The sequence below is a fragment of the Melospiza melodia genome, chromosome 1 (genome assembly GCF_035770615.1).
Source record: "Melospiza melodia melodia isolate bMelMel2 chromosome 1, bMelMel2.pri, whole genome shotgun sequence".
NCBI classification, from domain to species: domain Eukaryota; kingdom Metazoa; phylum Chordata; class Aves; order Passeriformes; family Passerellidae; genus Melospiza; species Melospiza melodia.
The window spans coordinates 42,498,562-42,642,740 of NC_086194.1; the positions used below are offsets into that span (position 1 = coordinate 42,498,562).

At 40.2% G+C, this 144,179-nt stretch overlaps 2 protein-coding genes across 3 annotated transcripts; both read right to left on the reverse strand.

The window, feature by feature from the left end:
- Positions 1–2,035: 2,035 nt before the first annotated feature.
- On the reverse strand, positions 2,036–22,330 carry TCAIM (T cell activation inhibitor, mitochondrial). 2 transcript variants are annotated; one of them, XM_063155297.1, is made up of 11 exons: positions 22,251–22,330; positions 20,221–20,296; positions 16,877–17,012; positions 16,191–16,344; positions 15,048–15,294; positions 13,287–13,409; positions 10,552–10,649; positions 8,813–8,904; positions 6,554–6,786; positions 5,915–6,046; positions 2,036–2,570 (listed from the first exon to the last, which is right to left on the reverse strand). In XM_063155297.1, the coding sequence occupies exons 2-11, from the start codon at positions 20,247–20,249 to the stop codon at positions 2,345–2,347; spliced, it is 1,470 nt and encodes a 489-aa protein (XP_063011367.1). In that variant the 5' UTR covers positions 20,250–20,296; positions 22,251–22,330; the 3' UTR covers positions 2,036–2,344. The 2 variants fall into 2 exon arrangements, with proteins under 2 accessions (XP_063011367.1, XP_063011376.1); XM_063155306.1 differs by lacking the exon at positions 22,251–22,330 and adding an exon at positions 22,130–22,179.
- A 2,464-nt stretch (positions 22,331–24,794) lies between these two features.
- Positions 24,795–64,097, reverse strand: TOPAZ1 (testis and ovary specific TOPAZ 1). Its single transcript, XM_063176886.1, has 23 exons — positions 62,936–64,097; positions 59,776–61,532; positions 59,604–59,703; positions 58,691–59,534; positions 56,194–56,255; positions 53,744–53,874; positions 51,728–51,789; positions 48,481–48,587; positions 46,196–46,281; positions 45,356–45,493; positions 41,043–41,106; positions 39,758–39,909; positions 39,458–39,550; positions 39,044–39,159; positions 38,103–38,169; positions 36,957–37,131; positions 35,388–35,488; positions 32,202–32,367; positions 31,217–31,381; positions 30,081–30,284; positions 28,810–28,993; positions 27,963–28,155; positions 24,795–25,359 (listed from the first exon to the last, which is right to left on the reverse strand). Exons 1-23 carry the CDS (start codon positions 64,095–64,097, stop codon positions 25,276–25,278), a joined length of 6,213 nt encoding a protein of 2,070 aa, XP_063032956.1. The 3' UTR covers positions 24,795–25,275.
- Between the last annotated feature and the right edge of the window lie 80,082 nt (positions 64,098–144,179).

Here is a 144,179-nt window from a genome sequence, read left to right on the forward strand (position 1 = left end):
CACCTTTTCCCCCCACTGTGTTCTAAGTATGTTAAAGAATGTAAAGAGGTCCATGAAGGTAAAGGCAACTTGATCATTCAGCAGCAAAACCAACTTACAGAAAGTGCACTATAAAAAACCAGTTACACCCAGACCTTACACTGCTGAATTACTGACCTACCCTCACCCTTCATTTTTATACTGCTAAACTTATGAGCAGTTTTAGAGATTTCATAGTGCATCTCCTTCAGACCTCAGGGAAAAAAAAAAACCAGAAGAGGGAAGGCACACCCCCATGGCATGTGAGACAACCATCCCATTGATTCCAGCACTGGAACTCTGGTTTATTAGACCCAAGACTCTAGCCTGGAGGAACCATCAGGAAAGCAAGCTGCCATGCTACCCTTTGAGGGCTGACATATTCTGCCAGAGGATTTTGGCTATTTTCCCTTAGAGAGAATGGTGAGAATCTTCAGTTGCATCCCAGATTAGAAGTGTTCTACAGCAACTGCTTCACTGCTTCTACAGTTAAGCTCAGTCCCATTCCCCTTTGTCAAGCTTTGCCTTCTCCAACCCCCATTCCAGGTCAGGGTCCCCATTACCTGTGGAAACATCCCATGCTCTATTTCATACTGGCCCTTTAATCTTCTTCTCCAGCCAGTTCCATTTGTCCATTCTGTGCTGCATGGAAAAGGCGCAGTCACTGCTTTCAGTGACATTAGTGTCAGTCCTCACAGGATGGCCTCAGGCTCTTGTTTGCATCCACTCACCTTCCTTGGACTTTTATTATCTCCTCTACAGTCAAACTGGACAGCTGCTTCTTCCCTCAAGCTCTGTAAGGAGTCATTCAACTCAAGCAGGAAAAACCCCACGAGTACAGTCTTCTTATTCCCAAAGACACCCTACTTTCCAAGAGCTGAATGAGGGAATTATTGCTGGGTACAGCTGATGGCACTGGCTTACTTGCTTGGCACAGGTGGGACACAGAGCAGCAGCAGTGCTAGATGGACTGAGGGAGGGCATGTGCCATGGAAGTTAACTACTTGGAAGAAACTGTCAATTGATCTTCAAAACCTCTCCAGGCCTTGCCAGTAAATCCCCCGGATTGAAGGCCTTGAGGAAGTCACAGCTTCTGTCCTGACATTTTAGAACAGATATTTTTGAGATCACAGTGGGGGTTTTTGCTTTAAGTTTGGCATCTTAATAAACAACTTGATACTGAGCCTTCTAACAGGAGAAAATGGAGAACCACACCAATTTCCCAGCTCACTACAAATAAAAATACAAGGCAAGTAAGCATTTGACGATTCCTTTTCTTTTTGCTAGTTATGGTAAATTCAAATCCAGAAATGTTAAGCAGTTGACCTTTCTCAAATGATATTTTGCTAAGTAGTAATCCAAATACCAAAATGCATCTTGGCATGTATTACAATGAAAAAGTGTTGACATGCATTCACACTTTATTTCATTTTTTTTTTCAAGGAATAAAAAGTACCAGTAAGGATCCACGCATTTGCCATACTGCAACTTCTTGTTCTTACTGAGAAGTACTTACTCTTGCAGACAATCCCACACAAATCAGTGCTTCCTTCCCTTAGATGTCACATTAAACTACTCAGGGTTTAAGTGTTGTGTATGGGATTTGCAATCTGTTATAGTGTAAGTAAAGAGGATTGTTGGTATTTATGGAGCAAATGCCGGAAAACAAAAAGAGAACGACATCTGCTTTAAGGTAACCACAGACAGTAAAACTGGCACATTTTGGAATTCTAAGGCAACAACATTGGACCAGCATGTGAAATTCTGCTGTAGACTCCAAGTAAATGTACTGCTGTCTTCTGCAAAGGAGAACTATTCCAATGTTTTTTCCCTTGTTTTTTTCTAATTCAGTGATAGGTAGCAATATGAAATGCCAGCATTGTCACCAGATAATTCTGTATTTCTGCATTCAATGAACCCCTTAAGATGGCATGTAATGCCTGGCTGGAGTAGCACACTCTTTATTTAAGATGATTTATCTGGCAATATTAATGTACATTAAAGACACACATGCACATTTTTGCAGACTTGAAATTTAATGTATTTTCAGAATTCACTACAAAAACGGGTTTCACAACTGTAACCATACACTGGGACTTCTACAGTAGTATGAATAATGTACAGATGTCTTCCCCAGGACTACCAATACTGTGCATTGTGCAAATTGTCTAGAACTGCAATCCTTCCTCAGCAGCAGTTGGAAGAAAATTTGTGAGCTGAATACTGATATCAAAATACAGATTTAAATAATTTACTCTTAAAAACATTCATATTTATAACCTCTTACAGAAAATAAAACAATTCATCTGATTATCAGATACATCCCTCAGTTTTTCCAGTTCCAAGGTATACACAGGTCTCCATCCTGCAGCACAGAGTAGAAATGCGAAATGCAAAGGTGCATGCCTTGTAGGTAGGGTAAGGATTCCTCCAGCAGCCTCTTACAACAATCTACCATCTGTGCACTGGAAACACTGGGCTCCTTATACAGCCGGTCCAAAGAAAATCTTTCTGTGGAAGCGTTGATTAGCTCCTTCTCTCTAAGCATCATCCTAGCAAATGGAGACAACACACAGTGACAAACTTACAACTGCATCTCTTAAAACTCCTGCCTTAAAAGAAGCATTTCAATATATACTGAACATATATTAAAACAAGAAATACTGAAATAAGTAGATTAAATGCATGCAAACAAAGGTGTCAATTCATATACAGATATGGTGGAGCTGAGCTTTTTGTGGCCCATGACTATCAAAGAAGTCAGAGTGAACATTCTTCCACGACTATGGGCACCACATGCCCATGGACTACATTTCAAAGACCATGCCCTGACATCTTTTTGCTCATTAAGTAACTGGGAAAACACAAAAATAAAAATCCCGTGAGGCTCCATTTTTAATGCAAGGAATGAAAATACTTAAATAACATTGAAAGCTTAGGTTTTAAGCATAAAATCATGTTGATAATTACCCTGTCTTAATTAAACCAGTACTCTGTACGTCATCAAAACCAACAACTGATGGGTACAGTAAACTGATGCATATTAAGTGTGTTAGTAACTTTCCAGTTGCAGAACTTTGTTCATATGTTTGGACCCAATGATCTTAAAATTCTTTTCCAACTAAATGATCCTATGAATTTTGAATCCAGATATTGCAGATGATTTTTTCCTTCACCTCAGAGAAATAAGACACCACATGCAAATTCAAACTATTCAGAAAGAAAGTTAATGTGTAGATTTAATTAAGGCACTGGAGCTGTGACTGATCAACTGATGAAGAGACAAGTTCAGGTTCAGCCAGCCCCACCAGCTCGGGCACTGTGCCACATGAACACAGCTGCACTTCCAAGCCAGCCTGGCTGCAGACACAGCTCCACTGCTGACCTAGAGCACAGACCCTGTGCTAGACAGGGGAGGAGCTCCAGAGCAGCAGCACCGATGGGATGTGAATCAGCCCAAGGCAAGCACAGACACAGCCACTGACACCATTTACCTCACATGAAAATGCTACTGTAGGGCCTTGCCACTACTCCCCAGAGCTCAGGATGGGACCTCTCTGTGCTTGCATGGCACTGAGCTCTGCTGAGGCCCAAGAGCCCAGCCCACTGTGGCAGTCAGAAATGAGCTGAGCCAGTGAGTTAACCCAGGGCAAGCCTGTCCTCTCTATGGACCATTTCCACTCCACCTTCCTGAGTGCATTCCCAAATACCAAGGCACCAAGCTTTCCAGTTCTGTGAAATCTTAGGCTCCCTTGAAGGAAATCCAGTCAGCTGGAGAACTACAGGTTTGTTTTCTGTCCCTTCCACAGGGAGGCTTGCACCTTTATCACCACACAAACCTGATACTTTAAAGAAGCATGGGAAGGAGAGTCCTGCATTACTACAACACTGACATTATCCACACAGATACCAGAACTTTGTAAAGCAGCAGTGTTTGGATTTCCTTGTGCATTCAGGTCAGAATTAGAGCCACTCTATACTGTTTACTGCATGCAAAACATTTAGATCCATGTGCAAAGTACAGCCAGTACATCTCAAAGTATTTTCCTTTATCACAGCGCCTTTTTAACCACCACAAGAGGCTAAGAAAAATCAGAAGGACATGAGTAAGTCCAAGGAAGCATTAAATGGAAAAGGAGTTTCCAGCTTCGATAAAAGACAAGTAAGAGGAAATGTGACACAGCTACAAAACAAAAGCAAAGGTGATACAGAATGACTGTTTTGTATTTCCTATCACACAAGAACAAAAGAACAACAAATGACATCATCAGACTGCGGGTATATGAATCACAGAACACCTCCACCCTCTTTCATATACACATGCCATATGGGATTCAAATATGAAGTTTGCTGCCATTGGATATCTGGAGCCACAAAATGCCAATCGGCTCAAAAAGTAGTAAGGTAATTAAGAGGGGGAAAAATAAAAAGTCTACTGATTGCTATTAACATGAGATAATGTTTCCACCTTCAAGTACTTTCTTGAGTGCAGTCAGACACAAACTGGGAAGGAGTATGGAGTAAAAAACCCATCACATTTTTTGCCTCAAGCATAAAGCCTCTCCATAAGCTAATGGATGATGGGGACAGATATTGTGACCCAGTATAGTTGTTTACTATTTCATACAAACCAGCATCATTCAGCACACAAGATATGCATCTTGGCTCTTACATTCTTGCAACACAGCTGCTTTTACTCTGAGGGCACAGTTTTCCTGGATTGGTGTCTTTATGAAGTGCAGAAGGGTGAGGTTTTTGGAGAGTTACCCAGATGCAAATACATTTGCTACAACATCCCTCCCAAAATCTATAGACAATACTCTACCAGCTGTCACATGTGGACAGTTACATAGAGAGCTATTCAGTAGTTACAATTTAAATGGCTAAAATTTAGCTTCCAAGCTGGACTAGGGTTGTGGAAAGATTCCAACAAATCATGTTTACTGAAGTCCACCTGCAAAACATACCTTTACAAGTAATGAGGTCTTAACAGAGATAAAACCATAGAGCCTTCAGGAAGACTCATGCCTAAAATAACTTCACAAGAACATATCTGGATCTATACATCATGTATATTGATGACAGTGTGATAGTTCAACAACTCATTAAAAGCTTTCCAAAGCAGAAAAAAAGACTTGCAGTAACAAGTCCTAAAGGAGAAGTACCACCCACTTACCTGTAACAGTACTTTATTTAAAAACCCCAGTAGCTCTACTTCATCCTCAAGGACACATACAGGGTACAAGGTCAAGAACCAAACTAACAGTTCTGATGGATATTACAGACCATGGCCCTAAATTTAGTATGGTACTGTGACTCCCTATCATAATCACTCTCATCATCTGTGAGAGAGTACCCACAAGGTGTTTCTCTCATCATTCTTCCCCAATTTTCTTTTCCTTGCCTTGTTAGGTATTAATTAATATCTTTCTCAACTGCCTGATCAACAACTACAGATAATGATTCTCTAGTTGGTCTCAGTTATTTTGAGTTTAGATTTCACTGCTTTTTTGTCACATTTTAATTAACATTAATAAAAAATTGTTCCTTTTCTTATTCATAAAGAAGGTGTTTTCCACCTTTTCTTTGAGGACATTATTGTAAAAAATATTATACAATTTTGTCTTGTGAGCAAAGATATTTTACTTCTGAATGATGTACAATTGTCTCTACAAAGGTGAAAGAGGGTATTTTCTAATAACTGCTTGCATTCACTAATGCTGTAATTCTTTACTTAGTAAAGCTGATGGGTAAAGTTCTATTTTAGAAACAAAAGGTTTTTTTTCAGCAAAAGAGTATGAATATATTTTAAAAAATTCTCCTCCTTCTTCAAATAAAAAACAGGACATGCAAAGATTTTAAAGAGCTGAGTGTATCAAGTCACATGAACACTTACTCCTCCTTTCTTTTCAAATTCTCTCTTGCTTCCTGTGCTTTGGCAAAAATAAACCATTGAAGAGCTGCTGGATCACAGATGGTTGGGATCATGAAGTGTCCAAGTTCATGTAGGCTTGGTGCATATCTGTCACTAATGAAACACAATGGAAGTAAAGAACAAGGTATAATTTTTTAATGCAACTATTTATATAAATTACTTTCAGAAAAAAATCTAGAGATACAAGAATATAAGTTAATCACAATCAGAATAATTGGTAAAAAGTTATCAAGTTTGGTTTATGAGAATGGATAAATATAGCTGGTTATGCTTTTTTAAAATGACATTTCAAAAGGAGCTGACAATAATACTCAAAAAACATAAACACCATCATGACAGCACAAAACTTTTGATTTAACACTCTAAACTAGACAGAATTGAGTCCAACTTGAATAAAACTAAGCAGGATTTTCTTCAATCTGATTTCTTCTTAACCCATAAAAATGCACTTAAAACCTTCAGGAACAAAAAGACTTTGACATAATGAAAATCTGAGATTACACTGCTTTTCTTCTTAGTGAGAACAATAAGCAGTGTAACAAAAAAAAGAAAAAAGAGTAAAAGCTCTAAAAGAAATCAACCTTCCTTGCCAGCACTTACCTTTCCAGAATCATTTGCAAGCCTCGCAGACTGCGAGGATGAAAAGGTAATCTGCTGTCACGTAGTTTATTATAGAAAGAGTTCAGGGTCTCAAAGTACTCTTCTAGAGTCAACAGAGGCTGCAGTTCTTCAATGTATATTACTTGGATGCCTCCCAAAAGTTGGCTTATCCGATCTTCCAAAAGCAGCAGCCTTTTTTGAAGCTTATAATAATTTGGCAGTCTCTCAAAAATCTGTGCATACACATGAATGAACATTTTCTATGTTACAGAGCTTAAAAGTTAATTTTAATAAATTAAAAAAGTAACAAGAAACCATAAAAGAGACACTTAACAATGCAAACATGGAACCAGAGGGAAAAAATTACCATCAAAGAATACCATAGGTGAGAAATATCAAGTACATATGTTTTGGGACAAGATATTATCCAACAAGCTTTTAAGTATTTCCTGTATTTATAACATAAAGGTACCAAAAGGATGCAAAAACATGGATGAATATCCTCTATATATTCAAAAATTAATAGTCTCAGATAAAAAAAAATATGTATAATCTGATGCCTATATAAAACATTTATCACCACAGTTATAGTGGTAGAGCTAGTCCTCATACAGTAGTCATTACCTACCATCTACCCTGTTGATATTATTTTAAAGCAGCTTTTCATACAAAACAGAAAAAGCTGCTGCCACAACAAGTCAAGGGATTTCAGACCTATCTCTTTAGAAACTCAGGAGAACAGTAGAATAGACAGTAGATAGTTCTGCTAGTAGAGTCAGAACAGCTTTTGGCACAATAAAATTTGGTTCAGCATTTGCATTTGTTACAGAGAAAACCAGCAAAAATCTTTTAAATATTGTATCTCTGACCAAGCATCCTAGAGACTGACTTGGACAGTATTCTACTGCTTCCTTCTTCTAGTAATTAGTAACAAAAAGTAATAGCACTTAGGACTGCTTTCTAAAATGAGGTAGAATTGGACAAATATGCTCTCTAGAAACTGACCCACCAACCTCATCAAGATTTTCACTGACTTTCTGTGTAACATTTCACATAATCTTCACTGCATTTCAAAGTAAAAAGCCTCTGATTTCAGGTTCAAATATATACCACACTTTTGTCTTCCCAATCAAATACCATCACTACAACTAACTACACACATTGTTCCATCTGCATGTCATTTTGTGTGGCCTTATGATGCCTTTGGAAAAACCTGCAGCAAAGGTTAGAGAGATGAAGCATTTATCTTTTCAAGAAGTCAGTGTTTATTTTAGTATAATCAGAACACTTTATTGCAATGACTATCAACACTCTCAAATCTCAGAAAGTTTTCTATTAAATTCTGGTTTCTCAGTTTAAGTTCTTAGTAAATTGTTCACACTAACAGGCCATGGTTTGTTTCCCCCCCCCCCCGTGAAACATATATAGGGAAAAATTCAAAGCACCACCAAAAAAAGAAGATCAAGTGTTAACTTTTCATATTATTCACTGACTGGAATACAGAAATAGAATATTCTGATATTCTAGCAGGGTAAAATTTCCAACTATGAAATTCCACCAATAATCCCCTTTATGAATAAATACTTTTTGATAGAATTATCAGTAATGTTTCAGTAACCAAGATTAAAGAAAAATTCCTCAAGTGACATGTTTATATTGCAACATATTTAGTTTTTGGTCCTTTGCATACAATGCTATCATTTAGGATGTCAGAAAGCTTATCAACTCTGAACTTTACACAAGCAGCAGCAGAATTGACATAGTCACTAAAGATAAAATTCTGCAACATCCACATTAGCTGCCTAAAAGAACAAAATAGAGCGACAGGGTTGGTTAGAGTCATTGACTGAAATTATCAGTTCACAACTCCCTTTAAATCTCATATTTATAAAAGATGGGAATAAAATCCATTAGCTCTTCATGGGAATGAGCTCTTTATGATCACAAAGTATTCTGCCAGGACTCACTGCACAGACTGGAACAGTGCATAACAAATTAGTTTACTTTATCTCTAATCAGAAGTAGTACTGACTTACTAATGAAAGCAAAGATCTAGCAAAGACTGTTGTTAGTAACAGCACACACAGGATTAAATCTCAAAATCTCAAATGCAGTGTACACTATTATGCTAAATGCATTAGCTAAGTGTTTGCTTTACAACACTAATTGGTTATCTGCACCTATTAATATTTTTTGTTTATAGTTTAAAAAAGGATGTCACAACAAGGGGCATTTTCATTTGATTTGAAATCTTCTTACTTTGGTCCAGTGATGGTGAACATCCATGGTCCCCAGCATTATGTGACCTGCTGCACTCATACCCGAGCGGTCTGTAAATACCACCGTGCGTCCTAGAGATGGAACAAAGCTCTTTACTAATTTGGCTTACTGCAACCATTCCTACAATTGCTGAAGGCTTAACCAGGCTGCTAACATGTCACAAGAAATGTATTTCTGCAGCACAAATGCATGTGAGTAGGCGCTTCTGTTATTCTTCAAATTTTGAAAGGTTCCTGAGAAGTCCAGTTTAGGAATTTTTTTCATATAAACCTGACCCAGCATTTGCCTTCTCTCTGTTTCAACTTGATAGACTTTAATTTAATTGGGCTTTTTTCTTATGACTGCTTTTAAAATATGAGAAAATCTCATCAGAGAGGATATTCAAAGAATCTGTATAAGTCATGTATAAAGTAGGAAATGCACACTATATATTTGAAGTATATGCAAATTAAAAGTTGGTCAAATAATTATGAATAAGCACATTCATCTCTATTTTCGAATTCTCAGCAACATGGAAGCTGTAAGAAACACTTGCACATTATGTTTTCATTCTTTTTTAAAACATAAAGGGCTAATTCTAGGTGAATTTTTAGGGGGATAAATCAGTTTTGAGTGTGAGTATGTTTTTTTAACAAAGATCTTCAAGATCTTCAAGAACAAAGTACAAAGATCTTTAAGAATTCTTTAGGGTAAAAGCACAGGCAACTATTTATCAAAATAAGCTTCCATAAGTCTTCAGTGTGATGTATTAATCTACAAGAGAAGGCTTAAGTAGAAGCTCTTGCTCTTAGAAATCAGTGTTCTGAAATACCAAAGAAAGAGCAACACTGACTTCAAGGCATCTGATGCATCTTTGTACCCTAAGGCCACATCAACTGTACTTGTATAGTTACTGATAGGTATTTATCCAGTGCATTACTACCATGTCTTCAAAAATGGAGACTACATCAGGTTCACAAGACAGACTTCTGTAATGCTTTCTATCTTTAGCATGCTCAGGAAAAGAAACTAATTTGAAATCTGATATAATTTAAAACTACTACTCATTGTCCTTCCCACTCTGTCTTTTGGCAAAGGATTAGGTGAACCCTCAAATGAAAGCCACTCAGAACTGGGTATCTGCAGACAGGCATAAAATGTGGAATTACAATTAGAGGAAACAGCTACTGCCACAGGTCAAACAGCTGTATGAGAAGAATGGTAGGTCAGGTTTACAGAATATTTTAGTTTTTCCTGAGAAAATACCGAATTTAATATACCTATTTCATGGAACTCATGAGAAAAGAAAGCAAGTAGCATTTTAAGGTATTCTAGCAAATCATCGCTAGGGTTAGAGACCTACTCACATTTTTGACTTGAATATACCATGGGCAACAATCTATTGCTAACTCAATCCTTTGAGAGCTTCAGTTTAGATTTTTTACTTTCATTGCTAATATTAAGCCTAGTGCTGTCAACAGACTCCACTTGCATTTATTAAGAAGCAAACTAGAAGCTGAGTGCAGTCAATCAATTCTAAGGAAAGGTCACTTTGAAAAATAGCCAGTAGCTTTAAAGGTAAGTTCTCACCAGCTTTTCTGTAAGCCTGACAAGTTTGTTTTTGCAGTTATCAAAAGAATCATTTGTAAAAAGAACTAGAGCTCTATTGTCCCAGGGGACTCATGCTCATTTCTGAATCAATGCTGTATTAGGATATATGAAACAGGAAACAGAAATACCTTTAACATTCTCCAATATTTCAGGTCGCTGTTGGACCAAGCGACCCAGACTATGTAGCTGGCTACAGCGGTGAGCAATGCCCCAGCTTCTCTGCCACCTAAATAAAAATGTAATTGAAAGTATTTAATCCTCAATATTATTTTAAAAAAGTCACAGAAGTTGAGATGCAACTCAAAGCCTTATAACACAAGCAAAATAGCACCTCAACAGTAATAAAAGCAAAGGCTACCCAAAAGCTGTCCATGTCATGCGCTATTTGAACTGATAAAAAGCCTAAATAAAATTCCAGTGTTTCTTAAAGTGAGTCCCAAAAAACAAACAAAGAAAACCAACACCAGGAAAAAAATAATAAATATAAAATCAGGTAGACAGAACTCATAAATCTCTCCCCCAGAAAGAAGGGGGTTAGTAAGAGAACAGCACCAGACAACCCAGTATTTGGTTTGGTCATGGACCATGCAGTTTGTTTGGACACTGTGTAATGTTTGTCCAGAGGAGCAAATACAGTATGTAAGGACATTGTCTTCTTTTCTTTTTTTTTTTTGGTTCCTAGCCCAAAACATTACCACAATTCCAATGGAAAGTTGCTATTATTAATATTTTATATTATTAAGTATTATTCATATTGTTTAGTGGAGTAATTTTTGTTAAACCATACAAGAGCCAGGTGTTACCTTGCTGGCTTTAATACACATAGTTTTGATATTTTTTTATCACAAACCGATGAGACTGATAGCTAAGCAAATTTCAAAAAGCATCTAAACTGTGAAGTCCCAGTGTATTGGAAAAATACACCTTTTTACAGACTATTAATTGATGGAAAACTGTCTCAAAGTGGAAAATTCCTTTATGGTACTGTGTTTGTCTGGAATTTATTTTCTTCATAACACTCATATTTTATATTTTATTAATAGTGATCATAACACACCAATATTTTGGCTATTGTGCAGTGCTGGCAGTGTCCAGGTCTTTACTTTTTCCTCCCACTCTGCCCCCCACCATCAGGAAGCAGGCTGGGGTGGACAAGTGCTGGGAGGGGACACAGCCAGGCTGGGTGACTCCTACAAAAACCAAAGGGATATTCCAGACCATATGTCATGTTCAACAGTAAATGCTGATGGAAAGAAGGAAGGGGTTGTGGCTGTGGTGTTTGTCTCCCCAAGCGGGCATTACACATGCTGAAGGCCCAATTGCCCAAAAGTGGCTAAACACCTGCCCATCAATGGGTAACACGTAATTAATTTCTCCTTTTGCTTTGCTTGAACTCACAGTTTTGCTTCATTTCAGCTATTAAACTTCTACCTTAATCCACAAATTTTCTTGCTTGTGCTCCTCCTATTCTCTTCCTCCTTCCATTGGGAGTGTATGAATGAACAAGTGGCTGTGTGGGTACTCAGCTGCTGGCTGGGATCACTCACAACATCTCATTTAGGAAAACCTAACTGGCAAAACCTCATTCTTTGGTTTGCAGAGAATGGCACTATGCCACAGCACTTGTGAGGCAATTTAATGAAATACAAATAATTCAAACAATTATTTACTGTTACCTAGCAATATCACTTTGCTTTCAGCAGCATCAGACTGGAGCAGAAAAAAGTGGCCATTTCTTCATCTGCCCTAAACTTATACATGGAATAATGCCAGTGACCCAGCTATTTTTCAGATCTCTGTGAACACCAGCACAGGGCTCCAGAACCACAGGTCATAGTGCCCTATTAAGATACTGACTTGTCAGATTTCCAACACTCACATTCTTTTCTGAATTAAAACAATGTAACTCATGGAAGATAAATAACTCTTCATGGAACACAATAATGTTAATGTATTTTAGAAGTGCAAATTATTTAAGAAAATTAATCTAGGCCACGAATAAAATCAAACCTATGAGTTTAATCCTGAAGACTGTTCCAGAATGTTAAAAACCCTCACCACAGAACAGTTACAGAGCATTAGAAATTGTGTTCAAAAAACCTGGCTTCAGCTTAAAGGAAACCAGGGTCTTTTGCAGGGTGAAAGTACAAAAGCATGATTTTAGAAGCTTCAACTCTCTCTTTCCTGGTTAAAAAAGTAGAACATAACAGACTAGCCCTTGAAATAATCCCCCAAAGTTTATTTTTACATTTGTGAATACCTTCACTGCCACTTTCCCCACCCTGAATATGTCACTTCACAATATTCTCACTCAAATGCACAAAAATGAAAAAAGGATTGCAAATTATTTTCTGGAAGTATTCTGAAGAATCAAGACCTCCAACTGTACTCAGATCTTTCAAACAAAGAAATCTCCTCCTCTGGAGAGTGAGAAACTAAACACTAAAAGAAAGAACATTTTTTTTATTAAGCATTCACAGGATGTCATTAAGTACCATGTGCAAAGCTGCACTTCACTGCTGGTCTAGTTACCTTTGTAGACAGTAACTTGATTTCAGGAAATGCAATTTTAACCAGCAAAACATTCAAACTAACACATATACACCAGTTCTGTTTCTGTGTTTACCTCAACTGGAGCCTACACTTTCAGTTACAAATAGGAGGTCTCTCAGAGCAGATTGTAACAAGAAACTTTTGATCCAGTAGAACACTTCTAGAAATTTACTCAGTGCAGTAACCCTTCTTCATATATGAAATATAGCTGTTTTGCTGAAAGAAGCTTTTAAAGTTCATAGCAGAGTATTAGACAACACTTCCTTGCTTTGACTGTCTTAATCCAAGTTCAACTGATCTAATTAATTACCTGATATCTGAGAGCTGGAGTTCATGAGAAAGTTCAATTTTTAAACGTTCTAATTCTTTTCTAAGCGGCAAACTCTTTTTCAGCTTTTTTACTGCACTTGCTGCATTATCATCTAGCCAGGACCTGAAAGAGGAGGAAAAATACTCAACAGTAGAAGCATGCTGCTGTGTGATTTATCATGTAAGCAGTACAAGTAACTCAGTTCTTACTGACAATATGTTTCAAGCCAAATTACCGGGTAAAGGGATTTTTTTAAAAATACAGGATAGAAGATGAAATTGCTAAATGCTTCACCTTAAGATATCTACAAAGGAAACCCTGGCACTTAATATCTTTGGAGAGGCCTAAGAAATCTAATAATCAAAATCACTGACAGTGTTCAAACTGTAACACTTGGATGTTTGTTTAAAAGGCAAAAAACAACAGATCACTGTGACTTCAGGGGACACCTTCAGAACTCTGATTTAATTTAAGGAGTTTCCACATATGTGCCTTTAAAAAATTCTAAACAATCCCACACACACCAAAACCTAACAGAAAACCCCAAAGTGATCATAGCAGACTATCAAATATGGGAAGTAGTACTAAAGGGCTAGGTTAGGTAACTTTTAAAGAGCTGACATGAACATAGATTAAACAGGTCAAAGTTTTATAGTTTTTTTGCCAATAATCACAACCAGGCAAACACGACTCTTTGAGTACATCTAAAATTTCAGCAGGTAATTTTGTTTCTAGGAAAAGGTTACTATTTAAGAGATTTAGCCTTTTTCATAGTATAAACTAATTTTCATACTCTAACTTTTGCAAACAAATAGTTGCATTCTCATTTGTATTTGAAAAACATTCAAACTCAAGTAAAAAGGGAGGCCTGATGCCAGCTGTCTGTGTATTAAAACAAGACTGTTAATACGTAACTGTCTGTGGCACTCCTTGTAAATGTGTAAAAATAAGTAAAAATATTCTCTAGCATGTTAAATCTCAGTTAAATGCTTTATAATTGTGTATTTTAGAGTAGTTTTATTTGTGAGTTGGTATGCAGGACAAGGGGCATACTTTGCTCTGAAGATCCTTCCAGCATAGTTCTGCATTCATTTCAAATGGGACTTAAATCTCATTGTTACAAAAGTTTTTCAAGGCCCCAAAATGTGAATGTGTCAGAAAATGAGCATGTACAAATTTTTTTAAACTACCAACTTTACTACAAAACATGCTACATGTAATGCAAGTTCAGCATTTATAACTACACTGTTATATTCAAGTTTTTCTGCTGAACAACAAATGAGAAGCACAACACTAAGATATAGTGTTAACATGCATATTAAAACCTTTTAACCCTAGTTTTCATGTATTATCTTCCACCCTCAACAGAATGGGATAATGAAATAGGAACCATGAAGTTAACAGCAATACAGGTTTGTGTTACAGAAGTCCTATAAGAGGTAAGGAGCTATTTGGAGCAGTGGGGCCCCTGTCTCTTTTTGAACTGCCACCAATATTTCATAAATCTGAAAAACTAGATCAACCATGATTGACCAAACATGACTGCTGGGCAAAGAGACCAGAATGCTTCAGCTTTGCTGGCACTGTAGTTATTCCAGGAGCTCATCTGAACTCTAATTATAACAAGCATGGCAAAATTACATGTTGGACAATAAGGTTTTGTATTGTTCAGAATGTTTATTGCCTACCTTTAAAAAACTCAGCATTAGAATAAGACCAATTTAGGTTTCAAAATTTCAGTTCAATGAAAGCATTACATACAGTAAAGTTGTTTCCACTCTCTGGGCTTGCTCTAGTTCCTCCTCAGGATCCTTGAATCCAGTAAATGAATAATAAGTCTTATCCCATTTGATAGGTCTGTTCACTGTGCTTTTTGCTTCCTTGTGGGGCTGAGAGTTCCCATTCAAACTCTGCACATGGTCTGTAGATAGACTGCAGGAGTTGAGAATATCTAGTACTGTGCTCAGGAGATCCCTAGTATGTAATGTAAAACTGACCGCTCGAAACCCTGTAAAAAACAAGTATTATTTAATTAAAATTATTTTAAATGCATTCCTATTTATTTCCTCTTACACAAGAAGCTAGGCAAGGCACAGGTAGTTGAAAATTGTGATGATACTGTTATTTCAATACTCACTGCAAAATTCACGTGCAGCTTAACTATGTCCCATCACTTAGCTACTGGGCCTAATTTCCCTAATTAGAAAGTAAGCTTTTGACTCAAGAGCAGAAGACAGGTTCCAGTTCAAATGTTATGTTAAGGAGACCAGACATAACCCTACTACCTTCTTGAAAAACAGCAAGATTTTATTTTCTAGCATGAGGGTGCCACACAATTTGCTCAAGTGTTTTGACTGTCAGGATACAGAATGTAAAACTCTTCTGTTAGGTAAGGCATATTGGTACTGCAGAGTAAAGTCAATCAAAAGCGACAATCCAAATTTGGCAATATTTTTTGTAGTCTCAAAGAAAAGACACAATGAAGTAAATTAAAACTTCAGATATCATAGAGCTTATTCTTAGAGAGTAAGTTCCTACTGATTCTACAAGTGTCCTGACACTGTGTACTACATATGAACTGCCATGAGGACAAGGACCCAACTGTTGCTCCAGTTAAACATGGCAATGGAATTAAAATGAGAAATATGATCATTTACATCCACCTTTTTTACTTTCTTATACTGTAACTTGACCTCAGGGCTGTAATGTCTCATTCTTTCAAGGCTTTTTAAAGCTTAAGATGTTTAATTACTTGGGATGGTCCCACCTGCCTGATCTAATACAGATTTTCATGGTTTGACAGGATTTTATTCAGTTGAAAAGTCATTACAACTGCACAGGGCTAAGCAATGGTCTGAAGGAATTTAAACACAGGAAGATACATTCTACACGACATAAAAGCACCTGAAGCACTGAAGGATTCCTGAACATTAGAAGAGTTTGGTTCTCTTTCTCTTACATAAAAAGTAAGCTGAGTTGGCTTAAAGGAACGAAATCCTGGTTTCTGTAGGTTCTCCAAGTAGCCATTTAGCCTCTTCAGAGAGTTTTCATTTACTTCCTGTTTTAAAACAAAACCAAACAAAAATTACAGATTATTAATTTGGGCATTTTTCATCTAAACCTTTTTAATCTTATATGCAGAATTAGGTTTCACAAAATGTCAGTTGCTTTTAACAAGTACTAATATGGTTCATATTCCCAGCATTTATAATCACCTTGCACGAATAAATTTGTATGGTGAACATACTTGTATATTTCTGTACATTCCAAAACCCACTGGCTTTCAAGCTTAAAGAAATTAATTGATTCAAATACAATGCACAGCATTTCAAAGGGATAAAATATATTATGAATTCGCCTGGAAGGACTCAGTACTTTCTTCATAACAATTAGAAAATATGATTAACAAATAAGGCATTTTCAAGGGACCTATCCCTGCTAAAAATAAAGAAAGCGCATCTTTTTGTTCTCTGGTACCAACCATAATTAATTCTAATGTTACTTTTCTCTCTCTGACAGCGGGAAAACTAGAAGATTTCCATCCTGGATACATGAAATATTTACAAAGAAAGCATACTAAAGTATTTTACCCTCTCTTTGGGATGCTGGCCAAAGAAATCTGGATGTACAGCAAAATAGAAAGGTCTGAGAGCATTGATGGCATCGGCGCCTGACAAAGTTCTTGACTGACGAATGCACTGCAGCAGTATCTTGTCCAGCCACAACCTAACAAAGTAGTAAAATGTTTATGTATGATGTTCCCAATTAAGTGACAAACTGATACAATTACACTAAAATGTGATAGAATGGAGTAAACATTTCTAGTTGCAAGTATAATAATTTAAAACTGGAGAATTTGAATTAGGAGTCTGAATTCTGGATCTTTCCCCTTGGGATTAACAAAGAGTGCTTTGACAGTGCCAATCCCATGGGTTTGAGGAATGGTGGATGCTAATGGTTGAGTAAGACCATGTAAATAAGTACAGAAACTTTTCTCTACTTTCTCAAATATGCCTCAAATAAAAATTCCGAGTCAAGTAGTTCAAACTGGAAATACTGCTTTTAGTGCTATTTTTTGGTAGACATTGAAGCTGCTCCAAAAGCTAACCTTTACATACCTTTACATACCTCTGAACCTCCAAGGTAAAAAGCCAAACCCAGTATTTTTCAAGCAGTGCCAAAAGAATATTAAATTTTACCCAGGAATAATAATCACAACTCAGTGAAAAAAAATTCTGCATTAGTTTCTGAGCTCTATACTTGTGCCTATTAAAAAAAAAAACCTACTTTCCTGAACATACTCTTTTATAGAAAACATCAAGTAAAAAGACAATACTTTTTGCACTTTCATCTTCATTGAATTACAAGAAACCAGGACTAAAAGAAATGTAATGGTAGGAGAAAAAGATTGTTTTACCTAAGATCAGAAGGAAAAGTTAAGTTGAAGAAGTTCTAGAAGTTCAGAGAGTTCAAATTACAGAATGCCTGCAATTATGTAGACATTAAACAACAGTTCTGTAATGAGCACATTTGTGTTACAGAAGACTGAAATGGAAAGAAAAATCACCAAAATATCCTGCCATAGCTCAAAGGTAATATGCACGTTTAGCAAACTAAGAAGCAAGAGAGTATACATTAAAGCAGCAAGAAAATATGAATTGGGAGATATGCAATAGATTTCTCCTTCAGCTGATTTCACAAGCTGCAAATTGATCAGGGCAATTCTGGTGATTAACACTCATTTTAGTTTGCAATCAGAAGGGCAGACTCTGCTCTGTCAATGCAGTCTCACTCCTCACAGTATCACTCAAACTGCAACCCCCAAATAGGAAAATATATGGCAGATTACAGACAAAGCTGCTTCCAACTCACATAAAACTAATAACTTTATTAATAATAGTTAGCAGGACTGTTTTACAGAGATCTATTTATCCAGCATCCTAGATCAAATAATCATCCTGGACACAAGACACGTGAGACTTTCCCAACTGCTATCATTAATTAAAAAAAAAATTAAAAATCCCCAAATTTGTGCTCAGACAATAAGCAGAATGCTTTATTTTGGAAAATAATAAGAGATAATATTTGAGTTGTCAAGCAGAAGCAGTGACCCTTACTTTACCTTTTTTCTGTCAACCTTCCCAGCTCTTCAATTAGAAACATGAAAGCAGTGAAGACTAATTTTTTCTGCCTAAGAGGTGGGCAAATATTTAATTAGCAAATCTTAAAAGTCAGCTTGCTGAAAACAGAGGTTATTGTAGAAAAGTGGGACAAAAACCTCATGATGTAAGAAAGCTGATGGAATTCCAAATCTGCTATGACTAAAAAACAATTTTCATGCATGCAGATGAAATGTAAGATTAAAAAAAAGCTAAAATATATCACTGGCAAACACTTCTACCTCTTTGTTGGCTTCATCTCAGAGACTCTAACACTAAAACTAGTCATCACTACAGCCCAAGATTCTACTCAAAACAGCAGGAGATGGTGAAGTACCACAGCAATATAATATTATTAGGGAGAATGAAAGCTCTTAATGACAAAATCATGCCACAGTTGCCCAGTGAGGCAGGAAAAACATCTCTACTAGACGAGGCAAGACAGGCAGCAAAGCAGTCTGGATAAAAGTCCACTTGGTCATATGCTTGCTTTACCAGTTTGGATCTGGAAGCACCAAAATAACTGTCTTGCTGAGAAAAAAAATAGTGATTTTTTTTTTCTCTTTTTTCAGGTAGCAAGTGGACACAAAACAGTAAAAGGAAAAAAAATATTTGCAGCAAAGGAAAACAGTAAACTAATCAGTTACCCTTCTGATTGCAGTTGACTGACATGCAAGAAATTCACATCCTCCTAGACCAAGGTGCTAGGAGGAAGAGCAGCTCAGTTCTCTGTTCACCATTTCCCACATCCACTCTCAAGCTACCCTGCATGATGTTTCCAATAGTCCAGAAAGAAAGTTCAACATAGCTGGAAACCATTAATCATGCTTTTGAGTTTATTAATCATGAAGTTCCATCTGTTATTCTAGATGAAAAATGCCCAAGTATGGCTAACTTTAGTTCCCTTGTTTTGTATCTAAACAACACTGTCATGCTAGAAGGAAGGCTTAGGATTCCAGCCAAAAGTCTATTTTGAACTTGCTTAAAAGAGAAATGCTCAAAGGCCAAAATTAGTCTGCGTGACAGAAGGAAGAATTCATTCACTGAAGGTGAAAGACAGAACTCCGAGGCATCTTTCAGCTGGAGTGACAAAGTAAGTGAATTAAAATGGATTTAGAGGGAGAAAATGTAAGAAAGATGTTTATGGCTTCACTCACAAGGAGCAAAGATTGTTCTAAGAGCTTCATTTAGATCTGAAGCGCAGAGAAAGGCTTCGTATCAAAATCAAGGTCACAGCCACTTTGAGGGCAGTGCCTCTGCTTCACGAAAGACATGAAACACAATCTCTACTAGAACACATTGTGCAATCATACTCCAAGACTGATTTAATTTATTGGTTTCATAATTCCCTTCAACTTCCTTTTTCTTCACATCTCTCCAAAGTTCAACTTTTTGGCGTAAAGCTTTGGCACTGAAAAGCTCTGTTAAATTAAGTTCATAGTTACAGATGTATTCACACAATTTGAAGCACTGAGCTTTAATAACTCAATAATGCAGTAATATGTTGGATATCATATTCATATTTCTCATAATTAAGCCATTTTAAAACCCTTGTTTTGTTGAGAGCCTTTTTAATGTCTCACTTGAGGACAGGCATATGGCTTTGGCGGATTTTCAACTGTGGATGCTCTGCTGAAAGTTCCAAGCTGTAAAGATGAGAATGTCAAAGAAATAAGCATGAAACAAAAGTACCAAACCAGTTTCACAAATATGCAAGTCATAAGCAAACACTGAAACATATGCTAAAGGTAAATTAGGTCAGTAACATGCCATACCTTCTCACGGTTCTTAAGCAGCAAAACATTTCAGCAACTTATTGGTTGAGCCAAATTTCAGCCATCCACTAACTCACTTAAAAAAAAAGGAGAAAAAAAAAAAAAACCTTTTAGAAATGGACATGGTATTTCCCCCTGTTACTTGTCAATGCACTTTCTAAATTTTGGGTGATAACTTCTAAAGTCACAATAGTAATACAAAATTCAGCAAGCACATATAAAACCTAAAGCTTTTTGTAAGAATTCTTTCAGTTTCCTCTACTAACAGTGAGTCTTGCCAATATTATGAGTTGTTACATTATCTTGATTTGAGAATGAACATTTAAAGGTACTCCAGTTAGGGAAAAAGAGCTCCTAAGAATTTAAAAAGTAAAAGTTTACTTGAGTTAGTGCTTAAAGAAAGCTTCTATTTGTTTGCTAAGTCCTACACCCTAACAAATAATAATACCTTAAAAACACAAGTGCCAATTACTTTATGGGAGGGTAATATAAAACCAGAGGGAAAATCACTGTCATACAGCCTGGGATTCTTAATCAAAGGTTTGCTGACATTTATAAAAATGAATCAGCAATTCTTAACCAGTAACTTAGGCAATTCTTACCAATAACTTATGCACTAGGAAACTGTAGGCTAAAGTTTGCCAAGAGCAGACAAACCACTTGGCACGTCAGAGTGCAAATATACACCTAATTATTAGGGATTATGTGGTAAACTCCCTATTGGAAATGCTTTCAAGCTTTTTTTTTTTTTTAATACACTTTGCACTTATCAAAATAACATGCCTGCTATATATGCCGTTTTAAAGAACCCGAGATGAACAGCTATCAGAGAAACATCATCTGTGTTCCAATACAGAATGACACTTCCTATGCCTACTTTGTAAAATACTTGAAGTTTCAGAAGTGCATATTACTAATACCAAAATACTTAATGAAGAACCTAAATTTTCACTAGAGGCAGATAGTAGGAGGAAAAAAATACACTGAGCTAAAATATCCCCAACACATTTGGTAATTTTTGTCTTCTGATTTTCAGATAGGTAGGCAAAACAGTATCCCTGTCATTTGCACTGTCTGTAACAAGAGTCCTAATCATAAATTAAGTTAAATACATTACAAGCTCTCTGGTCATAAAACAGTTTTCCTTCACTGTAATTTCAGCAGCAGGCATCTGGGCAGAGGATGGAAAAAACTCAACAATCTCACTTAATCCGCGGTGACGCTTTATATAACCAGACAAAAGCATCATTGTTTCTTGCTTTAAACGCTCTATTAACAGCTTGGAAATTGGTACACGGCTTAGCTGAAAAACAAAACCTCCTGGGTTAGGCTAAGCTTCACCTGCACCCCATCTCAAAGACAAGCCCAGTGAAACACAACGAAACGTGAATTGTGTCGCAGAAGGCTTTGGCACCCCGACGTGTCACATCGCTGGCAGCCCCGCTCAGCCCGCTGCTGTCTGTCTCAGGTGTTTACCCACACTCGAGGCAGCACGGAGACAACAGCGCGAAAAGCAACAAGATGACAGCGCTCAGAAAATCAGCTGGGGTGAACGTGACTCGCTCACTGCCTGGAAGGGAATCAGCTGCGGCGCTCCGAGCACTAATAATTTAAAGCACCGAAAACAATTCGCGTTAAGATCTGCTAAAGGCAAGGTCTTCCCAGAGGGCGGCAGAGCTGACCGCGATCCGGCTCTCGGGCCTTTCGCACCCTCAGGAACAAGACGCGGGATAAGGAGCGGCCGATGCCGGGCCGGGCCGGGCCGAACTCAGCCCAGAGCCGGGGCCGCGCGTGCCCGCGCGCACGTACCGCCGCCGGCCCCCACCCCACCGGCGGTCACCGAGCGACGCGGCCCGGCCCGGCTTCAAAGCAGACGCCCCCCACACACCGCCCAGGCACGGCCTCGCACCGTCCTCCGGCCGCCGTCCGAGCGGAGCCCCCGCACAGGTGGGCGGTGGGCCGCGCTGCCTTCGCTCACGCCCTCCCCTCGCGGAGAGGCGCGCCGAGGGCCCCCGCCCGGCCCCGCTTACCGCCGAGGCCGGACGGCGACCGCCGGGGCTCGGCCCCATCGCCCCCGCCGACGGCCCCGGAGGGGGCGGGCCCGGGGGATTCCCGCCGGGGGCGGGGCCGGCGCGCGCCTGCGCTCCCGCCCCCTGGCGGCTCCTCCGCTGAGCGGCCGCTCGGGGCGGGCGGGGCTCCCCTCGCCCCTCGCCCGGGCCCCGCCCCCTCGCTCGGGCCCCGCCCCCGGGGCCGGGCGCGCGCCCCGCAGGCCCCGCCCCTCAGGGGTGGCTGAGGGAAGAGACCCCTTCCCTCTGCTGAGGCTGCTGCGCCCGTCAGTGCAGCTACGCCTGCAGCGGGTCCTCACGGATACAGAAAATACGTGATAACCCGATACGGGAAAACCCCGACAAAAGGAATGCCTGCCCTTTTGCTCAGGGGATGGGAGCAATTTAGCCAAATGCTTGCGTGCGCTTCACGTAGCCTTTTGTTCTACAGAAAAAAACCCACCAAGTAGGCGAAGAAGCAGGCGTGAGCTCTGCAGTCCCCAGGGGAATGGAAGAGCAGCTTCCCTGCAGTTACACAGAATCAGTTAGGTTGGAACAGACCTCTGAGGTCACCGAGTCCAACCTGTGACCCAACACCACCCGGCCACTATTCCATGGCACTCAGAGCCACGTCCAGTCTTTCCTTGAACTCCTCCAGGGACGGTGACTCCACCACCTCCTTAAACACATTCCAGTGTCTAATCAGCCTTTCTGTGAAGAAACTCCTCCTATTGTCCAACCTAAACCTCCCCTGGCACAGCTTAGACTATGTGCTGCAATAGTAACACTCGACGTACACATATATTTACACATCTCTTTTTTTTTTTTTTTTTTGACATCAAGCTAGTTGGTGTCAAAATGCACCTGATACAGGGACATGGAACCTCGGAGAAAAAATGTCTATTGCTGCCGGTGTTCGAGTACAAAGGGAGATTAACTGTTAGGGATTGCTGTTACTTGCATGCAATCTATTGCATTTCCAGACAAAAAAGGTTAAAAAGAGAACTGTCAAGGTTTAGGAACTATCTGTAGTTCAGTGAAGCTTTAAATCAAGTTAACATTCTCACAGCCCTTGGGGGATTTTCATAATTTCTGTAACATGCAGTGTGTTTTTCACTTTTCAACAGAAGCCAATCAGTTATGTAAGCAAATTGGCTGGACAATTATGCAAATGAAAAAATAAATTTAATTGATTCAACAGAAAAGCATGCTGTTTGTTTCACCTGGATTTTCACTTGCTGAGGAATAAAATAAATTGGGAGAGGTCAGATACCAACTCCACCGCTTAGGGTACGTACTTTCAAACAGAGCACCCCCATCCTGCCCCAGCTCAGGAATTAATTCCTGCTTTTTATCTAAGTCCCAACATTTCTTGTGCTGAAGGGAGTACTGTGGTTTTATCTGGCCATGATATTCCCTATCCATATATCCATACCCAGGACACATCCCACTAGCTCAGCAAGAGCTGCACAGATTTCTAAATGGAAAGCTTGTTTTATACCAGATAAAATTATCTGGTATAAAAAACCTGAAAACTGAAAAAGTTTGTATTTTGATGTCTTGAGCCCTAACAGAGAATTTTAAACATTCTTGCTTCTTAATTCTAAGTTGCTACAAGTGGCAATGGGAACTGTTTTCTCTTCACTTGTTTGTTTCTGGTTTGGTCCTTGGTCTGTGGAAGGTCAAAAAATAGCATCAGTTTCTCCAATCCTCACACATGCAATGGTCCAGAACTCTGAAACAATCGTGTCAGTATCATTCAGATACTACACATCATTCTAGTAATTAAAAAAAAAAAAGTTATGCAGGAGTGTAGACTCAAGAATATAGAGCTGGATTTGCAAAAAAACCCCTCTCCAAAAAAACTACAAAGGTGCGAGATGCATCTGGAGAATGTGAAAGGATAAGAAATGGGAATAATTGCTTTTAATGTGGCTAAAGTTTATTAAGCTGAGGAGTATGACATTGAGATTTTAGTAATTAAACTTCTACTACTACAACAGAGATATTTAATTTTACTCTCTCTCCTCAAGTGAAACTCTTACTAACATCCATTTGAATTCTTCAGTGAACTGAGCACAGCCTGTAACCCTGGCTGTAGCCTCCACTCCCAGTTAAAACTGGAAGCTGGCCATCTCCACAGCTGGGAGTTTCAGCCCAATTTATTCATGAGCATTCGCTACATTGTGTGCTCTGGTGTGATGAAGAACCGCATAGTCCGACTGATTTCACACTTTCTTAACCTCCTCATGTGGCGTATCATTCTCCAGGCTCTTGTAGTGGTTACAAGATATTAAACTCTCCACCTCTACTTTGTTGCTTGCCTATCTTGCTGCATATCTAAGAGTGTTCATTACAAAAATCAGAATATAATTAAATAATTTAATGACAATACAGACTCAGATATTTTGAATGCTTTATATAAATATTAAAAAACATTTATTAACAACCTAACAACTCCTCCAAAATGCTCCCCCTCCCTCCCCCATTGCTCTTTATAAAACACCATAAAACTATCAAGGTCCTACTTCCAGTTTCTCACCTCTGTCCTGCATCTTGAAACTCTCAAAATTATCAATATTTGAAATAAAATTGTGGTAAGTCTTCCAAACCACATTATTCTGTTTTAGTTACAAGAAACTGTCCATACCCAACAAAAATAAGCTTTCCAAGAGCATAGTGTGAAATCAGTGAAAACTGAAGAAAGATTTTCACAGAGGGAATTTCTCATGTATCCAACAACATACTGAAGGAGCACAGTGTTGTCTACTCCAAGCTGCTGAGCACAGCACAGGGAAGTTCTTATTTGCACATTTTTCCGTCTCTCTCTCTCTGTAAACAGGTAAACATACATTTTATTTCCCTTATGAAAAAATGATACCAAATATGTTGTTTAATGTCAAACAGAAGTCCTTTCAGCTTAACTTATACTGGGAGAAAGCAAAAATATGGATATTGCCTACTGAGTGGCTGGCTTTGCAAAACTGCATTGCCTCTGCTGTACTACATGTTATTCTTCAGGATACTTTTTCCATCTTTCCAGGCTCGTTTCCATTCCACAGTGGGGTCTTGTCCTGTTTGGCACATGGAATTTCTCTAACCAAAATACTGAGAATGTTACTGAGTGTTACTCTGGCCTTCTGATACACATCAAACTGATGAGAATTGCATTGTATTTCACGTGGACCCAGACAGAACAAAAAGTGAAATACAGGACTTAACAGCAAACTTGTTTCAGTTGCCTACTGGCTTATCATGGTGATAAATGGAAAAACACTACATTGACACAAACACTAGAAGCCTCAGTTGTAACAAAACTTCTGGGGAGCTTGCTTTGCCTGTTAATATAAAACATGACTGAGATTACATTCTATCAGCTGAAGATGATACTCAGGAGATGGAGCCAAAACATTGCAAATATTTTACACAGTTCCAAGTTAAGCTTGAAGGTCAATGATTAACCTTTGTCTGAAAAATAAAGCAACATTTGGAGTTTTGTTCTGGGGATGATCTAAGTGAAAATTCAAGGCTGCTTATAGATGAAAAAATTCTGCTGTCTCTAGAACATCACAAGTTTTGAAGCCACACAAAGAGAATTTTGTCCTTCTATGTCTGTCAAACACACTATTAGCCACATCGGGTACCACTCACAGAAATGTGGGATTTAGCTGAAGTTCAGATAGCCTATGGCTTATTCCAAGGGAGATTAAGCCACAAAGGATCTTACAAGAAGTAATTAGCAAAACTGACTTTGCTTCTTACTACCAGTTTTAGTTTGTTGGAACCTTTCAAAATTGCTCTTTACACTAACACTAGAGTGCTTGCAAGAGCATCAGTTTAGATCCCTCACCTGAAACCTGATTACTTCTTACCCAGTCTTTCAGCTACTGGGAAGCAAAATCAGCAGAATCCAGTTAGATTTGACCAGGTGGACACCCTTACAAATGGCAGAGCTATCTTCATGCATGTGAAGGGGTGGAACCCAAAGTTTGTTTGGACCAGTGCCAACTGTACTCTAAGACTGAGGTGAATGGCTTCTACAGAAATGCCATCTGGTACCACTGGTACTGGATCTACCATTTTTTACAAGGCAGGCAGATGATCCCTACAGAAGAATGATACACTGTGAAAAAACAAGAGTCTCTATCCTAGCATTTTTCTGTACAGGTAGCACAGGAGGAAAGTAGCAATCTTGGTGGTCATCAGATTCAATTCTCTCTCTTCCAGTAGCAATTCCCTAACAGACTGGATGAGAAGTGGTATTGAAAAAGTTCAGGACCTGGCCCTCAGGAGGTCAAGAATCCAACAACTGACAATCAGATTCATGACATCAGATCAATGGCATAAACCACAAGACTGGAATGGCAACTTCCCCTAAAGACAAAAACCCCTGACACCAAAACCCTCCTCTCAACCATCCAGTACTAAGGTCATGATGGCTTTCATGATTTAGAGCTGCAAAGGACATGTGAAATAATGCTGCAGGAACTGGGAATAGACTTATGCTACTCCAAAAGAGAGAGATATGTGCCCCCATCTTAATCTCACTTATGATGGAACAGCCTAAAAACTCATGAACTTCTATACCCAAAATAGCTTAAGTGTTCAGAACAAAAGGCTTTAAAGGGGATGGAGAGCAGACCAAAAGAGCTGTATTACTGGCAAGTTTGTGAAGGCTGGTGCCAAAGATCTAAACTAACAACACTACAAAATTGGTGAGCTCAGTAAGCATCAACTTTGACAGAGGCTGTATTGTTTTGTCATGAGAGATTTTCTGGTATTAAATGTTTGGTTCTTCTTACTCAGGCTGTAGAATGTGTCTTATGCAACTCATGCTTTGAATGTGATTCAGGATTTTCAGGTGGAAAAAAAGCAGAAATCCTGAAGAACCAGGAATGGTGAAACAAGCTTGCTAGAAGTCTCCATCTCATCGTGCAGTTGGCAGAACCTAGAAGATGGGCAAACCCACCTCTCTCTAAGAGCTCGATCAAGGGAGAATGCAAGTTTTCCTTTTCAGTGGAAGCATCCATATATACAAATATGAAACCATACACAAGCTACTGTCTGCTTCAAACAAAGAGCTAATTAGATTATCAACTAAACCTTCAGCTGTGAGCAACGTGTAGGCTCTCAGTTCTGTGAAGAAAGGTATCCTAAATCAGGCATATCTCAAGTGATTTTGAAGTTATTTTATTCTCAGTGCTTTTTTATTGGGCTTTTGGAGCAAAGAAATGAAGATCTAAGGTGCAAACAGTTGGGACAGTGACCTCACAAGTTACTGTAAGGCAGACAAAAGTAAATAGGTATTACTTCTACACACTATGAATGAATGTGGAAAATATTTCACTCAAGAACAGCAGATGCACTCAACCAATGTACTTACCTACACTTTTATCTATGCTTATATTATACTTATATGATCACCTGCTGGGAGAAAGAAGCTAAGTGCTAATTCTTTGTAAGAATGGAGAATGTAGGTTCTGAGGCTGCAGCTTCCTCATTATCTGGTGATGCCATTGCAAAACATCTATATAAGTTAGTGTGATAGGGGAAAAATTGCTATTTCTGTGCTACTCTCTGCATTATCATCAATACAGTATTAAAAACCACAACTTGAGTTTGAAACCTTGCTGTAAATCAGTAAGGCACAGTCTGAACACAGTGGAAACTGTTTAGTAACTACTGGGACAGCCAGACCTTCTCAGCCCATTTCATATTCTCCTGCAGCCATTTTAGAGCAGATGAATGCTCCAGTCTGTAAACTTCTTCCATATTAACATTCACTGTCAAATGCTTAAGAAAAAGCTTTGGATCAGATAAATGAGCTGCCTGGATCAGCCTCTCCACTGCCTCGTGATAGGCACTGCTATTCTGAACTGTATCTTCAGATCTGAAAGAGAATTTTAACAAATATAAAATTAGGTACCATACAGGCCTATGTGTCACTTGTCTATCATTTTATACAGGCAGGAAAATGACAAAAACATTAAGATAATGCCTTGTATTTTTCACTGATAAATATTATGCTAATTTCTAGACAGATTATATTACTGTTCTGAAGAATTAAAAAGTTATAGAAAGAGTATTTTTAACATCTTTAATGGTAATCAAAAATAGTAAGCTTTAATACCAGTGCAAAGCAGCTCTGCAATATTCACAGCACATTTAATGAAAATAAAAGTGTCTGGGCTGGAAGATTCAGTAAAGGAATGCAAACCATTTAATGAACTGGATATACCAAGAATTCACGTACATGCTTGAATCCATAAGGTTCACTCAGTTTTGGCATGTAATTACTTTTGGAACAAGGCTGTGCCTAAGTGACATGCCTACATTTTTTGCAAAAGCAGAACTTACTATTTAAGAAAACAAACAGATATATACAGTAGCATACACATGGGAACAAGAGATAAAAAACTTCTCACTTATCCAAGGAACAAAAGGAAGAGATGTATTCTTTGAGAAGGATAAGGAAATCAAGATCTATTACTTACATGATCACATGAATAAATACAATCAAAATGGTACATATCTGACAACAAACCTTTTCAGTATTATTTGAAGAGTCTGGCTAGTAGTCCTTGAACTTTGAATATCACTGGCATTTGAAACAAGAAATATTTCAATGGCCAACAGCATCTCAACTTCAGACAGGTAAGAGGGAATCTTCAGAAGTCTGTGATATAAATTTCCATGCAGCTCTGGGTAGCAACCCAGTGATAAAGCATCTGAGAGTAAATGCAGAAAATGAGGAATTAGGATAACCAATACTGAACACAGATCTCTCTTCTGTGTGACTAAATGTGGAAAAACCCCAACCCCAAAGTCTTAATGGATTTTACTATTTCACCTATGAAATGGCCTGACTGGAGAACACAGCACACAGCATTAACACTAATATTCACAGTTGTAAAATGTTGGGATTTTTTTTCAATGAGTTTTATCAGCTATGATTAAAAAGCTGTGTCAGAAGTCTGGAGACAGCAAGTTCTGTGATAACACAAGTACAATTTAGGCAGGTCAGAACAGAAGCTGTTAATCATGGTCAAAGTGAGAGAACATTTGAACAGCATTTCCTGCTTTGTTCCCCTTTCTTCTGTCAAGTGATCCCAGAAGCCCAACAGAGCATTTCAGGGGGAAAAAAAAAAGAGATGAGGAAAAACTCTAATTCCAATGTTAACAAAACCAAGTATCCATGCCAGAAAGGATGGTCCCTTAAAGCAGTCTGCTAACCACAATGATTCTAAGACAAAATCAAACAGTAAATAATGTGACTGTATGGAGAGACCCTCTGCAGAATGGCTCATCCAGTATTATCTTAGCTCAGAAATGGAGAGTTGAAAACAATTACAGACTATCAAAGTTTTCAGGTAAAAACTATTCAGTTTTTACCTGAAATGAATTTTCTTTTAGTTGCGATAAAATAATTAGCTAGACCTCTCAAATATTAAATATTAATAATTTTACCACCACAGAGATGCCGGTACACTTCTAGAGAAAAGTATCAGGAAATCTAATTTGCCTAGATGAAAATGTGAAGATGATGCATTTTTCAATCATTTCAGAGCTCACATACTTGAAATTCTGGAACTGAATGTAAAAAATTAATTTATCACAATTACATTTATTTCATGCCAGGTAGTATGCACTCTTTCTTATTTTCAATTCACCATTTCCTAATAAGTATTTTTGGTTACAAATAAATTCCTGAGAGTGACACAGAAAGCACTGTTTTTCTTTTTACTCATACTGAAATGTTATGAGCGCATTATCTAAAGAATGTAAGGGGAGCATATTGTTCAAGAAGGAACTTACTTTTGTAATAGGTCCTAGCTTTGGACCATAAAGAACTTCTTCCCAAAGCTGTGATTAATCCTCTAAGTAAAACAAAATCAATAGCAATTTTTTTGGAAAGCATGAAGTCTACTGCAGAAGATGAGACCCCAAGGTTCTTGTTCTCAAAACAGGCATTTATCAGCTTGTTAAAAAGGCAGCTGTATTGAGAAGCATCTATAATATCTGAAATGAAATTAAAAATATTAACTACTGAATTAATGAAAATGCAAATCTAGTTGAAGGATCATTTTCTCAATCAGTACCTAAATCAGAACTCTTGCCCCTATCAGTAAGATGGAACAAGGTTGGGATAACATGAATGCTTTATTCCTCAAAAGTCTTTTCATACAGTAGTTCGCTCACATTTTGAAGGACAAGTGTTAAGGTTCAAGTAACAATTAATAAAAACCCCCTTGGTTTTCTGCTTCTACTCTTACTCTGAACTGTCACCTTTTTGGCAGGACTGAACAGCCTTGTTGTATTTACCTCATAACTTGAAGAACTAGGTTCCTTTCAGTATTGTCTAAAGTAGATGGTTTTCCAACCAATCTCTCCTAAAATATCTAAAAGTGGCAGTAGGCTGAGAGACCTACACACAGGAATCAGCTGAGGTTTCCTCAGTGGAGCCTAAGTAACTACATATCTCATTTTGAAGTACTCATCCAAAATTTGTCAGATAAATTGAGCCTGACAGAGCAGCTGGTTCTTAACATGGTACGTAAGAGATGCTTAGGTTAGCCAGCTCAGTTAAAGAAAAAAATCCCCACCTCATTCACCTGAAATTAAGATAAAATAAAATTAAAATATTCCTATTTTATCTCACTGTATAGACTGTACAGATCCTTAAAAAATTAATGAGTCTTTCTGTTGCCCTGTGTAGTAACTGAGCAAAAGAGGACGGGTGTGTGTGCACATCCAAGAGTGTGTGCACAAGTGCAGCAAGAGCTGCAGAGCACAACACATATGTAACTGACACTATACTCTTTGGAAAACACAAACAGGCTTGTATAAACCCATCTTACTTCAGCAAATTTAGTTAGAAAACAATACAAGAACAGCACAGAATCATCTGTTAAATTTTTAGCTCTTTACACAATATCTTTTTCTTTACTTACCAGAATGTTTCTGCAAACCTGGTAAGTTCTGCAGAACTTCAAATGCCTGCCTGTACAAACTCTTCCTCAAGTATTTGTGCACTATTGCACATAAGAGATTATGTCGATTGAGGATGTCCATTTTATCACAGGGCCACAACGGTGCATCTGTGATCCACTCTGACTCTGTGGCAAACAACGGTGCAGTGTTATTTCTAGGAACTGGAACTTCTGATGTTGAGAATTTGAGCCATTAAGAATGTACTGTAAATTGTACCATGACACAAACTTCAGAACTGCACAGGAAGTGCAGCTTGACTTATTAATAATTTGTTTCTCATGACCAATATTCCTTAGACTGATTCTCTGAACTGTTATATTGCAAATCATCCCTTTTGTGAAATATCACTGCAGTAAAATGGCCTTTCAGTGGCATATATAGGTATGTATGTATCAATGTACAGCTATAAAACTGAACAGCAAATTTACATCCTCAATATCACTTTACAACATACATTCTATTATTTTTACTTCTGAATTTCTTCTATTTTCAGCAGATCAGAGTGCCAAAAAGCCATATGTAATAATTGCATAAATATGGTTCTGTTCCTAAGCAATTATACTAAAAGAGGATCCTATGAGGTGCAAAGGAACATTGCATGGACCCAAGCCAGAAATTTGACACTGAATGTCCCCTGGTTCAAAGGAAAACTACACTCCCAGCATGGGACAGCATCATTTTCCAAGCTGCACTCCTCCTTCATTATGGCAGATTTTTAGGTAGAATGGTGTTGACAGTAGAATACTGTGAAAGCATCTGAAAAAATTAGCTGTAATATTTCTTATACATATGAAGAAGAACATTAACCAGTAAGATGATCACCTTTCCTTTGCCTCAGTATTATTGACTGTATTTAGTAACACAGACCAGCTTGTAACTTTTATCTGAAATCTGTCATAGAAGTGAACTGTTCAAATTTAAGCCAAAATTTTAAGACAGGCTTACCTCTCAATACCCTTGTTGCTCCATCCAAATGTCCAGAATAAAGATACATTTCTGCGGCTTTATTAACAATCTGACATCTGGATGCTGACTTCCCTGCACCTACAAGTCCTTTCAAGAGTGTAAAATCTATCTGCAGCTCATGCAGTTTGTCCAAAACCTTCCTTCCCTGGTGTAAGAGGGAGAGGGAAAGAGGGAATGTCAGAGAAAGCAATGGTATCAGTGAACACAGAGTATATTTATATAAAATATAACAGACTTAATTTGGTGACACAGATTTATAGGTATCGATGCAGTTACCTGTTCCAAACTGAGTCAGGGGTGAAGTCTAGTAGAATTTCAAATGAAGAATTTAGGGTTTTTTTACTATGTAGACAAAAAACTCTACCAACCTATTGTCGAAGAGTTCCCAACACAATATTACCCATAACATTATTTCTACTATATAATGTTCAATACAGTATTTGTAATATATTTTGTAATTTATTTTTATGTGCTTACTTTGGTTTAATATTTTTAATTTTGATTTCATTCAGTACTACACAATCTAAAAAGATCATACAGAGAATTTTCATTTTGCAGCAGAGACGTAATTGTTAAACTGAAATAATTACTCCAGCATAAGTCAAAGAAAACACTGATGATTGTAAGCAGCAGGACTATAAATGGGAAGAAGCTGGGCCTATCTGGCCAACACTGTAACAACCAACAGCTTTATCATCACATTCCAGATTGGTATTTAGACTGGTTTTCTTCAGAAACTTCATCTTAACAACTTTTTGGCTGTTTGTTGCATGTTTTATTGAAGTACATCTGTTTTATGAAGTTTCCTTACCTCTTACAAAGAAAATTCTCTTCAGGACCAAGCAGCATACATATTTTACCCCCAAGAGCCACCAAAGCTCTGCAATAAAGGGGTTTGATGTTCTTGAAGGAAAAATGATATGAAAAGCACATTTTGAGTTTCAGGCAGTCCAAAATATTCATAAAACAGCACAGGGCATGTCCTAAAGCCAAAATTAACTTGGGCAGAGCAGGAAGAGCAAATTCATTACTATCTTACTTTCTTGACTACCTTTTGGGCAAAAAAGACATGGACCAAGTAGATACTAGCCCATCAGCCCAGGATTAGGGATTTATCTGATATATAATGGAGTGAAACAGGTAGAGAGAGGTAAGAATGACAGCTTCCTGAAGCAGAGATAAATTTGGGATCTGCCAGTTTTGATAAAAATCATTCAGAGCAGAACCTCATTCACACTCTAATATGGTGAACACAGGTTGTCTACAAAGCTTTTTGAGGATCTTGGTCAGTAATCTCTTGAGAAGCAGGTTTGATACTAACACAACACTCTCAAAGAAATAAAGATCTTTTGCTATAGACATGAAAGAAATCATAGTACTACTTTTAGTAACTCATGTTGTACAAGAATAACACTATATGTGCTTCTCACACATTAGGAGAAGAAATTAGGACATGAAGATGAATCTCCTTGAAATATCATGGGTTATGCAATCCAAGATGAGGCTCTCCCTTAAGATGGACTGGAAAACAGCTAAAATGCCTGAAGGCACACAAACACTATATGCTGAAGAAGAGAGCCAAAACCCAAGCCAAACAAAACTCTTCAGTGGGCATGTGAGCACTGCCACTCCTCAATGCCAAGAATTTAGATTCTCTCTTCTGTGGTCAGGAGTAGCTTAACTGCTCTAACTGCTAAGTTTTATGGAACAAAAAACCCTAGAGTTCCAGTGCAGTATTATTCAAGTGCTAATGCAAAGACCTCCTCTCCTTCCCTTTACTCTTAAACAGTACCACACTGTGCTGCAGTTCGAAAGGAACCCGCTGAAGACCATTCAACTCATGAAGGTAATGCTGCAAAATTAATGGTTTATCAGAACAGGCATCCTGTCTCTAGACCAAGCACCTCTAATATATATCTCCTTGGCTTGACCCTGGAAACAGACTGAGCAGTGGACAGGTTTTTTATATAACAGAATTCCTGAAGGGCATCCCCGAGAGACAACTGTACAAAAGACAATTTAATTCCTCGATGTGAACTACGAAGGGTTCCCTGATGGTAATTTGCACAGAAAAGCCAACCTAAAACTTCAAGAGATAAAAGGGGACTGAGAGCATTTCCTTCTGTTCATAAAAATGTATGCTAAAAATCATCCTGTATGGGATGACAAACATCCCTGAGGGCTTGGGGATTGACCAAGGGGGGAGAATTCATGGGATGCTACACATCCCACTACAGCATAATTATTAGCTGAAAGGACCAGGCACAAATTCAGAATGGGATCACTGACCAAAACACAATCTAAAATGACTGAGGGTTAATGTTACTTCTTGTGCTATCACTTTTCATGTTACTTTCTATAAGAGATCGAGTTTGGTATGCACTGGTTCCTTCCAGGAAGAAGACAAATTTAACATTGAAATGGATCTTACTGCAGTGAAATTATGACCAATACTGCCTGGAGAATAAGGAATGTAAAATATCCAGTCAAAAGTCTAGTCTCTTAGCCCTGGCCCCGTGTAATGTTTGATAGCAAAGATTTGATTGTAAAGGTATTTCTTTGTGACCACTGGAGTTTTACAAGACTCACAGAACTTAGAAACTTAGATTCAGAGGAAGAAAAGCACTTCAGCAGTTCTGGGGAGCAGGGAGATGACCAAGAACAGACGTGCTATACTGATTTTCTGTCTTCCTGGCCTTATCCATTCTATTTGAGGTCAGATGCAGAAGCACTAGTGCAGGAAATTGCTCAAACTTCTCTAAATGTCACTTCAGCTGGGAGGTCTCAGAATACAACATGATTGCCAAGTGGAAGAAAGTAATGTTTCTGGGAAATAATGCCATCAGCGCCTCACCTCAGAATCTCAGGAAGGCCTGTCTCTTAGTTCAGATTCAACCTCAGCTCAGAAAAATCACAAAATGAACATGAGCAATCAGTTTCTAGGTTGTAAGACCAAGTTATGACAGGCTCCATAGAAGACTACTGCTGAGAAAGCCACGATAAATGCGTTGGTCCAGCTGGACAGTTAGAAAGTGCTAAGACAGCAGGGAGGCAGGTGGCACACCCAGTCATTCCACCAGAGAAAATAGAGTTTAATATCCAGAAGAGAAATTGCTAATTCTTTTTCTCTTTTTCTTCCAGTCAGGCTCCTGTAGAACTGCATACCTTTATCCACTGCAGTACTTTGTGATACGAATACATTACGCTTATCCCAGTTCTTCCAATGAAAAGGCTGTCTGCTTTATTATGCTGGGAATTTTTCATTACTGGAAAGAAAAAGAATAAGGCTTATTTGTTTATTTATTTAACATGTAAATGCAGTTTTAAAGAAATTACACATTTCAAAAACACAGTAATTGTGAAAATACTAAATGCATTTTTCTGAAATGTTTGCCATTGAAAGCAGCAACTTCCTAAGTCTTAACATCAGGAGGAGAGTAAATAACTATAGTTTATTCAGACAGTATTTCATAGTAGTCCAAGTCATCCATAAAATGACTGGACATGTGATGGCATAATTTAGTAACATCATTACTTGTAAAGTAAGCTTTACATTTTATGGCATTATGAAGAAATTATGGCAATTGCAGAACTGAGTAATTACAACCTCTTTGGAAGCACTTAGAATTTTTGAGCAGTGGTCTCAAAGTAGGGTGTGAGTACAACAATCCATTCAGCTGTGGGAAAGAAATATTTTTGTACTATTAGAAAATAAAAATAAGTAAAATACTTTCAAATACAGTGTTTATTTAATATTTAGCTCGTATTTGTAATTCCTGGTTTTGTGTACGGTTTATAGAGAATTTAATATTTTGGAGTAGCAGCACATGTATATAACATATAAATAAATAAATTGTGGGTCACTGCTCAAAAATTTTTTACTGATGGAGGTGCCTATCAACTGGGAGACCACTGCTCTAGGAAAGACAGACTAAATCTTCTCCTTCTGTCACAATTTGAAGATTTTTTATGATTTTAAAGTCTGTGGTCAGAAAGGATATGTCACATATCTGGAATAAATATTCATTATGTTTTAGTAGATAATACAGGTTGAAAAATATCTAAGTAATCCTTTGCAAAACGATTTAATATTCCACTGACACTTTACCAAGCCTCAGTAATCTGCAAACTCATTAGGAAGAATGATACAGATATGCAAATGAAGGGGCATAGGGAGGAAAGAGGCAAGAAAACCTGCCAGAACCATTAAAACATTGGGTTCTCAAGCCCTTGCAGAAACCATTAATTCTTTGGAGAATAAAATAATTCTTAAAATCCAATTTACTAAAAAAAAAAAAGTAAAAATTATATACAGTTGTAAACTGTTCAATGTGTTTTAAAACACACAAGCATATATATACTTACAGCAGTAAAGCTTATTTATGCTATTGATATGATGTAACATTTTCATGTGACACTTTACATGAAAATACTGAAATACATTTGCTGTTGTTCTTAGCATAGGCCATTTTTATTGAAAGATCATGAATTCTGGGTTCTCTTTTTGATTTCACAAAACTCTACTGCTCCTCCTTCTGAATCTTCCTTAAGTGTAAGCATTTTATTTCTACTGGAAAACAGCTTGTACTGAACATTACAGCTGACAGTATTTACACCTCAAAAGATTCAGAATATTGTAACATAAAATTAACTAATAATCAGAAAACTATACGAATTAATTTTTTATCTCTTTTAAAACCTCTATGAAAAGCATTTCTTGCATCTTAATTTTACCTATATCAGCAAAATCACAAAAAGGGACTCCTGGTCTGTCTGCCTCAGAATCCTTGGTTAGAATTTCAGCAATAGATAAAAACAATTTCTGAAGATCCTCAAAATGTTCACATCCAGTTCTTGCATTAAGATACAAAGCTCCCAGCTTGGTCCAATCCCTTTTTTCCTTGCAGTGCTGAAAAGGAGGTAAAGGATAAATATAAGCAAACCTGATTCCAGAAAACCAAACAGAAAATAAAGTGAAATTTGAGATCTGTACCTGGGATAAGACTTAAAGGAGAAAAAATGCAGATGAAATGCTACTGCCAAGAACATTCATGGTCATATGGCAGTTACATGTTGCCAAACTTGCATGGACTGCTAATTACTTCTATCCCTCAAGAAATTAAATTCCTTTTTTCATGTCATGACCCCAATTGAGAAAGCTCATAACTTATTCATCCTATTTAGGAACTGGCATTTATTCAGTATTTTTTTCCCATGATGCATGCTGAGTTTACGGTTATTTTCTATATGAATTAGTCTTTTGCTTGCCAGATAACTTGATGACTTTGGTGTTAAAGGAGTAAAAAAATCAGTACTGTTTTTTCCCTTTTTATATTTCAATCTCTGGATCTACACAGTATGTGTGATAATATGCAAACTATATTATAATTGTGCATAATGAGTAATCTGACCTTGAACATGAAAGACACAAGCATCCAAATAAAGAATGTTTTACAACATTTTCTTATTCTTTAAAATACTGCTCAATGTTGTCAATTGCTTTGACAATTTTCTTATCTATTTTTATACCAGATATGAATTCTATCTGCCAAATAATGTATTAAATAAATTTTTGGTGAGGAGTGATGTACCACAACCAGTTACAAGCACAACAAATGTAAAGCAGAGGAAATAACTGCTTAAGTTACAAAATCTTTCAATTTGATGCAAAATAAAGATAAAAAACTACAAGTATGTAAATCAAAAGACTGACATTACAGAAGGGCCAAAGACAGTTTTCTCCTGCATGTTAACTCTTTCCATACATGGCTTTGCATAAGCTCACTATATTTGATAATAAATCCCACTAATAAAAAAATGTATAGAAATTGCTATTTCATGTAGGCTTTAAAGAAATCATGAAGAATGCACATACTGTACCTGAATTTCAGCCACTGCTAAGTTGTAGTCAAAAATCCATGTCTTTTCAAAATATCTTTCCTTAATTCTTCCATATGAAAAAAAAAAGAATACTTGAATTTTAACATCCTATTGAACAACAAATTATCAAATATGAACATTAAATGGATGTGATTTTTGATCCTATTTGCTTCACATTACATAAACTGCACACTGGAAATGCTCATTTTAAATCTTGCCAAGGGAAGTTAGCTATGTATCAAACAAATAATTGAGCAGAGCTATTTTCACAGATGCTGCATAACTGGTTTCCACTAAGAATCAAAGGTATGTTTATGAATCACAAATTTACTTTCTCAACTTTTTTGTTTGTGTATTTGAGGCAGATGATACAAAAATGAAAAAGGATCACAATCTGGTTCAAGAGATGGTTCAAGTATTAGCAGTTTTTGAACAGATTTGACGTTTTGTCCAGCATATCCCAGCAGTACTCAAAAAATGACCCTCCTCCCTAGCAGTGTTGGCACAAATGTTTATGTAGTCACACTGTAAAGGAAACTAGAAAACTACTTCAGATTATAAGTAATCCTAGAAGGGTTGTTTATTGCAGAAGTACCATTTGCTGAAGTGGGTAAAAGATATACTAATATTATAAATTATATATTATACCATGATGTTTCTAATTTGGCTAGCTATATGAACTATTACAGCTGGCAGCAAATTGTACAATGGTGATTGATATGGAAAAACTAGTAATTGTGGTCAGAATCTAAATTTTGATTTAACAGTGCTTGGTCTTTAAAACACAGTAGATTGACAGCGCTTTAAAATACAATTGGGCATGATATGATAGTATTTTCTTTCAACACATCTTTTAAGGATTCCACATAAATTTATAAAAAATAGATACTGAAGAAGGAGTTAAGCAGCTATAATTAGAGAATGGCTCCTTAAAGACATACCTGGACTTTATGTTCATGACAGTACTCATTTCCCAACTGGAAACTTGCAACTGGCGAAGTAACTTAATAATGTAGTCAAAATGTTCTAACTCAAGGAACATACCAGCATCAATGAGCTGTAATATCAAACAAGGTAAGAAAAGTAAGCATATTAAAAGTTGTGATGACTTAATGCATCTTCAGAGGTAAATGGCAAACAACATTGGGAAGAATACATTGCAGTGAATCTCAGTCAAAAATGAAGGAATAAATCAAAATCTATACCACGAATTCAGCTACTCACAATAACATTTTTCATATTATTTCAGTACTGGTTTTTAAATTGATATGTCTGAGTTTTCAAACAGGCAATATGTGTAAACACAGTATTTCAGAAATTCCAACAAGCAGCAGTAGTACAAATGAAACTCATACCTTACAGAAGGTACTGATTAATGTAGGCACAGCATTTCTTATATTCAAAGAAGCCACATGCTCAAAAACTTTCAGAAGAACTTCTACAGCTGGCTAATATAGACAAAAATAGCACATTCAGTTTTTCAACTCCCTTCAATTGGAAAGTGTAGAGATTTTGTAATAGGGTATTCTGAATTACTCCCCTCACCCAAGATTTAAGTACCAGAGTAAAAACAAACTTATTACTATAAATAGCATAGTGCTCAAAAAACTGAAATTATGAAACTAAGATTTAAAAAATATTACAAAGTCACCTACCAGTGTCTTGATTTGTACAATTACATTCAATATCTGAAATACTTCCGGCAACAAACAGTTGTTGAGCAATGAAAGAAGAAGATCATTCAGCACTTCAGAAGCAAAATCTATACCAGGAGTAACTTCTTTGTAATACTGCACAAATATCTGGACTGAAAAAGCAATTAAATTGAATTTCACTTTGGGGTTAACTGATGCTAACTATTTAAACAAGTTATTTCCTTATATTTTAGACACAGTGTAATGATGCTTAATTGTCCAAGATATTATGGAATAGGGATAGGAGAAATATGAATGAAAGGATCCAGTCTGAATACAGAGTTAACCTTTCCAGAACCAAACTGACTATTCTGAAATATGTTGTATCATTGAGCTGAGCACTGTAAGCTCGGTAGGTTCCCAGCAAGTTTAGCTGATTTGGTGCAGCACAAGAAGAATGCACAAACCCAGGTTAGATTTGGTACATGCATCAAGGTAGTAAGGCCTTTCCAGACAGGAAGCTCTAGGAAGTGCTGTGTTACAGTGGATGGTCTTACAACCTGTTCCAGTGCCACCCTTCCTTGACAAACATATACTGTGGCCTGCTGGTCTCCAGTGTTACCCACATTAAAACACTCATGTTCGGCATGGAACACTGCAGCACACGGAACAGCTGAATTCCCCATTCTCATTCTAGTACACTCTAAGAGGCTTTCAAAACTTTAAAGACTGCTCAGGACCGGTGTAAAAGAAATCACTGTCCAGAGTAAAAACAAAACAAAAGCCCTTTCTGACTGAACTCAAAAGCTCAGATGGGCCTGAATGAACTGCAGTTCCTAAAACGTGTTAATCATAATCCTTTGCATACATGGTGTAAGGACTAAACTAAATCTGTTGGGGGTGGGTGCAGTAGCAACACTTAATTTCAAGAGCTTCCATTCTCACCTTTTTGGGTTTCTGATGTTTGGCCAGGGTGTTCAAAAGCACCTTAATAAAATTTAGGTTCTGTTAAACCTCCTACCTGCCCTATTTACATATTTCTACTCCCAAATCTAGTTACAGTCAGGTATATTCATTTTATAAAGAAGTAAGACTGCTAAGAACCTCCTGAGCTAAGTGCTTATCTAAATTTCTAGCCTTACTGGGAAACAGAACCACTAAAACACAGGGATTGAATGCATTCTTTAATTTGAAGAACTTTTTATTCACTGCTGAAGTGGCAGTCATTTCTCTTTTGACAGCCTATTTAATTTGCTTTAAATAAGCAAAGTAACAAAGATCATCAACAGCTACTGCTATACCATACCTGCACGTTTTAGGAGGCCTGATTCTTTGATACTAATGTATGTCCTAAGAATTGCCATGCAAATCTGTAAAAAAAAGAAAAAATTATAGTAAAATGTAACTTCAGTTTATGCTGAACAAAAGAACTACTCACAAGCATGAGTTCTATTCTATTCTATTCCATGTAAGCCATACATACTGATAAATGATTTAAGAAGGTAATGGGGTCTGTAGGCAAAGGCTCTGTCAAATGGCCAGCAAATCAAACTGAAAAATAATGCAGATGCAATGTTTGGGAAAGAGGCTGCTGGGACCACAAATGTTTGCATGTGTATGTATATACTATAGTAAACAAAAAAAAGAAGAAAAAAAGAAAATTTGACAATGCAGTTACTTCAGAGCTAGCATAAATGTGGCAGACTGTAAACCAAGAAAGGGAAGCAAAAATGTGAAAGTGAAACATGGTAAGTAAAAATTCCATGAAACTATTAACTAAGAAATCAAAAAATCATCCAGAAATTAAGCTGGTAACACCAATTGTCACAAAGAATCATTCATAAGGACACAGAACAAAAAGCTCAGAACTAACTTGATTTAATGAGCCATTTCACCACAGACTGAAGTGACTAAAAAAAAATCCACACCTAGATATTTTAATGCTATTTAGTATTGGAACATTCTTGTCTTAACATCTTAAGCTGTCAGCTTTGTGATACTTACACATTTTACATATTTACATACTTACACTACTCCATCTCTGCAGATGAAGAAATAAAGACTACTGATGTTATATCTTAGAATTCCAAGTTCAGGAAAACCCCCACCCCCTTTTAGAAATTCTCTGTCTCTTCTAGAACATTTACAGTCTTTCTGCACAACAATGTAAACTGGTCATATTTAATACTATTTTGTGAAATAGTTAAACATCAAGAGACGGAAAATGCCCTAAATTAGTAGTCATGGTAATATATAACTGAATCAGGTTTACTTTTACATGCAACTTCAAAATGACACAGGATTTACTCATGAAGTTCATTATGCAGCAAATTAATTATCATCAAAGCACTGGTTTATGGCCAACACATCTTATTTTAAAGCCAGTAACCTGTTTAGAGCATCAAGCCAAAGTATACAAAAATTATACATCTAAGTATAAATAAAGCTTATTGTTTTTATTTGGAAGTAGTATTGCAATGTTGAGCTATATTCCAAGATATACCTTTCAGAAAATCATGTCATATTTTTGATCAATAATTTATGTGAAGTGTCACTTGGGAACAGGTTAACTCACTTAATCCAAATCTATACTCCCAGGTGGCTGAGGGCATTTCCAGAATAAACTTTAGCTTACAGTAAGGAAATTAGTTTGCTTTCTTATGGAATCAATTTTTTTCCTTCTTTGGACTGACTCCCAAAAAAGGCCAAGATTGCATCTGGAGCTCTGTCTGTTCCAAGTATTGGTGAGATTGCTTGGACAACCACTTGCAGTAGTATTCAAACACGGGACATGCTGTATTACATTAATAAAAGAAACTAAATGTGTTACTCATTTACACCTTCTAGAAGGCTTCAGTTGATTTAGTTGTCCCAATTTTGAAAGGTGTAACTGCACCCACAGACTATGTAAAAATGTCAGAATCTTTAAATTTTGAGTTAGCTGTAATAGATTTTGAATGTAGGTACATGAAAGAGATTATTCCTCTTTTCAAAAGGCAGCATATATCACACTATTCTGTCATGTCAGTTGTTTCCCTGACTCATTTAACATGACAATTTAATAAAATCATAATAAAGGCCTCTGTGTTTTATAGCACCAACCAACCAACTCTCCACTAAGAGCATGGCCCTACTACAGTAACACAGAGGTGCTTATTCAGAAGAACAAGCACAGGAATTCCCTAAATACTCCAGCATCTCCCAGCCAGTGCCCATTCTGTTGTTTAATACGGAAGAAACCCCCATACTGCAGCCTTTATCTCAGTAAGATCAAAACCAGGATCCTTCTTACAGGAATGCTGTGGAAGCTTTGAGATGCACAATTCCTATTCAATGTGGCTGAAACTCACCAAAAGGTTCAAAGGTCATTTAGTGGTGGTTAGAGACAGAAATAAAAGACAGTGTAGAATCACATTTCTTTAGGAAGACACATTAAAAAAACAAAAACAAGATCCACCACAACAGAAGCATATATCCAAGGCCCTGAAGTTTTAAGATAACACTAATGAAGGAAGAAATATTCCTATTTTATATACTTTTTATTTCCAGTTAGGAGGTTCACAGGATGAAGGAAAAGGAGAATATGAAGTCACAGAAAATAAAAACTTCTTCAATAGGATAGGAGTAAAAAAAAAATTAATGAGTGAGGTTCACGAAGAGAAATAAAGGCTTGCATAACAACATGTTTTGAAACCACTTATTTAACCGTGAAATGATTGCCTGTGCCACACTCTGAAATGTCATTTGAGCAAAACAATTTACTGTATTAAGCTCACCGTGTCTTGTCCTTTCACTGAGGACCATGGAGTAGAATCCAGCATCATCTCCTTTACCCTCTTCTCTATCACTGACACATATTGTTAAGACCCACCCTTCCCTTAAATACTCTTCTGTTTACTTTATCTAATACAAAACAGATTTCACTGTTTGAAAATGAAAGGCATCTTTAAAAAAAAAACCCAAAAAATTTGATAATTTGTACAACCTGCTGAGCTCAAGAATATGCTGATTTTCAAAACATATGATGTTTTTATGAATTCAAGCATGGCTGTCTTGTGTGATCAACTACATCTGTAAAGTGTTAAATATTAGGAAGTTATGCTTTAAAGCATCAACCAGTTACTTAACGAAAAAGAAAAAATATCATTATGGGGAAAGGTATTTCTCTTCAAACACTCAGTGACTATTATCACTGAGAACACTGAGCTCTAAGCAAATGGAATATCAGTCTGCATTAACAGTTCTCCTGAAGAGATTTATTCCTCCTGGAATAAACGATCCTGCACAAGATCAGACGCCTTTATAGCTTCTTCACCTGTTTTTCTTTTCTGTACTTTGGTGCCACCATGAGGTGCTTGGCCTATTATAATTTTTAAAAGGACAGGTCTAAAAACATAAATACATACACAAACAAACAAAACTCAGGCATACTTTTAGACTACCAAGAAAGTTTGTCTAGGTTTGGTGGGTAGAAGTGTTGAAGTCTGCTGGAGTGTTGTACCACAAGTCAAATCGAATGGAATGGATTTTTAATAGTCATAGGCAAACAACTCTTTAGTGTGCCTGTAATATAATGAAGCAATAAAAACCACAATAATTCAGATAAACTAGCTGAAAATTACAAATATTCACAACAGCCTGCCAAACATGTATCACACTTGAGAAAAAAGGAAAAATGTTCCATATAAAATAAATACAAAAGAAAAGAAAAACATTAAGAAAAGTAAAACCAAATTACACTGATGTATTTTAAAAATTTGGACACAGTATATTTAAGATATCAGGAAGATGGACAAGCTGCTTTAGGTGTTAATTTTTCTAGCAATCATGTCTAACAGGTTACCTGCAAGTGATTTTTTACATTTTGATTCAGAAATTTTTTACTTATTGACATCAATGATAACATTGCACTCATACCAGTAAGATGGTAGGTAAGAAATAAATCTTGTAAGACCTGATGAGAACAAGTTAGGCATTTGTTATTGGTTACCTGCTTTGATGTTTTTATTTACTTTCAGTTAACTTACGAAACTTTCATACAGCAAATTTCAAAACCTTTTTACTTGTCAGTACAACTAGCTTGCCTTGCACATTTCTTGGAAGCATTAAACTCAAAATGCCTCTCTTAAATGATCTGAAAATGATTTGAAAATTTGCCCATCATTGGAAAACTATTCTTGCTTGCAAATATTATGAGAATTGGTGCTCTATTTAAGGAGATTACAGCATCTTAAAACAAACACGCCTACTGTTGCACCAAATATGCACAAGGTAATATACCACAGATGGCTTTTGGCCTTAAAAGTACATACAAAGTCTTTGCACAGGTTTGCTTCAAGTCTCTGATGCCCAGGATAGAAATGTCTCAGAATCTGCTACTCTGTATTTGTACAGCCTAATTGCTGATGTATGTTAAAGCACCCACTAGTTCAAAATTACACCATGTTTAAAAAAAACTTTAGAAGATCTTGGGAGGAAGAATTTCTCAACAATTTTTTCATCCATCATTCTCTGATTGATAACTTACTTTCCACATGTAAATGAACAAAGGAGATGATGCTTTGGTTTTAAAAAGTGTTCACATTTAGAATATTTTCCCTACTTCACTAAATACTTTACCTTTTCATCCCCTTGTCCTGGAACATGACAGAACCAACATTTTGTTCTTTCACACCCACGTGAAGTCATGAAATAATATCTGCAGTATTTACGGGGCAAGTTAAGTGCATCAAGGATCTGCTGGACTGAATGAGAAGCCTGGAATAAAATAAAATTACAACAAGCAGAAAAAGCCAAATAATATTTCTTGAAAGGAAACATGGTCTTTGTTTTTTTAAAATTTAAAAATATCTACAAACTCTAAACAAAAGCAGAAAATGTGATCTATAATTCAGCCTCTGAAACAACCCTCACCTCTCTACTGTACTTGCAGCATTTCTAAGATCAGTCCCTTGCCATATCACGTTACTGTCTAATACAACAAAAGCCTGTCTTGAAGACCACAAACAGGGATAATATAAGAACTGCTTAATGAGATGGACAATGAGTAGAGAGGAAGGAGAAAGGTGACAAGTTCCTGGACAGCTCTGAATCATGATCTGAGAATTCTGGGGCATCAATTTCCTTAACCCTTTTCCAGCGCCCAGCATCATGGATAAAGCAGGCTGTGTTGAACATGTGAAACCTTGTCTGCTTTTCAGTTCTATGAACACCAATAAAGCAAAAATAATTATTTAATTTTGCTTAAGCTGAAAACAGAAATCAAGAAAAATTCACTGTGAATAGCAGCCCCTTCATCACTGATTTTGTTCTTGTAAATTATACTTACTCAGTGATAGCACCTTTAAAGGTGTAAAAACATAAACATATACAGATTCACAGTTTGTGACTTGATACATGGGGAACTGTCTGAATAGCCATAAGAAATTTAGTGCCAAAGGCAAAGATTTAACAACTCACACTTGCATTTTTCTCCATCTTCCATGGCTCAAAATCTCCACAATTCCTCAATGGCAGTGAAGTACTTCTTCCCGAAGATTTGTAACCTAAAAATTAGGATGAGGGCACAAATCACATAATAAAAATGAATCATATTGAAACCATTCTCATTTATCTTATTTTCCTTTATATTTATAGTTCCTTCAAGTCACAGAAATGATTAATGACAATTTGATTAATGCAGTCTAAAGCCAGTAATTTAAATTACAGTTTTCTTAATTATCCTAAAAGTGAGACTTTACAAAAACTTCAAGAGTAAGCACATTTAAATTAAAAACTTCACTACTTTATCCAAGGATCCTGCTCTAACTTACAGAGATAAGAAAAGGAATAAAAATATCCAGAAGTTTTAATTTCAAAACCTACCCATTTTATCAGTAATCTTTGCATTCCAACATCACTAGCCCTAAATTTAAGCTATTTTTTCTGAACTAATAGATAGAAAACCTTTCATATTCTTATGTTTTAAGCAATGCAAGTAGAAAGTTTAAGCCCAGTATAAGTAACTGGTTTCTTAACCATGAAACTTGGTTTTAGAACTTTAATTATTATTGAATGACAGTTTTCTTTCTTTGAAAACTGAATAATGTTAATGGAAGATAAAAGTTCAAGTTTTCAACTCCACATCTAAAGACAAATGAGAGTTTTTGAATGCCCTGCATTCTAGGATTCCCATCTGGCCCCTTCAAAGAACTGAGTGCTCAAAAGACAGGGTGCTTAGTCCCTTCCAGCAAACTAAAGTTACTAAAGAGCATCCAATAATTAATGTTCTTCTACAGACTGGTGCTAGGTACATAGTTCTTAATCTCCATGTCTTCCTAACAGATAGGGCTATCCCAGGATAGGAAGCATAGAGCACAATGTAGAACAATGAGTATTAAATGTTATGTATTGTCACACTGCAAAAACTTGTGAAGTGACGGTGGGCTGCTCAATAAGTTCAGGATTGGATACATTTAGTATCCAATCCAAGAAAACGGCTGAGAAAAGAGCTAACCACAGCTAAAGAAAAATGCCACAGGGAATTTGATCTTTCTCCAGATTCTTGCCATCCCCAAGCACAAAGTTTTTGACCAGCTCCTTTCAAGAGTTTGCATTCTCCCTTGCTGACCGTAGGTCAGACTTGTAGGGAAGCAGGCCCTAAAGTGGAATAGCAAATCCTGCCTGCACAGTTCTCGGACTAAAAGGCTGCTTTGCCCTGTCTGTCCTAGCACAGAAACTCTTGCTTTGGCAACTTTCAAATAACTTTAAGAAGGAAGACTTTGAAGAGATCTTCAGAAGGTGTACTCTGAAGGCCCAAGACATGAATAGTTTCAAACAACTGGAGTCTGAAGACATATTCAAAATGTTTTCTTTATAGCATATGCTTCTTGCACTGCCTGAAAATACTGTTAAATGACATGATGATAAAATTGTTCTACAAGCTCAGACTGACAGTACAATTTGAAACTAAACAAGAACCCCTGTCACTGATCTTAATTCAATAAATCCATGTTTATAAATATCCATTTTAGTCAATAATTCTAAAAACAATGATTTCCAAAGCACCTGTTGCAAAGAAACAGAATGCAGTATCTATCCAGAAGTAATTGATTCCTATTTTTCTCTATCTCATATGCCAAATGAACCATACATTTATGCAAGGCTAAATGTCAGATTTGTTATGTGCAGTGACTCCAGTTCCATTGTGATTTCTCGGGTGGCACAGATATCTGTCCCACATGTGAAACAGACTGGGTCAACAAGAAGTGCTACTTATGAAATCCATATAATTATTTGATCCAGTCTAGTGAATGCCTCAAAACAATTTGAATTGGCATAAACAACAAAGTTCTGACCTTCAGCAACATGGGCAAACCACTTCAGCAAATCTTACTATGAACAATCAACCAACCCAATCTGCAGTCACATTCTCTGACCACAAATAAAGGGAAACAAGTTACTTGCTGATAATACATGTCAAACACAATGTGTCAGACTACTAAGAACACATGCACTCCCCTACCATTAAAGTATCTGAGAGGCAAAAATACCAGATAGAATTATTTCTAGAATAGAATTCTGCTAAAAACCTAACCCCAAACCTCTCACTAACCCACCAAGAGATCTTACAGTTTTACTTTTATATATGCAAAGTAAAACTCCCATCAATATCTTCAGGAACTGAAGACAGTCCTTACGATTTCATTGACAAATAAAGCACAAATAAAAAATTATGATGGGCTCATCAACACAGCATACAATACCATTTGTCCAGGATTTCATCTCTGTAGTTCCACTGAAGATATTTACTTTTTGGTCATTCAATGGCAATCCTGATAGCAATTCACAGTTCACTTTGTATTTACAGTCACTGTTGAATATTAAAAACCAAAATTTTGTTAAAATTAGTTTAACCAAATTTAACACGTGTTTCATTCATGTACTGCATGCCTTAAAAGAAGGATTAAGTGTATAAAAGATGAGAATTTCTTCAACACTTTATGCAACACTTTATGCAACACTTCAAAACCTGCCATAAATTTAAACAGCCAGCAGTCCCAACAATTTTACTTTCATTACTCTCATTTGCCTGGTCCAATCTGATTATGATTTTAGCTGAGATTATCCTGCCCTAGCGCATGACCATAGGAAATTCAATAAATAAGTAGAAAAAGCACCAGTGAACCACTCCCACCACCATGCTGACAAGAAGATTGAGATGATTTCTGTCACCTCTGAAGAAGCATCTACTTAAGCTTAGTCTGTTACGTAATATCTGCCAAAGAGTAAATCCCAAGGCTCTTCAAATTACATCTAAAGAGTCAACTGTTTTCTTTCCTAAAAACTGACTACTGGACAGAAGATTTAGGTGATTTCAAAGAGAACCCTAATTAAAGACTGTTCTGCTTTTATTCTCAAATATGTACATTCCAGAGAATTAAATGGCTAAAATGTGGTGTTTTCAAAAATAAGATAAAAATATTGCTAGCAAAACACTTGGTAATCTCTTCTGTATTTGTAAACAAAGCCACAGGAAAAATATAATCCCCTTTCATGAGATCTTGCTCCCCTTCCCCCTTTCCATTAAGAATCCTGGTTCAGTACAATCCTGGTTTTAACCTGCTGGCTCCTCTGCAGACAGAGTTGCCACCTCCTATAAGGGATTCCAAATATTTAATACTTCTCATAACCAAGACAATTCAAATAGTTCCTAAACTTTAGGACGTTTTCAATATAATTTGAAATAAAAATGCTAATGTAGAAAGAAAGAAAATGCAGTTAACAAATCCAAATTTTTCAAGATGAATCTTTATTCTCATCAATGCATTTGGGTTGGTTTCCAGAGGGAACAAAAAATCTGCAGTTTTAGTTACTCATAAATTTCAGATTACCACATAAAATCTTATGCTTCCTCATGATGCTAGCCTCAGTTCTGACACAATAGGATTTTCATAGCAGTTTTCCTTCAGATTTCTTTAATCTAAACATGAAACTACACACTATTTTGCCAGGAACTGCAAACTATATAGATCTACAAGCATTTTTTTTTTAGTAACAGCATCACTAGAAGAGGAGTTTGCTAAATAAGAACAGCAACTATGTTTTCTTCTAGATAAAACTTTGCAATGGTAACATTTTCCAGTAAAACTAGAGAAAATAGTTCAACTCCAAAGGAAGGCCTCTTCTCTAACCACACAGAGTACTGCATTGCACAAACATAATTTGTTCAGCACAATCTACTTATTCTGTAATATATAGAACTATTTATGCTACTAAGGCAAATTTAAATGGGTACTTTATAGCAGAAGGAGGAGCTTGGAGCTCTCTAGTGGATTAACAAAAAGATGCAGTATTCTCCACTAACAGACTTCTGGCAGACTCAAGTCTGTCACAGAAATGTGAGCATAGTTGGAAAAAAAGCAGTACACTCTACTATGTCAGCTAAGGTTTCTTGGTTATTTTGAAAATTACTATGTCCTAGTTTCAGCCAGGACAGGGTTAATTTTTGCAGTAGCTAATTGGTGATTACTGTTCCTAAACCACAACACTCAAAAATAAGCTATTTCTCTTTTAATTACTTGAGAATTTTATCCTAAGTACACCTTTCCTACAAAAACGAATTCTCTCTTATTTCTGGATTGCTGATGAATGAAAATGTCTCAGTCTGACAGTAATTCAGGCTCGGACAATCACCCACCGTATAAAGTTCAACAAGGGAAAGTGACAGATTCTGCATCTGAGATGGGACAACCCTGCAAGTACAGACAGACCAGGGAATGAGAGGCTGGAGAGCAGTGCTGTGGAACGGGACCTGGGTGTCCTGGTTGATGGCAAGCTGAATGGGAGTCAGATGTGCCCTGGCAGCCAGGAGGGCCAAGCGTGTCCTGGGGGGCATCAGGGACAGCATCTCCAGCTGGCCAAGGGATGGGACTGTCCCGCTCTGCTCTACACTGGTGCGGCCTCACCTTGAATATTTTGTGAAATTTTGGGTGCCACAATGTAAGAAAGGCATTAAACTATTAGAGAGTGTCCAGAGGAGGGCAATGAAATGGTGAAGTGCCTTAAGGGGAAGCCTGGTGAAGAATGCCTGAGGTCACCTGGTCTGTTCAGCTGCAACTTCCTCGTGAGGGGAAGAGGAGGGGCAGGCACTGATCTCTTCTTTCTGGTGACAGGACCCAAGGGAATGGCCTGAAGATGTGTCAGGGAAGACTTAGGTTGAATATTAGAAAAAAGTTCTTCACCCAGAGGGTGGTCAGGCACTGACAGGTTCTCCAGGGAAGTGGTCACAGCACCAGCCTGTCAGAGTTCAAGAAGCATTTGGACAGTACTCCTGGGCACAGGGTGTGAGTCTTGGCAATAGCACTGTGGTGGGCCAGGAGCAGGACTTGATGATCCTTATGGATCCCTTCCAACTCAGCTTACTCAGTGATCCTGTGATTCTGTAAATCAGACTACGAAATGTGTACAATAAACACTGCAAACACAGCTTGAAGCTAGAAGAACAGTAAAGCACATCCTTAACTGCATGTGACATGTTTTTAAGCACCTTTTTCTACTGCTGTACAAATATTTGTCAGCCTGAATTTGAATGAGATCTTTCAATTCTTTCACAAGCAGAAAACAAAAAGGAAAGCCTCGAAAAGCAAAAGACTTATTTATTACTATTGTTTGGTTTTGGTAAGTTCTGGTAAGTTCTATTGTGGCAAGAAATGCATCTCATGCTATGCTCACATTGAGATGCAAAAGTGAGACACTGACATGAAGTTAATATATTTTGTAACCAGTCAAAAGTCAAAATAAGCCCTATTGTCCTGTCAGGCTATGACTAAACTTGTTCTGTACTTTGTGGAGTGAAATTATATTATTTCATGTATTTATTTTCTTCATCACAGTTACAGTAACATGGAAAACTGAATTAAATACTGATGGTTTTCAGGTAACAACATCATGTTTTATTTGTATAGTAACTGGGGAATGGCACAGGTTACATGAAAGACACACTATATATACCTTTTTCCAGCTTCACTCTTATTTTCTTCTTCAACATCAGGCACTCCATCTGCAAGCTGTAGCTGTGAAAATATTCATAAGTTATTTTCAGGTACAACAAAGCACTACTAAGGCTGTTATGCTTTACAGACTTAAAACTGTTAGAGATCATTGCAAGGTGTGGTAAGACAGCCTTAACTGTAAAAACTGTTATTTGGTGTGTAGGATTATTCCTACAACATCTTTGTTAATGAACAGACTGCTTTTATACACTGTGTACTTTAAAATAATGATTGCTAATTGGAAAAAAAGATAGTGTGACTGTCTTCACTTCTCTTTGCTCCCATAATAATCTCAGCAATTTTTATGCCCACTGCCCAACTTTAACTGTGCCTGACAGATGTGTGGAACACCACAAAAGTTATTCCAACAAGTTTAATGAAATTTAAAACTGCACTGAGGAGAAATTTAAGCCTTTTTCTCAGCTCTATGCAATCGTGGACAGTTAAAAAATCCCCCACGATATGGAGAAAAAAGACAGCACAAAACATATTTGGAGGAGAGAATCTGAAAAGACTAATTCAGAATGAAGTCAGAGAATCCTGGCTTCACGAAGTAACTTAGGACTTCATATTCTATTACAAATTGATTATAGCCAAAGAACTAGAGATGACTATGTTTTCATTGGATTTCCAAACTTTATTTTACCACTTCCTTAATAGTTTTAGCATTTTCTCCATGTGTAGTTTTTGCCCTTCTCACAGGATTATTAACTGGAAAAACCATCACAAAAGCATAATCTGAAAATCTCCCCGGATGGTAGAGTACCTGCAATAAGGGTTCTGCCATCGCATTCCCCCTGCAGGTGTGCACTGCTATTTTCTATCCACATACAGAACAGGTTTAGCTAGGGCTTAGTATGCATCTTGTGGTTTAAGTTTGGGTTGGGTGAGATTATTTGTACATATTTTCTACTGTCCAACACAGCACAGAAAAGGAAGCACTAGGACGCTGATTTTATAGAGCCACAAAGCTATGAAACAATCCAAATGGGACTGACCTGGTAATACTGCAACAAGTACCCCACCTTCAGCAAACCTTACAATTTGACAGACCCTTTTTGTCTCTCCAAAAGATCAGCAAACAAAACGGCACTGTTAACTTTGTGAATTGCATGTTAGCCACCCCAATTCCATTTGCTGAAGGAAATGTTTCTCTTCTTTTAAACAATTTTTTGCTTAAAGGGCAAATTCTCTGCTGTTTGATTAACTTTCCAATTACTCACCAATTTTAACCCTGTGAATTTTACAGTTTAACTTATCCAGTTAAAACCACTAGCCACTCCTGGAGTAGTGGAAAACAGTAAGCAACAATGTATGAGTGGCAGAGAGATGTAAATTCCAATTAATTATCAAAGAAGCAAATAGTATAAAACTTCAGTAAGTCTTAAAAGACCTAGACTTATTATCTAGAGGAGGGAAGAGAGAGAAAGGTCAGATAAAGTCAGTAAGCATGAAAATTATTCCCTCTGAACAGCCAGAAATCTGTATGTTAAAGGCCCTTCTGCCCAAGTAACAAAGCCCAGAATGATTTTTTTTGATGCATGATGGCTGCGCAGCTCCCCAGCTTTCCAACATGGCCCCTTCCTTCTGATACTGAGAGGCATTTAACAGCACATTTAAAATTAGGTATGTTATGTAAAAATGTCATACATGCAAAGCAGTACTCATAGGAGTACACTGGAACAGTAATTTTCATACCATTGGGAATACAACATCAGTTGTTACTGCAACAACTGATGTAACAATATCCTGTTTCACTTCCAATTTGAAGTTTAATTGACAATTAAACAAAAGTCAAGTTCTGTTAAGTGAAGATTACATTGCCAATACACAGTCATCTACTAAATGCTAATATTTTTATTTCAGGAAATTTAAGATTTTGTTGATAAAACAGCATTAGTAATTAAAATTATCCAATTATGTGGATTGTAATTTCTTAAACTATTTAAGTAGAGAAAGCATAATTTCTCAGTACCTTTTCATCCACATCCAAACTTGTCAAAAGTTCATCTAGTTTGCTCTGCTGCCTATCTTCAAGAAAGTCCTCACTAACATCTCCTGTAGGACTGCTTCCTCTGGAGGAGTTGTGGGTCTTCACATCTTCAGCTGAAAATGTATAAACGCATTGCTTTATGTGTTTCCCATGCCACAAGACAACAAAGCTTTTATTTCCTAAATAGTACAAAGGCTTAGAACTAATGATATTTAAGAACTCCTAGGACCCTCTAAATGTGAAATTTATGGAAAAATATTTCATGCTTAAGGCAGGAATCATTTCAAATAAATATTAGGCTGAATCTGCAATTAAAGTTCTATCCAAGCACTATGTTCTTTAATGGTCCCTGTTGAACAGTACAACACATTTACTTATAGAATATTGAATTCAATACTTTAGAAATAAATTCAGTTAAGCTGTTTTATTAAAACACAGCCAAAGATATGTGTGGCAATTTGCTAAGCAAAAAGACTTTGCCTTTGTTACAAAAGGGCATAAGTTAATCACACTGACATGATGCAACCCTGAACTAAATACAGAAAGCTCTAAGAAACTCCAAATTCCTGTGATATAGTAAACTGAGTAAGAATTCAGTGTCAGGAAATTTCAGCACCTTTAGCAGATGCCACAGGAAATGAATGACACACCTGGCTGCAACTTTCTGAAAGGGCTCTTTAAGTACAACAGAAGAGTTCTGCATAGAAAAGAAATTCACTACTGGATCACACAAATGACTTCCAACTGCACTGTGCTGTCCAGATACAGGAAGAAAGAATCAGATTAGTCTGGACAGGCTTTTCTCTTACAGTCCCTGGTCTCTACGATCACCAAGTACAAGACACATATGGCTGAAGACAACATACACAAGATTTCCACTTGAAAGGTGAAGAGGATTGATGTCATCCAGAATATTTTAACTGTGGTACTTTTTCCACTTCTTAAATGGTGAAGCCACTAAGGCAAGGAGCCATGACTTCACTAATGTAACACAGGACACCAAAGCAGTAACACCTATTTCTAAATAAATACATAAATAGTCAGTAATTAACAAAACCAGGCACCCTTCTTTTGTTCTGTGCAGGTTTTTTTTAAAAGTCATATATTAAACAGTAAGTTACTGTGTGCATATTCATCTAAGATTATGATGGGATCCTGCTTCTCATATCTGGGAAGGACTTTAGGTACCACAAAAAGAACCAAAGACTTTCAGCCTCAAAGTCTGCTAGAACATGAAGCAAAAGATCAAAGAACATGCAGAAGTTACTGAATAGTACAAAATTTGTTGCCAGGTTTGGCTTCAATCACCTCAGCATTGCAGATTCCATGGCCCAGGCTCCAATCTCTTTACATGACCACAGGCATAACTGCGAACTCCTCTTGACTCCTCCTAAGGAAACTTGCTTCTTGGTATCTGAGCTCTTAAAACCTCATTACCTTTTATTTTGCCTTCTAATACCTGAAACCTGAGATCTTCTCTTCCCCTAATAGTCTCTAGTCACTCCTTTCCAGGAGGCAGTATCTGCTGAAATCACTCTTTGTAGGTGAACATAACACATTAATGTGGAAAACCAGCACAAGAGGTACTGCCACAGACATCTTTCAAGCCTAAAGCAAAATCAACATGTAATGTCAGAACGAAAGATTAACAACAAGCTGACAAACGGATAACAGAAGGGAAACACCATGAACCTCCAAAACCTGTCTCAGCACTCTGTATGTTCACCACTGTCAGTAAAGGGCTTCTATCTAAAGTCAAAATCCTGTTCTTCCAACCCATCTAGCAGAAACTTCTGTATTAGGTATACCTTGGTATACCAGTAGGAAACAAAACAAATCACATGCATGTGCTGCTTAGCTGGACTGTTCTGCTTTAAACAGGAAGAAAAACCCCACTAAATAAGAAGTAACCTTATTTCATTAGAAAAGGCATTCTTTAAAAACAAAACACTGTCTCAGTAGAATGGGCATAGCATCCACAAAAAAAAACCCTGAAAGGACAACCTGGAAATGAACCTGACTACAAAATTCTGTGTGCTGATGAACACACCAGAACAACCACCTCCAACTCTGACCTAAACTCCAAAGCACTATTACAGGACTCAGAGTCTTACTATGATTTCACCAACTAACAGAATTCTTGGCCTAGAACTGTCAGAGAAATGTCAAAAACCCCAGAACCACAACAAAATTAAAAAAACCCACTCCAACCCACTAGTCCTACCAACAGACAAGTACTACAGAGAAGTACATGCTCCCTCTATGACTCAGGCTTGTGTCATTTTGCAAGATGTTGACTCAATATGCATTAGGAAACAAACAGCTGTAACAATAAAAAGATAATACAAAACCAGACAAGTAGACAAGTTCTTTTTTGTTTGTTTGTTTTTTTCTTCTTTGGATTATATACCAAAATTTCCAGAGACCCTTACCTTTTAACATCAAATTACAGGAGTTTTCAGTATCACTTGACTTTCCAGATTCTTGCATGCATCTGTTTTGAACAAAAAGTGTACTTAAGATTACCATCTTGCACAAAAGCAAAAATAATCTATCAGTTACATAAAATCAAATGTTCTCAGTAATACTTTTAGCCGTGGACAGAACACTTACAACCAACACAGTTTTATGACTCTTTTTAGCTTTCTCTTTTGGCTTTCTTATGTTCATCCCTTCAGACGTACACCTAAACATGTTAAGTAAAACCAAGACATTTCAAAACTCAAAATTTTCAGTAAAAGCTCATGATCTCATTTAATCTTTGACTAAAATACTGGGAGGGGAAATTTTCTCTGTATAGCAAATCAAGAAAATATTGTGCTAATGAGCCAATTCATCAGTTTCTAAAAAAAAATGTGATTTACAGTAATTTTATATTCAAAATAATTTGCTTAACAATGAATCTCAAAGAGAGTAACAAAAACAACTGTTCATAGGAAAATACTTCACCTATTTCAAAGATAAGTTAGGGAAAAATAAATACTTCTTAGAAAAGCTCAGGAGGGACAAATAGATATCTTAAATGTTACACATAGAATATATAAAACATGCTCATGATCATCACACATTCTAGAAGCCTGTACCTGGTGAATGACACCAAGTGTAATGACAGCAAGCTGTCCAGTCAAGGCAAGAGAAAGTGGCAAACAAAAGCATATGTGAAAAGTTAGTTTTACTGCCACATTCAGGCTTCAGGCCAGAATGTTTTCCCTATGCCTGGAAGTGACCAGCATTCTTCTCTATGTAAAAAGCAAGCATCAGAGAAATAACCTGTTGAAGTCCCAGTTGTATTTGCTAAAACTAAGAAAAAACCAAACAAACTCTCAACTCCCCCCCACCTCCCCCCCAAAAAAAAAACCAAAAAAACCCAAAAAAACCTGGACATGATCTGGTACTATCTGGTAATATCATAAGTTACCCAACAAAACTTATTTCAATATTCTCATATTGAATAATAACAATATCAATAACAACAAGAATAATACTAATAATACTAATACTAATACTAATAATAATTCTCATATTGAATTATAATATTAATATGTTCCTGACCGCTATCAACTATGTGTAATCATCATCTAATGATCTGCATCAAATTATGGAAGGTAAAAAGTAAAACAAGAAATTTTGCCTGTTTCTTTACCAAATGCAGGGGAAATTCTAAGAAAGAAGAACCATGCATTTTTATTTCCCTTGGCTAATGGCAAACAAATTCAACAGGTATCAGAAAGAAATGAATATTACTTCTAATAAATTTACTATGCTACAGCCTAGCTGCTTCTCAAGAAGTTGGCTGCTCCTACTACAGGCTCGCTCTGTTCTCTAGAGGCTTGTTTTGGCAGAAATTTTATTCTGTTAATATCAAGAAGTTTTATATTCTCATGTTCAAAAAAGTGTTCAGCACCTCAAAGAAGATCCCTTTCCTCTTTTGCACATGGGTTTAATGAAAAGGATAAGGAGAGAAGAGAGTTAGAAAAAAAAAAGAATGCAGCTACAAGGTCGTACAATCCTGAAAATAATTGAAGTGTTATTTAAAATACAGGTAGCATAAAGCCACAAAAGAAATTAGAACACCCATCCCAATAAAAAAACTAATCTTTGGAGGAAAATCTTGCATTGTTTCTATCTAAATATCTTTTTTTTTCTTTGAAAAAAAATGAAAAATTCAATCTTGAAACTTTTTCACTGAACACAAGTATCAAAGCTTCAGAGAGAAAATAGACTAAACAATAGATGAGTTCATTCCATGAAGAACTACTATCTCATTTACGAAAGTTAGGTTCTACTTTAAATTTCTTTTACTCCTCCTATGACTTTTATTATCATCTGAAAACCCAGTAAAATATTAACATCTGATGATTTACACCAGGAACTTGCTGAATGAAGATGCAGGATGATAAACCTCTGCAACACTTCAGCCAAATCACATACCTGAAAAATATTCACATGTCTGGGGATAGGAGAAAAAGAGGAAAGAAGAATGGCAGAACAGAACACTATTGTAGAGACAACCATTTACTCTTACAGACTCAAGAGAAGAATAAGCTACACCTAAAAAGTAAAAACATTTCTAGTATAATACAACTAAGAAAACTGCCTTCAAAGGGCTAGCTGCTATCTCAAATCAAGAATATTAATTATCTTTGTTTCTATTTTCATATTTCCCTTCATTTAAACAAGCACTTTAGGACTACCTTGTCCTACAATTCAGAGTTTATCCCAGATCTTATAAAGAACAAGTTAATGTATCTGCATTCAGAATACTGTCATAGCTCAATCAAAATTAGACACTGAAAATCAAATAAAGAAATAATTTAAACAAAAATTAGTGGAATTCTCTAAGGAAGCCTGACCATTACAACCAAAGCATATGCATATGAGATAAAAGTACCTGGGAATATTGTGATAAAAAAGGAATGATATGCATACCTGAAACTACTTTCTACTGAGTATTTATTTTCTGATGTAACAGGAGACTCAGGTTTAATATACACCTTTGTGTCTTTAATGCAGTTTGCCGAGGATGCTTTCACTGGACAATTTTCACAGCGTGCAGGTGCAAGCTCCTCTTCATTACTGGTTCCAAAAAGGTCTGGGTCATCCTGAATCACATCAATGACAAGAACATCTTGGTTGTACGCTTCAAGGACGTCTGGTAAATTTTGACTTTTGACTTTTTGTGAAAAATTCCCTCTTGATTTTCTATCACCATTTATTTCTAATCCAACAAGGGGGTCGACTGCATTCCAAGAATGATCAGGAAAACTAGATTTCAGCACACACTCAGAACCACTGAAATCAGGCACAGATGGCTCTGGCTGTCCATCAAGAAGAGGATGTGGATATGTAGAAAAACTTTCAGGGAGCGCAGACGTCTCATCAGAGAGGTTTACAGAACCATTGTGCTGGAAGTCCTTACTATCAATCTCATCTGCTTTTTTCTGTGTGGAAGCTGGAGATCCAGCATCGCTCAAGACAGGAAGAGGACCCTGCTCAGATTTTACCAAGAAAGTCTCTTCACCTGTCTTCTGCCTTCCTGGACTAGTGCTTTCAAGAAGCTCTAGTGGACTACAAGTTTTGCTTTCAAATGAATGGACAGATTCCCGTTTCTTGGATTTAGGTTTGTTTCTGCATAAAGGAATTTTGAATTTTGTCAAGCTTCCAGAGGTTAATGGTTTAATTAGGTTTAAATCAGAAAATGTCTGCTTCACTACTGATGCTTTAGGGCTGAAGTTTGTACTGTTTGTGTTACTTGCAGAAGTACCATTCTGGACTGTCACAGACAGGTTTCTGTTTGTCACATCTTCATTTTCATCCTTTTGTTTTGTTATACCAGTTTGGCCTGTCGCAGGCAGGTTTCTGTTTGTTACATCTCCTTCATTTTTTCCCTTTTGTTTTGTTATACCGTTCTGGACTGTCACAGACAGGTTTCTGTTTGTCACCTCTCCTTCATTTTCATCCTTTTGTTTTGTTATAACATTCTGGACTGTCGCAGGAAGGTTTCTGTTTGTCACATCTCCTTCATTTTTTCCCTTTTGTTTTGTTGTACCATTCTGGACTGTTGCAGGCAGCTTTCTGTTTGTCACCTCTCCTTCATTTTTATCCTTTTGTTTTGTTGTGCCATTTTGGACTGTCACAGACAGGTCTCTATTTGTCACAACTCCTTCATCTTTATCTTCTTGTTTTATTGTACTGTTCTGGACTGTCACAGACACATTTCCTTCTGTTATATCTCCTTCATCTTCATCTTTTTGTTCTGCTGCAAAATTCAAGGTTGCTTTAACTTCTTGCACATCACGTTTAAAAGCCACAGCATCTTTATCTGCATTAACTGGTGATTCCCCATTTTCATTGTTCACTGTCAAAGTCTCATAAAAATCCACAGAAGAGGATTCCATTGTTTCATGTGAAGCCTGACAGTCAATATTTGCATCAATCTTTTTATGTGTAATTTCTTTTGTAATTTCTGCCAATGGTGTATGCAAATCCAGCTGTCTCACATTCCCAGTCTCTGCACTACATTCCACAGCTTTAACACTGCTTTTATCAGAGGAATCCTCAAAAGCAGCCTTTAAAAGTCTCTTTCCTTCTGAGATGAACCTATGACTTTTAAGAAACCATTCAGAAGTCCTGGCACAAGATTCAACAGGCCAAACTTTTTTACCAGTCATGGGTATTGTTCTTTGACAGGTAAACTGCTGCAATTTCTTAGTAACTTTGTTCAAATTTCTTCCTGTCTTGCTTTTGTGGTGATCAGAAACATCATGGATCTGAGCTAGTGCTCTACGGCTGTCTGAGGCAGCTGCATAACGTGCCACATTGCTTGAATTTTCTCCTTTTACTATTGCAGAGAGCTCAGGTGTCATCTTAAAGCCAGTTTCAAATGCAAGTAATTTGGTACTATTCTTTCTCCAGGCTGATACAGTTTTTACTTCCTGAGTATTTTTTTCTGTATCAAAATCTGATGTATGATCACACAAAGTTGAGAAAGTATGATTTAGTCCTGAAACTGAAAATGAGCTTGACATGGTAACTGCTGCTTCTGTTTGTAACTCACACTTCTTGCATTTACTAGCCATGTCTGCAGATTTCTCAGTGATTTTCATCTTTTTTCTAGGCTTTCTACCAATATTCCACTTTTTTCCCCTTAAACACTTGCTGCTTTCACTCAGGCAGCATGAAACACAACCTTCTTCATTTTCATTCTTTTCTTTATTAGGTGAAAAACCACCTTTTATGAGTGATCTCTCATTCTGCATTCTACTAGTGCTGCAAATTCTATCACTCAGCTCTCCAGTACCATGGGCTACATGGAAGAATCCATTTAATTTATAACTGTTGGTAGTTCCACTAGCTGAAGGCTTCACTAACGTGTTGATGTAACAACAGTCCTGTAACACCACAAATGGATTCTTTTCAGCTGCACAGAGCAAGCCACTGCAATGGTTTAGGGCATTAGTGCCACGTTCAGCACCACATTTTGCAGAAGCATTCATCACTTCCTCAGCTGCAGTCACACTTGAACTTTGCAAGCGCCTGATTTTACCAGATCTGTGTTGCCTTTTTCTACACTGCACACCAGGCTCTTCTGTTACAGCATGGCATAGGAAGCTCTTGCTTTCAGTGTCATCTGAAGCAGAAACTGTAGAAGATTTAGAATAGTGAGATTCCTTTTCCTTAGAATCTTCTACCCTGTTTTGCTTTGTCTTAACCTTCTTTACAGCCTGTGAATTACCAGAGTCTTGCTCAATTGCTTTCAACTGCTCCTCTGCTGATTAAAAACCAAAGAAATGTCATTAAAGAAAACTCTAAGAGAAAAAGACTATTTTATAAAGAGAATCAAAACCCCCAAACATTAAAGGCTGCTAAAGAACATGACACTATACAAGGCTAAAATATTTCAGTGAAGTTTTATGACTTTTTTTTTTTTTTAATGAAAGCTATTAGGACACTTAAGAGTAAAAAAGATGTATTACCTTCAGGAACAAATGCAAAGAGGAGCAGAACTGTACAGTGTCATAAGGACACTGGAAGTTGTGTATTTGTTGTGTACTCCACATAAATGGAAAATAAATAAGAGCAAATCTGGCAAGAAAATGCAGATGCTGTTTGCATGCTCAGCCTTAAAACCTTTTGTTTGCACAGCATATTCTCTGTCGTAGGAACACTAATTTGTAAGAATATCTTTCAGATACACAGTCCAACCAAATGCATTTGATTGATCAAGAAGATCCAGAAAAATTGAAGGACTTGCATTTTTAGAGACTACTACTTCTTATTTAAAAGCAAATACAGATTTTGTAAAAAACTGTATATCTGAAAATCTAGAGAATGGACTCAAGAGCATACTAGTACAATGCTGGGTTTTTTAGACCTTTGTTTTCAAGGTAAAACACAATGTTAATATCTGTCTTTCAGAATATGTTTTTTAGATAAAATATTAATAATCTACAGTCATTTGATATGTCATTTGAATGTATTCACTTCAAAAGCAATGTTTTTAGACAACATCCTGGAAAAAAAAAAAAGACTTTAAAAACCCCTCTTTCAAAATTGTTCCAGTTTGACTCAAAATTCTCTTAAAACATCAAAACACAATCATTGCTTCTACATCTTTTGGGATTTTTCATAAAATAGCAACTAAAAAGTCCTGAGAGCAAACCCCAGCATCCTATAAAGGCAGACAATGTTAAGACAACATCACACATAATCAAAAATAAACAGATAATAGACAGATGAATGAAGACTTGACTGTCTTATTCTGGCACTGCTGAAACTACTGCCCCCTTTCTTGCTTGTGGCTGACCACCTCTGAAGAAAGGTGGGGAATGCTTTTGAGAGAAACAAATTCCCAGCACTCCCCACCAACGGCCTGCCTGTTTCTGTCCATATCCCTTCCTCTCTCCCTTCCTCCCCCCTTCCTCTACCCCCCTGAAAGGCTAACTGGTCTCCTCTCCTTGGTGTTAAACAGGCTTCTTTTCTCCTTCAGGAAAAGCCTTTCCTCTTTCTGAAAATCTGTTGTCTTCTAAGACTGGTGGTATTCACAGTACTGCGAAGCACACCCTAGCTTTTCTCAAAGTCAGCAGCCAGTTTTTAAAGGGGTCTTACTTCAGGACCAATTTGGGAGCACAAATTCTGTACCTGCACTTCTACAATGGAGCTACCAACGCTTACCACTTTCCCCTGGGCTGTCTGGTCGTTTCTGAGGGCTTGAGCTCTGCTGCTCTTCTTTCAGGCAATGCTTCTGAGTCTTTCTTCTGGTGGTTGGTTGTTCTTGTCCACTCAGATCCTGCAGCTGCTGTGACAGCAAGGCATTTCTGTTCCTCTTGCTCAGAGCTCCTTTCCTGGACTCTGGACACTGTGTATGCTGTTTTAGCAAGGCAGAACTACCCCTCTCCTTGGGACCATGTACTTTTGGTTTCCTAACCAATCTCCTGCCTTTCTTGCCCAAACACCTCTCTTCTTTCTCCTGTGTCCCTAGTGTTCTTGATCCAACTAATGGACACCCATTCAACTTCTCTAGTATGAAAACCTCTTCCTGAGATTTTGGTTCAGGGACAACTTCTTGAGCACCCAAATTCTTCCTAAAATCTGGGATTTGCATATTCTGCGTCATTGTAGAGTCAGTACATTGCACTTCAGTACTCCACGTGACATTTTTGGGTTGAAGAACTTCGGGTTCTGGAAAACAGGATATTCCATGTCTCTCTGTGCTCTCAATTCCCCTCTTCAAATTCGGGACTTGTAATTTTACTTCCATACAGGAATGTTTGCCTTCTGTTCCTGAGCTCCCTGAACCCTTGTGGAAACCTGAGAAGTTCAGGTCTTCTGAGCAATGTTCATTCCTTTCAATCCCTGCTGAGAACTTTTTCTGCAAAGTAGTTCCTGAGAAAAACAGCTGTTGGCTTTGACCTGTCCCTCTCAGAGTCTCTTTCCAGCACATTGCTGCAGCCGTGGCTGCTGCTTGCCAATCTTCACACTCATCTGTGTCTGAAATTAGTGAAGCTACACCCTTGCTTCTTCGGGGAGACTTCCTGTGCTGGATTCCCTTAGTTTTTCTACCTGGGAATTTCTGTCTGTTCTCACCTTGCTCCTTCTGCATGGACATAGGAAGAGCAAAACACTTAAAGGAAGTGTGAGAGAGCGTGGTAGGTTGTGGAAAGAAAGGTAAGGGCTGCTCAGGCTTTCTCTTTGGTGCCAGGCGACGACCCCGCTTGACCACCAGCTTTCCCTGTGGCTCACACCCTGCCTGCGGAGAGCCGGGGCTGCTGACCTCGGGGTCAACCAGCTCCACCTCGCCGGGTCTCACCACCTTCCCTGACCTCAACTGCGGCATCTCGGTGGCGCAGAGACGGCAACAGAGCCCACAAACCCCGCTCGCCAGCGCGGCTTCCGCCGCAGCCTCGCTAGCTCGGCACCCACGATGGCTGCAGGCCCGAGCGGAGAGCGGGGGACAGCCCCTCCCAGGCTGCCGCCTCCGGGGACTGCCGGCGGAGCCCAGGCCGTCCAGAGAAAAACCACGGCCACCGACAAGCCCTTCCTGACACCCTCACTGCCCCGGCCCCCAAACACACACCCGAGGCAACCTCTCACAGACCACGGCGCTGAAGGAAGCGGCCCCACACCTCTCCAAACTGAAGAAGGCCGCTGCCTGCAGCCTCCCGCGCCTCCTTCCCACCCTCTCCCTTTCACTATCTGCCCTCGTCTACCGATCCGTTCCCCTCGTCCAAGCACAGCCGCTCGCCCAAAGAGCCGAGCTGCCGCCGCGCCGGCGGGCGACGGTGATGCGGCGGCGTGAGGGGGCTCCGCGGCGCGGCGAGGCGGGGGGCGGCGGGAACACCCGCCTGGCCGCGCTCGCTCTGTCGCCGGATCGGCTGGGCCGCCTGCGCGGTCCAACCCCGGCAATGGGGGTGGCGAGCGCGGCTTCTCCGGGCGGCCGTGCCCCCGTGTCGGCAGCCCTCGGCCAAGCGCTTTGGTTGGCGCTGCGCAGCCGTCGTGCTGCCCCCATGGTGCCCGAAGCGTCGTGCGGGGCTGCGGGCCCGGCCGCAGGCTCAGGGCCGCCCAAGAGACCGGGCTGCGGTGTGGAACTGCCAGAGCCTGGGCGCAAAGGCCCAACTCGGCCCGAGGTCGGAGTCGTGTAGGTAAACACCCAGGCTCGCCCATTTCGTCGGGTGTTCCATCCCCCTCAGTGATTCCTTCTTCGAGCACAGCTCCAAAGAAGCTCGCCAACACTGACGGGCCATGCCGTTGTTTCACAGAATGGGTCAGGTTGGGAGGGACCACAGTGCGGTCACCTTGTCCAATCTCCCTGCTCAAGCAGGGCCATCAAGCACATGGCACGGGATCATGTCCAGAGAGTTCTTGAATCTGTCCAGTGAGGGAGACTCCACAACCTCTCTGGGCAACCTGTTCCAGTGCTTGGTTATCTGCAGTAAGCTGTTCTTCCTCACATTCCAGCAGAGCTCTGTGCATCACTCTCTGGCTGTTTCCTCTTGTCCTACTGCTGAGCACCACCAAGGAGAGCCTGGCTCCATTGGCACCCACCTTTACATGCTGGCAGACATTGATGAGGTCCCCTCTCAGCCATCTCTTCTGGAGGCTGGACAGGCCCAGCTCTTTCAGCTTTTCCTTTTATGTTCCAGTTCTGTCATCAGCTTTAAAGCTCTCCACTGGACCTGCTCTAAGAGCTCCATGTGTCTCTTGTTCTGAGGGCATCAACTTTGTATTTCAAATAATACAGGTTCTTCGGACTTGAGTGAGGGGGAAAAGATCACTCAAAAAGACTGTATTGTCAGAAAACAATAGAAGTTGGTGTTTGGGCTTTGAATGGGGTGGTAAATTCAACACAGATGGAGAACACCAAAGCTTCAGAACCATACACTGCATGATAATGTGAACATGTAGAAGTTAGCTTAAAAAAAATAGTTGTACAAAGGCTCAATCTAAGTGGCAGGTGTTATGAAAATCCCAAATTATTAAACTTAATAAGGTGGTAGTCTAATGCCAATAATACCATCAGCAAAATTGCACATGGCTGCTAAATGACTGTGTCCTGCAAGCAGTCTCCTTGTGTTTTCCTCAGCTGGTCTCTGAGGGATGAAACACCTTACTCAAATTCATTTCACTGTGGCTTAGTGCTTTCTGGTGTTCACATTTCATACATCCTAGTTTGAGATCCGTGCAAAGAAATAGGGTGCTTTATGTCACAACTTGCTGGAAGTGCAGTCCTGTGAAGTTAAAAGAGTAGTTGGAAAGGTGTGTTTTACTAATTGGCATTGGCTCACTGTATGACTTCAGCCCACGTAACTCACTTCATCTCTGTTTCTCCACCCAGACGTAGAAATAATATATTTCAGTCCAAATAAAGACAGAGAATGTTGCATTTTTGCTAAAATCTCCCCATAGATGAAGAAAGAACAACAGGGAGGCTGGGAAATTGCTAACTTTAATTTTCTTGTGGTATTTTTAGATTGCACATACATGCTTAAGTACAAAAAGTCAGTAAATGGCTAACTAAAGCTAATAAAAGCAGAAAATACAGATTTCTTAGGCATTTTCTCCCATGGCTCAGTATTGTGCTTCTAGTCCTTGGGACGGAAAGGACCTAATAAAAGGGAGTTAACTGCACAGTATTTATCATTGTCAGTGTTCTGCAAGGCTGGTATTACATAAAACATTCAGCTCTGGTGAAATTTAGCCATTTAACCTTTCATTTCAAACCTTCTTCAGTGAGTAACAGAGTCTTTTAAGTTTTATAGCAAGATGAAGACATGCTGAAAAGCAGAAGTAAAGGAAATCTGGGAAAATGGCATATGAATTACCTTACTGCTAGCTCAAATTTTTAGGATGTTAGTATTTAGTCAGTTATTTGCAATGATGAGAACTCTCCTCAGACCAGATTTTTATGAAATTGAATAAAAATCTACTTGAAATGAATACTAATTAAAGGCATTCTTCATTAAAGTACTTTGAAAAAAGCACTAGAGCTTCAGAAAGGACATTTTGAAGCAGCTGTGGATTATGTTAAAAAACAGCTTGCATTCAGTTTACAATACTGCTAAAAAGAGGTAGTATAAACATTGTCTTGCAAAGTGGGTCAATTTAACCATCTTTTAAAAATACTTGAAAGATAAGAGAATTTTAATATATAGGCATATTTTAAAAATCCTGTGTCAAGTGTTTATTAAAACTGTACGTTATTAAAGTGGAAAAAACTTTGACAAAATCATATAAACAGTTTATGGATGAAAAATTAGTTATTTTCACATTCCAACATTTGAATTACTAATATTGCAAGGAAATGTTTAAACTTTATTTTTAAATGATATCTTGTTTAGAAATAAAGATAAATGCTTGTTCTTCTTGAGTTTTATAGTTATCTATCTCAATGCCATATCTAAATTTTAGAACTAATTCAACTTTTGCTGATCTATTGCTTTGTTTCACTGATTTCTTGTTCATTCTAGACACTTCAAGACAGTAATAGAAAGATGAGGTACCAGGTGTCTGAAAGTAAAAAGGCAGTTGTGGTGCCCAAAATATTTTTTCCACCAGAATTGCCAGTATACTTGAAGATGCCTGGCAATTTTCAAGTGGGAAAAAGGAGCTTGTGTGACTACATTTATGTAAAACCCATAAAATTTTTTCTTTTTTTTTTTTTCCTCAGAGGAGTGTATGCACTTATCTCTGCAGCTGATGTAATTTACATTGCTGCTGTGGAGAAATTGTGGCTGCAGATCTAACAATGATACATTTGAGCAATCTTCCAAAAGTTTTTGAAAGATTGAAATTTATAAACACATAATCCAGCTACATAGGTGAGATGATCATATAAATTTTTTATTGGGCTGTATTTTAGACTTTGCTAATATACTCACCTAGCAACAGGAATTAAGCTGTCTTTTTTTTTAGCTAGGGAACTGGAAAGAATTAACTTGAAAATGAACCTTTTTTCAGTGAAGCAATGTGAAAAATGTCCCCTTGGACCACTTCTTTTTACACTGCTCGCATCTTTATGCTTGGCTGAGGGATAGAGTTGTTATCTCTAGCAAACCATGGTGAAAAGAGTTTGGCTGTGCTGTAATAACTGAGACTGAGCTCTGAAGAGTATGTCTAGTCTGTTGCATTCTTAAAACATGCCAAATTAAGCCCTTAAGTGATACAACTAAAGAGAAAAAGAGTTTCAGTCTAGTATGTCAAAGAAACTACTTTTATAACCCCAAGGATTTATTAACAATTCTGAGCTATTTGTTTTGCTAGGTTAGAACCTAAGATAGTGAATATTGATATGATTTTAAGTAACTTCTTTATCCCTTGTTTTCTGTTCAAATACATGCGTGCCTTGGAAATAGGTGTATTGCTAATCTGTTGAAGTAAGAAGTTGCTTTTTCTTTCAAGCCATTCATGTATATTCCTCTAAAATTGCTTTTGCTTTTCACTTCCAGGCTCTTGAGTCAGGAGCCACCTTTGATTTGGCATCTAATGAGAACGCTGCCAACTACCCATGTACTGGGTTTGGGGTACAATGTTCATGGTCAGCTCATGTCCTTGGTGTCTCCCCTGTGCAGGTGTTGACCCAGCTCATACTGACAGCTTGTCTGCCCTGACACTTTAACTCCATTGGACAAGGGCCAGTAGGGTGGTGAGAATAAAGATACCTTGGTGGAATTATGTGATCTGTTTTGTGAAATTGCTGAGTGATTACACTACATGGCAGAGTAGGTGAATCCACTGAGTAGCTGGATACCACAACCTTTATTTTCATGTCTGTTTTTATTAAAGAGCTGTACAGGACAGATTAAAGTAACTTCATTTTCCACCAGTTTAAAATGAGTTATTGGAGGAAAAAGGACAGCTGCTATATTTTGTAATGAACCATCTGGCATTTCTTGGTAGATCCTCTCATTCCTAATTTGCTACTGAATTGTGACAGCATGAAAATCAAAAGTATTGATTGTATGGAATCAGTATTTCCCTCTGGCAATTCTGTTTCTGTCAAAGGGTAGTCATAGGAGGGAAAAGGACCTCTCACACTGGGTTTTGCAAGCCTTGAAAGTAATCTGTATAAGTTGCCTTTTTTTTTTTTTTTTTGTAATTATGCTGCTTTATATTTATTCTGGAAGACTGATTTCCAGATGATCACATCCAATCTGAACCTTACAGAAGGTGCAGTAATTGGTTTTAAAGTTCCACAAGGGAACTCCCATGTAAAGTTTGTATTCTGTTTTACTCCGTTGCATTCATGTATCTTTAAATGTTTAAGAATAAACTACCTTACTTCCTGGAATTAGATATTAAAAAATACACAGTAGAGGATTAACTAGTCAAGTAGAGGACTACACATTCAGTCTCAATTTATTTTTTAAATTCTCTAAATAAAACATATCTTTTCTTTCACACAGATAATACATACCATGTACCTACCACCAAGTCTGCCTTTAGAATCAACACACCTTCTAGTGGCTGGATGAAAAAGATGGAGTTAGGATGAAAGCATCTGCACACCAGCAAGTACATGACACGTCCATCTTGCTGCCAAAAAAAGATTATAAAATGTCATTTCTAGATGAAAAAGTTAAAGAAGAAAGGAAAAGAGGAAATTAAAGTTGAGTAAGTCAGAGCTAGAAAAGGCATAGGATTAGAAATGGTAGTGGTGCAGTAAGGTACAGATAGAATGCGGTAAACCAGTAAATAATCAGGGAAGACAGTGCTAGACAGAACACAGACAAAAAAACCACGCCAAATGGCTTCAGAAAATCACTCTTTAAAATCAGAAGTGAGTGATGAAGACTAAACACAGTAATAGAAAACTTTCTTGTGGTTTAGACTGACTGAAGAAACAGTGGGGGATTGTTTTTAGCAGTGCTCCTAAGAAAAATAAAGAGAGCCTGAACTTTGAAAAGTGACAGTGATCAATCGCAAACTGGGACCCTAATCTGAAACCTAATTCATCTTGTTGTTAGGCATTGAAAGTGACTGGCTCCTACATTCAATTTCTTGTGCCATGGTCATCCATTAAGGATGAGCTTACATCTTTGTCTGCTTAGCAGTGTCAAGGTGGCTGATGTACTGAGTGTGAAGCCTCAGAGCAACCTGCTGTGTCTTTCCATCCTTGGGTGATTCATCCATAAGCATCAGGTTGCTCCACATCCCTCAGTATGTTACATAGTTTGTATACATAGTTTTGAACCTGAGGAGTGTATTTGCAGTTACTCTGTGTTTTTAGAGCTGCAGATCTAGGAAATGTCTGCTACTTATATATTTATAATGTTTTGAGGCAGTATTGCTCTGTAGCAATGGAAGTACCTTCTACAGTTGATGAAACCATCCTGACTGTTGTGCAGTGCACTAATTATAAAGCTTCCCTAACCAAAGCAGCATGCAAGCCTTTTTGAATGTATACTGACTTTACCATTGCACATTTTCCCACTGACGTATCCAGGGTAACCTATGGGAGGAGTTGCATGAAAGCTGACATTATTGGTTCACATATACAAGAGTGCAGCAGCTTGCTGTGTAGGAAAGAGCAGAGTAGATCAGAGATTTACCTACATTTGCATTCATCTGCTTACTTCTTCACATGTTATTAATTATGCCGTTTGAAAACAACAGAAAATGATCTTCAGATAAACCAGGCACACACTAGGTGCTGTAGTGAGAGTTGGAGGTAAAATTTGTTGATGCTATGGCAAACCAAGGCAAACTCCATTCAACATGGAGTTGCATCCAGCATAGATTATTTGCTTAATATTGACATCACTTGCATATCTTCATACTTCGGTGGGCTGAGTGGCTGGATCATAACCTCTGAGTGGTATCTCAGCTATTTGCATTCTGTGTGTGAGAAGACAGTTTCATTTAAAATCTAAATTCTCCTTTTCTGTGTGTCCTACAGCATTTGGGGACAGACAAGTTTTTTTTTCACCTCTTCACCTAGATAAATATTTTTCTTATCAGCATGAGGATTGTTGATGTGTTTGTGATGACCTAAGTTTCATGCTGTGCTAACTGCAAGAGTGTCCACTCTTTGGCTTGGCTGTCGTTTGGTGGGTCAGACTGAGCACATCAGTGATTTTGGAAAGTATGATTTTTGGAGTCATTGCCCTTCAAGCAACTGCTCTTACTGTGGAGAGCTGATAGAATGTCACCATGCTTGCTGGTGTACACAAATACGTAATTACTGAAGAAATTAGATGGTTCACTGTGATAGGAGGAATTATTTGCTGGACTGCCCTTCAGTCTCGTCACTTTCTAGAGCAATTTCTTTAACACAACATAGAGAAAACATTCTTTAATAATATAACACAACAGCTCTGAAATCCCATTATGAGTCACGACTCCACTGTAGGTTTTCTGCATAATATTCCTGTTACTATTACTATTAGGTTGGTAAAATTCTTAATGAGTAGTTGTATTCCTGGTCCCCGGGTCAGTCAGCTGAGCACAACTGAATGAGCCATCTCCAGTGCTAGTTTCATGAAGATATGAAGACTTTCTGAGCAGAGACTGTACATGGATGGTTTAAAGACTTTAATTCATGATGGTAATTAAAACTGTAGTTTCACATTCACAACATTTGGCATGTTGCTCGAGATGAAAACTGGGGTGTTTTGCATTAATCATGAGCAAATGAGGTTATGTATTCACACAGTGCAGGGTACAGAAACGAAGAAGAGTAGGTCTTCTCTGATGTTATAGTATCTGTGCAGAAGTACTTTCCTTGCACCTCAGGAGCCTTTCTCTCAAATGCTGTAATTTGAAATTTCACCTGTAAGAAGGCTGGCAATAAGTGATAATTCTCAATGAATAGCAATGTTGTTGTCACCGTCCAACACAAGTCAGAACTGCAAGGCAGTCAATTTCTTTTTTGGCTGCAGCAATTGTGTTACATTCATTATTTGTGTGCCTGCTTATGTCAGTCATTCCTTCCTGGTCTCTGAGTAAGTGTTGGGGAATTTTGTCTAAATTTGACTGTCATGGGATAGAGAAGAGACCGGGGCTGTCAAGTTCCTGCCTATTTCCGGAAGATGGACATACATGTAGACGAGAAGTCATCCATGGAAAAAAAGGCTCACCCTTTATTAAATGAGTGAATCCACAAAAAGAGAGATGTCAGACATCAGGTCTTGTCCCACTGCTTACAAAGCTACAGATTATAAGATCTTGAACATGGTTTCAGGCAAGATTGGGTGGCAGGGGGCATCTTGCTTGTGAGGGGAGAGAGCTTCCATGGGAGTTAAAATTGTTGGCAGAGCTTTATGACCAGAAGTCCCTAAATGCTGTCCCTGAGGAAACAACTTCCTAAAGCTGGGGCACGCAAGCTGTAAATCAGTATTAATCCCTCTGTGGAATAATATGTTTCCTTACATGGCACATCTGAATGTTTTTCAGGACTCTTCCTTGGTCCATGGGAATTTAAAGGAAAATAATTTATATATGTAGTTTATGTTGTGTAGTGAAATTTCAAATAAATGTAAACAATATATTTATTTACATTAGACCGATATAAGTTGCTTTTGTAGACATGCAAATAGGTATTTATTTTTGCAGCTTATGTTTGAGTTTCCTACTCTGTTTTGAACCGTGAAAGAAGCCAGGTATTTGTATTCATTTCACATGCTCAACAGTCTGAAAAAAGACAACTGAAATCAGTCAATTGCCTTATCTGGGCTAAGAATGATGCTGGCAGAGATTCAGGTGATCAGGGCTGGGTGAATGCTGAACTGAAACCAATGCCTGTGCTGCAGGATACACTCAGTACCTTGTCTTTTCCCCACTCACCCATAACATTTACACTTCATCTTCAGGTAGTGGTGGTTTGTCACATAAATCTGCATTGTGGTCTTTCTGGGGGCTGTTAGCTTGTTTTTCCTGTCTGCTGAGGAAATTAGTATGTATAGCCAAAGACAAAGAGTTATTTCCAATCAGGAATCTGTTTGGATGTTTTTAACTAACATTTTCTTCTTTGGAGTAGTTACAGGCTTCTGTGAATACAATATGTTTCCTTACTTTACGGGCTGTATTTATTAAAACAGAAAGGTGAATTAACAAATTGCTGCCTCATTAAAAAATGAGGCACTATATACAGCATTTGCTTTTTCAGAGACCTGTTTTCTGATACCCTCATCCTCCTCTTTCTCTAAATAAATGTTTTCTGTGTAGTGGGATGGGAAATTTACTGGAAAAAGTTCAGGGGCTGCACCAAGTCCTTACGTTCGCTTTGGAATTTGTTGGTGCTGCTGAACCTACTGCACTGCCAAGAGGCTGCACATGGGGCTGTGTAGAGCTCTGTGATGGGTTTTCTTGGCCTTGCCCTTTAATGTGTGAGTAGATGCTAAGGACACACCCCAATATGAGTGAGAACTGGTATTCTAACAACAAATCTCTCCATGCTATAACCTCACCTTTTCCATGTTTGAATGCTCAGCTTGGGTTTTGTGTCTGTTTTTCACTTTCAGGGTGACATGTAAACCTGCTTGATCAGTATGTGCTGGCCCCATGAGCTGGAGTGTGTGCTCTGCCCCTACAGCCAGGCTTCACACATGTACAGACATCTGAATTTTGGGAGAAGAAAAAGAAACAGCAGAAGCAGACTACAGATAGGGAAATCCTGGCATACTCTGTGAGGACACTACCATTTCTTTTTCCTTGTCTACTTGCTGCTCCACCATGCATGAAGGCTTCAAGCCATATAATATGAATTAGTACATAACCTATAAAAAGGCTATAGTATATAGCCTGCTTTTGCTATAAAAACCAAACTAAACCAGCACGCCTCATTAGTCAAATGGAGATGCAGAGGTACTGTTCTGAAAAGGAATTATATACACTGCAATAGTATCCACTAGGACACACAACATATTAATTTTATTATCCCCTTCCTGATAACCCTTCATGTCATCCTTTTGGGGAGGCTTGCCATTTAAACTGTAGGCTTTTGGGTCAGGGACAATTATTTTGGGTGTTGTTGATCTTGGAGTGAGGCATCAGCTGATGGAGAGTGCAAGTTGCTGCTGTGCCCTGTGCATGTGAGATAACAGTGGTGACATTGGCAGGGGCAGCTGAACAAAGAATTTTGTTGTATATGGCCTTTAAATACTGACTAATTGATTTAGCATTTGAGAAATATTTGGTGCTTGTGGATTTGTCTACTGAAACTGTACATAGCTGCTGTGAGCAGTCTCCAGCGGATTCAGAGGATGCTGCTGGTCACAGTGACCTTCCCTCCTGTTCATTTTTTGTTACCAAAAATAGTTGGAAAAAGAAATTAATCAGGACTGCCAGGACTGTGAATTTGGATTATCCAAATTATTCATTTGGATAATTTAATAATCTAAACTCTCTTAATTCCTATGTTAAAATGTACCTTTTGTGAAATGAAACCTTTTTTATGAGAAGGAATCTAAACGATGTTGAATTAAAATGCCAGAGGTGGTCACTAGTTAGGTATTTATATAGATTTCTACACTCAGTTTTCCCTGCTATTTATTAAATCCTCATGATAGAAATTGTTTTCCAGATTTATAAAATGTTTTAGGAGAAATATAAGCTATGGCTAGTGGATTGGATTTTTCAGGAATGAATGGCTGCCCTGCTTGCAAATTCAATTGTGGAGCAAATGACACAATGGTGTAGTGACTTTGCAAATCTGAGGCCAGGTAGTGATGAAAACCTAGTAATATTTGGATTCATCGATAAACAGGGAGCATTTATTTGAAAAACATGATGGATGACCCTTTCTTGGTTGTTAATCCATAACAACATTCTCAGTGAATAAAAAGTTAATTCTCACCAAAAGTCTGAACACACAAGCAGACTTGTCTGTGCTAACTCAGTCCATGGGGTTACCAAAAGAAGTGGAAGAGTTTTTCAAACAAACCAGATGAATCGGCTCTCCAAGTGCCTCTGGTCTTTAAATCTGATATATTTTGCCACTTTACAGCATGCATAACTGCTTAGCTGATACTGAATAATGCCTACCATTCCACCAAGAATTCCTGGACGTCTTTCCTCTCTTTTACTCAGTGTAAAGTTTATACCTTAAGATGATACCATTTAGTTGAACTCACTCTAAGCTACATCGTACTAAGGGATCCTTGGCTTTTGGAGGTTTTGGGTTGCTTTTGAAGGAGATCCAAGAATTAAGGTTTTGCCAAAAATGTCCCACCCCAAAACTGTAGAACCTCCAGGAGTATCACTCTGCGTTTCCTTCTGTAAGCAAAAAGTTCAGACATATTTCATTAATGTCCTTCTGGCTATGCCTGTGCCACTCAACAAGGTGGGATGAGGAGATTCCTGAGGAAGGACAAATTGAGGTATTGTCCACAACAGCAGCAGTATGGTTGTCTCAGTGTGTTGCCTAGACTCTTAACCAGCCCTTCTGAGGTTGCAGAAACTCTGTCCTGCAGTATCATTTCAGGGTAAAAGTTTTCTAATTTCTATCAAAGGTTCAGACTCCTCCAATGAATGCTTTTCTGAGAGAAAAAATAAAAGCCTGCCAAAATTTTCCAGCTGGCTCTTGTTGGTAATGTAGGGAGGATGCATGGTGTTTTTCATAGCTAATAAAGATGTTGATGTCCTACTTTATAATGAAGCTTAGTTTTGACTGTGGAAATGTGTCTGATTTTCCCACAGATTTAACACTGACAGAAAAACTCAGCAAGTGCTATGCTCACTAGCTTAAATCTCTCACATAGTAGCTCCTTTAGCTCAATTAACCCTTACCTTTTCTGTCTCAATTTTGAATGTCTGAAACCAGTCTCCTTGCAAGGGTTGGACACTGAAAAACATTGCTCAGTCCACAGGGCCCTGCCTCCTGTTCCTGGCTTCATTTTGGCATCACTAACCTGTAACTGTATTGAAATGATTTCTTGAACAGGACCTTAAAATGCCAGCTTTCTCTGTATCCTATTGCTTTCTGCAGAGTTCCCTGAGCTCCCAAGTGCTCAAGTAATAGTCTGATTAGCCTGTGGTGGTTAATCACTTCATATTTGCTGAAAAAAGGGCAGAAAAGCAGGTAGGTGGACATTTTCTGTGTGTGTCATGTTTAGGACAGGTGGGGACAAACGCTGGTGCTGGAAGGATTTGTCCAAAGTGTCTGTGTTCCCAGCAGATGGTGCTGCACTGGTGGCCATGAGCGAGGGATGTGTCCCGGACTGACAGCTGCTCATTCCAGCACCATCCCCCCTCCAGCCCTCTGTGAGATGCAACTCGAGATGCAAAGTTTATTGAGGGAAAGGGATCCAGAGGACACTGGAAGTCACCACTGTGCAGTGTGGAAGTGGCCTGTGTACCCATAGGTGCTGTGCAATCTGAATTTCCCCTTGTGGTGTTTTCTTATGTTTTTCTTACTCTTTAGCTCATTTGCAGTTTTGGCTTTGTATTGTATTCCCTCAAGGTTTGCATAATTTATATAAATACACAACTTACTTCTGAGGCTAGAAATTATGGGGCACCTTCATTTTGTCAGTCCTCTTAGATGGGTCAGGGCAGTCCTCCTCTTTCATTCCTGAATCAAGGATTATAGAAGCTTTTGGTAAAGAAAGACAAAAAAATCATTCTCTCACTTCTCTCTATTTTGGAGTGATTTGTAAATGTGAAAAGCACTTAGCAGGTGGATAAGTAAAATTGCAATTTTTATAGTTTGCATTCTAAAAATCACATTTTTGCCACTGTAACCACAAAGCACTGTAATCAGGAATTAACACTAAAAAAGGAGAGTTTTCACTGGCTAGTGAAACTAGCATTGGCTAATGCTTCCTGAACAGGAAGAGGCTGGCAATAGTCAGAAATTATTTTGGAGATGTCTTCCTGCCATGTGGAGGATCATTTGCCATGAAGTGACCCATGAAGTGACTAATAGGGAATCAAAGGTGCTGAGCAGTGGGGAAGGGACCTCATAAGTGATCTCATGGCTGATAAGACCAGCCCTAGCAGAAGTAGCTTTTTAATATTAAAGTTTTCTTACAGATTTTGTCTAATAGTCTGAACAGACAAACTTTTTAGGATGGCCTTCATGTGATTGGCATCTTTTGTGCCTCATCTAAATGTGTTTCATAGTGCTCAAATGCTGTGTTTGAAGTATGTGGGAGGAAGAAAAAGCATGTGCAAAAAAGCTGTGAATTATCCTGTGCTTTGGAATACAACGTGATTTTTAAAGACCTTACTACAAAGGTCATACTAACAATATATTAGAACCCCTAGTGCTATTTAGTAGTAATTTTTTATCAATTCTGGAGTCAAAAAAACTGATTGTCAGTGTTGAATGTAATCAGATAGAGTGAGCATATAAGAAATCTTTACAAGCAACAGAATAAACCAGCTCAATGTTTTTTCCCTTGCAAGGCTGTGGCCTTTTCTTCACATTGATCATGTAGCTATAGCAGGGCTTGCAGTATTTTCTTCTTTGCCCTTGTGATTATCACTAAGCAACTGGCCCCTCACTGTTTCTGTGCTCAGATCTGGTTTAGAGAGATTTGCCTAATTTTGAACTTTTTTTCTTTTAGAAATTGCATCAGGAATTAATGGACTAAAAGGAAAGTGCCTGGGATGAGTGACATTTCTTTGTTGAAGAATTAGAAATTGCATTATCTTCTCCAGCCGTCTGTGGAGAGAACATGAAAAGTGTCTCTGCCACCCCCACAGCATCCTACTGCTGTTGAAATTTTGCAGGTTTGGGGAAGGTGAGTTCTGGAGGTGCCTACAAACAATATATCAAATATATGTGCTTGCACATAAATGTCCTCATTCAGCAACTGAGTAAATCATATGCTGTCAGTGCAGTTCAGGTGGTTTGCTACACTGCAGCACAAGAAACAAGAGACTTTTGTGCAGAAATCCAATTTATATAACCTGTTTCCCTCTGAGGATGAAATCTACTGAAACAACAACAACAAAAAAATCCTTCTGTACTGCTTCTTTTAGGTAATTTCCTGGAAGGAGCGAGATCTATATAATCACAGAGTTTGAACTGCACTGGTGAATAGAATCACAGAATCTTAAAATGTTAAGGGCTTGGAATGGACCTTAAAGGCCATCTAGTCCCAGTGCCCCTGCCATAGCCCACAAATCTTTCTGTCCCACTCCAACCATCACACGTTAGCTATGGGAGAAAAAAATTTTAGATGTATGTCTAGATTTTCTTTCTAAACACTGGGCATAAAAATGAGTGCAACAAGAAGTGTGTGTCCTATACAAGCTCTATTCCATGCTCACTGAATCTGCCTAAAAAGAGTGGTAGCTTTTTCCAGGGATGCTAAGCTCTTATATACTGCATCACAAATTTTTCAGGGTATCAGCTGAGTAAAGCCTTTTGTTAGCCTCTATTTAGTATCAACAAAGAGAGATAAAATAAAAAGGATGTCCTGGAGATTTTCCCAGGGCAGACTTCATCCCTTTTTATTCCACCACAAAATGAAGAGACGTCCATGAAGGTACCACACATTTATGAAACAGGAAGCACAGAGATGCTTTGTAGTAAAGCAGCAAGATGCAAAAAATGATGTGCAACCCCATCATTAAGAAATGGCATACATGTCATGTTTGTAAAATGGCTGTTGCTGACATAAGTTATGTAGTTAGTACCTGGGTGAAGCTGACCACCTTCAGTGTCAAGTATCTTCAGGGAGTAGAGGAAAATCAAGTGACTCTCAGCTCCTCCTTTTTTTTTTGCGCTTTAATCCACTTCTAAATGTCATGGAAATATGGGTTGTTGTGTAGCAAAAATCTGTATTTTTAATTCAAGTTTTAATTTCATAAATGATCATGTTCTTCAGTTCATCCTTATACCAGACTTTCATTAATAAGTAGTAGGAAATTATCTAAGAAACTTCATTGCTTGATACAGATGACTGTGGCAAGTTAATTGCTGGTTCAAAATTCTCCCCTTATGATTAAAGTTTCAGAGAGCCTCATGACACAGTTATGGGACACTGACACTGCTTTTCTTTGAGATTAGTTGTTTTTCATTAAAGACTAGCTCTATAGCTTCTGGTATTGGGTATTTCATTTGAAGAAACCTCATTTTGTCCCCAGGCAGATAAAAGCCATTCTTCTCTCTCTGATGAGACTGAATTGAAGGGGGGCTTGTGAAGATGGTATGAAAAATCCCATTTCTGGATGATAGGCATAATAGGAAATGCCATTCCCACGTTCCACAGACACACAAGGGAAAGCATGCCTTGGTCCCAGACAATCAAACCTTTAATTGTAAAGGTAATGCTGATTTATTGCAGACTACAGTGTGATTTTTTTTCCCTTGGCACTCACTCAGAATAGCCAGGTCTCTCCCCTTTCCCTTGTGCCATTCCCCGTGAATGGCATACGCCATGACTAAGGTAGCTGCGCTCATGCCTGGAGCCGCAAAACTTCCCCTTACAGCAGCACAGCAAGCCACCATTTATTTTTAATTGCTCCCCACCGTGTAGGCCAATTAAGGATGAAGCCAGCAGGGCAAGGATCACTGGCAAAGCCTTTGAAGGGAGCAGACCCAGCATTTGCTTCGCCGGAAGGCTGCCATTCACACATTTGTGCAAGAATGCAAACAATTGGGCTCACTCAGTGGGATCAAGTGCTATCTAGTTCAGTCTGAACCACTTTCTAGTGCAGATGGCAGTGAGAGTGGCAGCACCACTGAATATTATCCTCGGGGTTAGAAACTTTCCAAATGAGATTTCCATTCGTGACCCTCCCCATTTCAGCAGGAAGCACCTGCTAAAGCAGCTTTAGGAAATGCCTCTCATTAGCAGCTTCTGTTTGAGCTCAGGTTTCCTAGCCATCCGAGTTCAGCAGGCTTAAGAACTTGATCTTTTGATAATATGAAAGGGGAAATATTAGAGGATAGTGGGTACAGCCAACATTTTGGGCTCATGTTTTCTACCACCTTAGTTATTCCTTTAAAATCCTTGTTTGACATATTTATTTTTCTTAGCTTTTGAACCTCCTAGAAAAGAGGATTGCTGGGCATCCTAAACCACTTGACCATTCCCAGGAAATCCAGGAAGAAGGATACGGTGGTTAGATTGAAATTAGTAACCCAGTATTTTTAATGGTTTGGGGAAATAATGAGTCAGCAAATTTAGTCATGAGTGTTGTGAGCAGTCTGTGCTTTCCCGCTTCTGCAGAAGAGACCCAGGATTTATGTGCAGGGAAATACCAACCAGCATGCACAAACCCAAAAATCACTGCAGAAAAGTAGGAAACTCGGTTTTATCCTGGGAAAAGTTTTCAGGAGGGTTTGCTGTGCCTTGCAGTGGGCTTTTACAAGCTGTCAGTTGTGACTCGCACGCCAGCCAGGTTGTGTCTACTCAGTGTTAGGGACATAGATGCTGGGCTCGGGAGGGGTTTGGTGTCCCTTCATGTCTGAATGCATGACATGAAGGTAAATGTTAGTCAAAATAAGACCAAATTCTGTCTTTGTTCTTCTTCTCTTCATTGCACCAGGAACCTGCTGGTGTCTCCATGAGCTGGTTTCCCAGGGAAGCTTTCCAGTTACTCACTGGTTGGGATGGTGAAAGCAGTGGGTGCACACAATGCTTCTGGCTAATAACAATGACCTGCCCTGCTGATCGTTGGCACATCTCAGGGATGCCAACTCCACAATTTTCAACCTTTAAAAAATAATGAATTTATAAATGCCTTTGTGTTTTCCAGTGGGGGAGAAGACCCTGTATGAGAGATCTTAGATTATTAACAACCAGCCTTTTAAGAATCACTTAAAGTTCTGGCCAAAGCTTATATATATGCATAGGGGTCTTTTCTAGATTAAGATAGCCTTCAAAGTGCTCATTAAACCTCTTACCTGGGTGATTGTTTAGTCATCTGTCTAGGGAAGCCCTGTATGACTGAAAGGGCTGATGCCAGGTTTTAAATGCTATTCTTTATACAACAGCAATGGAAAATGACGCAGCTGAACTGAGACTGCAATTCCACCATGAGTAGGCAGGTTTCATTTCACATGTATGCCATGCAGCCTGGTTTTGCATGTCGTAGAAAACAGCCACTCCCTGTTTTGTCTGTATATTGGATTTCCCCGCAGAAACTCCCACAAACATCTGAGGGAGAAGGCCAGTGTGGCTTGGGTTATTCCCAGCTGCTTCCCACCTCCCCAGGCCCCTGCAGCACATCTCCCTCCTCCCTTCCCTGAGCTGCTCCTACTGCAGCCACTGCAGCCCTGCCAGCAGAAAAGAGGAGGAATTTCCTGACACATGCCGAGCCCCAGGAGCATCGGCTCCCTGGGCTGCCGGGCTCTCACTGACATGGCATTGATGCTGAAGATAAGGGGACTGGCATGTCTCTAGGGCTGGGAAAGAAATGGAGCTTCTGGGATTATTTCTGTTCTGATCCTAGTTTCTCTCTCTCTGTGTGACTGCTTTTTAAGATTTCCCTGCATGTAGACTTCTGGGGATATTGCATCTTTCAGTGCCACATGAAGTCATTGTGAGGATCACTTACTGATGGCTTTCAAAGCAAGCCAGCTATTAACATTGCTATTTTCCTTTTTGTTGTTACATTAAATGTACTTCAGCAGTAATGTAAGATTTAAATTAAATTTCAAAGTCTTTCATGACACCAGAAAAGCACTGTTGTTTTACAAACTGTTCACATATCTGATGGGTGTAACTTAATATTAAATTTAGAAAGCTAATAATTATATACAAAATATGTATAAAACGAATTGCTGCATTTATATATATTTTTTTTTTCCTTTAGATACCCATAACATTACTATGTTATAAGGATGGAAATTCTCAAACATTCTTTTCTGGAAAGAAATTCAGCTTCTTAATACTGTATAAATAATAACTGAAAGAAGATGTTTTTTTGCTTTGCTGATAATGGAGTAATATGGTGCCTCTGTACACTTTAATCTTGCATTTGGTGATTGTACAGCATGGTGGTCTAACAGTCTTTAGATTTCAGAGCCTGTGCTGGATTCAGCAGCACATGCAGAATTGTTTTCAGCATGGCAGAGAATTGTAGAGAGAGAAGAGACAAAGCTGTTCAGTGTTAGACAAGGGTTTATCACACCTATTGTCAGTAGTGTACGTTTTGTAAGTTAGGATATGACTGAATGTCTATTTATATGGCTGTTATAGAAATATGTGTGTGTGTGAGTGTGTGTGTTTGTGTGTGAAATGTGATTTTTCAAAAGCAAGCTGGATATGCACTCCTAAATGTAGTTAATCATTTCGCTATGATGCTTATATCATGAAAGCTCAATAATTGTGTTACACCCCCCCCCCAATATTACCATGGTTTGTCTTGTTTTCTCCACAATTGATAAGTTCTAGGTTACATCAATACATCAAAAGCAAGTTTATATACTAAAATAGGAACCTGTCATTTCAGAGAAAAAAAACGCTGTTAGATAAAAGTAAACTGCTAACTTATATTCATGAGCACCTATCAGCTTTTAATAAAATAGCATTGAGTTCACAGCAAATGCCATATCCTGCCTTGTGTTGACAATGCTATCTCAGCCAGGGGATTTGACTTGTTATATTTGCTTCCCATGATTTTGTAGTCAGAAAGTCTTTGAAAGAAAACTTTTGTTCTGTTTTCTTACTGAGATGAGAATCACATTTCCGTCAACAGGGAGTGGTTGGGTCTGCAGGTGCTGCTGTAATTTTGGGTAACTTTTTGTGCCTGTGGTCTGGAAAGTGCTCTCTTGCATCTCCAGAGCCCTAATATGTGCTAGGGAAGCTGAGATGAGAAAACAGAGAGTCAGCCTACCATGACTGTCCATGCTGCTGAAGGGGAGTGTAGGAAACATGGCAGGTGTTGGAGGCTTTGGGTATCACACCCATTGCCACTGAGTCCTGCGTGCTGGGGAGGGATGATGGCCATGGCAGTACAGGAGGGGATGGCTGGGCAGAGAGGATGGCCAAGCTGCAGGAAAGCAAGTACAGATGGAAAGAACAGTCACACTCTGGAAACAAGAGACGGGAAGAAAAGCTGGCTTTGGCTGTAACTGTGAGCGAGACCCCCAGGACCTGGGTTCACTATTTACTTTGGCCGGGGCTCCCTGTGTCATAGTGGGTAAAACCAGTGCAGTATTTCTGTCTTTCAGTCACCCATGTGCACCCAAGGAGTTTCTCAAGGCTTAAGATGATCATAATGTAGAAAACCTTCTGGTCAGCAAGCTCCAAACAGCTTAGTAGTGTTCTTTGTTTGAAGGAATTTCCTTGCTGGGGTTCTGTAGAGTTCAAGCCTCTACCCCTTTTCCCAGGAGCTGTCTGTTGCTGTCAAAAGACAGATTTGTCCTATCTGGGTACAAATATTTGCCTTTCAGTTTTCATCTGATTTTGGTAGATGGGCAACACCCACTATTCAAGAAATGTATGTTTTCTCTTGCTAGAGGGATTGCTTTTCTTTCCCCTGTTGACACCAATCACAGTATCAAATATGTTCCTGAACCCTTGCTTGGGTCACAGAGCTGTAAAACCAGCACTGCAAAGGAGCTAGCATGAACCTAAGCCCGTGCTGGCTCAAAAAACCCACAAACCTAGAGACACTCTCCAACCTCCCTTTTACATGCACAGTGAGGGAAGAGAGCACAAAACTGGAATTACTGCATGTTAGCAAGTATCTGGAATAGAACAAACGAGAATGTGTTTCAAAGAGGAGCTGAACATCTAAATCTCCATTTTGTTTAAGATTTATCGATCTTTCGTGGTCATACTGAGAAGCAGTCATACAGGGAATGGTCAGTGGTATGCCACAAGAACAGGCCAATAAGACTTTCTTTATCTGTGTATTTCAAATCCCCACTTTTATCACATAAACACTAAAATTAGAAACGTCTTCTCAAAAATCATCGTGCCCAAAACATTAGCAAAAATTATTTTTGCTAACAGTGATGCATTTAATTCTCCTAGTGCAGCCCAGCATCTATCTTACTAGCTCAAATTTGCATTTGATGTAACTGCATGCCATGGATTTTGTCACCAATTATCATTCTTTTCAAGGGAGGATGTTTGTGATTTGGGCTGAAATATGCTAATTACTGAAAACCACCGACACGTGAAGAACTCAGTATTTCAGGCTGCTCCCGATAGCGGCGAGAGCGGTGAATGTGAAATACCACCTGTCAAGCACTTGCAGCAGATACAGCGCGCATCCTGCAGTGTCCTGCGGGGTAGGAGATGTGGGAAATAAAACTGCTGGAGGGGGCGATGCTGTTGCTTGCCTCTACGATCTGTGCACGGAGCAGCCCAGCAGCGTGGCATGTAAGGAATTCCTCCGCTGAGTGGGAAAGGCAGCATCGCAGCAAGCTGCTGAGCTCGGCAATGCTTCCCGTCTCAAAGGGGGGGAAAGTTTGCATGGGGATTTTTTTTTTTTTGTTTGTTTCTTTAAAAATCCATACTTGCAAAGCAGCGACTTACACACTAGAATAACACGGAGGATTATTTTGAAAGTGCTTTAAAAAGATTGCAAGAGAAGGGGACTGCTGATTGTTCAGAGCCACGCAAAGCTGTTGCAGCCTATTCATTTCATTCATCCTAAATACCCAGTCGCAGTTTAATTCCTAGATGTACTGTATGCCCTTTCGTGGATAATCAGCCTAATTTGTCTTCAGCTGCAAGCAAGTGAACCAAGATTCATTTAGCTAAGCAAGCTAAGCAAAAACATTCTTTGCTCACAGATGGGTAAGCCAGCCGATATCTTAAGATAAATGAAGGGGAATTTTGTTTTCTTTTCTTAGTTACTGTAAGGACTCCTACGGACGGAAGAATGACAAAACAAATTTTGTCCCTCCATGTTTTTAATTAGTTAAGCAGGGAAAGACTAATAGATCTCATCCTGGAATCTGGAATCCTAATTTGCAATATTGGATGTTGTTTTGACTTCAACTGGCACTTTTAACAAATAGACTTTTCACTAGAGGTTTTCAGAAAGACCGCATGTAATATTAGATGAGAGGTACTTAATTAATGTAGGAAAGTGCCAACAAACTATCAGCCAGCACTGACTTGTCTTGGATTTGAAATAAAAGGTATTTGCTCTGTGCTGCCTGCCTAGCAATTACCATTAAATGTGTGTGGATTTAGGCCAAGTCTTAATGAAAAAGGGGCCAGCTCACAATAAATGTCACCCGTGTTGTCTTGGGTTACCCTGATAGCATGGTGAATGAATCAAACAAAATGCAAACATTAATCTGGCTGACCCCAGGGCAACCAGTGGGAGGCAGAGATCAGCCATGACTCCCCTTATCCCTGTGCCCTATCTGAGGGAGCAAGGCAAGAGCCAAATCTGCCCATCACACCTCCCAAGTGAAGAGCAAAAAGATTTGCAGAACAGCTTCAATAGGACATCATGTTGTCAAAAGAGAGTGTATACAGAGCAAAGTGCTGGGAATTGAAACACTTTTAATCCCAATGATCAATTTGCATATTAGCAGGACTTCCTACCAAGAGAACTGTGCAACCATTTTTCAGCCACATCCTTCCTCCTGACTGCTTGCAGGTGGGGAGGGGAGAAAAGCAGGTGAAAGCAAGTGGGGAGGGGAGAAAAGTGCACCTTTCCAGGCACTGGCATTTTTTTGGTAGAGGAGCAAAGTCCAGGACAATTTGGAATTGTCTCAGCCCTTCATCTCAGTGTTGCATCCTCACAGGGTCAGAGAATAAGTGAGCATGAACAGCTCTTTCTGCTCATCTCTGTCTTCCTGGGAGAAATTCTAGAAGGTGCAGGAGCAAGGGAGGGCATATCCTGTTCTGCCCCCTGGAACCAAGGAGCCCCTCTAACTAGGGATGCAGGGGAAAGAGGAACAGTTTGCTCTAGAGTTGATGGAGAAGGAGGCTTTGCAGTGAAGAGGTTAGTTTAGGAAAAAGGAGACAGTATCTCCCCAAGACTATAGAGGGAACCCAAAGATTGTGAAAAATGCAGAAATCCTAAGAACTCTTGTTGAAAGGATTTTGCTTGTTACAGAGCAGGGTGCTTGCCTTGGGACCAGTAAGAAACTAGGGAGCTGGATACTCTTTTCTGTCTTCCCCTCCCTGTGGTCATGAACAGATTTCTCATCTGTGTTCACCCAACGGGCAGCAGGAAGCAGGTTGGCAGCTCCCTTGAGCTTCAACATACAGCAGAGGTAAAAAATCTGCTAACTCCCCAGCCTGAAGTCTCATGTCATCATCATTACCTTCCTTCTCTTCTTTTTGAACAGTTTGCAAATAGCAGTTTAAGGTAAAGATTTTCTTTGTCATTGTCCTCTCCCTGTCTTCACCTGCTCCTGGCCAATCTCTACAATAGGCACTACAAGAGACTCTTGTGTGTGAATGTTTTTCTAATTTCAGCACGGTGCAAAAGGGTCCTGCCTGGGGCCAGGACTCTGCATGCCCTGCTGCTGGATAGAGCCCCTTCTCCATTTCAAGCTCCTTCAGGTCTTTCAGCTCCTCCTGGAGCAAGCATGTCCTGTGTATTGCTCCTCCTGGCAAGCACGGGCTCATCCTGAAGCAGGTCAAGGTAGTTACTTGGAAAATAAATCCTGTTCAGAGAACTTGTTATTTCTTCAGGTTAGTCAGGCACAGCAGCCAAATGGGGATTTTCTGCATAGTCTTCAGAAGTATGGGATACACTGCAGCTATCTGGGAAGGTATGGTTATATTTTGCACTGGGCACTCACAGGTGTAATCTCGCCTTCAGTGTCACAGCCTCAGCTTTTCTGTGGTAGTGGTGCTCAGCAAACCTTTCTCTTCTGAGCCAGCTTCAGGTGCACCAAAGGAGCAAGCTTTGGTATCCACTTATCCACCTGCAAGCCTGGTTGCCTCCCATTAATTCCCTTTGGCCCCCTGCCATTTGGATGAGTTCTTTCTGTTATTACCTTTTTTTTTTTAATCTCAAAAAGCAATCAGATTAGTAATAAATTGAATTACTTTTTCAGTTACCTGGTTGTTTGTGTAATTGAAGGAAGTGGTTAATTTTTGAGCACAGTGGATTATTCACAGGACTAAAATTAGTCTTTCTTTTGTTAGACCAGAGATACATGTGCCACTAACACAGTTAAGGAACAAATCAGTATTTAGATGAGACGTGAGAAATGAAAAATGCATTGATTGACCAAAACCTTATGTGCCACTGAACACTGTGCAGTGATCTAACCAGCGGTGAAACAAATAAAGTATCACAGCATTGGAATTGCATTCACGTATTGGGAAATTCTCTTTTTTTTTTTGTTCACAAAAGGACTTGATCACATGCCATTATTCAGAGACTAGCTGAAATCTCTGCAGGCCTTTGCTCTGTAATCTAAAAAGCCCTTTGCTTTTACTATGGTAGGCTTTGGCAGCTACAAGAAAATGCAAAATGATGGCTGTGCTTGTATCGATTATCATCCTAATTCTGCTCTCAGTGAAGTCCATCACAAACCTGCCACAGCCTCCCGTGGGAGTGACTGCAGGCTGTGTATAATTGCAGTTACTTTAATACAAATTTACTTACTTGACACTTGAAATTCTGCATTCTTGCTGCAGTAATGTTGTGAGCAGCATTAAATGAACTGTCTCCCAGAAACAGGCTGAGACCGCCCATACTCACCTATGGCCCTGTTTTCCTCAGCTGTAGTCCTATTTTCTGCTGGAGGAGTGTCAATCCCTTGCCTGGAGCAGGTCCTGTAGCAGTGCAGGGCTTTCTTCTGCTTCCCTATGTCACCTGTGAGATCTCTGTGACATACTATGTCTTTGTGATGGATGTGCTGCCCACTGGCAATTGCTCATTTTGATGCTCTGCATGATGTCTCTGCTTCATGTCTGGTCCTTATCTCCTTATTTATTTTGTGACCTCTCTGCCCATTCTGATCTTCAGTCACTCCAGATTCTCTTTGTTGCCTACTTCTCCTGTTTGGTTTGCTCAGTTAGTAGCCTGCATCTGGTTTTTGGGTCACGGGGAATGAACAGGATCTGGTTGAATGCCTCCTTCTTTAGGTGGGAGGTATCTATAGTTTTAAAGCCATTCAGTGCCTTTTATGAGTTCTTTGCATTGTCCAAACACAGTATGTACAGACATTGAGCTTTGCCAATAGGGCACCTTCAATTATATCTTTAATTCAGTCTGAACAAGAGGGGGTCATGAGGCTGTGGCTTTTTGCAGAGTCTATTTTAGGTTTGTGGGTTGGGCAGAGTAACAGAAATTGAGCAGTTTCTACCATCTCTTTATAAGGGTGTAAACCTGAACAGCCCTGATGCAGTGTTGCACTGGGGAGTATTCACCTGCTCACAGCTGCTCTCTAAGTGTGTCACTGGAGCAAAGCCTCCTGACAATAACCCATGAATTACCTGCTTCTCCTGTGTGCCAGATCAGCAGGTGCAAGGTCAGGACCCGGTTTTAACCTTGTATTAGATCTTAGGTGCCTCCATGTACCCACTTTTTGCATACAAGAATCAGCAACTTCAAAACTGGCTGTTCTTACTGCCTGCAGTTCACCAGCTGCCTGTCAGTGCAATATCCAGGTTCTACAGAGCTGCTGAGGGAGGAGGCAGGGCAGTGTATCACAGCCTACTTGGTTTGCCTTTCAGAGAAATCTCTCTGCCCTAAAAGATCTGAAGTACCTCAGAGCATCATTTGCAGATGTTAATATGGACAGTGCTGGGTACCCATGGGGTACAGGCATCCAGGTACACCTTTAGAAAATGTCTGTCCCAAAGCTGGAGAAGTCTTACGTTTGTGTTTCCTATTGAAATTACGACCTTTTGCAAAGAAATAAATATTTTAAAGATCTCCAGCTTGTCCTGGTTTCAGCAGAGTTCATTTTCTTCTTAGTTGCTGGTACAGTGCTGTGTTTTGAACTCAGTACGAGAATAAAGTTGATAACACGCTGATGTTTGGGTTGGTGCTGAGCAGTGCTTACAGTAAGTCAAGGACTTTTCAGTTGTCCATTCTCTGCTGGTGAGGAGGTGCACAAGAAGCTTGGAAGGAGCATAGCCTGGACTGTTGCTCAGAAGTGGACAAAGGGATATTCCATACCCCAAAACATGATGCCCAGTATATAAACTGGGGGAAGCTGGCCAAGAGGTACCAGTCTCTGCTCACTGAGGGGCTGGATATCAGTCACTGGGTAGTGAACAACTGTAGTGTATCAAACGTCACTTGTTTTACTTGGGATTTATTTTTCTTGGGGTTGTTTTTCTACTTTCATTAATTATTAACAATAATAATAACAAACAACAACATCATCATCATCACCATTATTATTATTAATTATTGTTGTTGTTATATTTTACTTTGTTTCAATTCTTATTAATTTCAATTACTATCTCAACGCATGAATTTTTACTTTTTTCCAATTCTCCTCCCTATCCCACTGGGAATGAGTAAAGGGCTGAGTGGTGCTTGGTTGCCATCTTGGTTAAGCTATGACACAACTGAGTATCAGCAAGTTCTGTCTATCCCTGCAAAACCTTGGGGACCCCATGACTACTTTAGGGAGGACTTTGCAAGCACAGCTGGTAAGAGTGTACAAAACTGTGGCCTTGTGACAGGCCTCTGGTTCCCTGGGTGAAATCCATATTTCCACAGACTTGGTAGATGTAACCAAAGATGAGAATGGTTCATGCAGCTGGTCTTTTCATGGCACACATATGAGTGGACCTGATCCCATATATCCAAGCTCCAGAGGTCCTCTCCACAGAGATCCTCTATACTCTCACAGAGATGGGATATGGCTGTACACTGTATAATTTTTTTTTTTTATTTGTTGAAAGAGTGAATTGGACCCCAGTTGATCACATTGCCTCATGGGAACTTCCTGGGTGACTGGAGCAAAGAGAAAGGCTTAGGAAGAGTTTAGAATTTATGCTTGCACAGTTGCACAGAGAGTTTGCTTCACCACATCTCTTCCAGCCTGGGAGCAAAGACCACTGGTTAGTCTGGAGACAGCTATGTATAGGGATTGTGATAAAATCCAGTTTAAACAGGGAGATTATATAATTTGCACCAAACCATTTTTATATCACGATGTCACAGAATGGATAAGGCTTGAAGGAACCACTGCAGGTCACCAAGTCCAGCTTCCCCAGCTCAAGCATGTCAGGCTCATCAAGCTCAACTTGTCCTATGGTCTAGGCTCAATTATCTTGCAAAACAGAGCTTCAAACTTTGCAGGTTTAGAGGCAGAGCCCCAAGAAGACCCTGAACACAGCTGGTTTGCATCCTGCACTGGTGCTGTGACTTACACCAGCTCACACTGACAAGCACTTCATGGTAGTCAATCAGAGCTAACTTAGGTGTCTTTTCCTTCCTATCCCCATATTTTCCCCTTGAGGTGATCAAATACACAAATATTAATTTGACAAGACACTTAAATCTGACAGAGGAGAGAGAGTTTGAGAGAGGGTACCAGCCTTACTAGGCCTGAATTGCAGACACCTTCTGGCCTGTAGCTGAGCTCTGGAGATGCAGGAGGGTAATGCCAACGTGTTACAGGGCTCTGTCCCTGCACACAACCAGGAAAAGAAGAGGGTTGTGCACATGTATGTATGGGACTTGGTGCCTCCATAATCAGACTGGAGAGATTTTAATGTATGGCTGAGAAGCTGTGCTGAATCTATCCATCCTCTGTTGCAAATGAGTGATTTTATGAAGCCCTTGGTGAAATATAAGCCGTGATGGTTTTTTCCCCCCACTCATCATGAAAAAAGATTAATGTGTCACGGATATATTTTATGAAAAGTACTTTTGCTATGATTTTTCTCCTGAGAAGCTGAGAGGCCTCAGAAATTAAATGTAAACAATAATTATCTGCTGCTGTGGAATGCAACAGGTGCATCTTTGAATGGCCTCATGTGGTTGCTTTTAATTAATGGCCAATCACAGTCCAGCTGTCTTGGACTCTCTGGTCCGAGATTTTATTATCATTCCATTCCATTCCATTCCATTCCATTCCATTCCATTCCATTCCATTCCATTCCATTCCATTCCATTCCATTCTTTTCTATTCCTTGCTAGCCTTCTCATGAAATCCTTTTCTTCTATTCTTTAGTGTAGTTTTAGTATATAATTTTTCTTTTAATATAATATGTATAATAAAATAATAAATCAACCTTTGGAAACGTGGAGTCAAGATTCTCATCTCTTCCCTTGTTGGGGTCGGCTGCAAATTCTACATTCAGGGAGTAGCAGAAGACATCAGATGAAATAGGAAAGGGATTCCATCAGGGATTCCCCATCAGGGAAGGACCTGTCCACTGGCTGCCTGCAGGAAGGAAGGAGCTGAGGGCCCAGGGTCCCATGGGCTTGTATGAGCCCTGGTCTCTGGTTCCTATTCAGCTGAGATGTCTACGAGCCCACTGAACACTGTAGAAACTATGGGTGATTCTCTGGTCGTTCAAAAGGCAGCATGTTTTTTTTTATTCCACTTCAAAGTGGCCAAGAGAACTCATTTTACCTGGCAGTTGCACATTGACAAGAAATTTAATTTGAGATTAAAAGCTTCCCCTTTCAAGTTTCCCACCCTTCCCAAAGCAGCATGCTTGAGGACCAATGTCCCAGCCAGTCACTGAGTCACCTGCAGAGGCTGAAGGCGCAGCTGATCATCTGTTGAGGCTGAAGAAACTTTTTCTGGTTGAGACTTTTGGTTTTTGTTCAGCTGACAAACAGGAATTATTGGAAACTCATTTGCATTGCAAGTGTGCATTAAAATGCATGAGGCGTGTAAGGCTGGGGCTGGTAGAAGAAAAATGTGTGCAATTTGTGGAAACTGTGGATTGTTATGACTCCTGAATTGGCATATTTATATGCTTCATTGTTCTTAGATTTGGGATTTTTGGTTTGTCAAATCTAGTGTGTGTGTGTGTGACATACATACCATGACAGACTTTTTGCTGTTTTTTCTTTCATGGAAGACCTTCCAGCACAACGAGGGCCATAGCATGGCCATCACTACTGGGCAGCAGGCTAGATGACCCAGGAGAGATTCTATCCAGCTTAAATCATTCTTTTTCAGGAATACAGTTGCCAAGCTATGATATTTCTTGAGAATTCATCATACCACAAATCACAGTTAGGGAATGAATACAAATCCTGTGTGATGTCTCCAACTGAGACAGTATTTTTAATCTTCCTTTCTCAGTTGTCTAAAGGCAGTAAAATTGAAGGCAAGATTAAGACCTGCTAAGCACAGGATCAAAAAATGTTTTTTGAGGCATAACATTAAGAGGTGTTTTTTGATTTGGGGTTCCCAAAAGCAGAGGTGCTTTGGAAAGGTAATATATGCAGACGTGTACTGACAAATGACAAGCTCATTTATCTTAGTCCTCTTCTGCAGAACACTTGGAGGAGCTTTATAGATCCTGAAAAACTTTGGATTCTTGCAGATAGAAAAATCACTGATGCAAAGAGGACCAATTTTAAATTCTTAACCACTTCTCACATGCTGCTCTATGGGACTAAGAAGTCATATAATGCCATAGCATGTAAAACATTATGTCACTAATTATATAAATTTTATTTCTTCTAGTCTCCAAAATACACAAGTAAAATTTATGAGACTGTATCACAAGTTGGATATTGCCACATAAACATGATGGATACTGCTTTTTCATTAGATGCATTCAGCATTCCTCTCAGAGAACAGATTTATTGGATAAGGTCTTTTTCATCCCCAGAATGATGCAGGGCAGCCTCACCATTACCTCCAGGAGCTCTGCAGACCTCCAGTGTACCAGCTGCAAGCTCCTGGTCCCTGTCATGCCTCAAACCACGGGGCTGTAGGGTGGGTTGCAGCACACATTTCTAGTGTCCGACAGAGAATGAGCTTCTTGGCAGCATGAGAAAAGGAAAAAGAAATTTAATACCTTGTAGTTTTTATAATACAGGCAGCAGGACAAACTGCCAAAGAAAAGAGCGACTGACTGCTTCTGGTGCTGTCTAATGCTGGACTTGGATTTCAGGAACTGGGAATATGGCAGGTGTGTGGGAACTGTGAATGGGTGAGGAGAAGAAGGAACCAGGGAAGTTCCTTTTGTTCAGAGCTGCTGTGAGGGAGGGGCCATAAAACTGGCATTCTCTTGTGTGACAGAAACACCCCACTTCTCCTGAGGGATCATAAAAAGGGAAGTTGTATTGCTTCAGGCAAAAACAAGTTATCCCTTAAAACACAGAGAAAAATACAGTACATTTAATGTTTGTGTGGCACTTTTAAGCTAGAAATTGTTAAGAACACTAAATATTACGTTCTCTAATGTGTGTAACGGTGACTAATACTATTACATTCTGTCATACAAGAGCCCTTGGGATGCAAATTCAGAGAGACACAATAAATAACTGTAAAAGGGAAATAAAAAGGGAAAGAAGGAGAACAGAACCCCATTTCTCATTTCAGGGAATGTGCTGATTGACACCAGACTCATGGAGACATTTCTCCTCCCTGCTTGGGCTGCAGAGGACACAGCCTGTTCAGGGAGGAGAGCAGCTGTGGATGGGCACTGCCTGACTGCCGGAACCTCCTGTGTAGAGCCCATGGTTCTGGACCAGACTCTTCCCCTCATCTATTTCAAACCAGTGAACAGAAGTGGCAATGCTGCCCAAGCCTTACACTTCCAAGCTGTTAAAGTAAAGCTCTTGGTGGGTTTTTGAGAGCCCAGCAGCAGCTTTTCCTACAATAGCTCTGTTTGAAAACTGCTGCTTGTCTAAAGCAGCATCTCACTGCCACCCACTCTCCTGACTCCTGCAGGACACTGCCAGTGCTCTGGAGTGAGGGATACAGCCTTCCTTCCTCCTACACTGTGTCTGCATTCATTTTTTTTTTTTGCAGAGTTTTTATATAATTTGTACGTGCTGTTGTCAAATGAAATTGCTACTGGCTGGGGGAAGAGTAGCTGGAAAGTAGCCCAGTGGAAAAGTACCTGGGTGTGCTGGTTGACAGCCAGCTGAGCATGAGCCAGCATTTGCCCAGGTGGCCAAGAAGGCCAATGGCATCCTGGCTTCCATTAAAAATAGTGTGGCCAGCAGGACCAGGGCAGTCATTGTCCTTCTGGTGAGGCCACACCTCAGATCCTGTGTCCAGTTCTGAGCCACTCATGACAAGAAAGACATTGAGGTGCTGGAGCGAGTCCAGAGAAGGGCAGTGGAGCTGGGGAAGGGTCTGGGACATGAGTCCTGCGAGGAGCAGCTCTGGCATTGTTTAGCCTGGACAAGAGAAGGGTCTGGTGAGACCTTATTGTTCCCTAGAACTACCTGAAAGGAGTTGCAGCAAGGTGGAGGTTGGCCTCTTACTCTCAGGTAACAAGAACCAGGGCAAGGTAAAATGTCCTCAAGCTGTGCCAGGGGAGGTTTAGGTTGGACATCAGAAAAAATTCTTCACAGAAAAAGTGATTAAACATTGGAATGGGCTGCCTGGAGAAGTGGTGGAGGAGTCACCATCCCTGGAAGTGTTCAAGAAACAGCTGGGGGTGGTGTGGCACTTAGTGCTACGGTTCAGTGGACGTGGTGGTGTTCCACCAAAGGCTGGACTCAGTCTTGGAGTTCTTTCCCAACCTTAGTGCCTCTATGATTCTATTAGTGGTTTGTATTCAGTTTTGGGGGGAAACAGGATTGTGCCTGACCAGATCCCTTGCACCTTGGTCTCTAGACAGTGGGGAATGGTGGTGAATGCCATTGTCCCTGCTGTAGCATGTTTTTGCTGCAATAGCCCACACTACCCTTGTAGTGTAGCCAAACTGGTGAGATGTGGTTAGGGGATCATTTCTGGGGCTGCTACAGTTTAAAGTTCCTATCAGTGAGCTGGGTAAGGGGGCAGAGCACACCCATGGCAAGTTCCTGATGGCACTCTGGCGGGTGTCAGTTCTTACAGGCGGGGATGGTCCTGACTCAATGCCCCATGCCACTGGTGACAGCCTGGTCAAAGCACCACACAGGTCACGGCTGGGGATGTCCTGCAAGTCCTGCTGGTTGCTGCTGCTGGCTCTGCAGAGGGGCAGGGTGCTGGAGGCAATTTGCAGTGGGAAAACCCAACCCAGAAAGAGAGTAAAAGATAATGGGATTGTTTCCCTAAACCCAGATATAATGAGCAGAGCTTGATGAAATGTGCTGGGTGAGTTCGTTTTGCATGTGGCTGTTTCTACGGGAGTAATTTTTTTCGTTTTGCTTTTAATTAGCCAGGCTTAAATTAGCAGCATCTACTGTTGATATTCCTCCTTGAACAGCCAGAACACTTTCAATCAGGAGACTTATTAATATGCAAAAAAGTGATTTGTTTTGATTTGAGTCTGGAAGGGTTCCCCCTCCCCCCCCCCCCCCCCCCGCCCAAGTTTCCATTTCAGTATCTTCTGTTCTAAATGAAGGTGAAATTGCTGTGGCCATGTAGGAGAACTTGGGTTATCTGGGGAGAGAGGAAAGTCTTGACTGAGAGTTTCAGAAACTCCCATGTGGGGGCTGGTATTTGTTCTGCTGTATTTTACTATGCTGAAGCAACACTGTGCCATGGGATAGCAGGAGACTCACCCAGGCTGCTGTGCTTTCTCACAGGGTAATTGAAATGAACACCATACAAATATTTTTGCTTCCCAAAGGTACTCAGCTATCTCCTCCTCTCCCAGCCTACAGTTTTGGATGGGAGGGAGGTGTAAGTTTCCTCACTCCATAGGTACTGAATCACTTCACTGATATGTTTACATCACTGTATTTACACTGCAGATAATTGATGCTGACCTGCACACAAAAAGACAACCCAGCAAGCCTCACACATGGTGGGCAGCTTCACTGGGTCTTGCTAAGAATGTCAGGTCCAAGCACCATTTCCTTGCTGTGAGTTTTTTGGGGTCATGTGGCAGCAAACAAACTTAATTTGTTTGTTTCTCTAATCTGGAAGTCTTTGGAGAGGTGTAGGCATCAAGAGTTAAACTGGGCCAAAACACTGAGGCAGGTGGCTGAGGGGTAGTTTTGGGCTGTAGAGCATCATAGGTCTCCTCCCCAGCTTGCAGTGGTGGGACCTGCTCAGCCTCTGTAAGCTCTGTCCTGTCTGTAGCACATTATTGAAAGACCACAGGTCTTTAAATCCATTTCTGTGAGACACCCAGATGGGGATGGCCTGGGCTTTTTATTAGCACTTGTGTGAGTGGTTAAAAAAACCATGCTGTGGGTCATAACCCCGCTGTGTTGTGTGTTACGTGTATACAGAGAAAGCTGGGGGAATGCTGAAAGGAAATCTGAAAGGGGACAAATTTCTTTGCCTTTAAAGCTCCCTTGCAGCAGGAGTGGCAGAAGGAGAGATACATGCTTGTCCACTCTGCTCCCTCATGGAGGTGACTTGGGGTACCCAGACCCTTGCCACTGCAAGGTCAGTGCGGGCAAAAGTTTTGCTCTCTGCCTTAATGCTTATTTTTGTCAGAAAAGTGTCATTTAGAAATGGTTTGGATTTTTATTTTCCTCTAAGAAAATCCCAGAGTCTGTCACTGTTAATCTGGGTTATATTCAATAACAGAGTGTGTGACTTTTTCTATCAAACTGTTTCCAAATATGGATTTTTCCTTCTATAAACATATGGGGGAAAGTACTTTTTTTTTCCTTGATCAAATATAGCTATGAGACTTGGTGGACACCAGTCATGTGCTTAAATTCAGAGACTTGATTCTTCAGATGCAGAGTCAGATTTGTCTTGGGTTTGAACCAAACAGATTGTGAAAAACAGTGATTTACACAGTGCTGATCATCTGGTCTGGCACTATTGGCCTTAGGCTGGTTGTGCAATGACAAGTGTTGAGTTACAGAGCGTTGCCTGATGTTCATACCCCTCCCCAGCCAGGCACACCTCCCAGCTGGAGATGTGGGAACACCAACGCAGGACGAGAAAAGAGGCTACCCCATAACAGAGCCAGGAGAGGACTCAGTGCAGGCTGAAGTCCCCGTGCTCCCCTTCAGCTGGGGACTGCCTGCGAGGCTGCAAGCAAGCCCGAAAAACAGCAGCTGAAATGGGGCTTTGAATGACCTGGTGGCAGAACTGATGGGACAGACTGATGGACAGAAGGACAGAGGCTGTGGGTCAAGTGAGTAGAAAGTGTGCCAGGCTGCTACAGCCCTGGCCCCTGTCTGTGCCCAGGGAGCATTTAATATTCAAAAAGCCTGTGAAGAAAGGGACTTGGACTGCCAAAGCGTTGACTTCAAAAGAAGAGTTTGTGATTGAGAGGCGTAACAGCAATGCCTCTAGGTGACATTTGCTGTGCAGGATTGGAAGGACACACTTCCAATGTGTTTTCAGTGTGCCTTTCTTCAATTGCAATTCCTCCTGACTCCAGGGAATTGGAGCCCTGTGTGTCCCTGGAAATTAAAACAAAAACTGGCTTCAGTGATATTTCCTGAAATGCGTTTTCATCTCATTGAATCTGTCCTAAGAGCAGCCCCTAAGCATCCAAGATTTCATTTTCATCTAGTAGTGATCAAAAACAACATCAGCAAGGAATAAATAGACAAAGCCATGCTGCAGGGATATTAATTCACATGACAAGGCAGAGCAGTTTGCTTTATTAAAAAAGAAAGCTCATGTGAGGGTTTTCTTGGTCACTGAGTATTTCAGTCACTATAAACATCTGTATTTTGCAATCTGGTAGTTTTGGGGTCTTGTCTTGGAAAGAATAAATCTTCAGCTTCTTGTGAATGAAGCTGCAGCCCTGCTGAAGGTGCCTGAATTTGTGATGTGCCTGGGACACAGGCGGGCAAGGACAGGGATTGAGGGGGAAGCTCAGCTTCATCATTATGGAGGCATCAGTATTAATGGTATTTAGCCATTGGGAATCTGCTAACTCATCCTGGCAGGGACAGGAGGGCTTTTTGGTGAATGTCTCCCTTTTCCCCAGCACAAATTTAACTCCTAAAGGAAAAGAACCAACCCCAACCATGTGGGTTGTCTTTCACACAGGTTAAAACAAGCCAACTCCACCCAAAGCTGCCCAGGACTGAGCCACTGTGGCTGCCCTGGCCCTGGGGCATGCACCACCTCCCACGCAGGCAGCTGCCTGCATGCTCACTGCTGCATTGCTGTGGGCACAGAGCATTTCTACATTTCTTTTTCCTGACAGCACACACATCTCCCCCATGACAGGATGAGTGATGCTGTTCCCTCTGCATGTGCTGTTGGGAGCAGTCCCCAGCTCTGCTTCCCTTACCTTGTCATTAAGCAGCAGAGACATTGCCATTTTGAATTCAAGGCTCAGAGCTAGTATGATTTTAATTCGAGTGGTAAAACTAGAAGGGCTCTTACAGCAACACAGCTTCCAGAATGTGATTCAATACTTTTGGGTTTAGACTAGCAGAAAGTGGGAAGAGATCAAAACCCATTCCTGGAGGAAAAGAGCTGCTGCTTCTCACCAGAGACTTATCACACACTGCAGCTGACACGGGAGATGCTGTCACTGTGTGACAGGCCTCTCTGGAGGTCCCCACAGTCGAACAAGAAGTTTATTTGGAACAACAAAACAGTAAACTAGATGTGTTGAAATCCAGCAAAGGGAGAGGTTATGGAGTGCAGGAGTACTTTCCCTGGTGACACCGTGTGCATGTGCAGTGGTTCCCAAGGCATTTGGGGATTTTTAATCTCCAAGAGTCTTCCACAACATATCTTCAGAGTTGGGGTATGTGCTGACCCACATGGCTGTTACTATGGAAACCATTATTCTAACAGTAAAAAATAGTCATGTAAACCCCCTAAAAAAGGCTCAAGCCTTTTGCCATTTATCAAGGAATAGGACCTTTTATCAAGGAATACACCTATCCCCAGGTGTATGGGGATAGCAGCACCTTTTCCAGAAGAGCTTGGTATCAGCTGAGGGTGGTGGGCACCTGCAAAACCCAGCACAAAGCTCTGCCTCCTCAGACCTCCACCAGGTCTCACATCTGCAGTGGTGAGATTCAGCCAGAGATCTGGAAATGAAACATCATTTGCAGAGTTTCAGTCCATGGCTGCCATTCACACAGAGAGGCTGCTGGCTTTCCTGAAGAGCCCAGGGACACATGCTGCCACAGCTACACATCCCCAGTGGCAGAGAGACCAGGGTTGAAAGAGTTCAGGGCATGACACCCCTGTGCAAGAAAAGGAATTAAGGTTTTGTTTTCTTAATAACCACTTCACTAAAGGCATATGGCAGGCAACGTACTGGGATGTTGAGTTTTTGACATATGCCAGAATTCTCTAAAATTGAACTTTTCTTCCCAAACTGACAAAATTTTTTGCTGAATCACGGAGATGCCATACACTCAAAGTACTAATATAGACCTCAGACATCTTCCCAGCTCTGCTTTTTTTGTGCTATTCCAGACCTGGAATGAACCAGACCATCCCAAGCCCTTGCCTCAGACTTTGCAGACAGAGCAGCAGCAGGGACAAGGGGGGGCATCCTGCAGTGGTACAAGGGGGGCCACCTGGTGCCAGCCTCCCTCCTGACACCCAGACCACATCCCTGTGAGAAGAGGAGTTTTCCTGGCATGAAGTGGGTATCAGAGTGCAGCTGGCTGGACTGCTTTGCACATCATCTTTTCCAAAATGGTCTTTGACAGCAAGGGCTGTGTGCATTAAGCTTGCATGCATGGGCAGCGCTTTCCTGCTAATGCATGGTTGGAGAACTAGGTCTAATCAAATGCAATGTTAAAAACTCGTTTATTGAGGCACAGATAGTTAGTCTTGTTAAGGAAGGAGGCAATTGTTTGTCAAAGAAGTATCATAATTTTTGGAATTTCCCATATATATAAAGACAAAGAGTATGACACAGCAAAGTCTCTGCTGCTTTGGCTTTTAAGTAGAGAGAATCTCCTTAGAGAATAGGTTATAAAACTTCTCCAAGTAGTTTATGTGATCTTCAGAGACTGCTTGCTCCCTTCTGTTGTTTACATGAACCTTTGAGTGAAAGTTATTTAGCCTTGATTATTTAGCCTGGTGATTTTTACGCTCTTTGTGGTGCCACTTCACTGCACAATGGGGATGTTCCTGACCCTTTTACGTGCACATTTGGGGTCTGACCATATACTGTGAGGACTCTTGATTTTTCTAAAAATACCTATTTAATATACCTAATATGCTGTGTTTAAAACAGTAGCTGTGAACAAGCCTCTCTTCCTCCTCCTTAATGTCACCTCTTGCTCACCATTTAAAGATGCCTGAAGACTGTTTCTGTATTTTTCCCCTCTCATTGTGAAGCTTTTATAGCTGAAACTGAAATAAAACCTGACTCAGGTTTGTGGGTACCAAAATTCAGCCCCACCTACTGTTTGCTTTGCAATGCTGCCTGAAATATCATTTTAATTTCACATTAGTTGCTTGCCAAAGAGGAAGCCCAATTAAAGAGATGAAGAAGAAATCTGTTAATGGCACTTTTCATGAGGAACACCACAGTAACAAAGCAGCGTGCATGCGAACACAGTAAGTGAGAGATGGTGAGGCCTACTGTGCCTGTCAGCTTGGCTGTTGTATGCAGGGAAAAAGAGAACAAAATTTACAAGGCTGCTGCTCTCTGAAGTGGTATGTGAGCTGCTGGTGAGCCCGGGAAGGAAACAAAAAACCAGTTCAAAACAATTGAAGAACAGCGTGGATGTGCTGGGAAAAAAAACCCACCGCATTCAAATTTCAAGGGGTTCAAGGGTTAAATTAAATACTCTTTGCTTAGATATAAGAACCACTTTTGGAATAACAACCCTATAAAAAATGTCTTACAAGAGACTACAGCCCAGCATTTCAGGTTTGATAGACTTTGCTCTTTTCTCCACCCCTCATTGCTGAGCACAATGTTTTATTAAGGTTGTAAAATCAAGCCTTTCAACAATTCTAATGGGGTATTTTTGCAGGGTAAACTTCCACTTTTTTTTATGATAATACACAAGTAGGAGAAAGGATCTGTAAAGTACCAGAAAACTCTCCAAGTTTTCTGCAGGGACCTGCCTCTTTTTGGGGGGCTGTCCAGAAACCTGGTGAGCACCTATTTTTCCACCTCAGCATCCAGGACTGGGATTGACATGAAGATGAACTGTAGGTGCTAGTTAAGAATAACACTCCACAAATTAAAAACCTATACTGAACTATTTATTTTGTGCATTCACCTTTCACTGCAGCACATGCCAGCTGCTGAAGGGAGCAAGCAGAAATTGGTTCCATCACCTGAAGCTGACAGTCAGGTTTTCAACCAGCAGTCCTCTTCATGAGATGACATGATTAGGGTGCTTGATGACAAGCAGGAGTGCTTGATTTTCAGCAGTAGCAGAGCTGCATTATGGCCTGCATTAATTTGCTAGGAAATCACTTTGGAAGAGCATGAAGGGTGATGCATTTGAGTCAGAGTTGTAGTACAATAAATGCCCCAAAGGTACCTCTGAAGTGGGCTCTTCCCATGAGATTCTTTAACAAAAGGAGCTGAAAATGACCTGTCTCTAGATATCATAGTTGGAGAAGTATGGAGGTAGTCTATGAGGTCACCTGACAGCAGATATTAAGTGTTAATGTATTTCAAATGTTATGTGTATTTACTGACAGAAACTGAATAGGTCAAACATGTTTCTGGCTCACAATAAAAGATGGAATGGTATTTAGTTCCATGTATGAATAGCTGCTCACATAAATCAGTGGGTGTGCATGCAAGGGTTGTTGGGACCATTTCCTTGATGCTTCCTGTTTCTAAAGAATTTTGTGCATTGTCCCAAGAAGCAAACTCTGTAGAGAAAAGTTTCAAGCTTTAAAACAAGGTTATAACAAATAATGAGATTACCACACAGAGCAAACAGTTTGTGTTAGCAGAGAACAAGTTTATTAAACAGTGTTCTTGCATGTTGGATTCACAAATTCATAGTGCACGAATGAGAAACATGATCTAGTTTTTCCTCTCATCAATGACAAAACCCCACAGGTTGCCCTCCTAATGCACGAATGAGCCTCCCATACACCTCTTACATTGCTCAAGGTATTTGACTTTTTGCTATAAAAGGAATTCAGGGCTACTTGTGCAGAGAGTCCACCTGAACAGAAAGATTAGATGGGTCCAATGAAACCACCATTCTCACCTTTCATTTGCATTTCCAGGCTGTCCCATACTACTTCAGATATTGTGCATATCCTGACTCTCCCCTACATCTATCTCCATGCCAGCAATAATACATCCAGAACGGAAAGTAAAATAATTTTTACTGCCATCTTCAGTCAGATGAGTTAGGATAATGAAGAAAACTTTCACAAAAACCATCATTGGTTCTATGTTACCTGAATAATTTCTCTCTGCACTTCTCCACTCTTTGCTTTAGACATATCTTGTTTATATCATACAAGGGAACAGCCAGACACACCTGAGAGCATAGAGCCATCCTGAGGGGTGGGAGGAAGGGAAAACTCACCAAAGAAAACCCCATCCTGAGACCAAGACCACATTCTTGCTTTCTGAGATCAAAACTGAACAGCATTTCAGTTTGATTCAAGGGATTATATACCCTGGCCATCAGGTGTGTGCCAACCTCCCTGTACATAACCCAGATTTGGATGGAAAGCGCTCTTCTGTAACCCACTCCTCTCAAACTAACATCACACTGGTGGTGTGGTACAAAGGAGGAGGCAGAGAAGAGCCTGTTTTTAAAATCTGTAGTGCACAGCACATGTTACAGAGTCACTTGGTTTGAGTGTGCCTCACTGTGTCTCTACACCTAGGAATTTATGAGGCACTGCTTTAGCAACATTTTCTCTATTTTAAGGACTGCAGTTGTTGGTACCACTTCTGGATGATGCCACCATTAATTTTTTTCATTCATCACAACACACCTAGGGCTGGTTTAGATAGAGGCACGTTGGCAGAGGCTGACCTGGTGTAGTATCAATAACAAGGAGCCCAACCTTTTCCTGGTATGTACACGACCTTTTACAGAGCGTACGTGCTTGGGTGTCGAGGTAGGGAAGGATCAGAACAAATCACAGGCAAGGACCACAGATGTGACTGTCAGGGAGAACCACACATGCAGCATGCAGAGGGGTTTTTTTTACTGTTTTCCACAGCTTAATGAAAGCTTCCTGTTCCTTAACATTCACGTGGCACGAGAACAGGCAGTGACCATGCTGCTGACAGTGCTGCCCTGTGCCTGCTGAAGCTTGCACTGCACAGCGACGCAGGGTTTCGGGGCCAGACCCACAGAGATATTTAGGGGCCAAACTTCTATTTCAGACTTCAGTGGGAGGCTGGTGCCTAAATAGGAGTTGAGCACCTGATTACCTTTGCAGGTCTGGGCTTGTGTGGAAGCAGCCAGGAGGTGCTCCACGTCCCTTGCCTGCCCACAGGAAACGCTGCTCTTCTCCAGCCGGCCGTGGAAGCGTGGTGCGGTGCGACCCTGGTGTTGTGAAGTAGCCGTTCTCCGACTGGTGACGGCCTGATTCACCACACCAGCTGCTGCACAGCACCTGAGGGGGCCCCTGGCCAGGCTCCCTGCTCCTGGGCTCCTCTGTGCTCTGTCCTTCTCCTCTGCAGTCCATCTTCTACGCCGTCGAGTGCTGGAAAGCAAAGTGACAGGGTTAGACCCATCGACCCCAGCAGTTATATACCCCTGTCTGTTTGAAATACAAACTTGTCAAGGGTGAATGCCTCCAAGAAAAAAAAAAAAAGAAATAGAAGTGGCAAACTGGCTTGGCACTCAAGATCTAAGGCTTTGCAGAGGTGGCCATTGCAGCACAGTACTGCAAACGTGTACAGCTGCACTCCTGCAATTCATTCCCTGCGCTCGTCTCATGAGAGCCGGAGGCTGGAAGGCGGAGGAAGCAACCTAGAAACTCAGCCAAGCCCTCAGAGACATGGGAGAAGCAGGCTGCTTTTTCACAGATCCCAGGATGTTGTTGAAAGGAGAGCAGGACCCAAGGGACCGCTTCACTTCCTGAGTGCACCGTGGCCATGAACCTTCATGCCTGCACCCTGTCTGCTCCTCTGAGGTGGGCAAGACACCAGAACGTGTGTGGGCCATTCCCAGAAGCTTCCCAACACACTGGCATGCAGGAAAGTGCTTCCCACCCCACAAATGTCCCAGCCTGCAGGCCCTTCATTCCCCTCCAAGGCACCCATCCCTCGGGAGCTCTCAGAAGCTAAGGGACACAACCCACTGCTGACCAGGAAAAATGAGCTTCTTGTAAAATCACAGGGGAGTTATGGATTCTGGGACTCAAGGGAAAAGGAAATCTCCCTCCCTGTGCAGGACTGACACTGGTGAGCATGCCAGCCATCACAGCATGCACACAGCATCTCTCGAGCAGCACAAGGGCTCAGGGTTGCAGTGCTGCACCACTACAGAACTGGGGAGAGCACAGCTCCAGGTCGTCCTGCCGCTTTTCAAGCAGACAAAAAGAGGTGGAAACAGACATGTGGTTCTTCCTGATTCCCCTCCAAATGCTGCACTGGTGGTACAATGAATCACTTGTCAGGGCTGGGTCATTCTTAAGGGGTTACCAAAAACTCCTTATTTGGTTAACTAATCTAGGCTCTTGTGAAAAATAAGCAAATAATAAACTTGATCTTGTGTATTGGAGACCTTCCTCAGCAACCAGCCTCCAGAAGAAGGCAGAATTTCCGTGAGTTAGTTTAGGACTATCCCTGGGATGAGGACTCAGTGAGGAAGTCCTTAAGCACATTGGATAGAAAGAAGTGATATACAGCCTAGCACATCTCCAGGGAGAACTGCTGGTTTTTAATAGTTCTCCTGAAATGGGTTGGATTTGAAGGCATAGGAAGCATCCCTCCCTCTATGCCCACTGCCCAATTTAATCCAAGGGAAACTTCATGCCCCTGCTTAGAAGGGACATGTGTATAGTCCTTGGGCAGAGAAGCAAGTAACATATGCAGTAGCAAAAAATATTCCAGAGAGACAGGTTATGCAATCTAGTTGCTGTAGGAAATGGAAATAAATTTCTTGACACTTGTGCATGTGTGCACACTTGTAAAGTCCCAGTAATGTTGCATTAACAGAGCTTTTATTTAAAGAACGGTTTTCAAAATTTTAACACGTTGAAACAAACGAAAAAAAGGAGTATTTACATTTTATGTGTATCTAATATTCCCACCAGCCTTCAGCTCTGAAAGGAAGAACCAGAAAACTGAACTTGGGTTGTGGCTGGTGCTGATCAACGGTGACATGCTAATGCTGTATGAAGGGGAATCATCTCACCAGGGCAGATCTTTCAGTGTCTGTGGTGGCACTGAGCACACTCAGTGAACCACACTGTGTCACACACAGAGCAATGCCAAATACTTTTAGTACATTCTCTGTTCCCTGGGAACACTAAGGTCTGCCACTAGTACTGTGGGTGGGAAAAGGGAAAACAAATTGTATGAGCATTTTTCAAGGTTGCTGAAATCCTTCTGAATCCTTGAATACAATCTGTGCTGAAGCATATCAGATTACTTTGAAAAAGCACACTACCATATATGCATTGCTTGCAGTCAAGAAGAAATAAATTTAAAGGACTTTTCAAGTGAAAAACCAGAATTATATGTTGTACAAATGGGAAATGAATGCTTAATCTACTTTCTCTCCCCTTAACACACCAGAGACGGAGGTTGATTTTCTGCTTCTTTATCCCCTTGGTCAGATAGTCCAATGTAGTCTTTGTGTACATCTAAAATTTTTAAATTTTAATATTCTCCCATTTTTACTTAATATTATTTTATTAGTCATCTACTGGCAATAGCATTCAGGTTCTTTGGCACTACATGGTCTGAAAGCTTTTAAGTTTTTTTACAATTTCAGCTCGACTGCACACAGGGAAGTGTAGAATCTCCTGAACAGCTGAATAATACACAGTGAGGGAACTGCATTCCCCCATGGCCAGCTGGGTCCAGAAGCCCTGAGGAAAACCACCAAACCCAAATATTTATTTAGGATAACACTAGTGCATTAGGAGAAGAAAGTCATCTCCTATAAAGAGGAAAATAAATTTCTCAGTTTTGGGGGGGATAAAAATCCACGAACACAAACCCACCCGGTAACACAGACAATCCTGCTTAGGAATTAGCATTTGTTTGTGTGTGTGTGTGTGTGTGTATACATTTATATATAAGTATTTGGAAACAGGAAAGAGTAATAAGAAGCTGTGCCAATGAGCTGGTTTTTGTACCCTGAGTTGCAGGCAGTGAGCGGGACTTGGGCATGGGGTCAGCACTAGACTGGGGGCATTAACTGCAACCCTACACTGAAAGGTTATTATCGCCCCTAATATCCCATGCAAATAGATTTTCTTGCTTTGGTCACAGCAGTCTATTAATTCAGCCCTCTTGTCTGGTACATCTTTATCCTCTGCAGGTTAATCCTGCCAAATTCCCTTGCTGTAGTACATGTCACACAGCATATAATATCCAACAATGCAATTTTGCTAATCCTGTTTTATCAGCTTTGTTGCCTTGTCTGGTCAATCCAATAGCGAAAAACCGCACATAAGGTTTTTGCCAAGATCTCCCTCTCTTTTGCCCCTCCACTCCCCTCCCTTTTGTATGGTTTCAATTAAATAGTTTGAGAGCAGAACATAGCATTTGGATATCTGCCAATGTCCTTCAGAAGCAGAATGTCAAGGCACTTAATTATATAGGTCTCCCAATTCTTTCACGCGCCCCACCTACCCAGTCAGCTGAATTTACTAAATGCAAGTGTAAAAAATCAGCTCAAATCTCCTTTTAAAACACTCCCTATGCATTAAGGACTTGAAGATGGCTGAATAGCGACATATTTATCGCCCATTATCTTAGTAAAAGATTAAACAAATGAGTAAAGACTGTCTCATTAACAGTTCTTTGTTGTCTTGTTTACTGTTTAGTGGACTCATTAACATTAATTATTAGAAGAGGAACATCAATTATTGCAATAACCTTTGTCAAGCCAAGCAAAACTGACTGCTAAACAGCAAACAGATCCTCGTTTACCAGTCAGGATTTGCGTGGACAGAAAGAAGAAAAAGAAGAGAATCCCATAAAATCCTCAATATCACTGTAAAGCAGGAGTGATCCAGTGTCGCTTGTTAAGTCTGGCATCAGCAGCACGTCCTGCTCGAGACCTCTAGACAGGGAATAAAAGCGTGAGTAAATTCTGAGGTTAACTCCACAAGACTTGCTTACCCAGCTCTAAGTGGCGAGATGTGAACAAAGGGATCCTTACTTCCTCTGGCGCTTGCCAGGCTGTATTTATTACACTAATTATTTTAACGCAGGGAACAGCCCTTTCTCTCCCTCGTCATCAGCGCAGTGCATATGCTTGTATAAATATAACGCAGACTGCAGCATCGATTTCAGGATTCTCCATCAACACGCTGCTAGAGCTGACTGCTTCACTGCCTCAGGTGAAGGGCATTCTCATAGTTACAAGATATTATGGCTCAGGCTTTTTCCTCCTCCCTTCCCCTCTTCCTCAAATTTCTTTTTCCTTTTGAGAAAACCAATCCCAGGTGGAGATCTCCTCCCCTGCCTGAGCAGAGATTCGATGTTGTAGCAGTATTTTAAAGATACCATATATTTCAGCAGCTCTGGCAGGAGTTAAATGCCAGCAGTAGCACATCCATTATTTAAAATACTCTGAGGAAGAAAGCTGAGTCACACTAAGCTGTATCTGTCACCTCTGACACTGCTTCTCAGCCTAAATACAAGTGCTAGCCTGTGCCCAAGAACAGAACGAACCTTTGCAGAAGTACCCTGAGCCAAATGCAGAGGTTTGAGATTATATTTATATACAAATAGAAACAAGGGCAGCAAAGTGCTGCACTTTCTGCAGATGCTTCCACAGGTACACACAGTGAGTGAATACACAGATCTGTCCTTACATCAGCCAGGTTTTAGAGAACAGTCCCTTGCAATTTCTGATCAGCGGCCCTGTGACAGCTGCCCCATGCTCGGTGTCACTGGGAGCCTTCCTCCTCACCCCGGCCCCGGCAGCGAGGTTCACCAACACCTTCCCCTTGCTGCCCCTCGCTGTACACTGACTGTGTCTGGATCTCCCCACTAATAAAAATGTGAAACAATTAAGCTGTTTGCTAAATGAACGATTCTGGCCCCACAGCCCGCTGGCCAGAGAGAGAGGTCTGCAGAGACGGCAGAGCCTGTTACCTCGGCATGAATTTGTGCTGACAGGACAGTCCATCTGTCTTCACATCTTTGGACAGCTGTGCTTACCTAGCAGAATGCAAACATCTCTGAACTTTGCTTACTGGATAAAAGGAAGCATTAGTTTCCTATTGCATTTCCTCCTACAAGATCAATCATACACACACGGGCCAGACACAGCATCCCTGTGTTTGTAATTAATCTCGTGAAGGAAGAACATCTCCTCTCAATCGATTGTTATATTTGTATGCAGCCTTCCTGCAAGGGAGGGAGTAGAAGAAAATAAAGGCCAGTAGCAGAATAATAATCAGCTTATTTCTAATAAAGGCTGGTATATGCTATATATGCACAGCAAGATGCCTTTTTAGGTGAGCTGATTCTCTGTTGGAAAAATCACCTCGTAATCAATGTTGATCATTAACATTGAGGACTGCAGGATTGCCTTTGGATGTCCTGATGGCGGAACTTGGTTTGATCACAACAAAATTCAAAAGGATTTTCTGGCTTTTTTTCTGATGTTTTCACTGAAACAATAACATGTGTACTTCAAAATAATCTTCCAGATGCTTTATTGTCTCTTGCTAAGTGTTACTGATTGCAGATAACCAAACTGAACACCACACAGTCACTGTGTTCACTGCCTGGTTTGCTTACAGGGACTCCTTCCCACCAATACATTCACAAACAATGTCTTGTTCACATTTTCCTTACTGTGTATGGGGATGTTTAAAATCCAGACTAAGGAAATATTTATTAAGAAACCAACAAACACCCCCACAGCACAACTTGCTATATCATCCTCTTAATGAAGAATAATTTCCTGCCCTCTCAGAGAAAGAGGTATGTGCAAAGTTACTGCCCTTCTGAGGCCTACCAAGACTCAAATTAGTGGGCAGAGGGAATCAAATGCACAATATTTAAAAAACAAAAAAGGGTAAGTAAGTGCTTTTCAGCAGTTCCAAGGACCCAGGCCTGCCTCTTTCTACTGTTTTAGATCTGTCTGTTTCATTGCACAAAGTGCACCGAGCTCACTGACATTTACACTGGGCCAGAATATTCTTTATAATGAGAAAATAAATACTCTCCAAGACATGTTCAGATGAAACGTACACTTCTGATAGGCACCATACTAGTCTAGGGTGCTGCTGACCATTTTGATTTAAAGGAATAATATGATGATTTGCTTGCTGAGTGCAATATTGAGACAAGTCAGCACCCTCTTCCCCATTAGACAAACAGCAGCAGGACAGAACTGCTGCCATTCATGACAGAACTTACTCCGTGGTGCTTCACACAAGCTGCTTCACAGGGTCTAATGCTTACATGATCAAATATTTAGAAATATTGAATTGTACATGTCTGAGAAAAAAAAAATCCATATATTTTAGGAAACTGATTTACAGCAATAGAGAACAGCATCAGTATAACCACACTTTAAAATAAAATGCAGGTGTGGTATTATCTCCCTGACTTCCAACACTGCAGCCTCATCTGCAAGGCCTGTGAGGATCTGGAAGCATCCTTCTTCCCATGAGCATCCCACCATTGCATCAGGTAACAATGCAGTCCTTGATAAATGCTCTGCTGTGGTACAGCCTCTTTCAGGACAGAGGCTGATCATTTTTATTTTATACTGCTCCTTTCTAATTTAAACATCCTTTATCTCCACAAAAATGGAAGTTTTGCCTCAAAGGAAAAGATACCTCAAACATCCACAAAAGTGTACCATTTTCTTTCAGTAGACTCAAATTATGCACTTCTCTTGGATATATGTATATATATATATATATGATTTTAATAAAGAATTGGATGCCAACACATCCATTTTAGAATTTCTTTTTTAGAAAATACATCTATGTGGTAACAAGCAGGCTTTCAACTGGGAAATCTATAGCCCATTACCAGGTTTATAGGAACAGCCAGCAAAACCAAGTTACAAATCATTGCTCTGAATCCTCCCACCTCTATTTATCTGCTCCCTGCACAACAGAGGGACAGCCCTTGGACAAGGGGTGCTGGCATCTAACCTGAAATGATGGACACTTCAGGAAGAGCGTTTGAGTGGCCAGCACCTCGACTCTGCCCCTCTCCCAGCAAAGGGCATCTTCCCTCACCACCAGCAAGGAGATTTCCACAGCTGTGAGGTGAGCAGAAGCTCAGACATGTGAGTGACTCTTAGGATGTCTCCTCTCTGCCCCTCCTTCACCAAAACAATCTGGGTGAAAAGTGTAAAGATGCTGTTTGCAAACACTGATCACTATAATTAAGGCACTGCTCAAACCTGTAGTGTTTGATAAGGTGCAAAGAAGATACAGTCTGGTCACAACCCCCTGGCAGTGTAAAATACAAAAATGGTACATACTCGACTAAAGGGACACATGGTGAGCCCAGGGCTGGGTACTGAGTGTTAACCTCTGCCTCCTCTTTAGCAGGAGACTTCAGACACTTGGCTGACTTGGAAGTTTTCATGCCTCGCCAGTTGCCTTGAGGCCGCAGATCTTAGAAGATGAGATTTTCCTCTGGCGTTTGACTTTTCTGCCTGAAGCCCAGAGAGCTGAGGAGCAGATAGAATGCAGGTGAAAGTAACCCACTACAAATGATAATGATAACTCACTGCATCCTCTAAGTAAAACTTTCATAGACTGCAAAAGGAAGGGAATTTTCCTATTCCCATTTCCTCCATATCCGTATGACCATCACGGTCCTTTGCCCCTACGTATACTGCTCTCAGGTCTGGAAGACCAGTAAATGCAAATCATTCTTCAGGAAAAGAAGATCCCAAACTCCTTTAAATTCTATCTGCTGTTTGTTTCTCTTTTTTTCACAACTAGCTACCCTTCTGTTGCCAGACCTAGAGAGGTTGGAGACACACATTTCTCAAAGCCGGCAGGAAGACAATAACAATTAACAGAATTACTCAGTTCTGTTGAAGCCAGATAAAAACCACGATCTGCATAAGAATTCAAAATTATATCCCTAATGAAATTTAGTTTCTGATCCCAGATATTTTTTCCTAAATAAAACATCCAAACAACCAACCAAACAAAATGAGCTAACCAAACCCCGACCCCCCTAAAATCCTCAAAAAAATCCCAAAACAAACAAACAAACAAATGGAACAGCCCAAATCAACTCCTAAGGATAAGTATGCAAAAGCTTCCCTTTCCTTAGCAGAGTCACAATACAACCTACGTTTGTGCAAGCCAGCTGCACAAAGCCAACCCCTCTTTTGTTATTGAACCAGTGAGAAAATATGAATCAAAGTGGAAATACTTCAGAGATTTCCCATTAAAGCTGCAAACTTGACAGAAAATCACATATGGTCAGTTGTACCACACACACAAAGTCACAGTCCTAAATCCAGCTGGTCTCCTTCATCAGAACAGGATGTGTCTGTCTAGCAGTAGTCACTGAAAGAGTGAAGCAATCTAGGATCTGGAAGAGAGCAAGCTGGAAGGAGGCATGTTTGAGGATTTCCGTTTAATTAATAGCAATAGATTTTATTATCCTCTGCCTCCAGTTTTCTTTTAGTTCTTTTCATATTTGCTCTCTATTAATGAACAAAATATAATCAGGAAAATGAACCATAAAAGAGTTTAATTAAGCTTTTTTTTTTTCTTTTTTTTTTTTCTGGGAGGAGGGGTTAGAAGCCGAAACAAACCAGAACGACAAACCCGTGACAAAAAAAATTGCAGGACCACCGTGTATTTCAGATTCTTACTGTACAATATTCACGTCTCTATGGGGGTGGGTGTTATTATGGCACTAATTTGTTTAACACAAACAAGCATAAGCAGCTGAAGATGAAAACCTGTACCTAAAGACATGGCTGACAAAACATACTCATATGTGCAAATAGGATGCTTGGGAATAAAGCTAAGCTGGAGTTATTTGCACAAATAAGAGGGATTTTTTTTCTTCCCCAGCAGAGCTGACAATAAAAGTACTCCTGTCATCACCACAGCCTCCTGCAATGCTAACATGAAATTTTTCTGTGTGCCTGTGTGCAGGCAGCTTTTGCTAGCATTTGTCTATAAAATCATAATAGGTGTCTTTCCTTGTGCACTGGCTTGTGTGATAGCGGTTTAAGAGACAAAACCAAGCCCTGTCTTTAATATAGTGTTATCAGAGGCATCTCCCTTGGGGAGGGGTTATGGCCATCTAGCAGACACCTGGATGAGATATGTTCTTCTTTGGAGAGATATTGCTGCAAAGCATTTGAGAGAAAGAATGGATGCTTAGTTAATAGATGCGCATAATTACTAATCTGCGAGGCTCCTTAATGGGAGATTTTGACAGGCAGTTTTGAGAGGTATCATAAAGACATGCAATAGTGCTGCTGAGTTTGTAACTCATTCCCCTGGAATCTTCGAACCTTAACTTTTATTAGCTGTAATTTACTTTTTTTCCCACCTCCAAGGATTATTTGGAGAACCCAGCCCATTGCTGCCCTTCCCTCCCAAGGCAGCGTGTTAGAGCATGCATCCAGATTTCCCTCATCTGCACATGCTGGGCACAGGCACTGCATCACAGCTGAGCAGGATTGGTTCTAGTGGAGGAAAACACTGCTCCTGTTATGAGAGAGGTTAATGTGAAGAAACTGCTACAGAAATGAAAAGGACTTAAGGTGAAAAATCTAGGGGGAGAAGGGGTGTTAACACAGCAACACATCTTGGGAGGCCAATCACCCTAACTCAGGCTGAAAGTATATGGGGGACCATGTTTTGCTCTCACTACTGGCAGCTGCAAAACCATGTATAGCAGTTGGGTGTAATGGAAAAGACCATGAAACTCAGAGGCAAGTGACTGGCTGTATTTCCCTATAGCTTCCCTCTGCATCCCTGCATGCCAGCACAGCTGAGGGCAAGATTTCTGATTCTTGCTATTCCTGTCCTGGAGAGGCAGGGTGGCCTGATTCACCGCTCAGCTGGTTTTGCTCCTGTGATTTCAGGGGATGGCCTAGATGTGGAAGGAATTAACCCCTCGGCCTCCTTCCTGCACATGCCATTTTCTTGTGAAGTGTAATATCGAAAGAAACCACTACGACAACATGTCTCGCTGTGCGTGAGAATGATCAGCACAAAGCACAAAAAGCCCAAGCCCTACTTGCAGACTGTTTTGAGTACTTTAAAGCAGCCTACATTTGGCTTTTGTCCCCGTCCTTCCTTTGGATTTCTATTGTACCTGGGCATCCTGGCAGGAGGCGATCATTCTTGCTAAAATCCCCTCATTTGCCACACCGTCCATCCAACATCAAAGCACACCAATGCTTTGAGCAAGCAACCCAGAAGCTCCCAGATTAACAGAGCAAAATGTGACTGAAAATGTTGGTGAGATCACACATGTGACAGGTTAATGTGGGCTTTTTTTGAAGGTGAAATGGAGGCGCTGAGGTCCAAGGGCAGCAAGTGGCACGCTCCCAGCCGCAGCTCATGATGAAACCGGCCACTGTCTGTCTGCGGCTTTTCAGGAGCCCTGTCATGCATTGCAAACATATTTTGAAAGGTTTTATAAACAAATCCAAAGGAGGTTATTAAATTCATCATTCTGTGTGCAGAAGGCATGAAAAAATTGTTGTGAATCGGGTAAGTAAATAGAAGGCTAACAGCAAATAATAAAATGACATAAATAATACAAGAATGATGACTAGATTGCTGTATTTTCAGCGGATTTCAGACAGATGTGAAACAGGTGGTAATTATTTGCTACAGAGTAACTGCAATTTACTTGAATTAACTCCATAATATATTTTGGCCAGAAATCCTGGTATTAAGGCAATGTTTTCTGAACTTCTTTAGGGAAAAACATCAGTTGTGTATCAAGTTGCATTTCACCACAGCTCTCATTTTTTTTTTATCATCAATGAAATACAAACATTAAAGCAGATCTCTAAGGTCATACAAGTAGCCAGAGCAGCAATGAGCAGGAGATAGCAGCAGAAAATGGACGCTGGCTCCATGCAAGAACTCCCTTCCTGTGGATTTCACCCCAAATTCCAACAGAGGAGCACACCACGTCTCCTGCTGCCGTGCTCAGAAATTTCCCTCTGCGCAACTCCATGGGCCAAGCAACAGCTTGCAGGGTAACTCCTGAGGCTCTGCTTCTGCCACAGACGCACCTACTGCATCTCTCCTTGTAAACTAATTAGAATGATGTTCCAGAGGAAACTTCCTCTTAGATTTGGCACACAATTCTTTCAGCACACAATGCTGAACAATCGTAATTTCCTTCAGACGATCCTGTCAGCTGTATTAATAAATTAAAACACCAAATATCAGAATAGCAGTGTCTGAAACTCCACTGGCAAAAAAAAAAAAAAAAAAGCATTAAGCAAAAAGTATTAAAACTACCGTGCAAGGCATGTATTTGCTATATTTAGCTTTTTTGCCCTACAGGATGATAATCCTAAAGTGGAAGGGAAAATGTGCTGAATCACTACATCTAAAAAAAGGTATTCTTCTTCGAGCAAAATGTACCAACCATGTAGCACTGAATCTGAGTGCTTTTCACCCTACATTAAAATACTTACTGAACTGAGGGAGATTAAGGAAAACTCGAGACCTTCCCAAATGCATGCTTCAGAGGAGCGGGGAATTAAATCAGAATTCACGTAGTCAGAAGTTGGTATGCAAATTGTTCTGTGAAAGGAGCACTCTATCTGTTTTGATAACCCAAAGCTCCATGACCACTGCAGGACGCAGGCATTACACGAACATCAGTTCCCAAACTTACTACCTCCTTCAGGAATAAGGGCAAGGAGACCCAACCTCAGCAATGCTATTCACACAGACCCAACCTCAGCAATGCTATTCACACACATTATAATTTAGTCCTGCAGATCCTTCATCCAGTGGCAAGGCTGATAAAAATGTGGGGAAAAAAAATGCAGATCCTCGCCGTAATTTGCAAAAGGCTGGTGTAGGAAACTTGTCAAACGCACGGGCAATGTGCATGAACAGAGCAAGCCTCTAAAAATGTAGGCAAATGCTGAATTTTTGAAGACGTATTTTAAAACAGGAGTCATATTTTGTCAGCTAAAACATAATTTTAGAGAAACTGTTCCTACCTTGCTTGAATATGCTATGGTACCATATGGCAACTTCCACCAATGGTGGTAATAATATCTTTTTATAAAAATAATATCCTTTTTCCTCTCAACAAGCTTTACAGATGAGTATAGGAAAAAAAACACAGTTGAATTAAGCAGATGCTTATGACATTCCTCCTGGCCATATAATGTGATTTATTGAGTTATACTGCAGTCTTTGGCTTTTTAACCAAATTAGGCTGAAAAAGAAGCCAGCAACTAAAACATTTTTCCTTTTTTATTTGTATTATATTTAGTTATGTTGTATTTTTAGTTAAATAAAGTTGTGGAAGAGTACAGAAGCTACAAGACCTAATGGCCCGGATATGTAATTAATCAGATTTGAAAAGCAAGGACCATCTATCTACATAAAACAAATAGAATCTACCCTATTAAGATAACCCATTCAAATCACAAACCTGGCTGCTGCTGGTGAGAATATTTTGCTTGGCAAAGGTCCTAAAGGTTCTAAAATTATGTATGCTATTTTTATTTCCTCCTTGGATTGGATTAGTTACTAAGCAACTGAAGTATTCAGTTCTCTTGGTTAACAGACATACTGTATTTCATAAAATTGGTTACTGTATAGGACCTAAATGCCTGTGAAGAAAAGACAGAATCGTGTTTTTTGGGGACTGTTTGAATAGTTTTGTGTGATGGACTGTTCTGGCTTACCTTTCAAATGTATGCAATTACTATCTGGGTTGCAAGTTTTTTGGAAGTTTTATGTCTAGGTTAGGTTTTTAAGAAAAGAAGAATCTCCAAGTCAGTGTCCTACTTGACAAGGGAATTTGATCACTTTTCATTTCCTGAAGATGCCACTAAGGAATTGGAGGTATATCATCAGTGTAATGCTCTTTGGTGCATTAAACAGAAATAGGACACAGCTTAATAAAAAGGAAAAAAAAAAAGGGTAAAAACCAGCAGGGAATATAAAGAAGATGCCCTGAAATAGCTCTCCTTTGGAGTGAGAATGGACAAGAATTCTGTCATAGAGGCAGAATACTGGCAACATCCTTTAAAGCACATCCAAAAGTTCTACCTTTGGCTGATTTGATGGCATCAGTTGTAAGTACATGTGTTCTTGGTTAAACTAAGGTGGAAAAAGTACTTCAGGCCTCCCAGGACTTTGAACCGTGCTGCCTACTGATGCTGGAGCCCTATAAAAGCTTCATGGTACACCAACTGTTCAACTTCACAAAGTATCTCCCTAGTGCCCCTTAAACAGCATAAAATGGGGAGCTGATGGTGGTTTGATGGTTGATCCCCGTGTTCTTGCTTGTTTGCTTAACCCCAGATGAAACCTCTGTCAGCTAGAAGGAGTGATATGCTAGCTTTTACATAAAGTTACTCTAAAACACTCCTTGGCAAAATGTGTACCCCCAGACACACCCTGGAACCTTTTCTGAAATTAAAGATAGTGCTAGACAACTCAGCCTCCTCTCTTTCTGAGCCAGCTGATTGCCATGTTTCCACACTGAGGGTGTGGTGTGGCTGTGGATCCCAAAGGTGCTCAGACACACCTCAGACAGGCAGACCCCACAGATGCTTCTGGGTCAGACATGGAGAGCACACACTTCTGCTGCCACAGCAAAGATCTCCCCTGCTCTTCTGCAACTTGGTCAGGTGAGCTGCCTTTCTTTGCAGCATCCAAGAAAAAAACCCTGTTAAACCTGGCAAAACATTTCTGAGCTCAGAGTGCACCAAGTACCTAACCTGGCTTGCTTAGTTGAGGTGCAGTGAGAAAAGCCAAGCTCATGTGAAGGAGTTGCTAAGCAGGGCATCTCTTCCCTCTGCAAAGCCCTGGGGAATACCTGGTGAGCAGAGGGACAAAGAGAGGTGCTGGAGTGTGTATCAGTCTCACAGCTGCCTATGCCATCAGTTTGTTCTAGGCAATGTGTTTAAGCTCATACACATCAATAGACTCTACTGGATGATGCTAGAAGTAATTTGAAATGCTTAAAGCAGCTACTCCATAAATCATTTGCATTCACTGGGTTCCACCTGGGCCCTCACTGTACTCTTCTTCCTCTGCTTGGCTTGACAGGCAGAGCACAAAATGGGTCACTTTCTGTTCCCTTGAATATTTTATCACTAAAAAGGGAAAAGCAAAAGGTCAGTGTTCAAAGGGACTCCTTGTCCACATCTCTGTGCAACTTCAGCAATCTGGGTAATCTCAGGACCAGAGCCTTCAAGATGCACACAAGACCTCTGACAGAATCACTGCTCTCATATCACAGTGCTGTCCCCTGCGTGGCTCCTTGCTGTCTCAAGGTTAATATGCACACACACACCAAAATTTACTTGTGGGTACTAAGGCTGACCCTCAGCATGTACTGCACTATTCTGGAAAGTAGTTCAGGCAATTCAGTGTCTTTCAACTGCAGGCTATTCTTTAAGCATCACTCTTCTACAAGTTTTAAAACAACACTTAAAAAGAGCCATTAGTGGTGTCTGTGTAGGTACCACTGGACTGCAGGGCAAGAAATGAACCCACCTTCTGCACATCTGCACTCAAACCTGCTTGCTTAAGGACCCACAGCCTTTGCACAAGCCTGAAATCTGACAAATGAGTAATTTCAGAATCAAAGGCAAGGGAAGAAAAATCCATAGCTGTGATGACTCCCACCTCTGTTCTCTGGCCAGCTGCAGGGAGAGTGGAATTTCGATCACTTCTGTGCTCCTATTTAAGCCCAAAGCAGGCAGAGCTTCACCAGTGAGAGCCAACAGTACAAATGCCATCAAGAATAGTGATGCTTTTTTTCAACCAGATACTGCACCACAAGACAGGCTGCTGCATGACTCAAAATAAATGTACTTTGCGTACATTTGGGTGCAAGGCACATTTAATTTAAATTCTAGGAATGTCTCAGCTTTTCCATCAGGAATTCCTGGGGTATCATCCTGAGTCAGCTGCGAGGAGGACAGCAGATGCAGAGGATCCTACAGGGTTGATGCTGGGGAAGATGGAGGAGGGTGAACAGTGTCTCAGCCCCTACCAAACCAGTGGTGTCATTTTAAATGATGTTTAAAGACCAGTGTTGAATAGTGACATGAACGAAATGTACTGGAAAACACGAAACATTTGAAAATCAGTGGGGAGGGGTGAGAGAGATGCTGATCTGCAGTTCCAGTAGAGGACAGTCAGCAGTGCTGGTACGCACGCTACGCTGTGGAAGCACACCAGGACCCTAACACAAAGCAAAGCACAAAGGCAGCCCTTTCATTAGCTTTTTTAGGGTCAGCTTCTCGTGCTTCACCAACCCTTTGCCTTAACGTGCAGTGACACAGCAGTTCCACCCAGAGCATAAAGGCTGAGAAAAGCTAACACGATTTCGGGGATAGGCAAGAAATAGTATCAGAACCAATGTTTCAACACCAGAATTGCCATTCTGCAAACTACATGTCATATGATTTCTTATAATGCCACAAGTGCACAATAAGAAAATTCTTCTGAGATCCCTTTTATCGGATGCAATCCTGCAAAATCTTGGAGCAAAGCTGCTAGGAGGTCTTCATTTTTGACATGTGCATGGTCCTCCTGACTTCAGCAGGGCTGCTCACTTCCAGGTCTACCTATCTACAGCTGAGCTTTCAAAACACTCCTTATTTTGAAGTAAAGAAATGAAGCAAGGAGGTTGAACGTCACAAAGGAAGGAATTCTAATAGAAATGCCTCACCAAGCATGAACTTTTATACCTTTAATTTATTTTCCAAAACAAGCCTATACTCCTGCAGCTTGCTCCTGTGGGGTGCAATGCACCAGTGACTTCTAGGACTTCCCTGCAGCAGGGGATTGTCATCATCTGCTTCACCCCTGCAGCTTGAGCTTTGACTGCCCACCAGCAGAAATATTCAAACTCCACTACACAAGAGCTCAAACTGCACTCTTTCCACTTCCCAAACCACAACCATACAAGCCAGGCTGCTGATTTAAATGGGAATACTTGCAGGTTTGCAAAACCAGGTCACAGGGAGGGGACAAAAAAAAAATCCTGTTTTGTAATGCCTGGAGAAGGTACATGTGGGAGAGATGGGGTTTCTTTTCTAGGAAAAGAAATACACAGGGAATCTCAAGTAAAGGAAAATGAAGCCTTGCTTCTGAATCGGGACAAACTGCTGTCTTCCTGGCACAAGTAAATTGAAGGTGAAAGCTTTGTCAGGAGCTATGCTCTGTGGAAGACAGCTAGAGAAGAAGAATTTAAGATTTCTGGGACAGGAAGAGTCACAAGAGATGAACATTGTATGATTTAATTATCCAACTGGAGGGATAAATTAAGCTTTTGACTTGGAGTTGCATATAAAGAGAGCAATTAGACTTCTCTTTAAGAAAATTAGCATATGGTTTAAGAAGGGAGTAGTAATTTAAAATGCTAGTATGAAATTGTTACTTATATGCAATGGTAATAGATCTGTAGGCTAGACAGATTGAACTAGGTGCTCCATTGTTTTATATCAGTATTCCTTTTCCAAAGCCAGCAGACGTGGAGCTGGTTTTTACTGTTAGAAGATGTGCCCCAGTAAGTCCATTTTCAGTGTGGACACAGCCTCCACCAAAACTCACAGAAGTTTTTTCCATTTCCAAACCCACACTGCTGCTGTTTATCTTGGACATGTATTATTCATAGATTATTAATCCCCTTAAAATAGGTCTGTGCTGTGAATATGCTCTTGAAATGAGCTTTACATATATGCACATATGCTTAGCTTGGGTTCAGGTTTTCATGATAGACTTCTGTACAACAGTAGCCTCTATTAATCCACTCTTCTTATAAGGATGCCTGGTGTGTTTGCATGTATCTGTACATATGCACTTTTACTCTCCAGGCTCTGCTGGCACTGCATTAAACAATTCCAGTAAGATGAAGTTGTTTCAAAAAAAAAAAAAAATCTGCCAAAACACTCCATCGAGATTCAGATTTCTCAAGTGAGTTAATCAGTATGAGTCCTCTGACCAAAATCAAACCCTACCAATCTATTCTAGCTAGGGAACAAACCCTAAATAATTGCAAAAGTACTTAGTAATTTATTCAAAGTTTAAATTAAGTTATGTCCCACATCAGAAGGATGTGGAATATAACTTACACTGTGTGTCAACTTGCAATAAACTATGCTCTCTGTTTGGAAACCTACCAAAAATTGTTGAGAGAGATTTCATCAGTACAGGGACGAGCACTTTTGACCCCGTGTAAGATTCTGCTATGGTATTCCTATTTGAACAAGTAACAATTCTGAGGAAGTCGATGTTTGCTCTGCTATCGTATTTCTATCTAGTAGCACTTTCCGGAGCGAAGAAATTGCTCTATCATGCGTGCAGAAGCACTTGGCTTGCACATAAAAAGTCCCCGGAGGGTTAAAAAAACAACAACCCACCACTTTTTGAAACCCTATCAACATGCACACAAATTGCAAAGCAAAGAACTGGCTAGTATAAATTTGAATGTATTTAATACCAATGTGAGGAGCAAGACAGTAACTCTGAAGCAACAATCCATCCTTTTTGCGTACCTTACTGTCAAATAAAATGCTTAAAAGAGGATTAATTTTCTACTTATGATCTTTCACCAAGCACTTTTATGCTGAGATAATTAACTTTTCTAATTAAAAAAAAAAAGAAAAAGAAAAAAGAAAATATATCAGTGCAGGTTTTAGTGCAGTTAAATAAGCATACATTAGTTTAATTTTCATGTTTGAAGCCCTGGGATCTCAATAGTGAAAACCTAATGTGATTTGACCTCTTTTATACAGAAAATAGGTCAATGAAATGAAGATATAACATCTGCAGCTCTACACATTTTCTACATTCACCAAGTTTTTATTGCTAGTAGTACTGGAGGGGAAAGCATCAAGAGTAAACATACACGCGAAAGGTCTCACTGTGTTAGTCACCAGTTGGGAACTCCATTGTGTACACAACTTCTCACTATAACACACCACCAGAAATGACTGGGATGTACATTTTCAGTGAAAAATAGCAGCTCTGCCTTTTATAAATCAGATAGCGTGACTTTGAGCTGAATTTCAGCTGTGAACATTTTGGAGAGTTGTAAGAGCAGCAAGCATCGTGATGACTGAGGCTGCTGTGGGAAAGCTTCCCTGGTTGGATGTCATCTGCTGGGGTGGCGCTGGCATTAGTTGATGCTGATGTGGTCCTCATCTGCTCCCAGGGGACGGCTCAGTCAGGAGCAAATGCCTGTTCAGGCTGCAGCTCTCAGGGACACACCCCAAAAGCCTTGTTCTAGCAGGAACAAACCTGTTCACGCACACATTACACTGGTGTTCCTCCCAGAACAGACCTCCCACTGATGGGCAGGAGAGAGTCTTCAGGAAAAGGAATGTTTGTGCTTTTCTGTTCCTATGCTGACACTTGCTGCTTGGATAAACATTCAGGTGTTTGTTTATTTTTTCCTTTATCTGTGCAAATCCTTGAAAACACTGCCCCTTGGGAGCAGGTTATTGGAACAGCTGCCCAAGATGACAAGTGAATATTTTTCTCTCTGTGTGGTTTAGTATGTAACTACCCTTGTCTCCCACTCTGTAAGTCAAGTTCATATGGTCCAGGCAGCACTTCTGAGGAAGCTGTAGAGAAATGTAAGGAGTGGGCTGTGGCTGCCAGATGGCCACATTATCCATCTATCTATCTATCTATCTATCTATCTATCTATCTATCTATCTATCTATCTATCTATCTATCTATCTATCTATCTATCTATCTATCTATCTATCTATCATCTCCCAGTCCCTGGTGCCACCCCATCATGCAGCATCAACTGAGAGCTCCAGTGGGAAATTAATTCTCTTCCCTGCTTCTTCCTACTCAGGGAAGTTGCCACTCACCATTTTAAGTTTGCGTCATCAAACAAGCCCCAGAAAAGGGGAAGACATCCAGACTGATGTTAAATGTCTTGCTCAATGTCAAATGGCAGCCAGCAGCAGAACTGGAAATACAAGCCTGGGTTCCACATGGTGCAGACTGTAGCTACGTTTGCTAGTTTAAAGTTTGGCATACACTTCTGAAAATGAGTGTATGGTGTATTACATACACTGTAGTATTCAATGCCTTGTGTTTTCTTCTAACAACACCACCAGTAGGCCATACAGAAGTCTACTCAGACTTTACTGTTTTGAAAAGGCAAAAGATCACGTTATTCCCAGGTGAAACCAAAATTACTCCCCCACTCCTACATTCAGGCAAACTGACTGTGTACAAAGTATCACAGATATAATTTAGCAAATACAGGTTGTACTTATTTATTTAATACAGAATAATATTTTTATAACACACTGGAACAAGCCTTTCTTTGTATAACATTGTGGGATGCCACCATCTTACATGGAGACAAGTCTCCCTGTCAATCCTCTACCTTGCTGTAGCTAGGAACAGTATGCCCGAATTACTGCCTAGCATGGGTGTGAAATATATTAATGCAGATCTTACAAAGACTAGTTTTGGAGGTTTGTAAAAACCTGAATATTCTGTTGAACAATTAGTTCTGGCAGCAAGGCCTTTAATCCAATAAAACCTCATTATGTCAATAACAGACCCCATGCAACATGCAAATCATACAGCTTTAGTGTCAACTCCCTGCCTGGTCAATGTTAATGAGAAGGGCTGAGGGGGGATTTTCAGGGGTTTGGACACTGCTTTGCTTCAAATGCAATTTTGTTTGATTTGCCTTTTTTTTTGGCAGTAGCTCTTAAAAGCCAAAGGGCCCCACGGCATCCCCAAAGCACATTGGGACCATTTGTGTGCGATGTGTGCACCAAAGAGGTCAGAGCCAAGACCAGTGCAGTGGCCACTGCTTCTGGTTGTTCTCTTGAATTTTAACACATCCAAAGCAGGACAAATCCCCTTCCCTTTTGCTTTCCAGTAGCTTTCCTCTCACCCCAAGATCACTAGCCTCTTCCCTAATTGCATCACTCTCAGCCACATAGAGATAAAGACTCTGATTTGTTTTTCAGGAGCTAGGGAGAGAGGGAAAAAAAAAGGCAAAAAGAAAAAAAAGGACAAAAGCACCAGTTATGGAGGAATTCAGTATTTTCATCACCTCTCCCCCCATCCCCAGCTTTAAGCATGAGCTCCAGTCAATTCCACCCAGACAATAAAGTCATTTGTCACTCAAGGACCCGCACAGGTTCAATACCTGATGTAAAGCAGATGATTGCTTCCATTGATTCAGATGAAATATCCACGTCGAGCCGCAGCCGGCCGTGGCTAGAGCGCATGCACCGTTCGGGATGGTTTAATAAATAAAGCATTGATTATAAAATGGAGCCTGATAAATCCTGACAGGGCAGATCTGCAGCTGTACCTCTCCTCTGACTCCTATAATTAATGGCTTAGTGCTGTGCTACTGTTAAGTGAGGGCCCGCTCATCTAGAAGCAATGGCACATATTAGCGGCATTTATGCAAATGAGCATAATTACCACACCCGGCCTGATTGACAAGGTCACTCCTTGCTTTGGCCGAGATTTTCTTGGGGGAGACCATCAGTGTTGGCTGGGGATGCCTTGCCAAAGGACAGGCCATTTCTTCAGCTGCCTGAGAACACAATAGGATGTCAGGCAGGCAGGAGATGGATCCCACGGCAAATGGGGATGTGAGCCCTCAAATCAAGCAACCATCAGAAGATGCTGGGTGAGAGATGTGGGAACTGGGCTGTGGATGGTCTGCAGGCTGGGAGAGGGACCATCCCACTCCTGGTCACAGGTGGAAAAAAAAGCTTGACATAAGATGCCCCTTGACAAATGGCATCTCACAAGCCTGAAAGAGAGAGCTGGGCAACTGTAGACAGATCCTTCTCCTAAGGAACAAAACTACTCCCTTGTTGTGAACAGTTGTTTAAATTACTTCTTTTTCTCTTTAACAAGTGCTGGATGTAGAAGGACACAGCCAGGAAATACTCTTCCCACCAGTGTGATGCACAACCCTGAGCTCAGCCATGACTCAGAGGCCTTCAGCCACAGTCCCCGGTGTTGCCAGCTTTTGCCTCAATCTGCATGGATGACATCAGGAGACAAATAGCATGTCTCTCTGTAACTGATATATATGCTTTTCCAAGAATGTATTTCAGTATCAGGACAGGCTAATACATGTGCAATTAGCAGTGGAATTGCTTCACTATTTACCAACCTATTAGACTCTCCAGTCAAAGGCAGGTTCCAACTATCAGACAAATCTCATACAATAGCCATTCATTTATATGAGACTCATTTAATTTCATAGTATTTTTACAAGGTTGCAGGTTCCTCATGGCAATTCTTCTACTATTTCAAGGCAAATCACCACACCCTTAAAAGGTAAATATATTGCAGAGGAGAATGGCAGAGAGAGGCAAGGAAGAAGGGATTTATCTTAAATTTTTATTTGACTCCTTCTCCCCTAACTGGAGACGGGAACAGACACAAGATTTAAAAAAAACCCCAACCCACACACACATACACTAGATTTTAACATGGTGAGTTCTTGTAATGTAAAGGGCCGACTTTCCCCATTTCAATTTAAATGGAAAATGAGTTTTCTTTGCATACATTTATGTGTAGATCTACAAAATCCATTAAATAACATGGGGGGATTACTGAGTAGTATCCATCAGAAAGTATTCATCTGAGTTAATTCTGTTTCCAAAATGAAATCAAGTGCAACAATAAATAACAGCTAATGTGTAATTCAATGTAAAGTCAGGATCAATCCTTTCTTTCATTAGACTTGGTACAGTATATGTGCTATGCATTTTTAATACCTTTAAATAATTTAGGAGAAATAGTGCAGAATAAGACTGACAGGAAATAGTCTAAGCTCCTAATTTTAGGAAACAGCCTATAAATTAAATTCCAGGAGGACATAACTTCTTGATTAAAGGTAAATTGTTGTTGTCACACCCAGAAAAAAAATGCAGCATTGTATCTTATTACTCTAATCTATTACATTTGCTACTTTAATTTAGGAGAGTACCACAAAGGTGACAACCAAAGAACCACAGCCTGGGACCTCAGTGTGCTACATTCTGCCCAACCACTGCAGAATGAAGAGCGGCAATCTAGAATTTGAAATCTTAAAGCAAAAAAAGCTTTCTTTTATAAGCATGCATCAGCTTCTGATTTTTGGCAGCCACAGCAAATGCATTTCTGACTCTTTCCATTTTCTTGCTGGCTGGTTGGTAACCATCTCTCTCCCTCCTCCCCACCTGTCACTCCTGACCCTCATTTCCTGCACGGTTTTCTGTCCTTCCCTTGGATCTGATGCGCTGATAAAGCGGGCATGCAGGATGCTGATTAGCGCTGCCGGCTTTAAAGTTTCCCTAACCCATTTCCCAGGAAATCTCGCACAGGCGCCTATCTCCAGCCAGCACATGTGGCAGGGATGCAGTGGCTCACCTCTTATTTCAGAAACACCTGCAGTAAATCAGAGAAAAGCTCTTAGCCCAGGTGCTGAAAGGGAAGAGCACAGCAGCCGGGCTGAGGCTGGAACTCGAACCCAAATCCCACTGTGTGCTCTTCCCTGCAAGCTCATCGGGTGCAGGGTGGTGCTGGGTCCATGGAGGGAAAATAAAAGGCAAAGCGTAATGCACGAGCTTAGTCAGGCAAATAGCACTGCAAATGAATAACTCTACTCACACAAGCAGTCTCCATAAATCCCAAATCATGTTTGTGTTCAAATACTTCCTCCCACGGCTGCAAAATGTGTGAAGAGGCTGAGAAAGAGTCACCCATAACTACAAGGATTCACACCTCTTAAAGCTGTCCTTATTAAAAACAAACTGTATTTACCAAAACAGTACACAAGCAAACTCAGCTGTCTCCCTTCCTTCAGTCATCGCAGGGAGAGCTCCAGTTCCTCGGAAGCAGACCAAGAAGGATATGCTTTTCCATACCCCTTCCAAGCCAAGGGGGCTGAAACAGCTTCCACTTCCACTTGGGGGATTCACTGCAGAAACTGCCCAGTTTAACTCACATCTCATAGCTTGTGTCACACCAACAAAATAATTTAACTGCCTCTTCTGGCTTTAAAATCTACCTACCTATTGCATCACAGGTGGTAAATCTTTTTACCAAGAGAACGGTAAGCTTGGCCTCGACAAACAGGGCTTTTTAAAACCAGTCAACCACAGCCCCACATAAGCCAGCATGTGAGGAATTTGACATTGTGAAAAAGATGAATTTTGGTAAAATCTCAGAGCCTGCAATTTTGATGAGTTTGTACTAAGCTCTAAAGGACTGTGAAAAACAACGCTTCTTGCCATAAAACACTATTATATTTGAAGAGGAAATTGTATATAATGAGGAACAGAGTATGAACTCTATTAACTCTACTGTAAGCTAAAAATACCTAGTTTAGCACAGTGTTTCAGAAACTGAGCCCTAAACATGAAAAATCCAGCCATTACACAGCATCCTGCCCTGCAGAGACCATATGAGGTTCAGCCTGAAAAAAACCAAAGAAAATGCTGCATGCTGTTCCACTCAGTCCAAAGGAAACTAGAACATTTAAAAAAAACTAACTGCACTTAAAGTCCACTTAGAGGACTTACACAGCAGCTAGTTGTAAATGAAGTAATGGATTTCATGATTTCCACTTGACAATGTATTTAAGCAGGACAACTTGTGTGCACAAAGACAGAAATTTAGCTGTCTGTCCTTTACATTTAGAATAAGTGCCCCATGTGTTATTTTCCCCCAAACTGGTGTTTGCACATGACGCCTCTCCTGAGAAGCCTGTGTCTCTGAAGGGCAAGTGCTGAGCCACAGCCCCGCATTTCACAGCCAAAACAGCAGCTCTGAAGCCTCCTGGACTTTTCTTTCAAAGACAAGCAGCCCTAGGCATTTTTCCCCCACAGAAATGGACACAAAACTTGGAGATATCATTGAGAAAAATGCCTTCTGATCTCTGAGGAGCTGTGCAATATTGAGATGTGCAGTGCTTGGTCCTGGTTAGGTCCCAAGCACTGCACTTTCAGCATATACAGATCTTCAAAGCTCTTGTATCTTGGAAAAGTTTTCTCTGTCTCAAAGCTGCTGCTCTTATAAAGGAAAAAAACCCAACAAAACAAAGACCAGGAGAAATGTTTTCTGTCCTCACGGGAAGAAGCCCAGTGTATTCCCTTTAAAGGATAGGAAATTCAGTAAAGCATAGAACAAATGTCTTCCTCAGTTTTCAAACAGCAAACACACTTCTGGTTTTCTTCTGCACATGCAACACCTCTCCACCTGACATTGATCTAATATTTTGAATTTCTCAGCAGTTTCAAACCTAATTAAAAAAAAAAAATCTACTTAGCAGAAAGATGTTTTCCTCTTTTTTACTGCCAAATCTTTCCACCTCGTTACTGGCTCCAGATGTAAAGTGTGCAATGCCCAGGGAACCAGTGACAGATTTAAGAGCCAGCCCCTGATGCCCATGCAGCGTTTCAGACTAGCACTTTGGGACCAATGTGACTAACTGGGAGGTTCACAGTTTTCCAAATGAACACAGAATAACAGCTTTTCCTTTCTCATCTGGACCCAGCAGCAGAAGGCATTCAACTTCTGGGGAACAGTAATGTAAGTGCTCCCAGACAGCAGTAGCGGATATTTTTAAACAGCTTTTCTATAAAGTCATACACTGCACAGAGCCAAATAAATTGAGTTTTTTTAGCTCTCACGTAAAGTGACCTGAATAACTTAAAAAAGCAGCTTTATTATCTAATAAAACCTTTCATCACACTGAATCAGCCTGTGCGTTCACACACAGAGAAATAAAACGTGTGTGTGTGTGCACACGCAGCCCTAGCACGTATCCTCGCGTTTTGCCATCTGGCATCCTTCTAGGGATTAATAAAAGAAAAAATAAAATCAGGTTTAAAACACCACATACGCACCCAGGGAATGAGAACTCTTACAGAAGGTTTAACAACCTGCGTGGAGGCGCCACGGGACGGACAAGGCAAGCCAGCTAAGGCTGCGAGCATGTGTCAGGAGCAGCAAATGCACATTTATCAAATCAGTGGGCACAAAAAGTTACAACTCTCTGAGTTTTATGTAGCATAAGGAAGCTGCAGACCAGCACGACTGATCAAAGCTTGCTCGAGTCCGGAGGAATTGAAATTTGACAAATGGTAATGTGACAGAGAAATGTCAAAATAGATGAGGAATTACACATGCCAGCCACTGAACAAAAACTAGCTGAGATTAAGTCAGAGACAAAGATGAAATGCCAGATTGCCTAAAGCTAATTATCTGGACAATTAATGGAATGCCTGCAACTCGTTTTGATTATTAAGAGCACAGTCAGTCGGAGAGAGGACAAAGCTATTTGCAAGAGCCCGCGCCGCTTTCCTCGGAAGAGGATGCTGGCAATGAAGTGGAAGAAATCTGTACCCTGGAGATCACTAAGCCAGCTGCTAAGCTGTGGTACAGCCACGTCACCTGGTACCAAAACGATACCAGTCCTTTCCTTGGACTCTCCCTGGTGTCAAAATTCAATGCACATCTCATTCCCAAACTGATAATTCAACCGGAATACTAGATAAGGAAAAATATTTGTGTGTCTTTGATGCTGCAAAACAAGACACACACAAGTAAGTAATTCTGTGCCCTGACCTGCCAGAAATTAAAACTGAACTTCCTCCCTTAATTTCTTCATGCACCAGTTTTCAGGAAATTCATATATTCTTCTATATTTATCAACTCAAGAGATAAATGTGGTTCCCAGATAAATTCTTTATGTGATGACACTTCTTAAACCAGCCACAGACCAGCCACATGCAAATACCTACTCACTCAGCTAATATAAGGGAATATCAAGATGTTTAATAAAAATATTCACCTGCTTTAGAAAAAAAAAAAAAAAAAAAAAAAAAAAAAAAAAAAGAAGGAAGAATAGGGTCTAATACCAAATACAGAGAGACTCTGAAGAGTTATCTGAGCCTTTTTCTGTAACTGGTACAGGACTACCTTAGTATCTGGGATGAGAAATACCCGGCAGGTTTCCCTTCTAAGCCCACATTTGTGTCAGTAAAAAGCACAGAGGCCACATTCTTTTGAAGACATAGTACTACATTTTAGCTTTTTTTCCTCCTCTAGTGAGAACCTGGGAAATATGTATGCATTCACCACTGCCATTAAGCATCACATCCATCAGCGGAGAGCCACTTTACGCTGCAGAGCAGAGAGTAGAAATAGATGTGACCCAGCCCTGGTGTTTCTCTGAAGGGCTTCCCCGCAGACAGTGCCTTCAAATATCAGATGTAAATCAGAGCCCACATCTCTCTGGGCTGAGCAAGGCCTGTAGTGCAGATTCCCAAGGGTGAGCAGCATGGCCACAGCAAGATCCGCTCATCAGCCAGCTCAGATCCGCCAGGAAGAACCCAGGGCCTGGGTTTATTCACTTGGGCTCTGGCATTGACTGACACAGTTATGCTGCTTTCAGCACTTCAGTAATTCTTTTGCACACATGTATATTCATTTTGGAGCTTTTGACATCATTTAACTGCTCAAGATGTGGGAATTTCCAGAGCTGCCTTGATCCTGAAATGAGGATGTCTTTCAGCATAGGGATCAAAAAGCCAAGCTGTTCCTGCTTCGTGTTTAAGTTCAGCTATGTTGCCTTAAAAAGCGAAAGCCTAGAAGACAGCATGTGCTAGAGAATGGACTACAATCTGCTGTGCTTCTTGGGACAGACCCTTCCTGAGGTTAACAGCAGTTTAACACCCCATGCAGAGATTAAAACTGGTTTTACAAACTCAGTTCCTGAGTAGGCACTGTATTTTAGCCGAGGGGAAGGCAGCCAGCTTTGCAGCAGGGAAACCAACTTCAAACAGAGGTAATAGAAGGGAGCCAATGCCTTCAAACACACTTCATCTATCCTTGGATGATGGAGATAAGATGTTGCATTGGGGAACTGAACTTCCTATTTTATTCTCTGCACAAGAGGGGCGGAGAAAGGGACCAACATTTAAGGGTATAGAATGGATGTACTACCTCAGCAAAAAGCTGTCTGGTGAATAAACACAGCTCTGCTGACTGGTGGGTGAAATGGCACTGGGCAATAATCTCAATACCAGAATAAATAAATTTTGGTAAAATCCCCAATGAGGTTTGCAAATGCAAATAACACTTTGCACATTACCCAAGAACAGCTGCCTTTGTCCCCGCTCCCTGTGAAACTCCAACTCCCAAAGTCATCAGTGATAGCAATCTAGGGAGGAGCTCCAAGCAGGACGGATGTCCACTCCCTTCATCTCAAACTATTGCTAGAACTCAGCCACACACAAATACCACCTGCAGGTAGTGACAAACAGAAAATATTTCAAGTCCACAGGCTTAAAAGGCATTTTTCCCCTAAAAAAAGTGGAAAAGCACACTAAATGCTTTTGCTCATTTGTTAAATATTAGGAACATTTAAAAATTATTTTATCTTGCTAACAGTTAGGGGTTTCCAGACCCTTAAAAGAAAAAAAAAAAAAGAAAAAAAATCAGTATTTCATCCTTCAGATAGGCCAAATCTCTTTTTTGCCATTTTAACTGATTTACACTTCTGAGATGGCGATTAACATCTCTGTCAGAGACATCAGAATAAACAAAAGCTCTCAGCATATCAGGTCCTACCACTGTTTGAAGAAAGGGCTTATACGGTTCTCAGCTTTTATTTTGGTTTGCCAAAACAAAGAAATCAGCTGTTTCCCAGGGGAGACATGACAGACACACTGATTTTCAAAACACAAATGTGATGGGGGCTGGTGCAAAATCAGCCACACTCAAGGAATCCACAGCACCCTGTCCTGCAGACTGCAGTCAAGGCAATGAAGTGAGGGAACAAAGCACACTGCAATGTTTTGAGGGGCTCAAAAACCTGATACATCTGTGTCTGCCACTGGAGTAATTTTTTTCTGATCTTTGCTCACAAAAGATGATTTAAGAATCTGAATTATTTTTTTTCCCTCTCAAAATAGCATGTCAGAATAATACATGTTTCTGCTGGCCCCATGGGAGACATGGGAACTGTGCCAATCCATCACACTGCTACCACAGTCCACCCAGTATCCACCACGTCTGTGCATTTAAAAGATTAAAAAAAAAACCCTCTATGTTTTGTGATAGGATATTTTTTCCTTTATCCCAGTCTTAAAAATAGTGGGAAAATGATACAATCTGTATCCATTCTTGGAGAGGCAGTGCAAGGGGAAGAAGCGTCATTGCTGTACCCCAGATTTCTGCACAGGTTTGCCAACCCTGAGCCACTGGGAAACAGGAGTGATCAGGAGCTGAGTGCTGCCCTATGCTTTGACTCACCTCGTACCAAACAGAGCCAAAGAGACTACAGAAATAAGTGTTGCAGGCTCCCCTACTACAATACATCCATCTCAAACACAGACGTGAAAGATCTTGCAAGAGTGAGGCTTTGGTAAAGTGACAACTCTGTATTTAAATGATGATTTGTTTGGACAAGGTTTTCAGGAGGAATCCTGCACAGCAGCTGCTCCCAAGGAGCTCAGCGCGAGCCAGAGTGCTCATTTTATCCTACCTTTTCATAGCCTTAAAAAACATGGTAGCATTCTCTAATTGACTACTCTTTTCATATCTCAGGAGAGAGTTTTTTCCATTACAAAATGTAACTTGTATTCTGAATCTCACAGATCTTACCTAGAGGAAGAGACAATGCACAAGCAGAGATGTCTCCCTTTCCAAAATTCTGCCAGAGTGGACTTTAGAAAATACAAACATTTTTAGACACTTAAAATCGCCGAATGTGGGAAAACCAAGAAAGCTTAAAAAAAAATACACGCATGCATATACCTGATTTAAATGATGAAATCCTACTAATGAAAATTAATCTGGTATCTACATAAGAGGTGACCCATATGATAGCCCTGTGGTCCCATTAATGGCATTTATTCCAAAAGTCTAATAAGGTTATCTTTGGCCCCAGCTTCAGCAGGCTGTAATTTAACACAAGCACCTTTTCCTGGCATGTGAATCAGGTACTGTCACCACTTCTATCAAACTCTTTTGTGCTTCTAAATTAGAAAACCCAAATGTCGCTTTTCTTCAGATATGAAACATGGTCAGCATTGCTGTAAAATAAAAGAGCAATTAACTTTGCAAGAAAACTGTTTTGCAGGAGTGAAATACAGTACTTGAAAAAGTGGCTAAAATCTAAAACTCTTCCTACAAATGATATCCCTTTATCAGGCTAAAATGACAGAACACACCTTCAGGTACTCCTGAAAAGTAAAACAAAATAAAAAAATTAAACTAGTGGAAGATTTTCCTCCCACACACTAATTTGCTTGCTGGGCTGCACGGTAAGAAGTTTTGTTGCTTTGGTGGATAGAAAACTGGCTCTGTCTCCCTGCCATCTTCCCTATCCCCAAATGAGCCCTAAACAGCTAATAAATATTAGCACAGAACTTCTCATGGTTTTCTTTATCACTCAAATGACAAAAGAAGTTTTATGAATTCTCTGAATAAAATTCAGACTGGAGCTTCCCTAGCTGAATAGACAAAAAGAAAGCTAACATTAAGGACTTGAAGTTGATAAGTATTTTAAAATACAAAATTATCTTGGCTTTTACCCTTCTCTAAAATCAGCCAAGATTTTATAACTTGGTAAAATTAAATGCCTTATCAACACACAACTGACTGCTACCCAGCAAAGATAAATTATCTCATTAGTGCCATAGAAATCAGATGAGGCGTGCATAGTAAGTGACATATTAAATGCAATTAGAAAACCCTACTGAAGTGATGTTAGTGACCTGACACATGACAAAGAGCCCCAAAGAGGCAATGCAGAATCCAGGCTGGAAGATGCACTGATATTATTTCTATGCAGCCGACATCAGATACAAACCCACTACTTAGCCACTAGTAAAAATCCCAGAATCAAAAGGGTTGGAAAGGTTTAAGAAATTATTTATATGCAAAGAAGGGGATATCTCTGAGAGGAGCAGAGCTACCCACTAATGCAGCAATCTGCAATGGCTGTGATGGGATGAGCAGGTTGGGGGAGCTGCCTTCCCTCATTGCTCACCTCCATCCTCATGTGTGCACACAGTGCCCATCAGCTGCCAGACATAAGGCAGGTTCCCACTTTTCACAGCTGCAGTGGTAATTTTCCAGTGCTAACTATTATAAAATGAGAATGAGGGAAACACGTGGCTCAAAGAAACCTCCTCCCATCTCCTGTCAGCAGTAACAGTGAACTAAACCCTTCCTGACCAGCATTTATCCAGCTCTCTCAAACTTCCCCGCTGCAGGAATGCTGCAAGCAGGCTCTCTGGTGCTGCTCTCCCGTCTCTGCTGCAAAGTTTTTACTAAAATCTGACCTACATTTTCCTTGCTGCAACTTACTGCTCTTTATCCAGCTCACAGCAGACAGATCACAGGCCATTCCTTCTCTCCAGCAGGCATTCCCACCTTCCAGGGTCACACAGCCCAGCCAAGAGACCCAATGACAGCTTCCAATATTTCAACTTGCTGTCCCACATCCTATTTCCTAAATATGTTGTTGTTTAACCTTTGCCCTTCCCTGTATTTTCCCTGCAGGGCTGTGCTCCAAAGCAGAACACAAATGCCCCAGCTGAGTCCTTCTCAGGATGAGCTACCTTAGAATATTAATCCATGTGTTGTACATGCAACACCGTTCACATCCGGCAAGCTGTCATCTTGCTAAAGTACCACCTAGTTTTCAGACTACAAAAAGACACTCCTCAGGAGTCATCCCCTGTTTGGACAGTGAATTGGGCAGCCTGAACACTGCCCTCTGCCTCATGGAACTTCACCCTCCACAAGAACATGGTCTGCTGGACCACAGAAAGACTGGCACAGCCACCTCGCCCAGAGGGATTGCTCTGAAGAAGGGCTGAGCTCCCCCTTTCATCATCAGCCTCTCACACCATCCTTGGTGCCCACTGACAAGCTGGAAGGCAATCCACAACCCAGCCAATGTCCACAACAGCGCCTGCTTCCCATCAAACAGCTCAGCATCTCTCCAGGAACCTGAAAATGAGACTTCTGCAATTTGGTCTCTGCATGAGGAAAAGTTCTGTGGAGGGTTTAGGGATGGCTCTTCCCAAAGCACCATCTTGATGGCTGGCTAAAAGGATTTTTCTTTTTTCTGGATTGTGGGTTTTTCCTTCCCTCCCCACTTGTGACTTGCATTAGATTTTTACAGTGAATTTGAAATGCAAACTCTCCTCCAGGCCACAGAGCCGAGGGAATCTCCTCTGGCTGGAGCCTGTGGCAACACAGACAGCTCTCTGCTACACCTCCTATCTGAAACAGCACTTGAGTAACATGACATGCTAGAAAAAGTAAGCAAAATCTCTGTTAAGTTTCATGAAATCAGGTTAAAGCAATATACACCTGTACCTGGTAGAAACAGGCATTTTATAGTTTTTACACTTTTTGAGATTATTGTATCAGTGATGGAGAGTCTCATTTCCACAGGGAAAAAGACAAGAGGCAGACTGCAGCCTCTTGTCTCCTTGCAGTTGGAATGACAGGGGCCTTGCTATGGAGCTGCCTGCTCTTTTCCATCACTCACCAGCCCCATTAAATAAAAGAGGGGAGGAAAGGTTTGAAAAAACCCGTGGTACCTCTACTTCACATTGCTAGCAAAGGAAAACCACAAACATGTACTTTTTCCATGCCATTGTCAGATGATCCAGCGATTTTGTTCACCTATTGAAGTGAGTCAGCTTGAAATGCTTTCCTTAATGCAACTTTTAGCTGCCTTTAGCACTTTTGTGAGGGGCACTACTGGTGTCAGATGTGGAACAACCATGTCAGAGAGGGAAGCAACCATTTTCCAAGCATGTTGGTTCATTCCACAATAAAACAAGTTATGCTGTTCACAGAACTACTTTTTATCCATCACTTTACTCAGCAAGACAGGCCAATACAATTTCTGTCCTTTTTCTTTCTCTGCACAGTTCATTTTTGTTCCTCCTGGAGGTTAGGAAGCAAATTACAAATTGACTGGTTTGAATCATCAACACACAGAGGTGTAACACTGTTTAACTGTAGGTATGTTGCTGGAATGCAGTTCTCTATTTTAATACATTTATTTTACCCACAAAATTAATTATTGGTGCCAGTAGTAAACAAAATAACCCATAGAGATCACTGCATTTTGTTTAAGTGTATGATGACATGGAAAAATTACATAAAGCAAAAAGATTTTGGCATGTTTAGTTCTGTTTGAGGGCAGTGTTCAAATTCTTGGGTTTTAAAATTTAAAGGCTAAAAAGTTTAATAGGAATTATTTGGTGGTCTACATTATCCAGTAGGGATATTTTGAGGCATTGCAGAATGTCTCTTGTGTTGCCTGAGATACAAGCCAATGAAATTGAGAGTTTGTTATTGACCAGAACCAATTATTTCTACTGGGAGAAAAGATCAATTTGTGATAAGAATTATAAAGAAAAAACAGGGATAAGAATTTGAGACATATCGACCTTAGTTAATATTTCCTTGGAAATATTTAAATACAGCCTTTATTTTATAGTCTTTTATAAAGGAAACTAATAATAATTTTTTAAAAAGGCAATTTTCATTGTCTTGACAAACAGAAAACACTAATTAATTAATAAATATTCTCTATTCGGGATGCCTTAAAACAGAGCAAGATTTGAAGTCATCTGCCCATGTGTACATAAGAATGCCAAATACTCTTTCCTCAGTTTACAGAGTCCTGCATGCCACAAGCCCTGCTGGAAGAGAGCTCCTGCAGAAGTGCTGGTGCTTCTGCCCATCTAGCCACAGGCTCACCTTGAACTGCCCTAGGAGAGAGATCAGGCAAGAGACTCACACTCAAACTCCATAACCCTTCTGCCTCAAAGAGCATTCCTTACTGGCTTCTACTCTTCCCTGCTTTTGTTCCACGTGGCAAAAACCATCATCTTTTAAAGAACAACATCTAGGTGCTCGTTCAGTGATGCTCAGAGCTGTTTTTAGCAAAGGCTGCTGGGTTCTCAGCCCTCCTGCACCGTGTGATTCCTGCATGCCAAGGCAGCAAACCATGGCTGGATTCACACGTAGCACGGATCCAGCCCACAAAGACAGCTTGGTTATTTCCTGTGAGACCCCACTGGACTCAAAACACGCAGCATTTCCTCAGCTCAATCACCCACAAGTCTCAATGAGGTTTTAGCTTCTTACTTCCCTTCAAGTCAGTGTGAAGTTAGTCTGATCTTTAGTCTCACATTCTCTTTGCAGTGGTTCTGCCCTGTTTTTCAGCCTTTTCAGCTTCGTTGTCTACTTGCTTGCTCCCCTTTATCTTCCCTGTTCTCTTGAGAGAGTCTCCACTGCAGAACCTCCTCCAGCAAGGGCTGGGACAAACCCTGCCCTGCTAAACTGGGGGACAGATAACAGAGTTTATGGGCAGCCACAGGGTTGGGTCAAGCCCTCATTGCTGCAGCTCTAAAAAATTTAATACCAATATATGCCTTCTGACTGTGTGCTAAGATAACAGGAGATGAGAACTGGATGCAAAAGGGCATTTCATCCCCAGCTGCATTTCAGCTTTGGAGAGTGATGGCAGAGTGGGATACCGTTTGCAATATCCCTGGTGGATTTAAGATAGTGAGTTTATTATAATTTTAAACATGTTTTAATTAACAAATTCTTTTGTAAGCCACCGTCAGCAGCGGTTTCCATGGTTGCTGCTATCGGATATTGCAGAGCACAAAGCGGGGCTGCAGCAGCAGAGGGAGGCCACACACTGTGCTGATGGGGAAAGGGATCACTGCTGCCCACCAGGACCCTGGCTGAAGGGGCAGAGATGGTTCTGTGGCCCTCTCCCCTCGGCAGGGATCTCCTCCCAGGAAGGCATCAGGAGAATGGTGCCTCCTCCACCCACCCACTGCAGCCCCACTGGTGTGAGATCAGATCCACACTTCCTTTTGGAGAGCAGCCACATTCAGCCCCGTCCCACACCCCAGGAATGTCCCCACAGTTCTTTCACACCAGAATGAGTACAGCCTTTAATTTGCTCATCTCCAGCGTTCAATCAGTAGGTCGACTTTCTGATGGGAACTAAAGGCGATTCTTTAATTAGATTTAAGAACTGCAACACTTGAAGTTAAATCACGCTTAGAAAGATGAAAATTGAAAAATGATAACTAATGGGATTTACAGATGATTTCCTTTAAAAGTAAAAAATTATTATTATACACATGTACCCCAAGGACCTTTCAATGGCTGTTAAAAATACTCCTCTTAACAGGAGACAATGAGAATATATCCACTTATATGGAAAGATGAACAACAAAGCTTCTGCTAAGACATTTTTTAATAAAAGTAAAGATTCCCAATTATAGAGTACAGCCTGCAGTAGTGTATAACTGCCTCCCTTCCACCTTCTCCTCCATTTCAGAGTCTGCATTTCTTTAGCAACTGAAAATTATGTCACACCTAGGTGATATTGGGGCCATATGTCTGGGTTCTGACCTAAGTGACATTGATGAGGCTGGCTGTAAAAAGGGACATTGAATCCTAGCTCAGCAACATGTAACTAAAGTGAAAACAAGATTTAAAATATTTTTCCTAGCGCAAAGTAGTATTTCAACCCCAATTTAAAACCATCTGAGGAATTTAGGACCGCAACACGTACTACAAAGAAGCCAGGTATCATACTTTTGGTAACCACTGCATCTTTGGGGATTTCTTCAGCAATGACAATAATGGACAGAAATTACTGCTCATGGTTTTACTGTAGGGATAATGCTAATGTCAAGGTTTTCCCTCTGTAAACGCAGGCACTCTCTTTTGTATCACATTCATCTCTTCTGACACAGCCCCCAAGGCCGACCCACTTCAACAGGAGTGGATACAGACTCAGAATCTGCTTCATGGGAGAGATCCATTCGCTTAATTAAGTGTATAAAATATTGAACTTATATAGATATTCTAGCTGCAATCAAACACTGACTGGTGCACAAGGCTTCTCGTGCCATTTGCTTCCCACCTCTAATTTGTGGAAGTCCACTGCCACGGCAAGTGCTAAACCAGACAGTCAAACAAAGGTATGGAGTGCCAGCGTCTACACTGGTGACAGAACTTGCAAACACGCCAGGAAACTGCAGGGGATGTGATGAATCAGGTAGGAATTCTTCACTAATGTACTTTATCAGCAATTTGAATAACATCTGTATATCTGTACAAAATACTATGTCTTTTACAGGGATTCCGAAGGTGCTCTGAAAGGAAGTATTTTAAGTTTTCCTTCAAGTGTTCATAGATAACAATGTTTACTGGGAATTTTGTGGTCTTACTTGGACATTAAAGGAATCAGCAGCAAATCCAAAAAGACAGAGACCAAAATGAAAATTATGATCATATTTCATTATATAATGGTATAATAAATATACTTGCATATGACAGAAGGAGAAAAGCTGTTGGTTTTCACACAGATTATGTTGAAAAGAGTCATACAGAACTGGTAAAAGAAAAAAACTGTGACGACAACTTAGCACCTTTTACCTAGCAAGGCACAATTCTTGCGCAATTATGAACCCAGAAGCCACTAGTACACACCAGCTCTTTGGTGGTTCACTCTATGCAGCAGGATGACTACTGCACTTGCAGGGGTTAGGTGCCCTGCCCTTAAAACCAGTGGCAACCTTGGCAGGGAAGGCAAAACCTGCTTGTTTGAATCCTTGCCCCTCCAGTCTCTTTAGAGCATGACAAGCTAGCGGAAGCTGGCATGGCTTCCCTGTCTCCTCAGTAGGGAAGATACCAAAATGCTGCTACTGCTCTCTGGCAGGCACCTTTTTCCAGTGCTGCATTTATTTCCAAGGAGAAGCTATAAATTTGATGTTGCAGCACTGGAACAAACAGTTTGTTCTAGTCAGGGTTTGCCAGGCAGGAAAAGTTGGATGTTTCAGCAGCTTGGTGTTCCTGGGTCAGCTGGAGGAAGGAAAACCACTGGCTCAGGAGCCACAGAAGCCTGTCACAGCTTTCCTTTCACAGAGTGCATCATTAAAAAAGGTTTTGCTTGACTAGGTAAGGCAATATTTGCAGACTCTGGAGAAGAAATTATTTGAAAGTTAGAATATATACAATCATTAGAAGTAGCATTGTGATACACAATGTGATTTACAAACTGATTTCATGCCACTGCCACTTGAGGCCCAGGAGGAATGCCTTGGTAGTTATTTGGCTATGAGAAAAGCTTGTCCATTTACTCTCCTGAAAACCCAACAATCTGCAGTGTGGCAGGGACTCTCTTGGGGTGCATCCTCTTCATTCACAGACTCTGATAGGGATGCTATATCAGTACTTTTAACTTCATCCCAAATTATGAATGCTTTCAAATCTGAACAGCATTAAGAAGCTTTCTTGCTTTTCCTGGAAGCCTGCAGTGCAAAAGTGTTAACTCAGGAGTTTATTCTACAATGGATAATAAATGACATTTAGTGACATGATGGATGCATCCTGGCTTTGCAGTATGTGGATGATCTCAGAATACAAGCCTTATTTCTTGTTTCCCTAATATGCTGCACACAGATCAGTGTTGTCAGCAGTCTGTCTTCGGTATTTTGATTAATAATGTTAACGTGGTATTCTAAATTGAGTTACTGTTCACATTTCTGATCATATTTATGCTAATAGTCTTTTTCTTTTTAATTTAAACTTTCATGAAAGCATGATTTTGTGACTAGCAGGTTTACTTTCATAGGCCGTGTTTTTTCAAAATGAAGGCAAGATTATCAGAATCAAAAATCACTTAATTTCCTCTTTAACTGAGAAAATATCTTTAGAGGTTATTCTAAATCTTATCCTGTTCTCCAGTTCACATGTCTGTAGTGAGGCTTTTCTTAGAATATACAAGTAAGAAGTCACTGAACTCTCCTGTTGGCATGAGGTCAGAGGACACACGGATTTCCTATGGTATTTGCAGGGTTCCCAGACAAAGGGAGGAATGATGAATCTGACTCCATATTCTTAGACGGCTAATTTATTATTTTATGATGCTGTATTATATAAAAGAATGCTACGCTAAACTACACTAAAGAATACTAAAAGGGTACTTACAGAAGGCTAAAGGATAATAAAGAAGACTCGTGACTCTTTCCTCAACGCAGCTTGGCACTGATTGGCCAATGAGTGAAAACAATTCACATGAAACCAGTGAAACAAGCACCTGTTGGTAAACCATGTCCAAACACATTCCAAAGCAGCAAAACATAGGAGAAGCTAATCAGATAATTATTGCTTTCATTTTTCTCTGAGGCTTCTCAGCTTCCCAGGAGCAGAATCCTGGGCAAAGAGATTTTTCAGAAAATATGACAGCGACAATTTCCCAACCAAGAGCCAGTCCAGTTTTGGAGTTCTTTTTTTGTAACATGCTTCAAATTAAGCACTTCCAGAGTAATGTCATCTCATGACCCATCAGCATGCCTGGTAGCCAACACGTTCTTACTCAATGCCAACGATGTGGCATTTGAAGATGGTAACTCTCAGCCTTCATGAACAAACAGGGTTACAGGCACAAGTCAAGTCAATCTTCGCAGGAATTCAGTATGAGACTAAAATAAGAAAACACCAAAAATATGTTTGAGATGGGTCTATCTCACATTAAGCATCAAAGAAGCCCTAACAAGACCACGCTGGTAGTATCCACAGTCCCTGTTAACCAGAGAACTGGCTCATGCCATCAGACTGCAGTCTCTGTAAGGCCACAGAGAGGGCAGGATTACTTTCTGTGCTCACTAATTGCAGAAATTTGCTCTCCAGCTTCAGGCATCTGAAGGGCATGATTCACAGTGTCAGCAGGAAATGACGGGGCTGTCGTGCTCCTCCTGGCAGCAGGAGGAAAGATGATGCAAAAGTGAGTGAGAAGAATGAGGGCTGTGGGGATGACTCGACCATAAGGCTTTGGCACATCAAAGACAAGCCACGTTTTTATACATACAGACAGGAACAGGAAGTTCCACCCCTCACCAGCCAACACCTAAAACTGTCAAGTGTCTTAGCTGTCGCACTGAGAAAGAAAGAGCAAAATGAATTTTGGAGCTGATTTTAATAATAGTTTGCAAATCAACATTTTTTTTGTTTCTTCAGTCCTTAGGAACTGAACTTTTCTGGAGGGCTGCAGACCCAGGATGGACCATGTGTGGAAAACCTGACATTTTTCCTCAAACATACAAAAAGGAAAGAATGTAGAAATTGTATGAACACCAGTCCCACTTTCTTCTCCCACTGAGCAGCTACCAACCACTCAAATCACTAAAAAAAAACAATCTGCAATTTTCCTCCAGATGAAGAGCACAGTGGCTTTTGATACATATGCACCTAACTGTGGCTTTCTGTGAGCACAATTAATATCTCTAGTGCAGCTAACAAAAGCAAAGCTTTTTAAGGATACAAAGCTGAAAAAAGGGATCTAAGGCTGAGTGAGCGGAGAGAGGAACAAAACGCAAAAGCAGCTCCAATGCTTAAGGCAACCTACACGCACGCCATCCATAGATGAGTGTCTTGCTATGAAATGCATTTATATGGATCATTATCTTCACATGATACCTAGGCATTCCAGAAGCATTCAAGTGACCACATTATGCAGGGCTCAGCACACCGCTTGCGTACGCACGTGGGTGGCTTTAAAGAATCCTGAAATTATGTCACCACGAAGGGGAAACGGGGGGCTTCCCGCGGAAGGAGAGAAAGAACAGGAGAGAGTGCACGCAGAGGGCTGGGCCCGTCATACCTATTGTGCTGGACATGAAAAGCAAGACTCGTAGATGAAGTTAAAAACATAATTTTGATTCAATGGAGGACAGATGTCAGAAACATCAATCCTGCCCATATGCAAAGGATTTCATAATCACCTTTGCTGTGCAGCTCAGTTCGTACAGGGAGAAGCTGGGAGAAGGCAGCAAGAAGGAAACATTTTTTAAAACTTTTGTGTAGGTGTGGGAAGGGGGAGACGGCTGTACAAGCAAATTGCTTAGAAAAATCAGCTGGTGATGGGTTAGGGCTGAAACAGGCATTTCTGTAAACTCTGCAGTGCAGCAAAATTTGGGAACCACAGCCAGAAAAAAAGACAGGTGGACTTCTCTAGAAATTGCCCAGTTGTGTCCCTGTGCAGCTTCCTCATGGAGCTGCCACCTGGCCCATGAGCCAGCTAGACGTCCTTGCCACTGCCAAGCACCATATGATGGTCAGACAGGCGGCATTTTGCTGCTCTAGCTAATTAGGAAATCCTAGAACTAACCTCAAAAAGCACTCTCAACTCCCATCTTACCAACTTCTGCCTCCCCAGTGTTTTTAAACTCTGTTTAATGAAACCCTTTAGACAGACTCCTACAGCCTGTGCCTGCATGGCACACGTCTGGGGACAGGGACTGTCTCCGTGCTGTCACAGGGAACTGGTTCCTGCTTCCTGCTGATAAGGAAACACACTACACATTAATCTCGTTTTACAATATCCTATAAAACCCTAATTACAACCTCATGCCTCCACAACAAACGCATCACACATCTAATTCATGCAGAAATGTCAGCCCTCAACAATTTTTTTGATGTGGTTGAGTTTGTAATTAAGGGTTTGCTTTGTTTGGCAAGTGAGGTATTTGGGTGTGACCGTGGAGCCCAGCTCTACCGCTGCTTCCTGCAGGCTTTTCTTAGATATAAGCAAACCAGGACAACTGACCAGATACATTCAGAAGATCATCTGCATACTCAGAGGTCTTACAGACCTACTTCTGGGACAGAAAACCTTTTGTGAGGCCTGATACATAGAAATAACCAGATAAGGATTTCATTTGAACACCTAGGAGATGTTCCGGTCCAGGTAACCATTAATCCATGTGCTTCTCCCTCTCTTTCTTTGTGTAATTTCAAAGAGAAACAACCCTATCTTTCTTTTTATATATAGCTAAAAAACCCCAAAGAAACAATTAAGCAGGATCTTTGGTGGCAGTGCTTAAAAGAGATTTTTAAATTAGGTAAAAGGGATGCACAGTACAGAGCTTACACCCGTCGGTCACTCAGCCAGCAACGGCCTTTCATTATCCTAACACAGATCAGTCCTGAAAATAGGAACTCACATCTTACTCAGAATTCACAAGAGTCTTCTTCTTGCTTGGTAGTCACCTCTAGGTGCTCCAACAATCCAGCACATGAACTTTGCTATTACCTAATGATCTTTGCTGGGAACACAAACAGAGCCATATGCAAAGTCCTTTAAGGTCTCAAATGACGAACATACCACATCTACCTAAAAACACCAAACTAAACTAAATGCTCATGACCCAGTGTCGTGTTAAACCCCATGAAAACCTTCTTGTTCTTGGTTCTTCTTGCATGAACTGCATTCCCTTGACTTCAGGATAACAGACAGATTCCCAGGAATTAGCAAATAAAAACAATCCTTCCAGTTGTAATGATGTTCCAAGCTTCACAGTTCTGTGGTGGAAACTGGAGAGAAGAGTCTTACATTAGCATATGGAATAAATTCACTGATTAGGCAAGAAAAACATTTCAAATAAAGCAGGACACAGAGCACAGAGGTGTTTCACCTGTATGCGCCCATGGGACAATTTTTAAATTACAAAGTTATCGCAGTAAGTTGTCCCCTGGAATATCATGCAGCAGGAATGGACAGACTTCACATCACACTCAAGCAGAGTGACCGTGACTGTGACTCTTGGATAATCAGCCTTTGAGCTGTAACACGTGAGATGCATGAAGAGAATGTCAGTGGAGAGGCATACAACAACACATACTGCCCTTGTTAATCACATGAGATTCCACCCTGTCATATCCAAAGCACTGAGGATAAGGTTTTTGGAATACTTATATGGAAAATATTGAATTATGGATAAAACACTTTGCCATCAGCAATGGCAGTGAAGGAAGCAATGTTTTATGTCAGAATTTAAGACCACAAAACCCAAGAAATTTTAAAAAGCTGAAATTTTATAAACCAATGAATTAGATAAACCAAATATGTAGTAAATATATCTTTAACAGATTTTATCTCATGTAATCATAAGAACAACAGACAAGAATCTCCGATTTTTTGAAGTGACAGACTTAGCACAGGCTTAATTTCAAGAAGCCCACTGGAAAATAAATACCACAGGAACATATAGAAAAAAATATTATTAGTTTGTAAATGTTCTTTGTGTAAAATATATCAAGCAAGAAAGTGTATTTAAGATCTGCATATGAAGCAAAGTTACTGCATGCATGGCTGGGTACACTAAGAAAAGTTGGACCTGTGCTGTACTGCAGCACAGGTTCTGCACAGACAGCTGCACTCCTTCAAGTGGTATGGGAGATATTGGATAGAAGTCCAATCAATGACTGTAAGAAGGGAAGAAGCAAAAGGGAAGAACAGGC

Coding starts and splice junctions, on each gene's coding strand:
- TOPAZ1 (XM_063176886.1), bottom strand. CDS start 64,097: ATGCCGCAGTTGAGGTCAGGGAAGGTGGTGAGACCCGGCGAGGTGGAG. Junction 39,160..39,457: donor TAATCAGTACCTTCTGTAAG/GTATGAGTTTCA, acceptor TTGATATTACAG/CTCATTGATGCTGGTATGTT. Junction 25,360..27,962: donor ATATGAAATGGGCTGAGAAG/GTCTGGCTGTCC, acceptor TTTTGGTTAGAG/AAATTCCATGTGCCAAACAG.
- TCAIM (XM_063155297.1), bottom strand. CDS start 20,249: ATGTTTTGCTGCTTAAGAACCGTGAGAAG. Junction 17,013..20,220: donor TGCTTAAGAACCGTGAGAAG/GTATGGCATGTT, acceptor CTACTTTGTTAG/GTTGTGGCTGGACAAGATAC. Junction 16,345..16,876: donor GCCAGCATCCCAAAGAGAGG/GTAAAATACTTT, acceptor GTTTTAAAACAG/GAAGTAAATGAAAACTCTCT.